General features: G+C 31.3%; 10 protein-coding genes, 3 long non-coding RNA genes and 5 pseudogenes across 18 annotated transcripts; 7 read left to right on the top strand and 11 right to left on the bottom strand.

Annotated features, from left to right (window-relative positions):
• Positions 1-8,344: 8,344 nt before the first annotated feature.
• On the bottom strand, positions 8,345-9,922 carry LOC149880747 (uncharacterized; annotated as a pseudogene).
• Positions 9,923-15,851: 5,929 nt separating this feature from the next.
• On the bottom strand, positions 15,852-16,634 carry LOC149880746 (uncharacterized). The gene has a single exon (XM_090067874.1). It carries the CDS (start codon positions 16,632-16,634, stop codon positions 15,852-15,854), a length of 783 nt encoding a protein of 260 aa, XP_089924000.1.
• A 22,059-nt stretch (positions 16,635-38,693) lies between these two features.
• Positions 38,694-45,267, bottom strand: LOC149880744 (uncharacterized). 2 transcript variants are annotated; one of them, XM_090069812.1, is made up of 10 exons: positions 44,870-45,267; positions 43,818-43,872; positions 42,638-43,510; positions 42,496-42,534; positions 42,188-42,232; positions 41,983-42,036; positions 41,605-41,701; positions 41,329-41,494; positions 41,044-41,236; positions 38,694-40,929 (listed from the first exon to the last, which is right to left on the bottom strand). In XM_090069812.1, exons 2-10 carry the CDS (start codon positions 43,827-43,829, stop codon positions 40,852-40,854), a joined length of 1,557 nt encoding a protein of 518 aa, XP_089925938.1. In that variant the 5' UTR covers positions 43,830-43,872; positions 44,870-45,267; the 3' UTR covers positions 38,694-40,851. The 2 variants fall into 2 exon arrangements, with proteins under 2 accessions (XP_089925938.1, XP_089925937.1); XM_090069811.1 differs by lacking the exon at positions 44,870-45,267 and having other exon boundaries at positions 43,818-44,187.
• Positions 41,416-43,320, top strand: LOC149880745 (uncharacterized). The gene is made up of 3 exons (XR_016446010.1): positions 41,416-42,388; positions 42,643-42,691; positions 43,181-43,320. It is a non-coding gene; the product is annotated as an uncharacterized LOC149880745 (long non-coding RNA).
• A 5,036-nt stretch (positions 45,268-50,303) lies between the features above and the next one.
• On the bottom strand, positions 50,304-60,539 carry LOC149880742 (uncharacterized; annotated as a pseudogene). Its single transcript, XR_016446005.1, has 7 exons — positions 60,281-60,539; positions 60,018-60,125; positions 59,656-59,820; positions 59,260-59,444; positions 58,924-58,988; positions 58,612-58,719; positions 50,304-50,459 (listed from the first exon to the last, which is right to left on the bottom strand). The product of XR_016446005.1 is annotated as an uncharacterized LOC149880742 (transcript).
• On the top strand, positions 51,390-54,180 carry LOC149880743 (uncharacterized). Its single transcript, XM_090069081.1, has 2 exons — positions 51,390-52,289; positions 52,479-54,180. The coding sequence occupies exons 1-2, from the start codon at positions 51,689-51,691 to the stop codon at positions 53,870-53,872; spliced, it is 1,995 nt and encodes a 664-aa protein (XP_089925207.1). The 5' UTR covers positions 51,390-51,688; the 3' UTR covers positions 53,873-54,180.
• Positions 60,540-61,147: 608 nt separating the features above from the next.
• LOC149880741 (uncharacterized) lies at positions 61,148-63,062 on the bottom strand (annotated as a pseudogene).
• A 311-nt stretch (positions 63,063-63,373) lies between these two features.
• LOC149880740 (uncharacterized) lies at positions 63,374-65,618 on the bottom strand. Of its 2 annotated transcripts, XR_016446009.1 has the most exons (5): positions 65,250-65,618; positions 64,416-64,451; positions 64,207-64,265; positions 63,955-64,062; positions 63,374-63,669 (listed from the first exon to the last, which is right to left on the bottom strand). It is a non-coding gene; the product is annotated as an uncharacterized LOC149880740 (long non-coding RNA). The 2 variants fall into 2 exon arrangements; XR_016446008.1 differs by having other exon boundaries at positions 64,207-64,451.
• Positions 65,619-66,828: 1,210 nt separating this feature from the next.
• On the bottom strand, positions 66,829-67,282 carry LOC149880739 (uncharacterized). The gene has a single exon (XM_090069817.1). The coding sequence runs from the start codon at positions 67,280-67,282 to the stop codon at positions 66,851-66,853; it is 432 nt and encodes a 143-aa protein (XP_089925943.1). The 3' UTR covers positions 66,829-66,850.
• A 4,600-nt stretch (positions 67,283-71,882) lies between these two features.
• LOC145189369 (uncharacterized) lies at positions 71,883-73,123 on the bottom strand. The gene has a single exon (XM_090069816.1). The coding sequence runs from the start codon at positions 72,400-72,402 to the stop codon at positions 71,887-71,889; it is 516 nt and encodes a 171-aa protein (XP_089925942.1). The 5' UTR covers positions 72,403-73,123; the 3' UTR covers positions 71,883-71,886.
• A 5,485-nt stretch (positions 73,124-78,608) lies between these two features.
• On the bottom strand, positions 78,609-81,943 carry LOC149880738 (uncharacterized). 3 transcript variants are annotated; one of them, XR_016445763.1, is made up of 4 exons: positions 81,835-81,943; positions 80,337-80,432; positions 79,310-79,403; positions 78,609-78,775 (listed from the first exon to the last, which is right to left on the bottom strand). It is a non-coding gene; the product is annotated as an uncharacterized LOC149880738 (long non-coding RNA). The 3 variants fall into 3 exon arrangements; XR_016445762.1 differs by lacking the exon at positions 81,835-81,943 and having other exon boundaries at positions 78,610-78,775; positions 80,337-81,428; XR_016445764.1 differs by lacking the exon at positions 81,835-81,943 and having other exon boundaries at positions 78,610-78,775; positions 79,310-79,371; positions 80,337-81,424.
• A 4,488-nt stretch (positions 81,944-86,431) lies between these two features.
• On the top strand, positions 86,432-92,336 carry LOC149880737 (uncharacterized; annotated as a pseudogene).
• Positions 92,337-97,355: 5,019 nt separating this feature from the next.
• On the top strand, positions 97,356-100,083 carry LOC149880736 (zinc finger BED domain-containing protein 4-like). The gene is made up of 2 exons (XM_090067873.1): positions 97,356-99,172; positions 99,912-100,083. The coding sequence occupies exons 1-2, from the start codon at positions 97,356-97,358 to the stop codon at positions 100,081-100,083; spliced, it is 1,989 nt and encodes a 662-aa protein (XP_089923999.1).
• Positions 100,084-108,119: 8,036 nt separating this feature from the next.
• On the bottom strand, positions 108,120-109,505 carry LOC149880735 (uncharacterized). The gene has a single exon (XM_090067872.1). It carries the CDS (start codon positions 109,503-109,505, stop codon positions 108,534-108,536), a length of 972 nt encoding a protein of 323 aa, XP_089923998.1. The 3' UTR covers positions 108,120-108,533.
• A 1,451-nt stretch (positions 109,506-110,956) lies between these two features.
• On the top strand, positions 110,957-112,078 carry LOC149880734 (uncharacterized). The gene has a single exon (XM_090067871.1). It carries the CDS (start codon positions 110,957-110,959, stop codon positions 112,076-112,078), a length of 1,122 nt encoding a protein of 373 aa, XP_089923997.1.
• A 1,967-nt stretch (positions 112,079-114,045) lies between these two features.
• On the top strand, positions 114,046-117,083 carry LOC149880733 (zinc finger MYM-type protein 1-like; annotated as a pseudogene).
• A 9,542-nt stretch (positions 117,084-126,625) lies between these two features.
• On the bottom strand, positions 126,626-127,884 carry LOC149880732 (uncharacterized). The gene has a single exon (XM_090067870.1). It carries the CDS (start codon positions 127,805-127,807, stop codon positions 126,626-126,628), a length of 1,182 nt encoding a protein of 393 aa, XP_089923996.1. The 5' UTR covers positions 127,808-127,884.
• A 5,725-nt stretch (positions 127,885-133,609) lies between these two features.
• On the top strand, positions 133,610-143,842 carry LOC149880731 (uncharacterized). Its single transcript, XM_090069806.1, has 4 exons — positions 133,610-133,632; positions 135,465-135,609; positions 137,095-137,355; positions 141,165-143,842. Exons 2-4 carry the CDS (start codon positions 135,471-135,473, stop codon positions 143,165-143,167), a joined length of 2,403 nt encoding a protein of 800 aa, XP_089925932.1. The 5' UTR covers positions 133,610-133,632; positions 135,465-135,470; the 3' UTR covers positions 143,168-143,842.
• The last annotated feature ends 337 nt before the right edge of the window (positions 143,843-144,179 follow it).

Genomic DNA, 144,179 nt, shown 5'->3' with positions numbered 1-144,179 from the left:
GTTAGGCCAAGCATTAAGAAATTCTAACAATTCTAACATTCTTACTAAGAAATAATAACAATGCTAACTTGTTATGTTTTCGTTGTTTCTTTAAGGTGGTAGTCTACCTTTAAGCCTAAATCCTAGAATTTTGTATAAAAAAACCTAAACTTTGGCTGCAATATAAGAAAACCTTACAAAACTAAGGAATTTAAATTTAAATTTTCAATTTTGGTTTTGGAACACTGTTTTTTGGTCCGCGGGACCAAAAAAAGGGCATTTACGCTGCGATAAATAACTCAAGAACGATTAAAGATTCAGTTCTGGATTTTTTTGTACATCATCTAATAAGAAAGTTGAATTGGCTGAATTAAGGAAAAAAAATATCATTAAAAAGTTTTTGTTTAAATGATAATTCAAAATGGCAACAAAATTTTGACCCAAAATACAGATTTTGATCCCAATTAACTAAAGAACCAAAAAAGTTAAAATAATTTTTTTTAATTCAGCTAATAGATTATATATAAAAAAATCAATGTACCAAATTTCAGGTCCATAGCATTTAATTGAGAAAAGTTATTTATCGCACTGTTTCAAAAAACCCTATTTTGAGAAAAACAGAAAAGAAAAAGAAAATCCAACTCTTTTAGTCTAATTTAAGCCAAAAACTCACAAATTGCATTAACAAAGCATTATTTTTAAAAAACAAACTGTTTCAAATCATTAACGGGTGGTTACTAAATATCCGGACTAACTTTAACTGAATTTTAAATGCCACAAGCTAAATCTTTTTTTTTCATGCTTATATCCATTTTAAAGCTTATTTAGTTCTCTGTAAGTTAATTTACTTGTTTTTAGATCATTAATAATAATTAAGAAAATAATGATGGCCAAGCAAGAAGAGGTAAGAAAACGGATTTACGAGTTCTATTTGAATAATAAATTGCAAGGTAAAAAGTTCACAGTAGCTTACTTCAATGCTGAAAAAATTTCAAGAAGCACTATCTATGATATAATCAAACGTGTTGAGAATGATTCTGGGTACAAAAGAGTGCAAGGAAGTGGTCGTTTGGCCAAAATCATGACCCCAAAGGGTATCAAGCGCCTGAAAACCATATCTGATCACAGTGACCGAGTTTCGACGAGGCAAGCTGGTCTAAAATATGGATGCAGTCATTCACATATCATTAAAACTCTTGCCAAGTACACTGACATCAAAAGTTATAAAAAACAGGGTATACCTTATCGACAAGAGAACCAGAATGAGCGAATCAAAACCGGCATTGATCGTCTTTATCGTGATTTTAAAGGAAAATCGGTCATCCTTGACGACGAGCCTTACTTTACGCTGTCACACTCAACAATTAATGGAAACAGCACCTACTACTCTAGCAACAGAGACAAGACTCCACTAAGTTTTAAATATCGCAAAAAGCGCAAGTTCGAACCCAAGGTACTTGTCTGGCTGGCCGCTTCTGACAAAGGTATATCAAAGCCATTTTTGTCCTCAACGGCCTTGCAGTCAATAAAGCCATCTATGAAATTAATTGTTTAAAGAGAAGATTAGTGCCGTTCATCAACGCTCATCATGCCGATGGTAATTATATATTTTTGCCAAACCTGGCGTCTTCGCATTATGCCAAAACCGTGACCAATTGCTATGAGACTCATACCATCAATTTTATCTAAAAAGTTGACAAACCGCCAGCCGTACCGGAGTGTCGTCCAATAGACTTTTGGGCTATTTTGAAAGGCAAAGTGTATGAGAGTAACTGGCAAGCAAAAGACGTGAAGCAACTACAAACCAGAATAAAGCTTTTCATGAAAAAAATTGACCTTAACCTTGTATTTTCACTTTTTGGGTCAACTCGTGTTAGAGTTGCCCGAATCCGAAGAAACAGACTGGTTGAAGACAAACTTAATTAAAATAAATAAATAACTAAAAACTCTTTTTAATGATAGTTTTATTTAATCTCTGCCATAAAAACTATGGGAGTTATTGCCCATGAAAGTTTGTCCGGATTTTTAGTAACCACCCGTTAAAATGACGAATGACCGGTTTATGAAGCTCCTATGCAAGCTGATCCGTCCATTTCAGACTGCTCTCGGGCATTTTTTTTTTCGCAGAGACACCCAATCCAAATTTTGCTTTGGCTTTGATCACCGGTGTAATGAGCTTTCTTTCGTTGATTTCTTTTTGAGTGGGGTTGGCTATCGTAATCATTTCTTAAAGCATCATTTGATCCGCCACATTCCTGTTTAGTCTGTCGTTTAAGTATTTATAAGCCAAATAATGGTGATACGCTGCATTATTCACTCTGTCCACCGGCCTGCTCTATTCTTGATACATGTCCGTGGAAGTCAGCCACTTGTCCAAATTGGTTCCCGGTCCTGCAAAGTTCATTCCAGGAATGTGCATTTCTCCTGGAATTTTCGCCCACGGAACCTTGATTTTGCTCGACAGCTTATTAATCGATTCCACCAAGTCTCCTCCTTTTGTTGCTGAAGAAACAAACTTGCATTTGGTAGTTCCGCAAACATCGCAAGTCCCTTTCAACATATGTCTGTTGTTTTTACTCATCTCGTTTTTCAAGTGAGTCGTCTCTGTCTCTCTTTTGCATTTAACACAGTACATTTTAAATATAATAAAAAATTTTTTCATAATATAAAAATGGAAAGCATTGATTTGTCATGGAACGTAGGAAAAAGCAAAAGAAACAACAACAAGCTTTTGCCAAGAAGCATTCGAGGAATCATCGTTGGAAAATCTGGATGTGGAAAAACAACGTTGCTTTTTAAGTTGCTGCTTAGACCTGGATGGTTGGATTATAACCGCTTGCAAGTCTTTGGCAAATCCCTTTTCCAACCCGAATACAAAATACTCAAAAGCACCTTTGAAAAGAAACTGCCAAAAGAAATCATTCTTGAATTGTTCAACATTCAAAACAAAATCGAACGAAAAAACGCCAATCCTGAAGCTATCATTGAAGAAATTTCTAAAAAATGGAACGGAGAAACAGACATGGAGTGTAAATTTTACGAAACTGAAGAAGACGTGCCTGAACCTGAATCCTTAGACTCGTCCAAAAACAATTTGATGATCTTTGAGGATTTGCAACTGGCCAAATAACACAAATGCAAAAAATATTAGATCCGAGGAAGGCACTCTAACGTCGACTGCTTTTACCTCGCTCAAAATCATTTCATGCTCCCGAGACAAACCATCCGAGAAAATGCCAACTTTATTTGCCTCTTTCCACAAGACCAAAAAAACGTCGATCACATTTATCAAGATCACGTTTCGAGCGACATGAAAAAAGAAGATTTTAAAAAGTTTTGCAGATATTGCTGGTCTAAACCCCACGGATTAGCCGTCATTGATTTGTCCTCCAAAAAAGACCATGGAAAACACAGAGGCGGATTTGACGATTTTTATTTTCCTAGCGTATAAAAAACCATGTCGAGATTCTATTTGCTTGCAAAATCAAAAAATGATACACCCATAGTATCAAACAGCTCCATCAAAACATACTTTGAAAGACCTATCGAGCTGGATTTAAACAAACAGTATGAAATGGCTCTTGTGGGGCTTGAAACGTATTGCAGTCACCCAAACATCACCTCTAAAAATAACGTTTTCAGATACAGTCCAAACGCTGGCTCAAACAGCTACACCATTTACATTCAAGAAGGAGCCTATAACATCAACCAGGATCAACAAATACCTTCAAACTGAAATGCAAAAACAAACAGGAAGTTTGTACAGAGTAGACGGAGTCACCATTACAGCAAACGAGTCTTCATTAAAATCCGTATTGATATTTGGAAATACTGGGTAGATTTTAACGTGAATAACAGCATAGGATCGCTCTTCGGATTCGACAAAAATGAATATACCAACGTTGAAAAAACAGAAGACCCTACCAATCCCAGTAAAGTCACAAGTGTGATCGACACTTACGGGTCTGAAAATATTGTAAGAATTGAAAATACAGCGGTGATCCGAGTAACCAACAACATAATAGGCTCGTCTTATTTAGACGGAAAAACGACAAACGCCACTTTACTCCTTTTATCCACAGGTTGAACCTGGCTACAAAATTGTTGAAAAGCCTTTTCACTTGATATACCTACCACTCGTTGTAAGCAAAATTTCAAGAATGGAAACGCAAATTGACGATCAAAATGGAAACTTTATCAATTTTAGAGGAGAAGACATCACCGTCAGATAACACATGAGAGAAAGAATATCCTCAACTCAATCCGATTTTTTCTCCGGAGGCGCTTTCAATCGGTGAAAAAAAATTTTTTCCTTTTCTATTAAAAATGAGCAATTATCAAAAGATCAGACTAAACATTTCGCAAAGACAAGCTAACAAAATTAAAAAAGCCATTCAAGACAAAAGCGACGTCAGCATAAAAATCACTCATCAAGATTTGAACGGAAATCAGATCATCGCAGTCACAAACTCGCAATTGAACAAAATTAGAAAAGCATACAGTAACGGAACCGGTGTCACGCTTAAACTCAGCAAAAAACAACTCATGCACGACTCTAAAGTTGAAGGAGGATTCATCGGTGCGTTACACCCTTTGGTCGGCATGCTCAGAAGCACTCTAGCCACAAGAGTCGTGCCTGGTCTTGTCACTGGATTTCTTCCTGGTGTTGGCTCTTCTGCCGGTTCTGCCATGGTCGACAAAATCGCCGGACGTGGCATGGTTTACTTAAACAAAAATGGAAAAGGAATGAAATTAACCGCAGCTGGCTCTGGCTTATACTTAAAACCTTAGTCTAAAAGCGTCAACGGAGACGGGCTATTCTTAAAAACTGGCAAAGGTTACGAATTTGTTGGATCCGGTTTATTGCTTGGACCCAATTTACCCTTTTCAAGCATTCCCTTTTTAGGCGCCATTTTATAAACTTCTTTTAAAACGTTTTTTAATGTTTTCAAAGAAAATACACTTTTATCGTCCCAATTTCTCCTGTGGACAAAATCATCAACGGTTTGCCCTCTTCTACAAAAACATTCAACACGATTGAAAAAGAAACTATTTTTGAAACTCGATACAGCTGCTCAGACCGATGCACCAAATCAACCTTCACTTCATCCTAAGTTTCTTCTCCAAACTTAAAGCTCTCCGAAAAAATACCGCTAGTCTCCATTGAAAATAGCAACACCCCTTTCTCTAAAGTCACTCTAAATTCCGGTGTCGGCTTTATCATCTCACACATATCGCTAAACCTCGAAGCCGAATTTCCTCTCTTTTACTGAAAAGAATAGCGCTCACTCAAATTCACGTTTTGAATGCTTTCAGTCGCCACCTAAATATTATACGCAAACTGGTCTAAAGATCTCACAGCGATTTCCAAAGTCAACTCGCTACCACTTTTCATCGTTTTAAACGCCTTGCTCATATAACTCTCAATGCCCACATGCAACGGCTCCTCAAAATCAAACACGTACTCGTCAAACTGATCTGCAAAAAATCCACTTCAAACATTAAATTTATCGTTGTTTTTGTTTTCACGCGATTTCCTTCTTTGCCAATGCTTAAACACACCATCCTCATATTATTGAACAAAAGATCAAACAACGCTTTCATTTTACCTGCATGCTTTGTTCTCACTAAAAACATTTTTTTAAAGAAGAAAATAAATTTAAATCATTGCGGCAAGAAACTTTTATTATCACGAAAAGAAATAGTGTTACAACAAATATGATGAATTTTATAACTTCAACACAGGAAGAAAACAAATATTATAATAACTTATTATTTCAGCGCAGATATTTTTAAAAAAAGTCGCATCAAAGTTATCAATCTTAAGTATGCAAAAATGCTAATGTGCCAGAACCCGCATTTCTCTACTACTCGTTTCATTAATCTAAAAGTTTACCAATAAAAATGATTTATTTACAAATCATTAAAAATTAAAAACATTTCTATTTTTTTAATTAATTCCTGAATCATAATGAAAATAATAACGGCTCTTATTTAAGTTATTTAAACTAAGCATCGGAGTTTGGTGTTTCCGATAATAATAAAAGAAGTACAAACTTTTTCTTCAGCCTTTGAAGATAAGTTAAGTTTTGAAGTTCTTTTGGAAAGAACTCTTTTTATGTCTAAATACTTAGATTATTTCAAATTCGAATAAATTCAAATGACTGTTATAAACGTTTTTACTTTAATCATTATACTCATAAAAGTGGAAAAAAAACAAACATAAACTTTAGAATTCGGTTTCTTTAATATCGTTTGTGTTATCAAGTCATTGTTAGTATGATCAAGTCATCGTAGGAGAGACTTGTACAGAATGGACCAAAATATTAGACTATTTTATAAAGACGATTAATATTGATTTTGTAAATAACTCTGACGGATTTGTTAATTCAGAAGACAAGGTTCATATTTTAACTAACTATCCTTTAAAGTTGTAAACCATTGAGCAAATACAACGTACTAAATAGTCAATTGGCCAAGCTTACTTTGGACACATTTTGACCTTGAGTTTTATAGTTTCTTACGGCCACGACCTTTTTTTTTTTTACACTCTTATGTTAGAAAGAGTTTTTTTGATTTAAATCTTTTCATCATAAGGGTGGTAAACGGGAGCTTAAAAGAAGAAAATAGTATGTTGAGACAATCTAGATTTTTCTGGCTACGAAAATAAACTAAGCTGAAATAATTATTACAACTTCAGACAAGTCTCAATCAGAAAGTGAAATTACTATAGTTACAAACATAAAGGTTTGTACTATCTGCACTGCATGCTTAATGTGCCCAGAAGGCACACTGTCTGCAGCGTTACCACAGTTCATTTTCTCGACCAAATTCTTCACATATTGCACACAAGATATTAATTGATATAATATTTCCACAAATATTTCAATAATCTTCAATACCTTTAACACTTCTTTTGACATTGTTATCATTAGTGTTAGCCTAATTATCACATGTTAGTAATGGAAACTTCAGAGATTTTGAATTTTTTGATTTTTTTCTTGGTTTCTTGAGTTGATTACTATTTAAATTTTTGTTTTTCAGAAAAGTTATGATCTTTTAACTGTTGAGTGCTTCACAATTGGGTTTGTTTATTTCTACAGAAAACTGATTGATATTGAGTACCTCAGGATTAGGTCTGTTTGTAACTTGGGATAAAAAAAAATCTTCATTCTTCTATCAATCTGGTGGAAAGGCTTTATGCCAGATGCTGAAAAACCACTAATGATGTTAACTAGTGTTGGTACTTTTGTCCAAGCCTTTCCAGAACATTCTGCTTTGTCATAAATTAAATTTTTTTTGGATGTGATACCAACCAGCTATTGATTTCACGGTTATAATAACGTTTGAATGGTCCAAAAACTACTATATTCAGTGGTTTTAGTTTGTGTGATGTAAGGGTTGGGATTGTTAAAACAATGACACCATTTTCTGATGCTAAGTCAATGAAGCCAATTGACATCCCAGATAACAATTTACGCTCAAGTAACGTTGTTCCAACGTTTGTTTAGGTTCGTTTGCTGTTCGCTGCAAACGTTACGTGAACCAACTTTTGTGAACTCCATTTTACAATTCTTAAACGTTCGCATCGAACGTTCAATTAACAGATAGCGAACGTTGTATTGACGTTTACTGCAAACGTTATTTTGACAGGTCTTAAACGTTCATATATATATATATATATATATATATATATATATATATATATATATATATATATATATATATATATATATATATATATATATATATATATATATATATATATATATATATATATATATATGTACGTATTAGGGTGTTCCAAAACATTTTTTTCTTTTGAAAAAAAGGTATGTGCGATATCTAGAACTTGGTTACTAGGTATATTATGGCCAAATATATCAGAATTTTTAAATATGAACAATTATAAGTGATTTTTTGCTATTTTTATGATAAAACTTGTAAATATTAGAAAAAAAATTATGTTAAGCATTTATCATATTAAAAATTATGTGAAGTATATGTTGCATGAGTTGAAGAATTATGAAAAGAAATGTTGAACAAATATCATAAGCACTTCAAATCTGATTTAGCTGGGTTGTAGTCAGATTTTTATTCAACGTTTTTCTGTGGTTTTTTGTAACCAACAAAACATTCTGCTTCATATCTTCATTTCGGTATGACATAATAAAGTCTTGATTCAGTTTTATATTTTTTTCTGCACACTCATTGGTGACTACCATATTTTTAACAAAAAACTTAAAGTTGTTTAAAACAGTCACGTCCCCTTGTGCAACTAACTAAACCTGGGTAACCTTGGCTAGCCAAAACAAAATCCAGCTCTGATCACCAACTAAATTTGATAATGTTGTAGACGATGTGATTACAGGCATTTTAGGCCATTACAACAAGTTGCTGAATTAAATACCAGGTATGATTTTGCATGCTTTTCAGTATTGATTGAGAAAACTCGGGATATTCTTTACTTAAATCAAACACATCTTTGAATGCTGTTACATCCTTAGCTGTTGCTTTAATACTAAGATAGTTAAGGACAGTTTGTTAAAGATATAAATAAAGAAGCTGTTTCAACCATCTTCTTCTCCTTTTCATTCATGATGTTTGAGATGTTCTTTGTCATTTCTAATGTAAGCAAATAAATTGCATCTGCCATAAACCTAGCTGTATGGCCAGCTCCTGGCTGATGAAATTTTAAAGCAGGAGCATGACCACCAAGGTAGTAAATATATAACTGACTAAGATTTTTGTAGTCTCCTCTTTTGAAAATATTTTCATGAGGTACAGTTTCCCCAAACTTTAATGCTGCCTTTGCTACATTAAAGACAGTTGATCCAACCTCTAAAGAAGTCCAGTTAAACTTAACCAGATTATCTGATGATGTGTCTATCTTGTCAGCAATTGTTGACCCAGCCTTTTGTAAGCGCACTTAAATTTCTCTTCCGAGACTTGGTCTCGGCGCCAGTCAGAGCAGTCATAAAATGTTTAATATATACTTCAATAATATGGTGACGACACAGGCACCAGACAAGACTTGTTTTAAGGATAGTTGATAGGATTGTAACTGCTCCCGCAAATTTTCCAGTGTTGGATGCAGTTGTGTCGTAGCAAACACCAATGATAATGTCGACAATAGTATTCCAAGAGATTAAGGATTAAATTTGCCTGCTCGGACCCAGTTGAATTTTTTGCCTGCACTATGCCAAGCAAAAAATCATGTCTACATTCCAAATCTGGGCTAGTTACACTAACTGCAATTCTCTCACAGTTAACTGTCAGATCATTCTCTTCTTCCAGCTGTCTAATAAGTTTCCCATCAAAATGGAATTTGAGTTTTTTTCCTTTTTAAAACATCAACAAGATCCTGTCGTAGTGTTTCTCCTAAATCAATCAAATTATACATTTAAAATAATAGAGATAATAAAAAAAATAAACTTAATCGCGTAGGTGAATAATATTTACCAAGATTTTCAATAATTCTGTATCTTTTTCTGTGTATAGTAGATCTTGACAAACGAATCTCATGCAAGTCAACACCTGAATTATTGCAGATAGCAGAAATTATAGCAGTCTGGGGCCTAACACCGATTCTATACCGAACGCTAACAGCAGAAGTAGCTTCAATTAGTTCATCTGGAGCTAACTCTAAAATTATTTTCGATTTTTTTGATTTAGATACATCATATGCAGAATCATCACTTTCTTCACATAAAATGGAACTTTCAAATTGGCTAACATTATCTTCAAATTCAATTTGTCCATCCAAAGCTTTATCAGTACTTTTCTCGTTTGTTGATTTCTGCAATCTGTCAAATGTTTGCAAAGTCCTTTTTTCTTTTTTAGGCTTTGTATTTTTCTGATCATTCAATTGCTTAACTCTTTCGTAACTCTGCTTTCTTCGCAGAGCCTTAATTTCAAATTTTTCATCATGCGGTGCAGTCATAGTCTATGTCCTTTTAGATCTCTGGTATTCTTAGAAGGCTATATCTTCTTTCTTTGCATCTTCGGCTCTTCTCTGATCTTTCATTATCATGTCAATTATTGTAGGAACAGATATATCAAACAAGGTATTAACCTCCACCTGGAAATTTACTTGCTTATGAGTCCAATCCCCTTTACTTGAACTCCAGTTTAGTTTATTCCAGCCTTTCATTTTGTTATACAGATGTATTTCTCTGTGTGTTTTAGGATCCTTTCACTAAAAAATATTACATAGCCAAAGTTACTAAAAAACAAGATAAGCCTATAATAATTTTTTTGTGTGTAAAATTTACCTAACAGAACTTCCATTAACAATGTTGCACGTAAAACCAGCATTTATCCAGATGTCAGTGACGGCTCAAATTACGCATTAATTGATTGATCTTTTGCATGCTCTATACTGGCAAACTAGACTTCTTGTTCCTGTTTTTGTTGGACAAGCAATAATTTCTTTGCTGGACTGAAATCTGGTGCTCCTATATAAAAGAGAATTAACTGAAATATATAATTATATTCATGAACTGTAGGTTAAGTAAATAAATTAGAAAAAAACTAGATATCAAAATTGCCTGGAAGCTTTTAAAAAGTAAATGTATTGCAGGATATTTCTGACACTGGTTGACGTGAAGCTCATTTATGGGATATTTTAACAGATATAGAGATCGTCTTAAACTGCTTTGAACAGTGTACTTTTCTTTTTCCCCTGGTCCTTTTTCGCTGGTTTTCTTTACTGTACGACCCACTTTTAACAATATATTTAACTATGAAACTAAAAACTTTGAAATAATTTTAAATCAAATGTATATTAAAGTAATCAAAATATTGTAAGTAAAAAATAGCAATGATCAAGAAAATACCAATAATCAAGAAAAAAAGCTAAATATACAATTGAATAAAAGTTAAAGATGACTACTTTAAAAAATTATATTTAAAAAATCCTACTTTTGAATAAATTTCATCTATTTTATTTCACATGTACAATTAAAATAATAAAAACTTAAAAAACATGACAAAGACTGACATTTTTTAAAAATTTCAAGTTTTACACCAAGCTCTTGCACTTGTCTCAGACCAATATTTTTAATATATTTCGTCTGTTTACATATAAGAGCCAAGTTTTTGATGGCGCATAAAAATTTTTTGTTTTGGGACACCCTAATATATACATATATATATATATATATATATATATATATATATATATATATATATATATATATATATATATATATATATATATATATATATATATATATATATATATATATATATATACATATATATATATGAACGCTCAAGAGCTGTCAAAATAATGTTTGCAGTAAACGTCAATACAACGTTTGCTATCTGTTAAATAAAATTTGAAAATCAAAATTCATTAAACTTATTCACTTAAACGTTTAACTTTAAAAGAATAGATTTAAATGGAGTTTACTAAAAATTTAAATGCAATCTTTATTTTTATTAAACTGCTGCTTTACATACAACTTAACCAACCATATACATGTAATGCTTTTTTGAGCTTTCAGAGATTTACTAGACAAGTGCAAATTTATTATTTTCATCAGCTGATTTACATATCAAGATTGTTGGAGAGACTCTGATTTATTTGTTACATTTCAAGGATAATTGATTCAACTGGCTGAACTGCATACAGTTTAAAAATATATGTAATACAAAATAACACCTCTTACAGTGAAAAAGTTTATATATTATTTGTGTGTGTGTGTGTGTGTGTGTGTGTGTGTGTGTGTGTATATATATATATATATATATATATATATATATATATATATATATATATATATATATATATAACATTATTATCACGTAGTTAATCTTTTGCATTGTTAATCATTATTACATAGTTAATCAAAGAATAACATAATGTCATTCGTGATGTTAATGCTATTTTATTAACTCATTGCCATGACATTTGGTGTAGTGGGGCAAACTTTTTGGTGTATTCTTGTTTTCAGATTCCAATCACTTCTTTATGTTTGCAAATCAATCTCATTTGACATAAACATAAACATACTTAAGCTTATATACCTAAAAGTGTCATATCTAAAACAAAATATCCTGCAGGCACCCATGCCACATTTTTGCAATATATCATCGCCTTTGATTTGCAAACATATATATTTTGATTTGTGTTTTTCTTAAAATACCAAGTCGAATTTGTTTGGTTTGAGTTAATTTAGGTTGAACACCATGTACATCATTTTCACCATTGTCCTTAAAATTAATGTCATCTGGAATTTCTAATCCTAAGGAAATTCAAATGTTTTCCAGTAAAGTGCAAATAAAAAATATTTTGCAGCAAGTTGTAGGTGTGTACTGAAGTGTTCCACCACTTTTCTGCAAACACTTCTAATGGTTTTTGAGACGTCCAATTGCTTGCTCCACATCACTACGTACCTGATGGTGAACTTTATTAAAATATGTTTCCTCTGGTGTATTTGGCTGATTAAACCGTGTAATCATGACTGGTGACAACCCATATCCTGAGTCTACAAAAAGGAAACCTGCATTTGGATCATATTTCATTGACTGTTTTAATGCAGAATTAGAAAAGATAAAGCATCATGGCACGATCCAGGATATATTGCAACATCTCTAAACTTTCCATCAGCATCAATGACAACATGACAGTTCAAAGCAGGATATCCTTTTCTAAAAAAAAGAAATTAAAATCTTTAAAAATCCTGAGAGCAGCAAATATCTTTTTGGGAAACATAGATATCATGTTAGAATAACTGTTCACCTTGGTCGAAACGAAAGATTGTTTTTTTACATGATCTTTTATCATAAACTATATGACCTTTTACTATAATATTGTTTTAAGTTCAGCACTTATGTTAAATAAATAGATGTTTTCAAACTTTAAAGAACTATGATATGCTTTTTAAAATATTTAAAAAAACTTAGATTTTTGTAATAAACATGTTGCACAAGTGTTGTCAAACAAGTATTGTCTCTTCATAAATTAAATATTTTTTTTACATATTATTAAAAACATGAATATATTCCAATTAAGAAAATAAACATTACCCTGTTTGGAAGCACTTTTTGCGCTGCAAAGAATTTGAGCTGGTGAAGTGCAAAAAATGTGTCAAAGTCATGAAGTGAAAAAGAGAATCTAAAAGTGCAATGAAAGCTCATTTGAAGGTAAAGCATTACACATACTTGTCTACAATTAAAATCTCGGCGGAAAAAACGGAAAAAACTCTCTAAAATTGACCACTTTTAGATTTCCTTTCAGTAGTTTTGTTAGAGCAAGAATGAATAAACGTCTTTGGGAAATCGACGTTACATAAATATTAATGTTCATGCTGAGGATCGTCATTGGAATCTGGGCTTGTTGAGAATTGTCGGATCCATGCCAGCTGAAAAGGCAAGAGCTGTCTTGAAGAAAAAACTTGATGAGCTTGGAATTGATATTGATTCAGATGTTGTGGCTGCAACTACTGACGGAACTTCATTGACGGTAAAATTTGGCAATTCATTCTTCCAATTCAACAGCTATGATAAGCATATGGCATACATTAGGGTGGTCCATTTTAAACTTTTTTTTAAAAATTTTAACCGGGGTTTTTTCTAGTGATGACATTTTATCTAAAAACGCTAAATACTAAAAACTTCGAATTTAGAACGAATTTTACATCCCCCACAAGACATTTGAAGTTCAAGTAATCGATTGCACAAGTGTTGCGCAAAAGTTTACTGACAAATCGTTGTTTATTCTTTATGGGGTTCACACAGTTTATTCGAACATCATTAAGGAATAATTCCATAAAAATTTATTAATTTACGACTTATTGTACTTATCCCACAAGAGATTTGTCTTAAAAAACCACAGATATTGCGTAACATAATTCAGTTTAGTTTCTCTTATTCCCATACATTTCAAACATTACGATATCGATACTTTCGTTCCATTATGAATTTAATATTGAAAATTGCACTTAAGGAAGTCATTTTGTCTTAATTCTCTTGAGACAACAATAGTTCTTAAAAACATGGCACAACGTTAATAAGTTTATTTACAACGCTTTAAATGAACCTTTTTCTGTATGATTTTAATATTGCAAAGTATATATCTAAACGTATAGTCAATAAGAGCGCTTACATTACAAGCTTCAGTCTTGTATTAAACCACGACAATGGCTCCCATACTAAAGAAGATTGGTAGACCTAGTAAAAGTTATGGAAATAATTTATCTATTGAAGCAGTAGTGTCAGTACTTAGATCAGGAAAAAAATATTCACTACATTCGATAAATAGAGTGAAATGGGGTCAAATGAAATAGTTAAGAATTTTAATTAATTTTTTTTTAAGGGAAAAAGGTTTTTAATTTTTTTTTTTTTAAAGTTGTAGAGAAATTTGAGCTGTATTTAAATATATACAAATCAAGTAAAAAAAGTTTTTAGTTCTTTAAGAAACTTTATTTCATTGAAAAAAAAAGTTATTTCATTCTACCCTCACATTCGGGGAGAATGAAATACGCAAATCTATGTGTAGTTAAAACAACACTTAACTAAAAAAAACAAAAAGCAACCAATTATAACAATTTAAAAAACAACCAGTAATAGCAATTAAAAACAACCAAATAAAAAAAACTTTATTTTTGTAATGATATTAATTCGTAAAGAGGTACTAGAGGTTGAGCTGAATTGTCACTTGTGCGGCACTTTTTGGTGCAATAAAACTCAGCGCCTTTTACATATCGCTTTGGTATGCATGTTTGATAAACCCAAGCCTTGCATTTTGAATTTTCACGTTGATACAATTCCATGTATTGGCTTGTTGAAGCTTCGACTAAAACTTTACGGCACTTTTTACATTTCACTTGGTTTGCAGCTATTATTGTTGTTGGAGTTGCTGTTGTTGCTTGATTTATTTGCAGCTCGTCATTAAAGCTTATCCTACGTTGTTTTTTAGCTAGCTTTGCTGCTTTTTTGCTCTCAGCATCTTTCAATCTTTCGAGTATTTCAGGTTTACTAAGACACTCCCCATCAAACCTTGGTATATCTACATTTTTTCGTTTTTTTGTGTCAACGTGTTAGATACGAAACATTTGTTGCAAAGCTACTGCAAGCGATTGGGCCGATTGCAATTGTTTTTCAACCTCTTTTTGAATTTCCTTTTGAATAGCCGGAGTTACTAGACTATTGAATGTTGTTTGCAGGCGAGTAGGCTTTGGAGGTGACTTTTAAGCTGATGCTATGCATCACATGCTGATGCTAGATGTTGTTGATATAGATTCATATAGCAGTGGCTGAGATGGTGTAGTTCCTGGTGCTAGTAGTGGTTGTGGTACTTTCATAGATTCTGGTGGTTGAGATGATGAAGGCTCAGGTTGAGATGACGGTGTTTCAAACGTATTAGCAATTTGCAATTTTGACTGATCAATTTTACTGATGTCGAGTGGAAACAAGCCAGTATTCTGAAATCCACTAACTATTTGGGTGCGAGTAAAAACTTCGCCAGAGCTAAAAAGTTTTGCTTGCAGTTGGCTAAAACATTCTTTTGATAAGTTACTGAACTTTGTCTCTGCATAAAACTGTTGAAGTAATTTGCGCCAAACTCTTTTGACATGACAATAAACACCGATATCTAGTGGCTGCAGAATGTGTGACGAATGAGCTGGCAAACAAATTAACAAGATATTGTTTTTGATACAAATAAGTACGACCCGATAGGTTGCATGTTTCATATGTCCATCTACGACTAAAATATGAATGCCTATAATTGGATAACTATAATTAGATTTATTTAATTAAGTAATAAATTGATTAAAGTAAAGATTACACTAATTACCTGGAATTTTTTTAATGGCAGGAACATACACGCCAGTGAGCCAATTCATAAATTGCTTATCTTCCATCTATCCGGATGGATATATGGCATAAACGGTATCGTCTGGACCACTTAAGCACCAATTTCTGTACAGGCGTTTTTTTGATTTAAAAATAATATATGGAGCAAGACGATTACCAGCAGCATTGATGCAATTTCTAACTGTGTAATGGATTTTTTCTTTGTTGCCAACCAATTTCAATGGTCGTTTTGCACCACGCCGGCAAACTATATGTTGCTTGCCTTGATCACCAGAAAATCCAATTTCATCAAAATTCCACAAATGACATGAAGTACTTTCATTGATTCCTGCTTCGTTGAATTCTTTTTGCAGTGTGTTGAAATACTTTGCAACTATTTCTTGTGTGCAAGAAGCGGCTCTTAAGGATGAAATATTGCCCATGGCCCTGATGCTTAACTTATGACTCCACCGGTTTATAAAAAGCTTATACCAATCTCTCCCTGGTGTACCATTAGGAAACAAATGAGATTGACCTTGGTGTTGCAAATAGTCGGTAACAAGTGTGACGACGTCATTGTAAGTTCTACCAAAGCCCCAATCGGATAATTTGATTAGGATATCTACCAAAGTTGATTCAAGTTGTTGCGACAATCTCGTGTTTGAACCATTCCCAATTGTTTCACTTATGCCGTGGACACGCCTGTGAAGAGTTCCTACTGGTATGCTGAATGATTGAGCAGTTTTGTTAAGTGAAAATTCACCGCTTTGTACTTTAGCCACTGCAAGCGCAACTTGCTCTTCGGTGTATGGTTTTGCTTTTCTCTTTAAGAGCAACTTGTTTCGAGGCATATTTTTTATTAGAATAGATTTAACACGAATTGATTTAAAATTTATACAAAAAATTCATAGACATTAATTGGTCACTTGAGATTTAACTAATAAAAGCCGCATTTAACAAGTGAGCAATTAGCGTATTTCATTCAACCCCACATGTCTCCGTTTTCGTTTTTTTCTCATAACCTTTTTCCCTGAATAGCAAACTTAATTTTGAAAAAAGAATCTTGAACAGCGTAAAAATTTCTACCAGTAAACTTATTAAGTTCACTAGTATCAAATTTAATTTCCGAGAGTTTTTTGTCCATTTTCAATAAAAAGGAAAAAAATATCATCATGCATTCGAAAGCTTAACAATTTATCAAAAAAACTTTTTTTTTTAAATTAAAATTTGATATCATCTTATTCAGAAAAAAATCCTCTACAACATGATCAAAAAATATTTGCAAAAAGTTTATTCAATAATTAATTTAGAACAAAGGAATAAGCATAGTCATAACTATTTCATTCTAACCTCTATTTCATTCTACCCTGTTTTACTATATTCTAGCTGTTGCTATAAAAAATATATTGCCGATAAGAAAAGCAGACGTTCTTCTCGTTTAAATCATTAGGTTGTTGGTTTTTCCTTAGAAAACTTTAAAGGAGGAAAGCTACCATTGAATAGAGCTATATTGCAAAAATATCTTTTTGAGAGAGAAAACTGTGCTTGAAAAGAAACAAGAAAAGAATCATTGCAAATCATCTAGTTAGCGAAATTGTTGAAAACTTTTGGTTACCTGCTCGTATTACAACGAAGCATAACAACAAGGACTTTGCTGATTATATTGTCCGTTTGGTAAAAGGATATGAGACTCTGAAAAAAATTCATGAAAGCAGAACACAAAAAAGAAAAATAAAGCAAAAAGCTACATCTCTTGCAATTAAACTGGAAGGTCTGTTTGATATATCTCATACAGACACTTAGACATTGCTGAAACACTCTTGTAACAACGAGTGGCTTATTGACTGGGAGTTTCTAAAAAGCCAACAAAATTTTTCTTAAGTGGGTTCAATGGCTGGAGTTGACAAAATACTTGCTAAAAAAGAGCGTTACTTCAAACTACAGTATCAGGAAAGAAAAGAAAGGCATTGCTTCATATTAAGAAACAATGTTTAACCATTACTGATAATAATGAAGTCAACGAGGGTGATGTTACGGAAGAAGATGAAAGAGATAAAAGTTTTTCAGTAAAAGAGAAAAAAAAGCATCATTGCAAATCACCGATAACGATGAAAGTTTCAAAAAGAGAACTATTAAAAGAAACGTGTACAGTTGCTCATTGATCCGGTATTACGGAAAGACAGTAGCTGCTTATTTTGGGAAACACTTTGGCATTAGGTGAAGCAGCTTTAAATGATGTTACTCTTTCTAAATCATCAGATCATAGAGCAAGATCAGCTAACAGAATTGAAGAAGCTAAATTAATTGAAGAATATTGGATTTCACCTGAATATTTGGAAATTCTTGGGATGGAAAAACTTTAAAGCAAGCTACTGGAATAAAGGAAGAGCGAATTGTTGTGTATGCAAGGCCACCTCCTAAATACCTAGGTACTCCAAAAGTTGCTGACGGGACTTGTCAAACTCAATGTTCTTTAGTGATGAATCTAATTGATAAATGGCAATTAAAAGCATCTGTTGTTGCACTTGTCTATGATACAACATCTGCAAGCAGTGGAGCATATAATGGAGTTGAAATTCTAATTGAGAAACAAATTGGTCGTTCTCTACTCCGGATTGAATGTAAACATCATATTCAAAAGCTCTTTATAAAAGCAACATCCAATGCTATTTGTGATCCGAATAAATCACCAAATGTTCAGTTGTTTAAAAGGTTCAAAGAAGAACTTCATAACCTCGACATGAATATAAAAGAACTTGTTGCGTGGGACTGGCCTCATGATCAAAATAATTTTTTATTTCAACAAGCACTAGAATTAAAGAAGTGGGCAATTGATTGCTTGGAGAGAAAAACATTTCATCGTGAGGACCATCGCGAACTAGTGGAGCTTACTCTAAACTTTTTCGATGGAAATGTTAAAAGAGGTTTCCGCATTCGGTATGCTGGTTCTGATCATCATGCAAGATTGATGTGAAAAGCCATTTATTATACAAAAATATTTCTACTCTCTCGTACTTTTGAACTTACTGATAAAGAAGCGAGAAAGGTTGAGAATATGGCTGAGTACATTTGTCTTTTTTTATGCAGAGTACTTTCTTCAATCTGCTATTAATTTTGCTGCTCCAGCTAATGACCTGCATTTCTTTTATTTAATAAGGAAATTTAAACCAATCGACCTTGAAAGTGCAGAGGAAACCATCAAGTTTTATGAAAGACACCTTGGATACTTATTTGAGGAGCTAATAGTCTTTTCCTTGTTTGACGACTCTGTGAGTTATGAAGAAAAGACTATGATGGGTCAGAAACTTATAAACTCACCAAGACCTGAAGTATTTACTCCATATAATTCGAAGACTCCGAGTATTATTTGGCGTGACGAAGAAAAACCTTTTTTAATGTCTTTTATTGGCGAAAAGTCATGATTACTTTTTCATTTTTTAAAATTAAACAGATCCCAAGAATGGCTAAACGTTCCATTAGAACATCGGAACATCGAGGATTTTCTAATATCAACGATATTGCAGAGCGAGGTATCAAGCTTATAGGAGACATCAAAGACAAATGTTTTGATCCAGTGGAGAGAGAAAAACTTGCTCAAATTGTGGAAAAGCATCAAAACAGCTTTAAAGGTGCATATTTCTCAAAGAAATCAGTGAAATTCAGTGACATTTTTTAATTGTATATTTATTAACATTTCAATAAATCTTTTGTGGGATATGTGCAAAAAGTCGTAAATTAATAAAATTTTGTAGAACTGTTCTCTAATTGTTAATAATTAAATTGTGTAAACCCCACTAAGTAACTATAACAATTAGTGCAATTGTTGCGCAATCTGTTGTTCTAACTTCAAATGTTTTGTGGGGGATCTAAAAACTGTCCTAAATTCAAAATTTTTTGTATTTAGGGGTTTTAGATCAAATTTAATTTCTGGTTAAAAACCCGATAAAAATTTCAAAAAAAAGTTTAAAATGGACCACCCTAGGCATACATTTGGCCGTTTGTGATGTCCTATTTAAGGTTTCTAAAGATTTTGAACCAACTGCAGATGACTTAATAATTGGTGATGACACTCTATATGATGGAGAAATAAGTGATGTTATGATAATGATGATTATGATAATGAATAATCAAGTCATTTTGACATCTCCGATAAAGAATTCAATGAGTTAGAGGATTTAATTGTTGCCCTTGAACCTGTGAAGATTGGAACTGAGGCCCTTAGCTGACGGGATGCAACCTTGATTAGTGCAGATGAAGTAACAAAATTCATTTACAAACAATTGAATATGCAAACATCCTCTTTCAGCAAAGAGCTTTTAGCATCATTTATTAAACGTATGAAGTAGAGAATAAATTTGTGAAACATAGCTTTATTGTTATATCTTAATAATCCTGACTTGGTTGAAAACCAAAGTTTTGATGTATTTGGAATTCCACTGGTGAAGCAAGTTAATCTGGAAAAGTTAGGTGCTAATATATTTTGCCGATTGTTAAAAAAAATAACAACTTTGAAGAGAAAAATCAAGATTTGGTGGACAATTTAATGGAACAGTAGAAGATCATGGGTTTTAAGCCTAAAAAAGAGATTTAAAAGGCCAATTTTTAGCAGTTTTTTTCTCAAAAACCGCGGTTTTTAACATAATAGGTTTATTTGAAAGACAAAGGAATTAACATACCCTAATACTTACCTCTAATATCAAAAATGCAAATACTAAAATGCAAAAACCTCTCACTCATAGTAGATTAAACCAATCTGGAAAAACTCAATATGTTTGGATCAAGGACCTACCAAGAATGATTCATCGAACAAGAAAAAATGAGCACAGGAAAAATCCTTGCCTTGGCTGCCTATATGTCTTCTCGAGAGTAGACCTACTGAAAGCCCAAAAAGAAGATTACCTAGGCATCAGGGAAAAACCCCACAAAATCATGATGCCAGAGGTTGGCAAAAACAAGCTAAAAGTGGCGAATGAGCAAAGACTGGCATCAATGTCATTCATAATCTACGCCGATTTTGAATGTTTAAACGTACAAGTAGAAAGTGCCTAAGCTGATCCAAAAAAGAGCTCAACTCGTTTGACTTTGATGAACGATCTAAGGGGCCCTTTCTATATCGTGGTGAGGACGCAGAAAAGCATTTCTTGGGTAGCCTCCGCAAAGAGGTGGTTGATATAAACAAGATCTTCTGTAATCCAAGAAAAACTATAATAAGCAAAGAAAATCAAGTCTCATTCGCGGAAGCAGCAGACTGTCATATTTGCAGTTTGCCTTTAGATGATGTCAAGGTTCGCAATTACTGTCACATTACGGGAAAGTACCGAGGTACCGCCCACAGCAAATGCGACCTGAAGCGGCGTATCCAACCAAGAAAAAAATAGATGATGTGAAGCTGCTGACAGATGTCTATGAGAAACTTAGGAAGATATCAATGAGCTATTATAATCTTGGCCCAGCTAACTACTTCACCCACCGAAGATTGCTGAATCCAAGTTAATTTCTTATATCAAATCAAATGGACGTCTTGCTAAAGAAGTCTGGAGTTGAACTGTAGCTCTTCACCGATATCAATATGCGCCTATTTATCGAAAATGTTTTCCGTGGCGGTATCTCCATGGTATCTAAGAGGTTTGCTAGGGCGAACAACCCAGAGTGTCTCAACTATGTTGTTTCAAAGCCAAACAATAACATAGCATATCTGGACGGCAAAAACCTTTATGGCTGGGCTTTGATGCAATCACTACCCGTTAGTGGGCTCGAGTGGGTCCATCCAGATCTTGTTGATGTCCTAGGAACAGTTGATGATGCGTTGTCGTCGAGTCGAGACTTGGATGCTTCTTCAGCTGCGAGGCAAGCGTAGATTTTATTGAGGTTCTCAGCGCGTTTCTTTGCGTAGTTTTGCTTCGCCTTAGTGAGAGCCTCCATGGTTTTGTTGTGCCGTTCGATTTCATCTTTGGCCTCGTTCCCCAAGAGCTTTTTTAACTGTAACTTGGCTACCAGTGAAAGCTGCCGAGCAGGATATTTCCATTCCAATAGCTGCAGCCATGCTCGCAAACGGTATGACTCTTGGATAAAATTTTCAATTGCTAGAAGCGAGGCTAGCAGGGATCCATTTCTAATCAACCATCATCTTCCGCGACCACTCACCGAACATCAAGTAGCCAAACAACTTCTTGGCGTCTTGCATTTCAAACTGCAGCTCAGTCCTCGACTTTTGCTAAGGTTTCTCCAAGCCTTAAGAGATGGTCAAGGCTACAATGTCAACCACTGCGCTGTGATACACAACATCAGGGACAGATTTGTTATAGTCAGGTGCGGACGTAGACATCTTGCATGCAAAAATATATAGCTATTATTGCCAATAAATTAAGGCTTCAATTAGAACCCTGCTACTTGTAAAGACCAGTTTGGAGATATCCGGGTGCACACTTCAGCTTTCTTACCCAATATTGCCCCAAATTCAAGGTATAGCCTGATTGAGATTGCTGTCTATTGATTAAAGAGCATGACTTAAATCAAGTGTGTCATCATGAGTGTGCAATTTTTGATAAACTTACACACATCATTAGAGCCATAGTTTCTCAACATTTCAGCATGACTGACTTGTGTCGCTTGGCTGAAATTTTGAGAAACTATGACTCTTATCAACTTTGTAGACTGAGTATAAACTATATGCCACCATGATGTTTATACTCAGTCTAACAAAATTGTTTTATTGGCGGTCATCATTCTAGAAAGGTTGGGCATCATTAAATGGAATGGTGAACCCGATAGCATGTCATCTCCTCGTCTGCTTGTTTCCCGGCCGAATGCTATAAAATATTTGATATGCCCTCGCTGGAGTGAAATAAGACTTACCTCAACTCCGAGCTGATGCGTGACAAAGAGTTTCTTGTAGTAAAGCCAAAAATTATAGAGAACATTGGTGTCTAGAATACTCTCAAGATTCTTTCAGTAAAATGGCTGTAGAAGACTGCATATTTATAACTGACAACTGCATCATTGAAAACGAAATAGACTTCCGAAAGTCTCCGCTCTGCTAGATTGAATAAGTGGGCGCCACATCAAACACAGCCTGTGGATCATATCACAGCGATGCACAGCGGTCCCAAAGCTCGTGGGGAGCACATGAATGTCGTGGCGATGCTCCCATAAAAGACAGGAGCTCCTTCGTCCAGATAATCTAAGAGAATGGGGATAGAATAGACATGTCTAAAGTTGATGAGATCTGGTAGAACATCAATTTGAGACGATATGCCGCTACACAAATATTCTCTTATGGTGGTTAGGGTGTCGATTTGCTATGATTTTGTATATCATCGCATAATTTTTCCTGGCGATATGTATATCAGGCCTAGCTTGTGTAAGAATTTGAAGGAAGATCCTCTGCAGACATATCTTAAAGTCAATAATGGCGGAGGTACGAGAAGAACTGCTCGGGGATGGCTCGGACTCATCCATCGAGGTTAACTCAGAGCCATTCAAAGACGGCTCTGCAGAGCTCTATTGTAGCCAGTTGGTTGCTGCTGTGAATAGTGGAGACAGAAAAAAAAAGATCGGGAGGAAACTAACGTATGAAGATGTCAGCAAGTTGGATCCGGAGTAGATGACTGCTGTGTACACGGAATATACCGCAAAGATGGGTTTTGACGGAAGGCGGGCTTTGTCAAACGGCAAGTCAACATGCACAGATCTTGCCAAAGATTCTTTCCCGTGGTTGATCATGCTCCCCTAAACAATTACCTCTGTAATATTCCAGTACTGCAGCACGCACGGCGTGTTCTTTCAGGAGAAGTATATCATGGTTTCGGTTTAAGAATAGCTCCGTTGGCCTTGATGTTCAGCACCGTTCAGCATGTTGATTTAACTCGTTCAGCTTGGTCTGTTCAACGTGATCAATACTTTGTTGAAAAAATGAACTCAGATGAACTTGATTTGTTTATTGAAGGTGTAGAGTCGATAAATTACGATTGAGGAACCAACAGTTAACGTAGAACAAAATGACGAGAGAGCTGTTATGGCTGGTTAGCAATTGGCTGCTGCACAAAATGAAAAGCAGTGTCTGCTCCTAGAGTCACTAGAAATACAGAAGCTGGAGATTGTCGCAGCTGCAGCAAAAAATGAAGATGATGGGGATGACACGCGAGAGTATTCCGAACTAGAGCAGAATGCTGCTGGCGAAACATGTCAGAGGAAGAAGAAGCGGCACGCCGATATCTTTGGAAACATCGCGGAACCTAGTTATATAAGGCTCACTATCGGAGCTGTAGCTCTCATTTTCTTAATCGTGTAGAAGAGAGATCGTCAGAAAAAAAAAAGACCGCCCTCGCACTAAAGTTCTTTCCTTTAGGCTTTTGACTCAGTTATCACCCCCTAACCCAGACCTCCCCATTAACTGTGCCTTGCGTTAGCGATCAGTGTGTAGGTCAACTCAAAAAAGGTAATGCATCAATATTATTGGCTGTAACTAAGGATTCCTTTTATCGAAGTATCGTTAGATGTCTTCAGGAATGGCGTTTTTTGCACATCCTCATCAACAGTGCAGAAACAAACCCAATATTTTTCTTCAAGATTCCTGAACTCTGCAACAGTAAATTCTTCATAATTAATGGCGGGCTAATACCTTCCTGGAGGGAGGCTACTGCCGCACAAGATGGGTTATATAGAGTGTGATATTTCTTCGAAGAGGAATTTGTACCTTTTCCGATAATACAGAGTAGACTCGATAGGATTCCGCATATTGCCCCGACACAGGCGAGCGCAATTTCAGAGATTGAGCCAATACCAGACGCTGCAAGACAAGGAACAATAACACAGGTCAGCAGACCAGTCTTATCAGAGATGGCAACACATATGATTAGCCTTTTTGCGGTGTTTTTTCTCTTTTTCTATAGTAATCGGTAATCTTCGAGCTTGTCTACTTTATATATTCACTGGAGAACAATCTAGAATCTCAAGGCAGACCTATCCATGGCTGATATTGTTATCAGTGTTATCTTTGAGATCACGGATGGTGCAGATGGTGTCATAGAAGGTACGCTCATGAGGCTACACAACGTCGGGTATAGCCTCTCTCCGGACATTTTATGTTAGATTTATTAATGCATTTCTTCTCCAATTAGATCAGTGGTGCCTTTCCTTATATCATCCAAGCCGTGAGAAAGCATCTGGTACACACCTTCTATTGTAGAATTCCGTCGCTCAGTACACTTGCACGCTAGCCTCACCAATAATTACCTCACCGTGCCCGCGGATACGACTGTCCAGAACTTTAGCATCAAACCTAAAGGTTAAAATCTCGCATTAGAAAAGCTTAGATGGAAAAAAATTTAAATAAATTTATTGCCCCGGACTGCTCGAACACCAGGTTAGAGTTCAGTAGACTCTATTTAGGCTTATATGAACTTATATCTTAAAGTAAGAATTTCATAAACTTCATGCAAAAGAGCTGGTGCTTACAAATGTAGACATAGACCACATTTAAAACACTCATTTTAGAGTCTATGTTGTATGATCGATGACACGTTTTAATACAGTTGTATGCTTTAGAATGACATCTAGTATTGGACAAAACATTTGCAACCAACATCGAACAATGCAAAAAAGTGTTCCTAATTTTACATGTCTTAAAAACGAAACGAACTACCACAGCAAACAGTTCAGGAGTCTGGAGTCATAGCATGCCATGACATGAGCAATCAGCTGACAGGTGACAGCACACAGGCAGAATTTCATTGACAAGCTTCATTTTGCAGCGGACAAAACAAGTGCAACTTTTTTGGTTTGTTTCATTTTCTTAAGTCTGGTCCGTGTCAACGTCACAGAAGTTTTTTAATAATTAAAAGAAGTATCCAGAAGTTTCCAGAAGTTTCCAAAAGCATGCAGAAGCTTCCAGAAGTTTCCAGAAGAAGCATCTGAAAGCATCCCGTAGCATCCAGAAATATCCAGAAACATTCAGAAGCATTCAGAAGCATCCAGACGCATCCAGAAGCTTCCAGAAGCTTCCAGAAGCATCGAAAAGAAGCATCTAGAATCATCCAGAACAGGTTCACACAGGTTCATTTTACTACATAAGAGACATGTAAATCGACATGTAATTCAGTCAGTATATGGAAGTCAATCAGTCAGTATTATCAAGACAGTTTATCGAAGTCAACAGTTTATCAAGACAGTTTATCGAAGTCAACAGTTTATCAAGACAATTTATCAAGACAGTTTATCGTGAGTTTTATCAAAGTGTTTTATCGAAAAACATCAATACAAGAAGTGAAATACAACAAGTGTTTCATTACATCAATGCAATCCACATCCAACCAAGACGTTGTGTTCCACAGAGCATTATTGTATCATCACAAGGTAAATGTAACACGGTGAGCCTTGAGAAGCGTGATTATTTATTTCTATTATTTTTATGACTTCAAGTGCAAAAATGGTTCCCGACAGTCTTGGATTGGAACTAAGATAGAAAACTATTGGCGATTACGTAAGTGGAATGTCACAAAAAAGTATTTGTGATATATATCGCGTGAAAAAATGGACCGTTTCAAGACTATGTTCCAAATATCGTTTAACGGGGAAGTTGAAAACAAAGGTGGAAGACCGCGTTTTCTGCTGCCAACTTCCCCTTAGAACGATAAAAAACCCTTTACATTTTAGTTGTTAAACCCACAGGTTTGCTTTGTTGTTTTTGTTTAAAATGGTTGACCAAATATTGGATATAATAACAACTTATTTTCTTATTGTTGAAATTACTTTAGAATTCTAAATTCACAATTAATTGGTAGTTTATAAATTAGTTTCAAAGTTAATGTTAGAATAAAATTTTTGTATAAAAATCAAACATAAACCTTAAAGTGCTTTTTTTCTTGAATTGAATTATCTTTTAAAATCTTTTGTTTCTTTGACCAAGTTTGTTCTACTATTTAAAAATGTGAAAACAAATGTTTTTTATTTTCTGGGAAAAGCCACAACATCAAAGCAATTATATTTTAGGAGTAAACAGCCTAAGCAGCTAAAAAGATTTTTCATTAATATGTACTGAAATTTTTTTTAAAAGATCAGTTTTTGAAGCACTGAAATGCCATTTAAAAGAGAAACTCGTCAATATTTTCGGCATTCTGTATGCTTCATTTGTTTTGCAAATTGTGACAGGCATATTTCTGGTTTCATCAAGGTAAGAATACTAGATATATTTTCTGGAAAGTCCATTGATTTTAAGGATGATAGAGTTCCATTGGGCACAACGGGTGACAACTAAAAAACGAGACTGGATTTAAAGACACATATCTTTTCAAAGGAATAAGATTTTAAAAATAGGAAAACTGTTTTAGAAGGTATTTTTATTCTAGTTTTTAAATATTTTATGTATTTTTAGTTTTTATAGAAAAATGAATAAAAAAATAAATTCAAAACAAGAAGAGATTAGAAAACGTGTGTATGAATTTTATTCAAATTACAAAAATGCTGGTAAAAAGTTCACTTATGACCACTTTAAAGTTGAGAATATACCTAAAAGTACTATCCACAAGATAATTAAACGTGCTGAAAGTGAATCTGGGTACCAAAGAGTTCAAGGAAGTGGAGTAAAAGCTAAAAAAATGACCAGGACAAACATTGAAAGGCTCAAACTCATGTTTGACCATAAAGACGGAGTTTCTCAACGACAGGCAGCTAAAAAGTTCAACTGTACTCAGCAACACATTAGTAAAACATTAAAAAAAAGAACAAATATTAAGTCAAGAAAAAACATGACGATTACAAACGCTCTGACCAGCAAAAAGCAGCAGCTAGAACTAAGTGCAGTCGATTATGTCAGAAATTCAAAAATCGTAAACCAATGATTGACGATGAGTCTTATTTCACGTTAAATCACTCCAGTATCAATGGAAATGATATATTTTATACTAGTGATGTAAAATCTACTCCATCTACAGTTAAATGCCAAACAAAACAAAAGTTTCAAAAAAAATTACTTCTATGGATTGCTTTTTCTGAAAATGGAATTTCTCGGCCTTATTTTGTACCAAGTGGACTGGCTGTAAATCAAAAAATCTATTTAAACAAATGTATTAAGAAGAGACTTATTCCATTCATCAATAAGTATCATTCAGATGGTGCATATGTATTCTGGTCAGATTTAGCATCATCTCACTATATAAAAACAGTAATCATGTACCTAAACAAGGAAAACGTGCATTATGTTGAGAAAGCGGATAACCCTGCAAACTTGCCAGAATGTCGTCCTATCGAAAATTTTTGGAGTATTTTTAAAGGCTTTGTCTACAAGAATAATTGGCATGCAGAAAATCTTAAAAAATTACGTTCTAGAATCAATTATAGCCTTAATAAAATTGATATTGAGCTCATACGGAGCCTAGCTCAGTCTATACCAGGCCTAGTTGATAAAGTCAGAAGAAATGGTTTAATTGAGAACAACTGATTATATATATAAAAAATAGAATAAAAATACTTTCTAGAACATTTTTCCTTTTTGTTTTATCCTACTTCTTTAAAGAGATATGTGTCTTTAAATCCAGTCTCGTTTTTTAGTTGTCACCCGTTATGCAGTTCTTGCAGAGCAATCTTACAAAAGCATGGTAAAGGAGATAGAAACTTGCCTGTTCCTATGCTATTATTAAACCACAGACCAGAGGACTTAATTCTTGTAATAGATTAGTTTGCCAGGTTAGCCAACTAAAAGGACATTCTTCAAAGCTCGCTTTTTCAACCGATCAAGGTTTGAAAGAATCATCAAGTAGCTTTGATAAACTATACTCAAACTGTCTCACTGTTTTCAAAAGAGGAATAATACATGATTGTTCACAAGCCATCAAGTTTGAAAACTTAAAGAAAATGATAGCAACTGATTCCAGAACTACTGAAAAAATTCAGTCCTCTTTAATAACTCAAAAGGTATCATCGCAACAGGGTGCAATTAGGTTGAGAAGAGAAAGTGGTAAAGCTTTAACAATTACTCTAGGTCCCTACAGAGCTCAGTGCATATCAAGAACTTCTCTAACTACTTTGGACATGGTTCAAGCTTTAATTAATACTAGTCTTTTAAATAAAAAGATGTAAGAACTGGTTGTAACGTTAAACAATACTACGAATTCAAAAATTGTTGAAACAAAATTTAGGAATAATTTTACAATGGCAGGTCGAAAGGTCGAAAGTTTGTTCAAAGATTCTAAAATCCCACTTACAAGGCCATCAACAAAAGCTGATTATTTGGCGAAGGTTGTTCACTGCAAGAGTTAAGGGGATTTTTATAACTCAATTCTCAGAGTTAGAGCAATCATTTCGTCGCCTCTCACCAAACTAGGTATTGATGGTGGAGGATCTTTCCTCAAGTTCAGCTTGAGTGTTAACTTTAATGTTGGATGTCAAAATGGCAAAACAAGTTCAACCTCAAATGACAAAAGCTTACTGACTGTAGAAAATGGGAAAGAAACAAGTGCCATATGTCAGCTACTTGTTGCTGTTGCTCAAAACGTTTCAGAAACTTATGAAAATGTCAAAAAATTATTATATAAAGTTTATTTGGGAAAATTGATGTGCCTTTCTATGTTGCATGTGACATGAAGTTAGCCAATATCATCTGTGGCATTCAGTCTCACTCATGTAAACATCCTTGCTGTTGGTGTGATGTTAAATCTAGCGATCTAAAAGAACAGGGAACTCCAAGAAACTTCAAATCCATTAGGATGCAATACAAAGCATTCATTGAGAAAGAGAATGGAAAAATGTGCGCAAAAGCTTTTCATAATGTTTTTCATAACCCATTGTTTGACCAAGAAGATGTCAAACAAGTTATTGAGTTTATTCCCCCAATGGATCTTCATCTTCTCCTTGGAATTGTAATTCATCTTTACAAATCAAGCTCAAGATATGGCCTAAAGGCAAATATTGGCCATTACTTCTCAAATTGAAATTACAACCTTATCATGGTGAAGTGTTTGTTGGGAATGATTGTCACAAGTTTTTGAAGAATATGGATGTTTTGCAAAGAATTGTTGAAAGAGATAAGGCAGACCATATGATTTGTTTTTTGAAAACATTCCAGCATTTTTAGAGTGTTGTTAGCTCCTGTTTTAGAAGGACATTAAATACTGCATATGTCCAACATATCAAAGACTTTAAGAACTCATATCTTCAAATCCCAGTCTCAATTTCCCCAAAAGCCCACGCAGTATTGGACCATGTTCCTGAATTTATTTCTCTAAAGGGTACAGCATCGGGAATTTTTAGTGAGCAATCAACAGAAGCCTTATATTTAACCTTTAGTGCTCAATGGGCTAAGTATAAATGAAATCCCGATCACCCTAGTTATAGAGGCCAGTTACTGATATGTGTTATTGACTATAACAGCAAGCATCTTTGAATTAGATCTTTTAAATAATTCAAATTTTTTAAAGAATTAAACACTGATTTCTAGAACTTCATTCTTGTCTAAAACTTTTGTATATATTATAAACTATATTCATTTATTTATATTTTCATAAAATATCATAAGCTTACAAAAATTTAATCAGAATATATATCTTATTTTGCAAGAGCTACATAAAAAAATCTCAAGAAAAATTTGAAGAAAAAATAATCTTAATATAATTAGTACAGAAATGCTTACCGTTTAATGTTCAACGTCGTTTCGTCATTAGTTACTAGGCTTTGGAAGAGCGCGACTTTCCAAATGCACGCGGCCGTTGGAGAAAGATCAATTGAGCGAGTTAAAACTTTTAATTATTAAGAATTAATAAGAATTTAATTATTAGTTAAGATATATTACATAAAGAATCATCTTAATCAATTATATATCATATTATAATTATAATTGAAGTAAGTATATGAAATAGTTATATATACATTTTTATCAAATAAAGTAGAAAGGATTAAAATTTTTATTAGATAAAGTAGAAAGGATTTAAAGTAGAAAGGATTTTAATTTTTTAAATCGTTTAGATTTTGTTGGTTTTAGTTTTTCTTTTAGCAGTTTTCTTTTTATTATTTTATTTTTTAGAAAGAAAATAGGGGTATGGATGTTATTTGAAGTTATACTAATGCTATTTCCATAAAAGGGTTATTAATACTTTGAAACTTCTGTGATGCTATTAACTATTTTTGTTCTTTTTTAGAAAATTTAGAAAAATAAATTAAAATTTTGTGCCAACACTGACAACGCATGTCACATGTTAATGTATGTAAAGGTTAAATTTTGTTATGAGGATTACAGTTCTTATGAAAAAAAACAAAAAAAAAAACAGAAGAAGGTAAAGAGTATTGTTTGTAAATATATAATTTTTGTTTGCATATATGCTCTTTTGATATGTATGTGGTAATAAGTGCTTTATAGTTGTTTTATCAATGTGTTTTTAAAATAATGTAAAGTTGTACAATAATGTAAAGTGTTTTTATTGTTTGTGTATGTGTTAATATGTGTTATGTAATTTTTTTAAAAATGTGTTTAAATATGTATATAAGGTGTATATTTAACCTTATATACATATTTAAACGCATTTATTGTGTTTATAGTTGGTACATATGTTTATATTATATTGTTTCCGTGTTTTCAAAGTGCTGTGATTTGGTAAACGTGTAGAGCAAGGTTTGTCAACTTTGCCAGCCAAGTGATGTACTTTTAACAGAGGGTTACACAATAGTGTTTAGTGTCAAACTGTTACTGCTTTAGGTCTAGCTGTTTTCAAGCCTTTATTATTAAAGATTATTCTAAAAATACATAATAATGTATTTTAATAACATTTTGCGTTATGTTGTTATTTATGTTTTGTTATATATGAATGTTACCTTACTTAAGTTATATTATAGATACATATTATATTAACTTATGGTGTGTGCTATTGTTGTGTGTTTGTTGCTGTGAAGTTTTTTTTGTTATCTTTTGAGTTAAAGACATTTGGCTTATCTTCATGTTGGTGTCTATTGTTAAAAATGGTAAATAGGTAATTTTTTTAAAAATCACTGCTTTTAATCATTCACTAAAAGCCAATACAAATTATTTTGCCATATATACAATTTGTTTTATCTCAATTTAATTTTTTGTCTTTAGTGCTGTTTACTACATGATTTTGCTATGAATATTTTTGAATCATGATGTTCCAACATAAATTATTTTGTAAAAGCTAACATGAAATAATAGTATTTTGCAACTACTATTCTGGTAAATCACTACAGCTTTTCTCTATAATGTACACTAATTTTCATTTTTGTATTTAATATTTTTCTTATTTACTTACTTATTCATTACATTTTTTATTTCAGATTTATCAGATGATGTATTTATGTGGAATAGAAGAACGTAATATTGTAAAGTTTTGTAAATTTTTTTAAAACGTTTATTAACAATTTTATTTGAAGAAATACTATAAGCTTGCAAAAAAGGGTTCACAACGTTTTTTTTTTAATTTTTCTTTGTTAGCAGTATCATAATATAATTCCTACAGAAATTCTTAACGTTTAATAATCAACGTCGTTTCGTCATTAGTTCCTACGCTTTGAATTAATTACTAGGCTTTGAAAGAGCGTGTTCTGTAAATGCACGCGGTCATTAGAGTAAGATCTTTTAAGCGAGTTAAAAATTTTTTACTTTTGGAATTTAATTATTAGTTTAGATATATAACATAAAGAATCATATGAAGATAAATAACCATTGTTAAGATCATAAGATCATATTATAATTGAAGTAAATATAAGAAATAGTTATATATACATTTTTATTAGATAAAGTAGAAAGGATTTAAGTTTTTATTAGATAAAGTAGGAAGAATTTAAAGTAGAAAGGATTTTAATTTTTTAAATTGTTTATATTTTGTTTGTTTTAGTTTTTCTTTTTGCAGTTTTGTTTTTATTATTTTATTTTTTAGAAAGAAAATAGGGGTATGAATGTTATTTAAAGTTATACTAATGCTTTTGTTCTACAAAATGCACATTTCCACAAAATGGTTATTACTACATTGAAATTTCTGTGATGCTATTAACTATTTTTCTTCTTTTTTAGAAAATTTAGAAAAGTAAATTAAACTTTTGTGCCAACACTGATATGGCGTGTTACATGTTATTGTATGTAAAAGTTAAATTTTGTTATGAGGATTACAGTTCTTATGAAGAAAAAAAAGAAGGTAAAGAGTATTGTTTGTAAATATATATTTTGAATCTTTTTAAATTTTCTCGCATCATTTTTAAAATTTTTGTTTGCACACATTTAATGTTTGCATATATGCTTTTTTGATATGTATGTGTATGTGGTAATAAGTGCTTTATAGTTTTTTTATCAATGTGTTTTTATAATAATGTTTTTATAATAATGTATAGTGTTTTGTTACTGTTTGTGTATGTGTTAATAAGTGTTATATAATTGTTTTAAAAATGTGTTTAAATATGTATAAAAGGAATATATTTAACCTTGTATACATATTTAAACACATTTATTGTGTTTATAGTTGGTACATATGTTTATATTATGTTGTTACTGTGTTTTCAAAGTGCTGCGACTTGGTAAACATCTACCTGAAAATTAATTATTGTATTTTAGAGAAAAAGCAGAACAAATGGCTTTAGATCGTGCAGCTCAACGTTATACGCACCTAACGGCATGGTTTAAGTTGAATACTGAAAATGAAAGAGCACATTGCTATTCTTATGTAAACATTCCTTATCACTTCATATTTGATGATAAACATTGTAATTGAAAGGTTAGACAATGGGGTGGTAATAAGGTGATAGTTAGAATGTATAAAGTTAATCTAACATGATAATTGTTTTTTCTTAAACTGTTACTTTTGCAAGCAAAAGGAGCAACATCTTGGGAGGATGTGCGTACTGTTAATGGTATTGTCCTTGAAACGTTTCGTGAAGCATGTGTTTTAAAAGAATTGTTGCTAGATGACACTGAATGGCAGAATACTCCTTCTGAGGCGGTTTTAACACGTACGCCAAAGTAAATTAGACAGTTGTTTTCAATTATTTTGACCTTTTGTGAACCTGACAATCCTTTACAACTCTGGAATACATAAAATTTTTTTATGATGGAAGATTTCATTCACCACTCAGTCCCACTTCTAATAGCTGAACAAGCTACTCTTCATAAAATTGAAAAGATTATTAATCAAAGTGGTATAATGCTGACTGATTACAATCTGTCTGTTATTGATGAGTTTATTGGCTTAAATCTAGAAAATTTTGATGAAAATGTTCAACAACTGATATAGTAGAATTGCGTATAAACACAACCAGCTACAATAGTAGAATTGTGTGTAAAATGTTCTTTGCATTGACAACGGGTGCAGAAGTTTGCATTAACTGAAAATATGAGATTACAAGATGGGGAAGGTGAATTTTCCCAATGGCTACTAAAACTTGGGAATGGAACAATACCTGTCAAAGAGGAGGATCCTTTTGCATTGATATACAAAATTAGTGCATTATTAGAGAAAATGAATCAGTTGTTGAAATGAGTTTTGGAGATACTTATCAAAATGATTATTCTAAACGCGTGATTTTAACACCAACTAATGTTGATTCATTATCAATGAAGGATTGCTTGAATGTCTGCCGGGTGAAGTCAAAATTTATTTAAGTGCTGATCAAATTGATACTGTTGACCTTAATGAAAGAAATAATTTTCCTGTTGAGTTTTTGAACAGCTTAACTCCTTCAGGCATGCTACCTCATTGTTAAAAATTGAAAACTGGTTGTGTAGTTTTGCTACTTAGAAATTTAGATCTCAAAGCTGGGTTATGTAATGGTACTCGAACGAAAGTTTGTGCTCTTCAAATTAATTATATTGATGCAGAGGTTTTGACAGGTGTTTGTGGTGGTAAATTGGTTTTTGTTCCTCAAATTCAGTTGGCTCCATCAGATTCTAATTTAACTTTTGTTCTGAAACGTTGTCAGTTTCCTGTCAAATTGGCTTATTCAATGACAATTGATAAATGTCAAGGTCAAACATTTGATAGAGTTGGGGTATATCTCAAAAAACCGTGTTTCTCTATATGTTGCATGTTCAAGAACAAGGGCATTAAATAGTTTGTTTTTCAAATTTGATAAACATCTCATTCAAGCTATGGTAGGTGAAAAGTGTTACACAAATAATGTTATATTTTTTTTATTACTTTAATACTTTTTTCATAGTTTTTGATAAATATACCTGTCATTTAATATGTTTATATGTGTTATATGAAACCATATTTGTTTATAGCTGTATATATGTTTAAATTATGTTGTTTCCATGTTTTCAAAGTGGTTTGAGTTGGCATTATATTGAGCAAGATTGATAACCTTGCCAGCCAAGCGGTGTACTTATAGCAGAGGTGTTACTTGGCAGCATTTAGTGTCAGGCGGTGTTACTGCTTTAGAGCTAGGTTGTGTTGTCTAGCCTTTTTTTAATTATTCTGGAAACACAATAAGGTCTGTTAAAGTTTATCGTAATGTGTATGGGAGAGTTTGCAACCTTGATCTTTAAATCTAAGGTGTCTTCATGTCCTAAATTTGAAGTAATTGAAAAACTAATATTGAACATAAAAACAAATAAACATTTCTGTAGTTATATGTTAAAAGATAAATATATAGTTAAGTTTAAATTGGTTTTCTACTTTTGCCTTTGATATTTCAATTTGGTTTGTTATTTTCGCTGGATTTTAGGATCAAGAGTGTAAATATTCTGTTGTTATGTGTTATTGTTGTGATCAGAGTTGTTATCTGTCCAATATGTCCAAGACAAATTTTCTTCCGACATAAAATATGTCCAAAATAATTTTCTGCCAACTTACGTTGACATAACATTATGTCTGAGACATTTTCTACCGACAAATTATGTCAGAAATATTTTTCTGCGAACTTACTTTGACATAATTTTATGTCTGAGACATTTTCTGCTGACATAAATTATGTCAGAAACATTTTTCTGTCCACTATTTTGACATAACTTTATCCCTGAGACATTTTCTGCCGACATAAATTATGTCAGAAACATTTTTCTGTCCACATATTTTGACATAACTTTATATCTGAGACATTTTCTGCCGACATAAATTATGTCAGAAATATTTTCTATCCACATATTTTGACATAACTTCATGTCTGAGACATTTGCTGTTTCTTATTTTAGAAGAAAAAATCGTACAACTTTATTGCTCATTTCAGATTAATTTGACGAGTAAAACAAAAGTCTCGATTTCCCCTTATTAGAATGTAAAAACTTAGTCTCAAACTTAGTTTTTATTACTGAATGTGGTTTTTATTATATGGCGTCCTGTGCCACATTAGAAATTATGTTAAGTAGAAAGAAAAGTAGAACTTGTAAAGGTTCGAACCATTTACAGTATAAATTCGACGATCTAATCGTCTACAACATAATAAAAATAGAAAATAACTCTTTGTCAGAATATTTAATTCCGTTCCAGGATAGGTCGAATAATTTATGGTCGAAGCAAACCTTATTAAAAATTTAATTTTTCACCAGCGCGGCGTTTCAGGTTAAAATAGAGTAACCATAGGACAACCGACAATTTCAAGCAGCGGTTAGAATGCAATTTTTAGCCGTAAGAAAATCTCTGGCCAAAATTTATCTTTTAATTTAACCGAACCGAACTCAAACAAATTAACTGGCAATTAAATGCCTTAGAATCAAATATTTATGTGTCTGCTCTCTTCAATCAAACCACATGGCATTATAGGTTGCTACTATTTGGAAAATTGGCATTTTTATTTTATCCAATGGTACTTTATGGCCTTTTACCTTTATTTTGGCATTTTGACACAGAAAAATTTAAGTTTTTGAAAAAGTATTTATTTTGGAAAAAAAGTTGAAATTAATTTTTGCCCCTCAAGAATTTTTAAGGATAATAAAAAACACCTTTTGACTTCCGATCCGAAGATTAACTAGTTGATTTCATTGATGAAATTTGTTCAAAATAAAGTGACGGAATTATTTTGAAACAGCCGCGATATGAAAAAGGGCATTATTATGGCATTTTACATTCACGCTTTTGGCATTTCACGTGTAAAAAATGTTGGCAACACTGAATTTAATTGTCAATTAAAACGACTAAAATATGACGACTTGGAATGCTCGCTTCCACGTTTGAGACATTAAAACAATTTTCCTAGCCGCATTAAAAAAACTCTTGCTGTTGGAGCCTTTTGATCTAAATGCTAATTCAGTTGTAGCATTTTATATCACGGCCGTTTTAATCATAATTCTACTCTCAAAACATGCATGGCATATAGAGAGCTTGAGGATTTTTTTGCAGTATAATCGCCTGTACTCCTTTGTATATACCGGACATGTTCGCTCCATTGTCATATCCTTGACCTCTGCAGTTTTTGAGATCGATTCCATTTTGTTCTAAGACGTCCATAATAAGCTTGGCAATGTCAGCACCTATCTTTTTTTTAAATAAACATGAAAAAAAAAATTATTTATATTCGGCTTCGTGCGCCCCTGTCGACCTGGCGCCCGGGACAAAACAACCTAGTAGACCCCCCCCCTCACGGCGGCCCTGGGTCTGATAGCTTTGTACGAGCTCAGAGTTCACATGAAGTTTTTTTTTTTTTTTTTTTTTCAGTTTTACATTTTATTAGTCGTAATATAATAAAGTCCGTGATATATGTTCTCGTAATACATCAAAATCCGAGATATATGCTTTCGTGATGCAATAAAATCCGTGATATATAGACTAATTTAAATAAAAACTTGGTATCTGATAGAATTTCTAATGATCTTGTCGCCAGAAACATAAAAAGTTATAATAGAATATAACTTAAGCCATTGATAGATATAGACAAATAAAAATGACAAAATACAAAAAACAAAAGAGCGTGTTTATACAAATTTCTTAATTTTAAAAGTATTTCAACATATTGTCATTAAAGAGAATGAATTTTTTAAATTTCTTTTTAAAGACTGGGAAGGTAATTGATAAATCAAAATTAGGTAAAAGAATTTTGTTCCAGAGATTGGGTGCACGATAAGCTATACAGAACTGATTGAATTTTGTTCGACAAAAGGGTTCAAAGAGTGAGTTATCATTTCGTAGTGTATACTTATTTTTTGTTTTTAAGGTAATAAAATCTTTAAAAACGTGTAAGGACGGATTGATTTTACATTGAAACATAAAGCATAATATTTTATATACATTCACTTCATAAATGTTAAGTACTTTTATATTTTTGAATAAAAACTTTGAATGCGTAAATCGATTTTCAAAACAAACTAAGCGTATCGCGTGTTTCTGACGACGGTAAAGAGTACGCAACATACTTTTACTTGTACTTCCCCAAGCAATATTTGCATAGTTAATATAACTATGTATAAATGAGTAATAGAGTTGGATTAAAATGGTTTTGTTTAAATGATTTCTTGACTTATAGAGGACTCCTATATTTTTAGAAACCTTTGTACAAATGTAGTCAATATGTGGTTTCCATGTAACATTCTCATCAAGATAAATGCCAAGAAAACTAATAAAAGTTTCCTTTTTTATTTCTAGTTTTCAATAAGAATTTTTGGCATGGTTGTTGGTAAAAAACGTTTTTTAGAAATAGGGTGAAATAGAATGTATTTCGTTTTATCAAGGTTTAAGGTCAATTTGTTACATTTAAACCACTCAGATACGCATTTAAGTTCTTTGTTCATATCAGAAAACAGCTCATTAATATTACTGTTTGATAAGAGCAAATTTGTATCATCAGCAAACATAATACTCCGAAGATTAGCTGCTTTGCTAAAATCATTAATATAAATTAAAAACATAAGAGGACCAAGAATAGAGCCTTGTGGAACACCGCAGGTTATTTCAGTATAGTCACTTTGAAGGCCATCATTATAGGTAAGAAATTGCTTTCTATTTGAAAAGTAACTATGAAACCATTTTAGCATGTTGTTTTTGATTCCATAGCACCATGTAACAACATTTTTGTTTATGTTAATTTTTTAATGTTTCTTACATAATTTTTGTATGCTGATTTCAGTGGTACCATTGGTTTTTCTCTATCATCAAGATTTCCTGAGAAAAAGCATAAAGTATATTTCGGAGTTTTCGTATATGTGTAATGCAATTAAAACATTATATATATATGCTGATTTTAACTATATTCGTGTGTTTATTTTCAGTTTAACTAATTACAACTGTTACATGAAGTGGTGAATATGTCTAGTAGATCCTGCAAGCTTTGTCCTGACTCATTCTGTTATGTTTGTGGTTACTATATTAGTCCAACACAAGCTAAACATAAGATTGTCAGTGGTACAAAATTCTTTACTGCATATCATGCTTATTTTGGCATGGCTATGGGAGATCAGGACAAATCGTGGGCACCACACTACAGTTGTGGTAGCTGCAGATCAACTCTGGAAGGATGGCTGCGTGGAATCCGAAAGTCAATGCCCTTTGCGATTCCGAGAATATGGAGAGAACCGACGAACCATCATGATGACTGCTTTTTCTGCATTGTTGACATTTCAAAGTATAAAAAACCGAAAGATAGGCTGACTCTAGTTTATCCAAGTACACCATCTTCTATTGGACCAGTTCCACACAGTGATGAATTGCCTGTTCCTACTCCACCTCAATCCGAAGAAGCAGCTGCATATCATTCTGAAGTAGACTCACCGGATGAACTCAATGATGACTGTGATTTCAGGGAACCGAATGATTCACCTCATTTCCCTATCCAACAAGAACTTGATGACTTAGTACGAGATTTAGGTCTCACTAAATCAAATGCAGAACTTCTGACATCACGTTTGAAAGAATGGAATTTATTAGATCCAAGCTGCAGAACCTCGAAATACCGAAAAAGACATGAAACATTCGCATACTTTTATGTAGTATCAGAATCACTGTGCTATTGTCATGACGTTCGTGGTCTTTTCAATGACATTGGCATTGTTCACAATCCTGAAGAGTGGAGATTATTCATTGACAGCTCAACAAGAAGTCTAAAGGCAGTTTTGCTCCATAACGGAAACCGATTTCCTTCGATTCCAGTAGCTCATTCCGTTCATCTAAAGGAAGACTATAAGAACGTGAAGTTGTTGCTTGAGAAAATCAACTACGACAGTTACAAGTGGGATGTATGTGGAGACTTTAAGATGCTAGCATTTCTTCTCGGTCTGCAAGGAGGATACACAAAGTACTCGTGTTTTCTTTGTTTATGGGATAGCAGGGCTGCAAACCAGCACTTCACAAGACGTGAGTGGCCAGTGAGAGAACATTTACAGCCTGGTTCGCACAATGTTATTAATCAATCTCTGATACCTGTTGAAAAGATCTTACTACCACCCCTTCACATTAAACTTGGTCTTATCAAACAATTTGTCAAAGCATTAAACCCAGATAGTGCAGCATTCCAGCATATTCGGCAGATGTTTCCAAAGGTGTCAGATGCAAAAATTTCAGCAGGTATATTCGTTGGTCCACAGATTAAAGTTATGTTGGCATGTAAGGAGCTTGAGGACAAAATGTCTGCTGTTGAAAAAGAAGCATGGACTGCATTTAGACATGTTGTTCATAGCTTTTTAGGCAACAATAAGAGTGATAACTACAAAGAGATAGTGGAAAACTTAATTGTACGGTACGCAGATATGAAATGCAGAATGTCAATAAAGCTGCATTACCTGCATTCACACTTGGAATTTTTCAGACCAAATTTGGGTGATGTGAGTGAAGAGCACGGGGAACGTTTCCATCAGGATATTCTTGCAATGGAGAAAAGATACCAGGGCAGATGGGATGCAGCTATGATGGGTGACTACATCTGGTGTTTGATACGCGATGACGAGAAACTTCATAAAAGAAAACCTCGTTCTACTGTTCACTTTTAGTGTTTTTTGAGATTGTGAGAGACTGTTACAATACAATATAATGTAACATGATTGCAAAACGATTTATATTAATTATATGTTTAATTGATTTTTTTTTTTTTTTTATGACCAAACGATTGATGCAATAAAAAATCCAATGTCATATTCAGACTCAGCATACTCAAATTAATTAAGAAACATCAAAAAACTTTGATAAACAGAAATTTTTTTTTTTTTTGTTACATTGTGTTATCTTATAAAGTGTGGATAAAATTTTTAAAAGGTTTTTTTACCTTTGATATTCTTTTTTGCTCTGTCTTCATTTGAAATTCCTGAGTTAAAAAAAGGTTTTTTAGTAACATTTTAAGTAAATCACCAGGGAATGCAAATAATTGGCAAAATATAAAAATAAGTAGTTAAAACTTGAGAAGTAAATAAAAAAAAACCTCAGCATGCCACTTTAGATTATCAACTCCATAAAAGTAGAGAATTTCATCACCAACACAAATGTCTTTCAAAGCAAATAAACATAAATGAGGAACATCACAATGCAAAATCTTTTTCATGTATGCATTTGCAAAGTATTTTGAGTCATTAACATAACGTCCTAAGTATTCATTGTATGGAGTTGCATCAATGCTAAATAAAATTTTTTGTTTTAAAAGAATATCAATATAAATAAAGAAAACATAAAATTTAGATGAATTTTAGAATAAAAATTAGTTAAGTACCAGTATTCAGAATTTTTGTGTAAAAAGTCATTAACATAACTGCCAGCATTTGTTTCTTTGTATAACTTTTCTTTATTTTCCAGTGTGCTTTTTGCAACGAAATCCCCCCTATATTCTACTATGAATTCTCCTTTTTTTAAGCTTTTGCATGCAAACACTCCAAAACCTATACAAGTAAAACCATATATGATATCTGTTATGTAATATTTCATTCTGATATTATTTTTTTTACATTAGAAAGTTTGTAGAAATATATTTTCTGACAAGTTTTCTGACCTTTTGTTTGGTTAATAAATTCTCTTTTTAAATAACTTGGATCTTCCTTTAATGAAATATAGTGCTTTGCTGCCTCAATTGGAGAAAGTCGTTTTCTCTAAAATTATAATTTTTAATCACTGAGTTTCTCCTAAAAAATTGGCTTGCTATTTACAATATAAAAACATAGGACAGTCAAAATGTTGTTTTTTTTTCCCTCTGGATTTATATGAATAAAATTCTGCAGCAAAAGTAAATTTTAATATAAAGTTTATTATAATTATTGTAATACATATTTTAATTATTATAAATATTATAATGATAATTACTAAAGTCTAAGTTATATAAATGCTCTTTGTTGTTATGATTGTTGAGTTAGTAACCTAATGGGTTTGTTACCTGACATTTATTTACTATCTTCTCTTCATGATATGGCTGAATGCTACTTGATACCTATAATTGTATTTTTGAAATAGTTAGGAAGAAAGTTGTGTGCTATTGAAGGGTTATTTTCAGAACTACTTCTTTAAAAGTGAATTACTCAAAAGTCTGTAGAAGTTGCAAGTTTTCTTGCTTGCATGTTCTATTTAAAAAAAAAACAAACCTGCAATGTTGATGTATTTATGTCACATGCTTGAATTGGTGCACCCTAATTTAATATAAGTATTTATAATGAACTGTGTTAAATAACATTTGGAATATTGTACTACTCTTGTTACTCTCACATTGCATGAAATAAATTTTCAGAAGTTTTATTTTTAGCCTAGTATAAAGGTGGGCGTGGTAGTCAATTTTTAATGAATAGGTATGTGAGGATGCATATTAAAAAAACAACTTTTGAATTAAATAAATTACAAGTTTGCAATAAAAATGTTTGTTAATGCTATAGCTAAAACATGAAAGGTCACCTACCATGACAGATGTTATTATACTTGACACTGTTTCTCTCCACTAAAAAAATGTTTTTAATGAGCTTGTTATATATATCTTTAGTATATTTTTATATCTAAATTTCAAAGTGAAAGTGAAATTAAAGCTTTTCTTTTTTTATTACCTCAGATATGGTTGGTCTAGCTGTTGGATTGTCTTGCCATATAGTCTCGATCAGGTTAGTAACTTTAACCACATTAATTGTATTTTCCGTATATAAACCGGTAATGTGGCTTATGTTTGGTCGTTTTCCAGATTTGATTGCATCAAGCAAAAGTATATCTTTAAACAATGGTATAACACCATGCCATGCTGTGGAAAAACTGCTAAAAAGCTCGAATGCAGTTATTGCAAGAGCGTACATATCGGATTTTTTGTTTGGAGATTCCACCTCACAATTACACAGTTCAGGACTTGTGTAGGCAAGGGTCATTCCTTGATTGTTGGGCTTCGTCATATTACATGTAACTGTTGCTTTTATATCAACAAAGTCATCAAAGTCGCTGACTTTTAAAGTTACATTGTACTGATGCCCTGTCACTAAAAAGTTTGAAAGCTTGATATCTCTATGAACTATATTGTGTTCGTGCAAATATTCAATTCCTTCTGACATTTGTAAAAGAAAATCTAATCTTTGTTGAAATAAAAAAATTTTCTCTTCATTTAGGAGATCAATGAGCTGAGACAGATTATTGACTTCCATTTGTTCAATATTAGTGGCGCATAATTCAAAAAACAAAGCGGTTGGCCTTACAGAATAACCTAGAAAGTTTACAACATTTTTATGTTGTAGTTTTTTTAATTTTGTTGCAATTAGCAATGTTTTTCTTTGAGAAAATTGGGTTTTAATCAACTTCACGGCCGTTTGTTTGTTTCCTAAGCTATACTTGAAGACTGAAGCTGATGTTCCTTCACCTATTTTGGAAACCAAGTTTATAGGCATATCAAATACTTCATAGTTTTTTATGCAGTCCGTTTCAGCAACATCTTTTACAAGCTGTAATATAAATCAGTAATAATAACGTTTAAAGTTTAATTATGCTAAATTTATAAATTAGTGACGTAACAACTTATGATGAGATAGTAGTGAATGCTGCGCTGAATTTTTGAAAATATTAGTGATCCAAAACCTTTATTATCTTAGATTTTCTTGTCAGGTATTACCAGATTTATAATTACTCAGTTGATTATTAATCAGTTAAGTAATGTTAAAAATTTGATAAGTAATGAAATTTAATAATATCTGATTATCCAAGAAATTTTATCTATATAATAATACTGTATTAAAAAGTAAATTTGCTTACCGTAGAACTCATTTTCAATAGTCCTCAGAACTTCGGAAAACAGTTAAAAATATTTCTAAATATAAAGTTTTAAGTTAATGTTGCTTTTGATGTGGCATGTATAATTTTAAAGTAGAAAAAACATTAATTTCTCTACTTCTTAATGTAAAACCATGTTAAGCAGATGTTTAGTTGTTTATTATACTTTATTTTAATTTTGTTCACTGTACTAATAAACCAAGAGAGCGTGTTTATGACAGTAATGATAAATAAAATTTTTTGTTAGTTTTATTTATTTTTGTAAGTAATCCAGTCAACTACGTTAAATTACAGGTGAATAAAAAATTTTACATCTCTTTAAAAAATTTTCCAAAGTTTGAAACTTATAAGAAATTCAAATTATATGCCATGAAATTCGGTTTCCAAATTTGCACATTACAGTAGCTAATGAAGAAATTAGGCAAAATTTATAATGAGATCCATAAACATTTTTTAAAAACTCAACAAGTGTTTTTTTTAACGCTCAAGCTTCAATGTTTAACTGAAATCCACGTCTATTTTTTATTATAAACACTTGTTTTTGAAAACATTTCCAATTATTTGAAAGGTGATAGTAAATATAGAATAAACATAACTTAAAAATGGGTTTCATTTATAACTAGGTAATCTCAACTTGGGTTACCTTTATTACTGTTCTAAGATTCTTGATATTAAGTTACAGTAATTTTGAAATACTCCTTAAAAAATCAAGAGACAATTCGCGAGGTTAGAATTATTTTGTTTTATCTCCCGTTTTAAAAGTTGGGAGAAAATGAGTTGTTAATTTTAGTTAGCAATAATAACTTTTAAAACACGCTTTATTTTACACATTTTTTTCTAAATAATTTGCTTAAACAAATTATTTAAAGCATAAGTTGTTGTTGTTTTTTTTTAAATTACAGCTAAAACTTTAAACAATTTTTACTTTAAGAAAAAATCAAAAACTTTCTCCCAACGTTTAAACATGGAGATAGAGCAAAATTATTATAACCTCGCGAATTTTCTAACACAAAACTTTTAAAAATAAGAAATACCTTTCTATCTCTTACTCTTCACACTCTTCTTCGGTCACATATGCCTTTTGATATCTCCTAAAGGCTATTTAAACGTTTTCAAGGAGTCAATTTCACGTTTTTAAAATGAGAATTAAAGTAAATCGGAAACATTTTGAAAAGAATGAAGTCAAATTCCAGTGATGGATAGAAACCAACTTCTAAGTTTACCGACTTATTAAGCAGATGAATTATTAAATTAACGACTTTTAAACTTCATAACAACTTTTTAACAGTAAAAGGTTACTCGAAAGGTATTAGAGTCTTTGTTTGCTTTTCTTTTGTTAACCCGTTCTTAATTTATTTACTTCTACTTAATTGTTCTTAAATCCAATTTCCACTTTCACTCTTAATTAGGTTAAAAATCTGATTTCACTTCCTCAAACTGTTATGCAAAATATCATTAGTTAAATTTAAGTTTTCTGGTTCGGAAACTAAGTGTTACTAACAACTGCCTTATTTTTAATATCGCAAATATTATTCCTTTGTGAGCTTTTTTAAAAGTGTTGTTATTCTTCAGTAGTATCTTTGAGAAGTCATTCGATATCTCAATTTAAAATTCTTTCTTGAACTTTACTAGTTAGTTTACTGTTACAAGAATCAACAGTTTAGAAAATCTGGAAGCAAGTACTAAAAGATGATAATTTACCCACAACATTTTCACTACTCAAAAATATATAATACTGCATTCATTTCTTATAGATGACTTTAAGTCTGCGAAGTTCTTTACCTTTTAGTAAAATTGCGGAACAGCCATAAATTAACTCTTCTTGTCATTCATAATTATGAGGCAGACTTTTACTTCAGTTTCTGAAATAAAAGCGTTTTATATTTTTAAATTACGAATAATTGCATCTTTTTTAGTTCGTTGTAATTTATCTAGTCACAATTATGTAAGAACAAATAGAAAAACGCACAAAATGTTTCAATTGTTTAACAGTTGGTTTATACATAATCGTAACACTTTGCAACTTGAATCTAATCGTTGGTTACAGGAGTGTAACAATTTATCTCGCTGCGCATGTTTACGAGTGAACGCCGACTACTAAAACTCATAAATTATTGTCAAAAAACTATTCTTCTTTAAACCCTTATATATTCGTCGAATTGATTGGTCTTCGTTAATTCTACCGAAAATCGAAATAGGTTTTTTTCCATAATTTGTAACAAGTTATTAGGTTTCATCAATAGTAACTCGTTCTTTCGAGAAATGTTTCTTATTAATCACAAGAATTACAGATGACGAATGAAATTTTTTAGCGTTTCTCTCCTTGTAAAAAAACTGCTGCTAAAGTTGAACTCGGCACTGATATTGGGTCACACTTTGAAACTATATTTTTAAACAAATGCAAATAAAAATCAAATAGCACGAGAAGTTTGGAAACCCATGGAAAATACTGAAGGTTATATTCACTGTTTTAAGTTTGGCAAATTAGCAAATTCGAGTTCACGTTGAGCACACGAACACTGAGAACAAACTATTTTTGCAAAGATTTTTAGTTCATTACAAAAGCTGTAAAAAGTTTCATTTTAGTAATTAAATTTATCTTTAATTTAATTTTTTAATATGAACTAGAAATATAAAAGTTCTTGGAATCTTTTCCATTTTATATTTTTAGTTTTAAAAAAAGATTGAAGGTATTGATATTCTATAGAAGGTATTGATATTCTACTGTAGGAGCGCGACACGAAAAGACATAGCTGCTTGTACAGTAGCAAATAAAATCCTGGAATTGATAGTTAGCTTTTTCTATACATAAATAAAAAAAATCCGAAAGAGGAAATTAGCTTCCCGTAAAAATAAAAATTTAATAAATCTGGAAATCTGTATGTGCGGAAGCCGCTGTAATCAATTCTGATGGAATATTAATAAAAATTTAGCATAGTTAAATGTATAAAAGCATTCACTTAAACTATTACGGCTACAAACAAAACAAAACTTAAGTTTTTTGTTGTGAAAAGTAAAACTTAAATATAAAAAACTCATTTATCATAAAAATGTGACCTATGGAAAATACTGAAGGTTACATTCACTGTTTTAAGTTTGGCAAATTAGCAAATTCAAATTCACGTTGAGTACACGAACACTGAGAACAAACTATTTTTGCAAAGATTTTTAGTTCATTATAAAAGCTGTAAAAAGTTTCATTTTAGTAACTAAATTTATTTGTAATTTAATTTTTTAATATGAATTAGGAATATAAAAGTTCTTGGGATGTTTTCCATTTTATATTTTTAGTTTTAAAAAAGTTATGTTAACTCGACTTAGATGTTTTTTTTATGACAGCGCTAAAAAAGTTGACACAAGCGCCTTATTAGTATTGTTGTACCTATTTTTGTTTAAGTTGTTCCTATTGTTAGTATTACTGTTTCTAAAATTTATTAATATTATTTTGTTATTATTATTATTATTATTATTATTATTATTATTATTATTATTATTATTATTATTATTATTATTATTATTATTATTATTATTATTATTATTATTATTATTATTATTATTATTATTATTATTATTATTATTATTATTATTATTATTATTATTATTATTATTATTATTATTATTATTATTATTGTTATTACATTTATTATCAGCGTTATAACATAGCATAATACTCATGACAAAACACACTACTCATAACAAAACAACATTAATTTGTTAATGACGTTTTAGTGATTTAATTTACCTAAGAGTTTTGTTAAGTGTATTGTAAACTCTGGAAAACTTAAATTTCTTAGCTATAAGAAATATGGAAGCATTAAATTAAATTTTTTCCTTCTTTTTTTGAAGCTTAGCATGATTTTGAGTCCATTTTAGGGAGTATATTACAGATACCGTTATTTTTTTCTCTTAATGTCTTTTCGAAAGATAATAGAATATATTGAAGTTAGCATTCATGGGCGCCGGCAGGCAAGGGCAAGAGGGGGCAGTTGCCCCCTCCTGGAAAAACAAAATAACAAACTTAATATTCATAAAATTTCTTTTAACTGTTAACTTTAACTCATTTATAGTTTACTCATTTTAATGTAAACTACTACCGTTTAAAATCAAATATTACTATCAAATGCAATGACTTCCACGATGGCGGAAGCTTTTTTATAAAGGCATATTTTATGTTTTAAAAAAAAGATATTTGAATGAAAGTTTAAAAAAATATATGATAGAAAAAGATCATAGAAAAATAAAAAAGGAATAAATAGAAAAAACAATAGATAAAGGAGAAGTATAGAAAACAAAAAAAAGAGAGGAAATAATAACAATAATAAAAAGAAATCGAATTACAATAACAAAGTTCTTACACAAACAAATAAACTTCGAACTAACGAAGAAAGATGTCAATGTGTCAGTTTCATTTACTTTTTTATGCTGTTGTTTTTTTGTTTGTTGGCAAAATGTTTCTTGTATGTATTGTATTTCTATTTATTTATTTTTTCCAATTTATTGTGCTATATTCATTTTAATAATACTATTACCTTGTGTTTTTTGCTTGCTAAATGTTAATTATTATAATTATATATATTTAATTTGATTAACTTGCATTAACCTGCGTATTTTAATTTTTGTTTTGTTTTTTGGAATATGTCTAATTTGTATGTAATAAATCATTTAATGTTTTTTAACTAATCATTATATTAATATAAAATTTAGCATTATTAGGTATAATTTAGCATTATTAGCAATCTGAGCGTTTGTCTGGCCTTTGCATGATGAGCGTGCATTGTGAAAAAATACGCTCCAGAAAATCTGAATTTATGGAACAAATTGTAAATAAGTTTGGAAGTGAACGCAGACGACTACAATTTCTATTTACTGAATAACAATGATTTAATTCTTGTGTTTTTATTTTTATATTTTCTTTAATTTTTTGTTGTCACTGGTCTTATAAAATGACTTGACAAATTGATACATTTATGTAGTTTTTGAAATATCACTGTTAAATTTTGTTTTGCCCCCCCCCCCCCCCCTTGTAAAAAATCCTGCCGGCGCCCATGTTAGCATTCATAAGTAACATATTCCAGGTAGCTGTTTCCCAATTCTTTTTACCTTGAACTTGACATTGTAACTATGGATTTTAATTAAACTTCTCTATTACGGAGATGTTTAATAACTACGTGATTTTCCATATATTCATAATTATTATTTTTCGTGTGAACTCTATATTTCGCGTGAACTCTATTTTCGTGTGAACTCTATGTTTCGCCATTCAGCTTATCATTTACACTCTCATTTTTTTGATTGTCTTAAAACACGGGGGCAGGTAGGGAGAGAATGAAAGCATTAATTAAACAATAATACTCATAGAAGTTGGAGCGCGACACGAAAAAGCATAGTTGCTTATACAGAAGCAAATAAAATCCTGGAATTGATAGTTAGCTTTTTCTATACATAAGTAAAAACTTCTGTAAGAGGAAATTAGCTTCCCGTAAAAATAAAAATTTAATAAACCTGGAAATCTGTATGTGCGGAAGCCGCTGTAATCAATTCTGATGGAATATTGATAAAAATTTAGCATAGCTAAATGTATAAAAGTATTCATTTAAACTATTACGGCTACAAACAAAACAAAACTTAGTTTTTTTTTATTGTGAAAAGTAAAACTTAAATATAAAAAACTCATCATAAAAATGCTACGTTTTTGGGTTTGTTCATTTGAACGCGCAATTTATCTAAATCTATTTAAGAACTCATGAGAGAGAGAGAGAGAGAGAGTTAAAGTTGTTATGTTCAACTGAACGCCTTGTTTTCACATTTGATATTACATTTTTATCCACAGAATAATTTCAAGCTTGACATTCTGCTTTACTTTCTAAATTTTTCTTGATAAAAATTAAATGATAGCTTTATTGTTTTTTCTTTATTAGAATAGATTTTTTTTATAATGCAGCTGCTACTACATTATAATTCAAATCTATTCAAAATGTATTCAACTAAAAAACTGAAATACTATCCCTTATGAAATAGTTTCTGAAATTAAGTTTTCCATGTTTCACTAAATTGTCTAAAACTCTTTCTTTCTCTAGAATATTTTTTACCGAGGTATAATTATATTTAGTAACATTTATGAATTGAATACTAAGTGCAACAGTTGCGCCTTAAGTATTGCAAATTTCTGAAACAGGTTTGATAACATCTTCATGATTAAGTTTAAAATTATTTTTTCGCATTAAAGAATATTTTAGTGTAATTCCCGACACTTGTTTTTGAAAATTATAAATTGTCCTTTCTTATTGGAAATTATAGATTTTTTAACTTGATTTATAAGAAAAGTTTTCGTTTGAAATTTGCCGTGATTTTGTTTCGTTATAGACTTTCTACATTTGGAGTCTAAAAACACTTTCCTTGATTTGTACCAATTTAAATTAAATAATATTTACAAACGGATATTATTTATAAAAAAAGACGCCATTTATAACTTGACATTCTCTATATAGTTCACCGAAATCACACTATTTTTTGTATATAATAATAAATTAACGAAATTGCCTTTTCTTTGTCATCTGTAATTGCATTACTGAAATTCAGTATCATCTGTAATTGCATCATTGTACATCAGTGCCCAGATTACTACTAAAGAAATAAACTATACTCTTTTAAAAAAATACAGATTAATAATGAAAGTTAGAACATAAATATCTTATCGGAACAAATGATTACAAAAGTGTTTCAATAAAACTTCAAAAGATAATTTCATTCTTATGAAGTTTTTTTTTTTGAAATCTCATTATGATTAAGTTTCCTTCCTTTACAATAACAACGATGATTTTTAGAACACCATTAAAAAATAGAACAGTTAAATAAATCCCATCATCATTATAAATATAATTAATAGTAAAAAATTTTCAAAAATTTAAATTGTGAGCATATTTCTAATACTGAGTATGAATACATTTCGGATCCACCATTTATCTAATGAGATTAGCCTTAGCTCTGATTCAGTTTTCCACATAAAACCTAGCATATAAAAATGTCTTTGTTTTCGATGAGTTTTTCATGTAGTTTTGTTTCGTTTGTTAATATGCGTGATTCTTTAAATTTAGATTGATTTTATCATTTCTTATTTAAAGTCAGCTAAGAAATTATTTCGAATATCGCTGTAGGATATTACAAACTCATTTCGTGTAGCCCTTATCTGCAACTTGAAACGCTCAAAATATATATGCAATTTAAGGACGAGTCGCTTTAAAATTTTATTTATATTGTGTGACGTTAATCTCCAATTTCAATTGCTCAAAAGTGTATATGCTTTTGAAGACAACACCGTGTAAAAATTTACAAAACTCGTGTAGACCTTATACTTTTAAGTACTCGAAAGTATATATATGCAGTTTAAGGCGACAAGCTGTAAAATATTGTTAGTTCCGTGTAGATCTAATCTCCAATTTTAAACATTTTTTTTATTGTATTATATTCGGATTGTATATCTTTATTTAATTAGTAATTATAATATATAGCATTTGGTATATTTACTTACATCTAATTTAATCCATAAAATATGCTTCACACTTGTCCAAAATTGGAAATAACTACTCCGAAGCTTCCCGAAAAAACCCTTTGGAGCGGAGTATCTACATATGTTCCTGATTAGAAAAATGAAAAAAATGAAATCCTTCATGACCGTCCGAGCGAGAAATTTCAGTTTAAAAAATAAGATTTTTGCCAAAAAAAATTTTAATTTTTTTTTCAAAATTTGATGAAAAAATCAGTTCTTAAGTATTAGTGGCACATCCCTAATAAAATATTGAACCAAATTTCGGGAAAAGGCATTTTAATGACATATTCATGTTTTCATTCGTGGAATGCACAACTCAAAAATGCCAAACTCAGCAAAAAATCATGAAGACTGTCGGAAGTCAGTTTGTCTCCTCTGTATGAAAAAATGTTCTAGGGAGCTAACAAGTTTTCTTAAAGACCAAGTCAAGAGTCTGATTTCTCAGGATGTTGACTTTTGTGACACACGAGTCCCACTTGGAATGTGTGATTCTTGCAGACTGCTTCTGAGGAGAAAGAAAAATGGTGAGAATGTCTCTGTCCCTCCCATTTTTGATTTCTCATCTGTCATCCCTAGGCCTGAGACAAGAGGACAGCAGTGTGATTGCATCATTTGCAAAATTGGACACCTGAAAGCATTGCAAAAGCACCCATTTGAAATGCCACAACAGCCTTTACCATCCCAAGACCAAAGAAGATGTTCTGATTGCCTCTCCTTAATTGGAAGAGGAGTACCTCATCAATGCAATCAGTTCACATTCAGGCATAACATAAAGATGTTGGCATCAAAAGATTCCAAAGTCAGTGAACAGATTGCTTCAGCAGTCATTTCATCTAAAGAGGCTTCTCCTCATGGAACCCTAAGAATAGCACAAAGTGGTGGTGGGCGACCTTTGCCAATTACTCCAGGTAACAGTAACTTGCAAATCTTTTATCTGATAGTAATTAAAACTTTGTCATTGTCTTTGTCTTTTACAAAAGAAAAAACCTTTAACAAATAAAATTTGCAGTTCAAATCTAAACTTTACTTTCCATAAAGAAAACTTGGTTGTTTATGTGAAAAATTTGCTCCTACTCATAGCAATGTTTTTAATACAGGTGCAGCAAGCGCAAAAAGACTCTTTGGTGATGAAGTAGTTCTAAAAGCCCAAGACCTTGCAAACATTCAGACAAACACAGGGCTGTCTAATGCAAGCGTCAAAAAATTGGCCTCAACATTGAACCATGTTGCACAAGCCAGAGTTGTTGAACCTCAATTCCGGGCAAAATTCCATCAAATAGGTACACAACTATCTGAACATTTCACTCACACAAACATAACTGTGACGCATGAAAAGTCTCAGACAAAGAAACAAATTGTGGTTCACTGCAAGAATCTCTCTGAACTTCTCAATGATGTCTTGCTCAAAAGACAAGTGTATAAAGAGCACATAGTCAAGCTTGGAATTGACGGTGGTGGTGGTTTCCTCAAGGTTAGCCTTGGGATTCGAGAAGATGAATTGATTTCTCAAGTTCAAGCTCCACCAGACAAGAAGACACTTACATCTTTTGCAGCAAAAGACAGTGGTGTGAAATCTCAACTTCTTGTTGCTGTAGCAGAGGATGTACCAGAAAACTATGAGAATTTGAGAACAATACTATCTCTCATCTTCTCTGAGCGAGTTGACTTTCTTCTTTCAAGTGACCTGAAGGTGGCAAACCTTGTGTGTGGGCTTCAGTCACATGCCAGCTCACACCCTTGCACATGGTGTGACATTGACCACAATAGGTTATCACAGAATGGTAACTTTCGAACCTTTGGATCCATCAGAAGATCTTATGCCTCATTTAAAGCAGCTGGTTTAGACATGAAAAAGGCTAAACAATTTCAGAATGTGGTGCATGAGCCCCTCTTGGATTTTTCTGACAATGCACTTGTTCTTGACATCATACCACCAATGGAGCTACATCTCCTTCTCGGTGTAGTGAACCATCTGTTCAAGGCACTAAAGGACTCCTGGCCTGAGGCTGAAGAATGGCCTAAAGCTCTTCATATCAAAGAACAGCCTTTTCACGGAGGGCAGTTTGCTGGGAATGAATGCCGCAAACTCCTCAAAAATGTTGACCTTCTTCAAAGACAAGCAGAGAATTGTTCAGCTTTTCATGTTTTTCCATTCATCGACACTTTGAGAAAGTTTGATGCAGTTGTGAATGCCTGCTTTGGAAATCATCTGGATTCAAACTACTCAAAGAAAATTGACCAATTTCAACTGGCTTTCCTCTCCTTGCCAAAAGTAAGTGTGAGTCCAAAAGTCCACACTGTCTTCTTTCATGTCAAGGATTTCATTGATCGTCACAAAAAGTCTCTTGGACCATTCAGCGAACAGACAACAGAAGCCCTTCATCACAGTTTCCGAACCCACTGGGAGAGATACAAAAGGCCTCTGGGTCATCCAGACTATCCAGAAAAGTTGCTGAGTTGCATAGTAGATTTCAACAGCAAGCGTCTTTAATGCAAAGTTATCAAGAAAACATCGTCTCTTTGTTTCAGTTTATTTATGTTTTAGTTTTTCAAAAAAGCTTGACTAACTAACATTAAAGCTGCCCCCAACTCAATTTTTTAAAGAGTACATTGTTTTCTCACATTGTTTTCTCACATTATTTCTTTGTTATGTGTTCATAGAATAAAAAGAATAAAAGCAATCTACAGTGGACAATTGTTAAATCATTTTAAAAAAAATCAAAATTAAACTTGCTAAACAATCATTTTACTTTTGATTTTGAAGTTTTTTAAACATTTTAGTGACTTACCCATGCATCAGGGATCTGTTTTGTAGTGTAGATCAATGTTTAGTGAATAAAAAATGTGTTTTCTTTTGATTGCAAAAAAATATTTTTTGTCGCAATTTCTTACATTTTAAAACTAAAATTTCTCGCTCGGACGGTCATGAAGGATTTAATTTTTTTCATTTTTCTAATCAGGAACATATGTAGATACTTCGCTCCAAAGGGTTTTTTCGGGAAGCTTCGGAGTAATTATTTCCCATTTTGGACAAGTGTGGCTTGTTTATATATATAGTATATTTATTATATATTTCTATATTAGATTTTTCATTGAGTTTTCCTTATATTTATTTATCATTTATTATATTTGTATTTATTATACTTTATTTATTATACATTATTTAGGGTGGCCATCTGCGAGTATTATGAGGTGGGGCTTTTTATAATTTACTTATGGGTATATTTCAGGGAATGGGGATGGGGTTTTGGTATTTCGCATAGGTTAGGAGGTTTGGGTTAAAAATGTGTGGGGATATGGGGAAGCCTCTTGGTTCTGTGTAGCACTCTGACTTATTCTTGTTAACACGCGTACTTTTCTTTACGTGCAAACTTTTGTTTTAACTCTAATAATAACAGTCCTTTTTCTTTAATATACCGTAATCGTTATTGAAATCTCTACACTTGAAAATTATATAAATACTTATTCTTCTAAACTCCTTTTATAAAATCAAACCTCCGGTCTACTTATATTCCGAAGAACCTAAAACTTTGTACCAACTCTTCTCTTCGTAATTCTTGAAGTTGAGTCTTGTATCCCCTCCTTACGTATCTCTTAACTAACTCCTGACTGACCACTGACTGACTCTCATTTACCGACTAAACCCAACTAATTCTTCTCTGATTCCTACTCCAACTCATTCTTCTGTTTTGTATCTCCCTTTTTATATTGGTTCCAATGCTTCGGGCGTTGGCGTCTTTTCATTTTTTATTCGTTATTGTGTAAATTATTAATTAATGGCTTTAGGTGGTTTTATTTTTATTAACAACATCTTGTTTTACTTAGAATTAGCTACCTCACAGTATTTAGCCAGGACAGTCTTGTATTTTTACAAAATGTCCCGTGTCCTTTATTTGACCACATTTGTCCCGCATTTTTAAATTAATTAGTACAAATTTCACTTTTGAATTTTTAATGAAAATTTTAACGTTTTTTTAAAAATCAATTTGCAAATAATGATGTCATCAAACATTTCTATTTGAAAAACTAAATTTGTCATTTTATTAAATCAAAATATTGTTTTATAAATTAAACTTCTTTTGTCTTACTAAAATAATGTTTTCATCAAATAAATTAGTCAAGGAACAGTTTTGATGTTGTATCAAAGTAGCAAATGTAAAAATCGACTTGATATTAGACAATTGATTCATTGACAACAATTAATTACAAGTCTAAATTAAAATGCTTACATTTTCATAATCTAATTAAGGAAAATGTTTCCTTCTTTAATAATGTTATTTCAAAAGAAAAATATATAAAGTAAAAGTAAATTTATTTTTAAAACTTAATTTATTTGAAAAAATATCTCACAGTTATTATTGAATTTCTCAGCCATTAAATTAAATTTTAAATTAGACAAAAAAATTTTTTTTTGCAGCACAATAACGTTGTACTTGAGATTGCATTCTCAATTTTTTTTACTTAAACGCACTTTTGTCATTCATTAAGAAATAAATTTTATCTGAAAATGTTGAGGAACTTTTTAAAAATAACAACAAAATTTAAAATATTTTGAAAAACAAATTAAAAACTACTTTTTGCTTCAATATATTTACAATAAAATTTTTTTAGCTAATGTCCCGTATTTTTAGCAAAACTCCCGTATTTTTTGCCAATTTTCCCGTTTTTTTGAAAAAAATTGAAGGCCACCCTAACTTTATATATTGTTTATTGTATTTTATTTATACTTTATCTTTTATTTCTTTCGAATAATTACTTGAAAATATATAAGTTGTTCAATTGATTTCGTGTAGACCTAATCTGCAATATTAGATACTCGAAAGTATATATACAGTTTAAGGCGACACGCTGTAAAATGTATAAAATTCGTGTAGACCTTATCTCCATTTTTAAGTACTCGAAAGTATATATGCAGTTTAAGGCGACAAGCTGTAAATTATTTGTTAGTTCCGTGTAGACCTAATCTTCAATTTTAAACTTTTTTTTTTTAAAATTGTTTTATGTTCGTAATATACATTTTTATTTGATTTGTGTCTATAATATATAGCATATAGTATAATTATTTGCATCTAATTTAATTCAAAAAATAATTTGTTTTTATATGGCATATTTATTACATATTTTTATATTATATTATTTTTCTTTGAGTTTTCATCATATTTTTTTATCATTTACTATATTTATCATTTGTTATATGTATTCATTATACTTTATTTATTATACTTTATTTATTGTTTATTGTATTTTATTTATATTTTATCTTTTATTTCTTTCGAATAATTACTTGAAAATATATAAGTTGTTCATTTGATTTCGTGTAGACCTAATCTGCAATATTAGATACTCGAAAGTATATATGCAGTTTAAGGCGACACGCTGTAAAATGTATAAAATTCGTGTAGACCTTATCTCCATTTTTAAGTACTCGAAAGTATATATGCAGTTTAAGGCGACACGCTGTAAATTATTTGTTAGTTCCGTGTAGACCTAATCTTCAATTTTAAACTTTTTTTTTTAAATTGTTTTATGTTCGTAATATACATTTTTATTTGATTTGTGTCTATAATATATAGCATATAGTATAATTATTTGCATCTAATTTAATTCACAAAATAATTTGTTTTTATATGGCATATTTATTACATATTTCTATGTTATATTATTTTTCTTTGAGTTTTCATCATATTTTTTTATCATTTACTATATTTATCATTTGTTATACTTTATTTATTATACTTTATTTATTATACTTTATTTATTGTTTATTGTATTTTATTTATACTTTTTCTTTTATTTCTTTCAAATAATTACTTGAAAGTATGTAAGTTGTTCAAATGATTTCGTGTAGACCTAATCTGCAATATTAGATACTCGAAAGTATATATGCAGTTTAAGGCGACACGCTGTAAAGTATTGTTAGTTCCGTGTAGACCTAATCTCCAATTTTGAACATTTTTTTTTAATTGTTTTATATTCGTAATATATATATTTATTTGATTTGTATTGACGATATACATCATGTATTCATTATGATTTGCATACATATATCGTATTTTATAAATTTATACTTCTTACCATTTTGCATATTGTGCATTTATTTTTACATAGTATATTCAATATTTTTATTCTATATTTATTATTTATTCCTATTGTAATTTATCTATTATTCATCATGTTTTATTTATATATATTACTTTTCATTCATCAAAAATTTCGACTATCTAATCGAATGTATATTAGTAGCCTAATCTCAAATTTGAAGTATTCGAAATTATATGCAGTTTAAGGCGACATCATTGCAAAATAATATCGATATCGCAGCTTTATATTCTTATTGAAGTACAATAGAACAAATATGTAGCATTGGATGAAGTTATTGCATTATTTTGTTGAGAAATAACAGGTTGGTGTTAAGTTAAACACAGTTTTTAAGTATACAAGGAAGTGTCCATTGCAAGCATCATTTCTTGTTAAGCGCGGTAAAAATGTAAAGAAACTATGATGATGTGGATAGATTTATATAGAAACCTTGATAATTATTGAATTGGTATAACTAATATTGTTTACATTGATATAACATAATATTGTTTAAAAAAACTAATTTAAAAAAGATTTTCATTACTTAAAAATCTACGCATTACTTTTAAATTATGAAATGACGTAACTTTGATTCCGTGCCAAACTGAATTTTTTTTGGCGTAAGAAAATGTATATCTTGTTTATTTCGATACACACTCGTTTTCAAGACAAAACAAAATATTTTTTAAATAAGTATTCTAAAAGTCTTTATTAAACAGTTTTTATTTTTTTGATATAGACTTAAATAACATAAATAATTGTTATAAATATTCGTGTAGGCCTAATCTTCACTTTTAAGGATTTGTACGATATACATGCTTAACAATAAAACGCTGGTTTTTAGCGAAATTTTAAATAAAAAACAAAAATATTAAATGGAAACTCTATAAATGATCAAAGAAAACCACGCAGATTGTGAAAAAAGTATCAGCTAAAAAAAATTAGTCAGAAAAATTATGCTTGAATTAAGGTCTACACGAAATATGTCGCCCTTAGTTATATGTAGACCTAATATAGCAAACTTTCACATTTCGTGTAGACGTAAACTGCTCTTATATATATATATATATATATATATATATATATATATATATATATATATATATATATATATATATATATATATATATATATACTCACACACACACATACCAATAACTCCTCTGTAAATATTTAAAGTTTGAAATCCTTTTCTTTTTTATTTGTTTTGCGTTAGATCCAGTCAAATTAAACTTTGCTTGCAGTTTATTTGCCATTAACCTGTAAAGGCAAAATAAATTTAATTTAAAAAACACAGTAAAAACTATATTAACTAAATCATGATAAAATTATGCAATAAAACAACAATGGATATCTCAATTAAGATTTGAAAAAGCACACATGAATACAACTGAGTAGTTAGTAGACAGACATGTCTAGACATGTCTGTTTATATTTGATTTGAACAGGTATATTGAAATATACCTGTTTAATACATTTGTCACACATTTTTTAGCGCTGCTCCCACCAAGTCTAGAAAGTTCTTTCACCTGTAATTGAAAAGTAATTTTACAGGTTATAATATATATTGAAACCTGTGCATATATATATAGGTGTGTGTATGTATATAAATTCTTCTAATAACTTGAAAACACGCAAATCATTCAAATTTTATAAAAATGGCAGACCTCTAGTAAAAAAAAAAAATTCAAAACATGAAAATGTTTAGATTTTTTTTTTATATAAAATTTAGAAAAGCTCACGCTGCCTTATTTTTCATACCCAGTTCATATAATTAGTTTAAAACAATTAAAACCTTATAAATGATTTAAACTCTTTAGGGTTTGTTAACCCTGCATCAAAGTTAATTAAATCTGCAAGCTCAGTAAATGGTTGGGGAAGATGATAAACATCTTTATTTTCTTTAAAAGTATTAACTAATCTAAACAGATTGTCAAGCCTTGTATTGATCTGTTCCAACTTTTGAATTACCATCAATTGAAATGCTAAATATGAAAAGAATAAATTGATTTTTGTGTCAAAAATCTTTATCAAACTAATGTTCCAGCCTGCATATCAAAGCATCAGACTTTTTCAAGTTATCAGCATTCTAGAATGACACAAATGTGTCATTCTTGATTGCTGATAACAAATAACAATACAATAAAACAATAACAAAAAAACGGGCAAAAAAAGTAAGCTCTGAAACTATATTACCTTTATCATCATTGTTGTTTAAAAAGACTTCATCACGTACACTTGCAGAGTCTTTCCTTAGTGGCAAAATCAATGGGATCACTGAAGATATCATACAATCATTTTCTGGCTCAACCACAGAATCACTTCTTTGGCTATTTTTTGGCATGCTAACACATGAACTGTCTGAAAATGATTTAAGTGGTAAACAACCAAATATAATTTTAGCAAAAATATTTTGTTTGTCTTTACAATTAAAAACAATCAAAAAATTACTAACAATCAACAGGTCTCATGTCTAGTTATGCAATCTATATCCTCCTTACATTTGTAACTTTAGGAACCCTTTAAAAAGATATTTACTGAAATGTAAAAAGGTTTACCTGATATAGGAGGCTTATTACATTTTTTACTTATTACATCCATTGCTCCACTGGTCTCTCCAGCAGTAACATTGTCACCATACTCATCACATACACTTTTATCATTATCTAAAGATTTCAATAAAGCAAATGAAAATATTAAAAATAAAAAAAAAAAAAAAAGGGGACAAATGGTGTTCAATATTAGTAAACTAAAAAAATTAACAAATAAAAAGTGTTATTGTAATCATTTTTCCTTATGTTAACACAATATTTTAAAATACCTGTAATTTTGACATATTTTAGTTTAAACTTAAGCCAATCATCTGTTGGGTCATATCTTTTTATAATTGGTGATTCCACCTTTCGATTTGGCCAATAAACAAAGCCATTCTTTATCCAATTTGATGGAATTGTATTTTCTTACTCACAAACAACACATTCTTTTGAATACTCAAACCAAACTGCTCTGGCCCACACCATAGTTCAAAGATTTTGACCGTAAGTTGGATGTTATTAGCTGATAATAAATTGAAAAAACTAAAAATATTCAAATTGTTTAATTCTCTTAACAGTGCTTATTTTTTAAATAGTTATATTTTTTATCTTAGGAAACATTTTGCAAAGTATAACTAAAAGAAATAAGAATATTTTCAAGCATCAAACATATTTATAAATTGTTTAATGTCAGAAAATAAAAATTTTTTGCCTAATTTTCAATACAATAAAACAAAATATAGTTTGCACATCATATTTTATTGTGAACTGTTTCAGGTTTACTCTTCAAAAAAAAACAAAAAAAAAAATAAATAAATACTGCACATCATACTTTAGGTATGAATATTTCATGGAAAATTAAACTCCCTCTGTTTTGAAATACTGTTCCAATTTATAAATTGGAACAGTATTTTGAAACAAAATTTTTCATTAAAAAAAACTTTTTTAAAAAATAATTGTGTAATGTAGTAGACTATATTATAGGCATAAAAATGTTCATTACATTATAGAAAAATGTATAAATTTTATGTAAAAAATGTGTTTAATTAACAACATAACTTATTTTTCATAATTCTTTATGTTAAATGCAAATCAGAACAGTATTCGGAACAGGGGGAGTATTAAATTACAGCAACAGTAATAATGTAAATATAAATGAAACAACTATAATCTACTGAATTTTTAACAAAAGGTATCTATAATTCAACATTGTGATGCAGTGGTAGAATAACAGTCCCAGTTTTATATGGAATAGCACATGCTTTATTTTTTATTTCAATTTTTTTAATGACTTTTCTCTGAAACCTGTTGTTTGCATGCAGAAAATAAACATCCAAGAGTTTTGAGAAGCATGGATTGCTAAAAAACCCATCTAGTCTGCACAACTTGTAAACATTACATTCAATATCATTTTCATTAAAAATTTTTGTAATGCAGATCACTTTTGGTGAATGAAGGAAAAACCAACTGTCTTTGTTATTAAATGCAGTTTTTGTTTTCATAATCTTCTCATTTTTATAAGAACTAGTATTTTCAATTTCAATGATTCTTTTAGCAATCTGTGACAATGGATTTTTACGTTTACGAATATACTTTTTAAGAGTTCTAAGGTAATTCTCAAAAGTGAAACCAGAGATTTCTTGCAAGCTAGAGGAATAATTACTAATATCATCAGTGATGTGAGTTAAATTATGAATGTTATAACTCATAAAATCTTGTCCATACAAAACAAGAGCAGTGCTTACAAACCAATTTAAAAGCTGTTGTGAGTATAACACTAATTCACCATTTTTAAAAAACTTGTCATCAACCATTATGGTCACTGCTACAGATAATGCCAAGAAATGATGATAAATTGTGTGTGAAACAATATCTTTTAATACAACCATACCAGTATACAAAAGAAAGTTCTTAAACTCTGTGGCTTTCCATCGCTTAAACTCAGCCAGACTTCGTGGTTGCCGGACAAACTTAGATGGCATTTTGCCAGTAAGTTGTAGAAGATACTCTGATAGGTGCAGTCTAGATACTCTGATAGGTGCAGTCTTGCACCTACTTGAGTAGGTGCAAGTCTAGATATAATTAGACCTTCACACAAATATGTCAAGATTCTTTTAACTACACCAAGATATACTAAATGCATTATGTCTAATATAAATCCTGAACAACAAGATAAAATTTATCCTTGATAAACTGCATATAATTTTTTGATGGTCTTTGTAATTACATAAATTAAACTCAATATCAGTTCTTAAAGGATAATCTAGTCCTTCAAATATAACACGCCATTGATATATTGCCCACGAATTTCACAACGCTCACATGCATTATAACCATTATGACTAATAATAGATTTTAAAAATTGTCTTGCTGGAGCATCACAACAAAAATATTTCACAGAGAGGATAATGCTTCCCTGCATGCTTCACGCCATTCAAACATAAAGATGTTAATTCTTCTAAAAAATCTTCTAATACTCTTCCTCAGATGAGGGTTTAGCATTTCCACAAAATATTGCAACACTAGATGGTGACAATTTTGAAAACCTACATAATATTGGCCATATTTGAACAGAAGAACTTCTAAATAACGGAAGACCATCAATATTAACAACCAATTCAATTTTATCAATGTTGGGTATCTTAATTAAATTTCTAAGAATGCATTTCTGTAGTCCAAAATAAATATACTCCCCACCACACTTAAGCTTTACTTCAATACTTTTAGGTGTATTTAACAACGTTCTTATATCATTTGGTAAATTATCATGACCAAATGACTGCTTCAACTTAAGTAACTTGTTAGTTGCTATGTTGGAAATTTGATTTTGTACAACCCATTTAGCCAACATAGATTAAAACGTATCCTCTGCACCATTGTCAGAAATTCTGGCTTCTCCCTCAATATAATTTTCATCACTGCTCTCAGATGAATCAATAATACTGTGATTAGGACTTTCAACCAAAACATAATCTTGATTCACATTAACATCATCATCAACAGCAAGATTTCTCATAGGTGCAACATACTTTTATTAATTTTTCTCCATTGAGAAGTCCTTGAAGTCATAATTTAATATTTTTAATTTATTAAGTATCTGAAACAAGAATAAATGCCAATTAGCTAATTTTATGTATATATATATATATATATATATATATATATATATATATATATATATATATATATATATATATATATATATATATATATATATACAACCATGTTAGAATTACAATTCATGAAAGAAGGTGAAACTACAAATAAATTATTGAAAAATACAATTTTTAATAGATATGGAATTCCAGTTTATAATCAAAATATAATTTCTTCTTATTCAGTAAAAGCAAAGCCTATTTTAGACATCAAAACAAACAGTCTTATATAAAAAATTTAATATCATAGTCAAATTTTAAATGACAGGAAATTGAACTTGAAATAGAAAATATGAGCTATTTGCTAACTAAAGTTGTTTTATTTGCAAGTATTCCACACTGCTCCTCTAAATTTCTATACCCATTCAAGGTCTGAATAGGTCCAGCAAAAACTTCCAGATGAACTTCACCACTTTTTAAGTGCTCTGAACTTGGTATACCCATCATTTCAACTGCTATTCTCAAATCTTTAATTTCATTTGTCAAATTTGCTAGCTGATATAGAACTTTTCCCTGGAAGTCTGTAAAATACAATAAATTATTCATATAAGAAAAAGATTTTTAAAAAAACTACTAAAATTTTGGTGTACTAACTTATTTTTTTTAAACCTTAAGTTTTTTTTGAATCTATTTTAAAATGTATGTTGTAAAATATAGACTTAAAATATTTTATGCAATATTTAATCAAAGTCCATATTTCACAGTTATAAGATCCAGAGATAATGGTAAAAGAAAGATTATAGCTTAAGCAACTGCATTGGTCACATCAGACAAAATTAAAAAACTTTCAAAGTTTGATAACTTACTCGCTTAATCCATTTCATTGATTTGGGGTGCATTTGACATACAACTGCTGTTTGTTTGAAAGTTTCAGTTTAATTTTAGAGGTGGTTGTGGAAATACAGATGGTTTAACTACAATATAAAAAACCATTACATTACATTAAATATGCAAAAAAGTATTTTAAATAAAAATTCATTTTTAAATAACATAAATAATATATAAAAAACATATACATATATACAAACACCAACTCAAGCTAAAAAAATAAGTATTACTTGGGTGATCCACAATATTGTCTTTTGAAATAGGCGCTCTCTGCCTCAATTATGGAATCCTGGAATTGAATTTTCTAGTTAACAGACAAAGTGATTGTGAAAGTACTGATGCCCTGATTATAATCAAACCCTGATTGCAATCATTTCTTTGTTTTTTCTTATTACAAATTGCTAGTTATCACTAAAATCTAATTTGTCACTCTTCTTACTTTTTCCATTAACATTAACATCAACTTCTTCATCACCTGAAAAATAAAATTAGTTATACTATAATTGTAATAAAACTCAACAGGTAAACCAGTAATATTATTTTAAATAAAAAACAAAATGTGAGTCGTTATTTTGAAAATGTAGAAATTTTTTACAGGTGACTTTATTAAGAAAGAAATATGCAGTGCTGAGAAACTAGTGATTATAAAAGCAACAAAAAATTAACTTAAGTTTAATGTTACAAAGTTTTCATTCTGATAATTTAATAAAACAATTATCAATTATGAAAGTATTGCTACACCTTTAAAGTGTAGTTAAGATGACCTTAGCTTTAAAAATAGCTAAGCTAAGGTGACCTTAGCTTTAAAAATAGCTAAGCTAAGGTGACCTTAGCTTTAAAAATAGCTAAGCTAAGGTGACCTTAGCTTTAAAAATAGCTAAGCTAAGGTGACCTTAGCTTTAAAAATAGCTAAGCTAAGGTGACCTTAGCTTTAAAAATAGCTAAGCTAAGGTGACCTTAGCTTTAAAAATAGCTAAGCTAAGGTGACCTTAGCTTTAAAAATAGCTAAGCTAAGGTGACCTTAGCTTTAAAAATAGCTAAGCTAAGGTGACTTTAGCTTTAAAAATAGCTAAGCTAAGGTGACCTTAGCTTTAAAGGTCCTCTTTTAAAAAAATCTTTTTGGAAACTATAGAACTAATTTTTCATTTTTGTTTCATACTTTTGAACTTATGTTATGCTATAATTTTCTTAGGTTATAAAACTAAATTCAAAATAATAAACAAAATACATAACAATCAAAAAGAAAATTCAAAAGTATAAAAAGTAAACATACCTTAGGTTTATTCTTTTCTAGGTTCTTATAGGTAGATATTTCATTTAAAAATATTTTCTTTTTATTGAAGTCAGAAATAAGGAAACCAAAGAATTTGACAATTATTCAAATGAAAGCATGCAAAAAATTTATAAATGTCATTAGAATATATACTTATTAAATTTTTTTGCATTATTATGTTGCGTTAAAAAAGTTACTTTATAAAATATTGTTTAACTAAAATGTGTTGTATAAAAACTCCACGTTATCAACACATTTGTTTGAAAGAAATTTTTTTTATTGCAAAAAAAAAAAGTAATTGTGAATGTCTTCTAAATGTGTTGTTTTGTGCCTTAAGTCATAAGGCATTTTTAACACATTTCTTTAAAAAAAAAAGCCATTATCGCTTTTCTGAATCCGTTTAGAATTGATTCCTAAACGTTCAGATTGATTTAAATGTCATTTAAACGCGATCTAAATCCATTTTAAATCAGCAAGTGCCTGTAGAGGGGAAATACATTTGCGTCGGTAAATTTTTTATTGCTATTAATAGCAGTAATTATTGCAACACACGTCGCACGTAGGAGTATTTGACGATTTTAGCTGGCCAAAATTATTTCTCTCTTTTTAACAGCTGAAAACTTTACCATATGACAAGAAATTGTAAATTAAATGTTTTTTGTACAAATCCAAGCCAGTGGCGTTCAATATAGGGAAAAGATGGGTACTTTAGGGATTACATTTTATTCTATTCAATAGGATTTGAGGAAATAAAAGATATATTATTTTTCAAACTTTGTTATGGTAAATGACATACTATATTTTGATATTTAATTAGATTCCACTTCGTCATTGTCAGAATATTCTTCATTTTCGTTGTTTTCAGTGTCGGAATCTTGGACTTCTCCAGGAAGAAGCAATTCCACAGCTTCTTTTGAAAAAGGCTTTGTAAGTTTGTGTTTCTTTTTCCCAATGCTGGACAACACAGGGTCGGATGTTAACAATAACCTATTGATGATATCTTGGTTACAATCTTTTCTAGAAAATTTTCTAGCATAGCTAAGTCTGTACTCCCGGAAATGTTTGTTTCTGGCTTCGGCAGCCTCTTCCGACAATTGTCCAATTGGCATAAGCGCATTCTCTACTATATCAGGACCATGTACTAAAACTTTATGCAGAGTTGGAGTCAAGTGACACCAGGGGTATAGTTCAACATAAAGCTTTGCAGTATCCAAAGTATACTGTCTGAACTTTTCTACATCAATCTTGTTGCCACTGGAAATTACTTCTAGGATAATTTTCATTCTGGAAATTAAACGGAAGTTTACTCCAGTGATATCTGCAGATGTTTCCGGGTCGTTGAAGAATCTCCTGCTTGTGTTGCCGTTATTGGTATTCCCAAATCCAACCTTAGGTATGTCGACAAGAATGCCCATTTTGCTCTTGAATTCATCTTGGATTTTCTTTTTCCTATCTGAGAAGAGTCTCTTCTCATCTTCATTCAGCCTTTTCTGCCATTTTTTTACAGGCAATTTATATGATAGGTGAAGGAGACTTTCAAAACACCGTATTCTAGCATGCAGAATGGATAGTCCAAATTTGTAGCTGCTTTGATTGTCAACTCATGCTCTGTCCAAATCATTAAATTGTCTTGATGTTGCTCCACAAATATAACATCGCATGGTCGATTTAGTGGTGGTTGCTGCGTTACAGACTTTTCTGTCAATCATAGTTAACTTCATCACATGTTCTACTGCTATGTCTTGAAGTTGAGTTGGTTTCAAGCCTGCAATTTTGTTTTCCATGTAAGCAATTTCTTCAGCTATTACATCAGCAGTTTCTTTTATGAACCTAATTCGAATTTGCCTGCAAAACCTTGGAGACGATGGTGTAGGGTTTTGCCAGATAACCTTTTTATTTACTCCACAAGTTAGCTGTAATGGAACCATTGAGCATTGAAATATACTGGCATCAGAATTAGAGTCATCCTCAAACTTTTGATTAAACTGTGTCTGCTGGGAGCCATCACAACCCCATTTCGTAGATAATTTCATGTTTACGCCCACTTTCCGTTAGAGTCTTGATAACTTCTTCTAAATACAACACCAATCTTTCGGCAGTATGGTTTAACAGACTTTGTAAGTCTACTTCAGCTAAACTTTCTGTGACTGTGAACGAATCAGGATCAGAATAGCATGTTTTTTTTTCTTCGACCAAAATACTGTAGCAGGGCCATTGCTTCTTGTCACTTGTACGTACGATTTCATATTGAGATTTTGTTAGGCCTGCGTCAGAAAATATTTAAAGAGCCTCTAACGGTGTCAATGATTTTTTTGTAGGTTCAAGACTGCTGCGATAGGCTTTTTTATACTTTACCGCTCGTTTGGGAGATGTTTTAAGATCTTTGAGGACGGTTGCAGCACTTCTTTTGCCACTTGTTGTCAAACAAGTTTCAGCTGCAAAAACAGTAGCTTCTGGTTCCACATCTTTCCTGAGCTGTTCTGTTTTTCTCCTCTTTGAACGTTCACTAGAATCGACAAAACTTTTTCTTGGTCGTCCTGCTGATGATGGAGTGGATGGGACACCCGGTATTTGGAAACTCCCTTGCAGCGAAGGGCCATGCTTCTTAATAAATATTTCATGAGTTCTGGATGAAGACGACCACATTTTTCTAAAAATAGCTTTCAACCTCGACATTTGACGCTAGTATACTGTTTTTAGTTCTTCGGTATATTGATTTCTTGATAACAAATTTTGATTAGCTAAGTCCATTTTTTGATTGAAATTTGGAGCCTCCTGCTGCTGAATACTGTTGTAGAAATCCAATTGAGAGATTGTTTGCATTCCTGATGACCCATCTAGAAAAAAAAATAAGTTGAAAAATTCATCTTGGACCTTGATGTGCTTAGAACATGATTAAAATTTAGATGGCATCAACAGGCAGTTGAAATTAAGATTTTTAAATAGCTAGTGGTATAAACTCATAGAAAAACGAAAAAAACTAAGAGGGTTTCAATGCGCACTACAACTTTTTCACTTTTAAAGTCAAAATTTACTTTAAAATTCGTTAAATAAATGCTAAGTTTCATGGTACATAACTTTTGTGGTAATTAATATTTCAAAACGGTAGTAAGAGTAAATAATGTACATACCTGTCATAGATTCATCCATGATATAACACTGTAAAACTTCTGTTGTAAACACTTGTACACAGCTTCAATAAACACCACTAAAATCGCTCGTAAATAAAATGAACCACGCAGATATAGATCGGATATTTAACTAGACTGTGTAATTCCAATTACTACTTTTATAACCAAACCATTAACTGCTCATTAAGCGACCATTATCGAGAGATAATAAGTGTAGGTAATTAAGTGGGTACGGCCACTTTTAATAATTCCAATTTTGGCCAGCTAAAATCGTCAAATACTCCTACGTGCGTCGTAAGAACCCCAGCCAACATTGACAAACGGGTACCGTATGGTTTTTAACTGGGCTTACGGGAACGGGATTTAGAAGGGTTTGTGTTCTGGTTTCCAGACGGATCCCGTACGGTTGAAAAATTAAGCAAAAATAGTAATATGGGCCGCATGTGGTGATTATAAAGGCTAAGAAAACTGGGATTTTTACGGGTTTCCCATTAGGGACCCATCTAGTGCAAATAATTTGCGGAAAAATCTATACAATCAGACCATTATCGCCATTTGCAATTTACCTTTTGCAAAAAAAGTTTTTACAATATAACGTATAAATTAAAGTTATAATCGTTTTCTCGTCTTATGTTTTTTATGAAACTCTATATAAAAAGTTGTTATAAGTATTTTTATTTTTTTTATATAAACTTTTCTCTTTTTCTTTCTTTAGTAAAAAGTTGAAAATTTTACAAAGTATTACATGGAATTTGAACAATAAATACTTTAAAGAATTCATTAATATTTACGTTTATGAAAAGTAACGCCACAAGGAAATGCATATAATATTATAAAGTTGACGTGGGGTTTTCATTATTGTCTTACTTCCTTGTGGCATATATTCTTAGAATCATGAATGGTTTTTGAAGACCTTTGAACGTTTTTTTTGTAAAATCAAAAGTGCAATTTAGTAATATTTTATTTCTATATAAAGGAGATTGCAGAGAATGAATTTTTTCTATTTTTGTTTACATTTTGTAGCAGAGTAACTTAGTGTGTAATTTCTGCACTGTGTTACTGAGTAAGATGTTGTATGCAGTTGTTGCATTCGATGAAGAAAACAATACAGATTACGTACCACTAATTTGGTTAGTGAATGTTATGAGTGAAAATGTGTTATTAATAATAGAAATAGAAAATCTACAGATTTTTATTGGCCTCGCTGGACAAGTATGAAAAAAATAGACTTAGCTAAATCAATGTCAAGAACCTGATGTTGGATGGCTTAGGTTTTCAGGAAGAATTTTGTCAACTGCAGGAAGTTTATATAATATTCTCAAAGATAGTAAAGTAATAATTTTGATAATTTTTTATAAATTTATTTAAGCATTTAATCATAATTATTGAAATTTGAAAATGATATTTTGATACATCAATAATTATCATCAATATTTGATACATCAACAAGTACTTTTTAAAATTTAGACACAGAATCTGAAGCAAAAGAAAAATGCAGAAATGCAGAAGATACCACAAATGTTGATGAAGTATATAAAAACCAAAAAAATAGGTATATAAAGTTACATAATTTTAATTTAACATACAAAAGATATTTTTGTTACTGGCTTAAAACTTGTACATTTATGAATTATTAAAATTTCAAAAAAAAACAGGCCGTGGATAAGTGCCGAAAGTCGGCACTCTAACGAAATTTGCTTATAGTGCCGGAAGCCCGTTTATTGGTTGAAAAAGTCACGTGTCAAAACAAATTTCGATTTCATATATTTTAAATTCCAATCATTGGGAAAATATTTGAACTATATATTTGAAAAATTTCATTTCATTCATACTTAAAAGATGTCAACTAGTTTTGCATGCAAAGATACATTCTTATCATTTGAAGATTTAAAATCAGTTATTAAGAAATATGAAGATTCTCATTTTGTGCAGTTGTGGGTTCGTGACGCCAAAACAATTGAAGCTGCTAGAAAAACCATTCCAAGAAAAGCTGCTACAATAGCTCCACAGATACAGATGTATATATTCATCCACCATCTTCTGATGCTTTAAAACTTAAGAAGAATGGGCTTTCTTATAAGTTCTATAATAAACATGTTCAAAATCGGTTATTTTTTCATGAAATAAATATGCTATCCTTTGATGAAATAAGGCATTTAAATTAGAACATTGTTTATTTGCTATGCATAAATAAGTTATCAATTAATTTTTTTAAACCTTTATTTATAATAAATTCTTCATTAATAATAACAAAGTTATAAAATAAAAAAAGTACTAACAAAGTTTGACGTTTTCCATTGCCTTTATTTGTAAATTTCCTTCCACCATGTATACAACAATACTTTATATAGTAATACTTTATCTGTGGAGCTATTATAGCAGGTTTTCTTGGAATGGTTTTTCTAGCAGCTTCAATTGTTTTGGCGTCACGAACCCACAACTGCACAAAATGAGAATCTTCATTTTTCTTAATAACTGATTTTAAATCTTCAAATGATAAAAATGTATCTTTGCATGCAAAATTAGTTGACATCTTTTGAGTATGAATGAAATGAAATTTTTCAAATATACAAAGGTAGAATTCCCTTAAAAACACATACCCCTTAAACACAACACGTATAAACTTCCAGCTCTGGGTTCCACTAATGTCAATGAGATTATTAAACAATGATTGAATCAGTATCTCTAAACATCCTAGATGACAAATTAATTAAAAATTTATCTCTTTTACAATTTTAAAATCCTCAAAAAGAGAATTCAAATCACACTTTTAGTGTTAAAAATGGTTCAGTTTATGCATTATGACCTCCTACTGTTTAATAATTTAATTTTAAGTTTGCAATTATCATATTTCTAGATAATGTTAGACTTGTTCTAATCCACTAATGCAATATTTACTAATTTAAAAACTCTTAAAGATGTTTACTTTGTATTTTTTTTGAAGTGCTATGGGTGTAGTATATAAGGGGTCACTAGTTTTAAAATAGGAAATCAAACTTTTAATGCAACAACAATGTATATTTTGAATAATAGAAAATATGAAAAATGATAAGAAAAGTATAGATTTAATACAGTTTAATAAAAAAAAAGTATAGATTTAAGTACAGCTTTAATAACAGCAATAAATATTTTTTGAATAACATAAAATGACAAAAAAATTATGAATACCATAAGATATTCTGAAAAAGAGACATGCAATAAACAAACGTTTCATCTAAAAAAACATCTCTGAGTCATTAAGATTTAAAATATTTGAATCAGAACCAAAATAGAGTGTTTTTTTTAAAGAATCAGAGGATGATGCTGCTAATAAAGGAAGAATCATTGTTAGCTTTTTGTTATCAATGCGACAAGTCATTTTAGTACATAGAGATTTAAGAATGGAATGACATTGCGAACACTCTTTTAAAGATTTTGCAAGACATTCTTCTACACAAGAGCATTGCAGTTTACAACGATAAAACAGTTCTTTTTCTTAGAGCTTGTGTTTCTTTTTCTCCTCTGAATCACGATTTTTTTTCTGTTTTTTCCCCTTCAAGAGAAATCGCTTTTAAAAGCACATCTTGAGCTTCCATAGATCCATGCACATTAGTGACCCTTGTTGTTTTTGTTTGATTAACCTCCTTGAGTTTAACCCGGTTTACTGAAAGTAAACCAGGCACTTCTGCTAAATTGAGGCTTTTCTCATATGATTCCTCAATGATTGATTGTGACATTTCATACATTGATTTCCAATATTCGGCTGAACCATACCTTCCTTTTGTTTGGGCAACTTTGGATTGTGATCTTCGAGTTGTTGCCAAGGGTCCATCTTTTGAGGTTACACTTCTTGTTTTCTTAGGAGTAGAAGATTGTAGAGAAACATCATCAGTTTTTTCAATAAGGAGAGCTGCTTGTTCAAACTTATCCTGTTGCATATCATCAACATTAAGACCATTCTTACTTATACCAACTCTCTTAGCAGCTGCTACAATATTGGGAGCGGATGCCCAATTGTTCCACATTATTCCTAGGATATTCATGAACCTTTCTCAATTTATTGTCTGGAAAGAGGAAAAAAGCTCATCTTTCATGTTATTATAATATTGATGGATCTGTTGATTTGGTGCTTGGTCTAGTAGCTGTGTGACTCCAGTAGTATCAGGCGGAGACACAAATAAATTGATTTGCTTTTCACGCAAAAATGAGGAAATTTAAAGTCAAACCTCAACAAATGACCATCTGATAGAAGCACAACTGGTCTGGTTTTTTATTTTCTGTGCACTAATCTACTGCCTTTGATATTTGATTTTCTTTAGCTCTTATGTCCTTTCTGTAAACAATTGCTTCAGCTCGAGTTTCTTGCTTTGTTTTTGTTCTACTTCTATTTCTACCAGCAGAAATCTTAAAATTAAACTGCGGTTTTCCCATACTATTATTTTATTTAAACACTAAAAATAAAGAATATACATACTTGATTAGAGATTATGAGCACAAAATGAACAGAAAGGTACCAGTTATAGCCATTTTACCATTTTTTAGTTAAAGAAGATCAGTATAAATATTCTCTCCATTCCTGGCTATTCTAAGTAAGCTTGTGGAAGCATATTTTACCTAATATAATGTAGTATTTAAGGGGGAAATTGTGTAGTTTTTAAAGGACTTTACTAGCTAAAATGCTATTTTTGTTAGACTTAGTTAGCAAGCCTCCTTATATATCATACTACGCTGATTTCTGATATAATAAGAAAAAAATTTAGAACTTTCAGAAATTTTTCATCCATATAAATACAATTATGTTCCTTGTAGTTTTTAAGGGGAATCTTTGAAAAAATCAGAAAATTCACTCTGCTTATTCTCACAAAATATAGCAAAATAAGGATAACGACTTCCAGGGCAGAAAAGCCCTAAAATAGGTATTTTCAAATCACAATAAAAAAAGTTCAAATAGTTGACATGTAATGGATGTACTCCATTTTGAAAATTTACGTAGTTTTTAAGGGAATTCTTCCTGTATTTCAAATATTTTCCCAATGCATTGGAATTTAAAATATATGAAATCGAAATTTATTTTGACACGTGACTTTTTCAACCAATAAACGGGCTTCTGGCACTATAAGCTAATTTCGTTAGAGAGCCGACTTTCGGCACTCTATCCACGGCCTAAACATAATTAATAAATACGGTTCGCTGAAGCGTTAAACCATAAAGAAAGGGAAATGACGTCTTTAGATCAGAGCTTTTAATATACGACAGTATTAGTAAAAAACTTTTATTTTTCTCAATTCCATATTTTTAGTTAAGAAAATGGGTTTGTAAATAAAAAAAAAGTATTAAGTAGAAAGTTATGATAAATAATAAAAACAACAAAACATGGATTAACATGAACTTTACCTTGGATATCTTCTATATTCAGTTCCCCAGGCACTCCACCTTGTTCATGTTGAGGTTATATAGGATTCTGTGACAATTGTTACTAATAATCTTGGTCGATAGTTGAGTTCTTCTAAACTATACTGGTTCCAAACGAATGTTTTTATCTTTGTTTCAATTGCAGGAGTGATCTTTTGAATTTTAGATGACTTTTTACCGAACTGCGTGAGACAAACAGCACACGTTTTATGTAAACATTCCGCCATTGTATATGCAAGTCATTAATTTCGAGGGTTTTCAACCGAGTTTTCACCTAATTTTATCAAGGTTAAAAATAATGATTTTTGAGCAAAATTTTTTTAACTTTATCCAAACCTTCAGAAGTTTTGAATGTTATAAATGGTGTACACTAATGTAAACCTAACTACCGGAAAAAAAAAATCTGACCTGGAAATCAACTCAACCTGGCGGTTACTCGAATTCTACTTCTGAAATGTTGATCCGAAGTATCCCTGCCATGGACCACGTATTAGAGTTATCGTATTATCAACAGTTTTGTTTTTACTTTAAATTCTAAAATTTAGTTAATTTTTATCGAATCGTTTTTTTGTTTTTGAGAAGAAATGAATTATATGTTAGAAGACTTCTTTACTCTTAAAAATTAAATATTACGCACAAATTAAACACCTCGATAACATAACTAATGACTAGGTAACGTAACTAGTCCTTCGATAACGCAGGATAACTGTGATTTTACTTGCATGTAGTTAAAAGTATTAAGTACAAGTACATGATGAAAATGTTGAAAATGCGAAAGTTTATAAAAACGGATACCAGTGGTGTTTCCCTTTCAATTACAGTTAAGATGTATGTAAATATTAACCACCAGTGTTCAAATATTCTTAATATTTTGATTATCTCTTCAAAAAATAATATTGCCACCGTGGCGGAGATGCGAGTTAATCATATAAAAAGTCAACAGAATAATTTATAACGGAATATTTCATGACTACTAGGGATTGCCGATTCTGGCTCATCAACCATAAGCGAACCATTATTTTTTTATTCCGTGCATGAAACCAGCACACCATATATCATGTTACATTTAATTATTTTTTTCTTGATACCGTGACGTAATGAAAAAGTAAAATTTTTTTATAATTAAATTTTTCGCGTCATTTCAAATTTTTTTCGTTTTATGTTATCACAACATAAAGTTTTTTTTCTTGCCGTGAATTTACTTAAGTCATTTCAATTTTTTTCTCTATGTGTCTGTGCATAATGCGCATAATTCATACGGGTTCAAAGAACCTGATTTACGCGTGCGCCTGTTTCTTTAATCACCGTAAGAAAGTTGATTTGCTTAAATGGATCTTGCTTTTCTGATACCGAATTCAGCATCTTCTATTTGTTCGTCGAACATACTTTTGCACATTTCTTTTTCTTTCCAATCTAGTTTTGTGGAATGATGTTTTCTAATTCTATCTTTAGTTTCTTTAGTGAGGAAGACAAAAATTTCCATTCCATTACATTCTTTGCAAAGCATTTCAATTGAATAAGTTTCTTGATTTTTTATAGCGAATATTCCCATTTTTTATATAAAAAGAAGAAATTCTTTTATCATTTTACAAAATATTTTTCATGTGTGCGCTGAAGGGCTGAGTCTAAGCGTAGTAATAGATCTGACAAAGAAGTAGATAAAAGCTTCCGGATTGGCCCACTTGCGCGTCACTAGAGTTGAATGTGGCTACTAGCCATCTTCCGGAGCCAACGCTGGGCATGGAGTCTGCTTCTCGATAATTTCTGTAGAAGGAGATGGTGGTGGTAGAGCCAATGGAAGCGGTGGATTGATACAGCAATTCTGACGACTTGTTGTTGAATGAGGTTATGTTTGACCCGTTCCACGAGACAAGTAAAAATCTTCTAGATCAGACGAGGAAAGATGCATTTACTATCACCATCATACCCGAGGAAGTAACTGTAGTTGTTTGAGTTATAAGGTGTCCATAGACTGAGTACAGTTCCATTTCCTGGAGGTAAATTGCCGTCATACAATCTAACTCTGGATTCCCACCAGTTTCTAGGTGAACCAATGATGTGTGCTCTAATTTATTTAAGAAAAACTCCATTTCCACTTCCGTTGGAGTTGAGTAGAACGTATTCATTTCCGTAAGTGGTGCTTAAATATCTGAAGTTTTTTGTAGCGGCGTCATGCCAGTTGACAGGCTCTGCCAAGTTGATTATTTTGTGAGAGTTGAATCAAGGTCTGAAGAGATAGTGCTATTTCCATCCGTTCTAATATATAGTTCAATGGAAAGAGAGCTTGAAGTAGGTTCATAAAATATTTTCCCATTTCTGATCAACCGAGTTTGTCAATCATTTTTTATATGCATACGAATTTTTTTTACCAAAGTCACATCCTTCATCCAGCTTTTTCAAGATGTAGAGACACAAGTGGCCGCAGAAAGAAGTGTCACCAAACTGAATTTTTTCGCTATTGTAGTAAACTGGACTTTTCAAGTAGTTTACGAGCTGTACTTTTCATCCCCGTCTTTATACCAACAGAACCAATGAAACCACTTGTGTTTAAATCACTTGTATTAACTATTCCGCATTCTTTTTTCCTTGCCTTTGTTGTGAGCTCATCTCTGACAAAAGCGCCTTTAAAGTTTTTTATTTTTAGTTTTTTTGCTGCATCGATCTTCCTTCTACATTGATAAGTTTGTCACTCATTTTGTTTGGTTTTTAAAATATTACACATTTCTTTGAACTTATTTAGTTTTTTGCGAACATAATCTATCAGAAGAGGGTCATCTTTAAAGAAAAAGCTTTCACTGTTCAGTCCCTCCAAACAATTTCTACAATAATATGTTTTGGTCTGAGTGTTGGATGATTGCAAGAATATGAGTCGACTTAAACTTTTGATCAAGCAATAATGAGACGTCTCCTCGTTTGAAATGAGTAGCTAGTCGATTCGATGCTTTCGATCACAATATTTGAATTTTCTCAAAGGGTAGATGGATTTATTTTCATATCCAAATGCATTGACACTTATATCTTCATTATTTTTCTCAATCTTTTTAATTTGTTGTTATGAAACCGGAAATTCTATCCCATCCCAATTCAACTCTTTTGACTTTTCAATCAGATCTTCATCAATCTTCATCAATTCTCTCTTGATTTTTAGGTCTCATGTTCAAAGCCCTTGTCACACACCATTTAAAGCATTCATTGTCTTTGTTGATTATGTTGATGATTGCCTTTTTGCTCGATAGAAAAGTGTTTTTAGGTATTTAAGACCTTGCACTAATGGGATTGTAATCAATCATGTTTATATCCATCTTCACGATGGAAGAAACTCTGCAATTCGATCCCATCTTGTTGTACTTTGTCATGTTTTCGATGATTGTTTCCTTCACTATGTCATAAAACTTTTCCAAATCAGTCGACTCTAAAACAATTCCAGAGTTGGATGAAAAAGGGACAATTCGAGTTGTGACTTCACCAGTTGAATTACTAGTGCATTCCATCTTACATGTCAGAATAATATACAGTTTTTTATTACTATTTTCTCTTAGTATTTTTATTGGTCCATTTTTAGCCAAATTTAAGAATATAGAAACGTCTTGATGATTTCCTTTGACTTCATGTGAAAATTGTTTTGTGACATGATCCACAGCATGTCTTACCAATTTAAATTCAATCGAGTTTTTGTACTCTGTTTTGATTACGAGCGATTTAAGATCATGTATTTTTTTGTTGATCTACTAGCCTGCCTCTTCTACTTTTCTCTTCACCACCTCTGGGACATAGCAATTTATCCAATTAACAACATCGTTATATCTGTTGACGACGAAAGAAGAAACACTTCTTGTAGCATTAGCCAACCTTGAAAATAATCCATGAGTAGTAGGTGCTAAAAAAGACGATGAAGCTGATGATGGAACAGGCTCGTTAATAATATATCTTGCAGGTCTTGGAGCAGGAACTGGTCTTTGAACAATCGGTCTTGTTGCAGGAACCAGTCTTTGAACAATTGGTCTTGGAGCAGGAACCGGTCTTTGAACAATCGGTCTTGAAGCAGAAACCGGTCATGGAGCAGCCCATGAAAGTATACTCCTTCAAAATGATGTATTGTTTAATGCTCAAACAAGATCATCCTTACACATCTTGTAGTAATATTTTATTTTTCGCCCTTTTGCGATTTGTTGCAACTCTTTTACATTTTCGTTTTCCATTTTTTTATAACTTCAGATTTTTTTTATAACGCAAGGTTTTTATTTATGTCATTTCAATTTTTAACCTTTTCTTGTTAATAAATCTATTCACGTGTTTTTGCCGGTTTATAAATGTCTCCTGAAATTTTAAAAAAAACGTAGTCTGATTTAAGTAAGCCAAGCCCAGTTGGCATATTTAGTTGTAAATGCGCATTAGAAACTCGTTTAATTACGTATCGTTGTGGTATATATGTTAGCCATTTTATCATGTCGAACGCGCATCAAAAATAGATATCAGATGCATATAAAGACAGGTATACAATACAACGCCTACTGAGTATCAAACTCGCATTTAAAATAGTATAAAACACGATAACCAGAGAATATTCAAAACAATTGAAGACCACACTGGAAAAACGATAAAGCTACATTTTTTTATTGTTTTGAGTAAATTAGATTTTAAAGTTCAAAAAACCATAGCTCACATTTTTTAAGCTAAATATCTGTGTAATTTGATTGGTTTTCTAGTTATATAGTCAATTATTATATAGTTAAACTGCACCCGAATATAAGTAGTAAGCAACCCGTAATACGGGCTATGAGATGATAAATCATTAATAACAATAAAAACACAATAACTTGATATAATATCTAAAAAATTAAATACACATTTTAATAATAAATATTTTAACTTTGACTCCCTATCAGCAACGTCATTGCTTATAGTTAACGACATAAAGACCGCATTAACATCAGTTGAGTTCTTTTTAAAATCTGTCACAACACAGGTACCAGAAAAGGAAAGTCAAGTAAAGCCTGCAAATACCTAAAAAAAAAAATGAAAAAAAATTACTATTTTTAATTACAAAAGTACTGTTTGCGTTTTATTGTTAGTAAAATTAGAATAATAATAATAACAGAAAATATATATTCTGTGTCTACATAATAATTTAAAAATATTATAAAAGACTAGACAGCACAATGTAGTAACACTGGCAAATAACACCACAACTTAATATAATATTTTTTAACTTAAATACTTGGACTAAAAAGATTTTATTTATTACAATATTTGAACAATCAAGGGACAATTATAGTTAAACAATTTGAGCAACTATATCATAAAATAGCAAGCAACTCGTAAAATATTTCTTATAAATGGTCATTATCATTTGTGGTAGTAAGAAATATGTAAGAGCTCAGTAATTACATAAGTTTTATTAAATCTCCCTCTCATCTAAGAGAGAGAGGGAGAGAAAGAAAGTGTTTCCAAAGCAGCATGTTAACAAAAGTAAAAAAACACAGAATAAATAGTAGTAACTGGTTTTTTTATGTTACCAGTAAACAAAATTATTTTTACCTTGATTAAAAGCTAATTTCCAGCATTTCTTAATTAAGCTCCAGCTTCTCTGTAACTGTTGACTAATCATTAATAGAGTAAATATCACATCATACTAAATTTACAAAATTAAAACCATGTTTCAACAATAAGCTAACTAAACAAGAGATGTTAAAAGGAAGACAAACTAAAAAAAAAAAAAAAAAAGGAACATAATTATGATAGAAATTATAACAAAAATTAAATTATTTAAATTTAAAAGTGTTAATTGTTACTATAAATAGTTAAAGTCATACTTTGCTTTGTTCTAAAGTGTTTAAAGTAAAATCAAATTAACAGACATTAACACTGCTTGACACTGAATTCTGTCAAGTAAGTTTTCTGCTCACCAAGCAGCATTTCTTACATTTCAACAACGATTAATTTCATCCTGCCTAGATCTATTTTTTTTCGTTTGACAACTATTTTCAAATTGCCTATTAGCATTTACATTAATAACTTTGTTGAGCCTAATACTATCTATTTCAATTTCACTATTATCATTAAACATATCACCAGTAATCTTACTATTGTTACAACTGAATAAATGAACGTAAAAGAATCTTACAAACTGTGATCTTTTCTAATCAAAGACTTTATTTAAACTTATGATTTATTAAAATCCATATCTTTTTATATATTTATATACATAACTTGTTTATCAAAAATATTAAACAATATTTATTTACATCAAATATTTTTAATTTAACAAAGAATCTAGACTGCAATGCACAATGGAAAAATATCATCATTTTTTATTCAACTACTTTCAAAAGGAATTTTTTTATTTTTTCTATTCTGTTATTTTTTCTAAGAAAGAATATTTATATAGATACTGAGAAATATAAAATATACTGAAATATAGGCAGATTTATGTTTATAAACTTTCATGTCAACAGATTACAGTCAGTTTTCCATGTTAAATACATAAAATACATATATATCTAATATAATATACATCAAATATAAAATAAATCCAATATAAAATAAAACAAAATAGTAAACTTACTCAAATCAGTATCAGTTTTACTGTGTGAAGTAACAAAAAACACTTCAATTCATTACAATTGCTCTAAAAAATAACTTTCAGCTCTTTCCAAGTGCACTAAAAAATAAAACAAAACTTGCTTCGCTATGTTGCCTAGTTTATAAGAATATGAAAACAGATAAGTAAAAAACCAAGAACAAACAAAGAGTTATTTATTAAAAATACTATATTTAAACAAATTAAATTAAACAAAGAATAAAGCCAATTCTCCCTAAAGGCTAAAAAAAAAAAAAAATTTCAGCTCAAATTTGCTTGCAGACCTTGCTTGTAAAACCATGTGAATAAGAAACACATTTAGAAAAGCCTAGAAACTACTTAAAAATGACCTATGCAACATTGAAGTTTAAACGTTGACTAGACTAATTATAAGATGTTTTTAAAAAGTTCATAAAAATTTACATATATTTGTTCTTTTATACCATATAAATCCATCATATGATAAATCTGAAATGAAATATGTAATGGATAAGTGGATAAGTAAATACAAAGAAAAACATCATATGTGAATCGAAAATCAATATATCTAATAGAGATAAGATGTCATGATAAGAGAGTAGTAGTTGTTAAATATTGTTATTTCATGTTAGGTTTTAGAAAACTATTCATGTCGGTTTGTCATGGTTCTAAAACTTAAAACTGAGATATAAACAAAATATGCATACGCCAAAAATGATTTTTCTTGAGTACCTTTTAGTAAATGATTAAAAGCAGTGAGTTTCAATAATAAAACCACTTATAATTTTCAACAATAGACACCAACAAAAAGGTAAGCCAAATGTAACAACATTAGTAACAAATATAACTTTACGCAAAAACTTGATCAACACGTTTACCAAGTCACACTTTGAAAACATGTAAACAACATAATATAAACATATATACTAACTATAAAACACAATATATTTAATTAACTTTATATAACATATATAAACACCTCATATAATATTTATATACACAGTTGATACATTTTATACAATTTTAAAAACACATTTATAAGACAATTATATAACACATATTACCACACATATATTTATTATAACTTTTTAACTTTGAACATAGTATAAACATATATGCAAACTATCAACATATATAACTTAATAATAACATGAAAAAATCTAAAAAGATTCATATATATATATATATATATATATATATATATATATATATATATATATATATATATATATATATATATATATATTCATATATAAAGACATAAATCTCGTAATAAAATATCAAACTATAATCATATTTAATTTGAATAAAAAACTTATTGAATAAAGAACAAAAAACAGATAGAAGAGCTGTAATCCTTATAACAAAATTTAATGTTTAGTAACAATAAAATGTCAGTGTTGGCTCGAAATTTTAACTTATTTTTCTAAATTTTCTTAAACAGAACAAAAAAATATCTATATATTATCTATATGTGATAAAAATTAGTAAATAATGCACTGACAATCAGTAAAAACTGTATTGGAGATATGTGATACTGCTTTAGCAGAATGATATCTCTGCATATAACTTTTTATGCATTCCTGACGATTCCTTATCATTCAAGACAAGCTTTTTACTAAATTTCTCAATAGAAACTTTTTTAATTTAAATTTTGCTTTCGATATTTCTGTTTAAGCATGCGCTGTAATGCAAAAATTTTTGTTTAACCGATTATATGTTGATATTTGATCAAAATCGGGTACGATCCCAATCGGCATATCTGGTATTGTAAATACTCGGAGTATTGATCACGTATAACATACAGCTGTTGATACCAGAAAAATACGCATTTAATTTTAAGTTTCGAACTTTTCTTGTTAATGCGGCCTTTATGTCGTTAACTATAAGCAATGACGTTGCTGATAGGGAATCAAAGTTAAAATATTTATTATTAAAATGTGTATTTAATTTTTTAGATATTATATCAAGTTATTGTGTTTTTATTGTTATTAATGATTTATCATCTCATAGCCCGTATTACGGGTTGCTTACTACTTATATTCGGGTGCAGTTTAACTATATAATAATTGACTATATAACTAGAAAACCAATCAAATTACACAGATATTTAGCTTAAAAAATGTGAGCTATGGTTTTTTGAACTTTAAAATCTAATTTACTCAAAACAATAAAAAAATGTAGCTTTATCGTTTTTCCAGTGTGGTCTTCAATTGTTTTGAATATTCTCTGGTTATCGTGTTTTATACTATTTTAAATGCGAGTTTGATACTCAGTAGGCGTTGTATTGTATACCTGTCTTTATATGCATCTGATATCTATTTTTGATGCGCGTTCGACATGATAAAATGGCTAACATATATACCACAACGATACGTAATTAAACGAGTTTCTAATGCGCATTTACAACTAAATATGCCAACTGGGCTTGGCTTACTTAAATCAGACTACGTTTTTTTTAAAATTTCAGGAGACATTTATAAACCGGCAAAAACACGTGAATAGATTTATTAACAAGAAAAGGTTAAAAATTGAAATGACATAAATAAAAACCTTGCGTTATAAAAAAAATCTGAAGTTATAAAAAAATGGAAAACGAAAATGTAAAAGAGTTGCAACAAATCGCAAAAGGGCGAAAAATAAAATATTACTACAAGATGTGTAAGGATGATCTTGTTTGAGCATTAAACAATACATCATTTTGAAGGAGTATACTTTCATGGGCTGCTCCATGACCGGTTTCTGCTTCAAGACCGATTGTTCAAAGACCGGTTCCTGCTCCAAGACCAATTGTTCAAAGACTGGTTCCTGCAACAAGACCGATTGTTCAAAGACCAGTTCCTGCTCCAAGACCTGCAAGATATATTATTAACGAGCCTGTTCCATCATCAGCTTCATCGTCTTTTTTAGCACCTACTACTCATGGATTATTTTCAAGGTTGGCTAATGCTACAAGAAGTGTTTCTTCTTTCGTCGTCAACAGATATAACGATGTTGTTAATTGGATAAATTGCTATGTCCCAGAGGTGGTGAAGAGAAAAGTAGAAGAGGCAGGCTAGTAGATCAACAAAAAAATACATGATCTTAAATCGCTCGTAATCAAAACAGAGTACAAAAACTCGATTGAATTTAAATTGGTAAGACATGCTGTGGATCATGTCACAAAACAATTTTCACATGAAGTCAAAGGAAATCATCAAGACGTTTCTATATTCTTAAATTTGGCTAAAAATGGACCAATAAAAATACTAAGAGAAAATAGTAATAAAAAACTGTATATTATTCTGACATGTAAGATGGAATGCACTAGTAATTCAACTGGTGAAGTCACAACTCGAATTGTCCCTTTTTCATCCAACTCTGGAATTGTTTTAGAGTCGACTGATTTGGAAAAGTTTTATGACATAGTGAAGGAAACAATCATCGAAAACATGACAAAGTACAACAAGATGGGATCGAATTGCAGAGTTTCTTCCATCGTGAAGATGGATATAAACATGATTGATTACAATCCCATTAGTGCAAGGTCTTAAATACCTAAAAACACTTTTCTATCGAGCAAAAAGGCAATCATCAACATAATCAACAAAGACAATGAATGCTTTAAATGGTGTGTGACAAGGGCTTTGAACATGAGACCTAAAAATCAAGAGAGAATTGATGAAGATTGATGAAGATCTGATTGAAAAGTCAAAAGAGTTGAATTGGGATGGGATAGAATTTCCGGTTTCATAACAACAAATTAAAAAGATTGAGAAAAATAATGAAGATATAAGTGTCAATGCATTTGGATATGAAAATAAATCCATCTACCCTTTGAGAAAATTCAAATATTGTGATCGAAAGCATCGAATCGACTAGCTACTCATTTCAAACGAGGAGACGTCTCATTATTGCTTGATCAAAAGTTTAAGTCGACTCATATTCTTGCAATCATCCAACACTCAGACCAAAACATATTATTGTAGAAATTGTTTGGAGGGACTGAACAGTGAAAGCTTTTTCTTTAAAGATGACCCTCTTCTGATAGATTATGTTCGCAAAAAACTAAATAAGTTCAAAGAAATGTGTAATATTTTAAAAACCAAACAAAATGAGTGACAAACTTATCAATGTAGAAGGAAGATCGATGCAGCAAAAAAACTAAAAATAAAAAACTTTAAAGGCGCTTTTGTCAGAGATGAGCTCACAACAAAGGCAAGGAAAAAAGAATGCGGAATAGTTAATACAAGTGATTTAAACACAAGTGGTTTCATTGGTTCTGTTGGTATAAAGACGGGGATGAAAAGTACAGCTCGTAAACTACTTGAAAAGTCCAGTTTACTACAATAGCGAAAAAATTCAGTTTGGTGACACTTCTTTCTGCGGCCACTTGTGTCTCTACATCTTGAAAAAGCTGGATGAAGGATGTGACTTTGGTAAAAAAAATTCGTATGCATATAAAAAATGATTGACAAACTCGGTTGATCAGAAATGGGAAAATATTTTATGAACCTACTTCAAGCTCTCTTTCCATTGAACTATATATTAGAACGGATGGAAATAGCACTATCTCTTCAGACCTTGATTCAACTCTCACAAAATAATCAACTTGGCAGAGCCTGTCAACTGGCATGACGCCGCTACAAAAAACTTCAGATATTTAAGCACCACTTACGGAAATGAATACGTTCTACTCAACTCCAACGGAAGTGGAAATGGAGTTTTTCTTAAATAAATTAGAGCACACATCATTGGTTCACCTAGAAACTGGTGGGAATCCAGAGTTAGATTGTATGACGGCAATTTACCTCCAGGAAATGGAACTGTACTCAGTCTATGGACACCTTATAACTCAAACAACTACAGTTACTTCCTCGGGTATGATGGTGATAGTAAATGCATCTTTCCTCGTCTGATCTAGAAGATTTTTACTTGTCTCGTGGAACGGGTCAAACATAACCTCATTCAACAACAAGTCGTCAGAATTGCTGTATCAATCCACCGCTTCCATTGGCTCTACCACCACCATCTCCTTCTACAGAAATTATCGAGAAGCAGACTCCATGCCCAGCGTTGGCTCCGGAAGATGGCTAGTAGCCACATTCAACTCTAGTGACGCGCAAGTGGGCCAATCCGGAAGCTTTTATCTACTTCTTTGTCAGATCTATTACTACGCTTAGACTCAGCCCTTCAGCGCACACATGAAAAATATTTTGTAAAATGATAAAAGAATTTCTTCTTTTTATATAAAAAATGGGAATATTCGCTATAAAAAATCAAGAAACTTATTCAATTGAAATGCTTTGCAAAGAATGTAATGGAATGGAAATTTTTGTCTTCCTCACTAAAGAAACTAAAGATAGAATTAGAAAACATCATTCCACAAAACTAGATTGGAAAGAAAAAGAAATGTGCAAAAGTATGTTCGACGAACAAATAGAAGATGCTGAATTCGGTATCAGAAAAGCAAGATCCATTTAAGCAAATCAACTTTCTTACGGTGATTAAAGAAACAGGCGCACGCGTAAATCAGGTTCTTTGAACCCGTATGAATTATGCGCATTATGCACAGACACATAGAGAAAAAAATTGAAATGACTTAAGTAAATTCACGGCAAGAAAAAAAACTTTATGTTGTGATAACATAAAACGAAAAAAATTTGAAATGACGCGAAAAATTTAATTATAAAAAAATTTTACTTTTTCATTACGTCACGGTATCAAGAAAAAAATAATTAAATGTAACATGATATATGGTGTGCTGGTTTCATGCACGGAATAAAAAAATAATGGTTCGCTTATGGTTGATGAGCCAGAATCGGCAATCCCTAGTAGTCATGAAATATTCCGTTATAAATTATTCTGTTGACTTTTTATATGATTAACTCGCATCTCCGCCACGGTGGCAATATTATTTTTTGAAGAGATAATCAAAATATTAAGAATATTTGAACACTGGTGGTTAATATTTACATACATCTTAACTGTAATTGAAAGGGAAACACCACTGGTATCCGTTTTTATAAACTTTCGCATTTTCAACATTTTCATCATGTACTTGTACTTAATACTTTTAACTACATGCAAGTAAAATCACAGTTATCCTGCGTTATCGAAGGACTAGTTACGTTACCTAGTCATTAGTTATGTTATCGAGGTGTTTAATTTGTGCGTAATATTTAATTTTTAAGAGTAAAGAAGTCTTCTAACATATAATTCATTTCTTCTCAAAAACAAAAAAACGATTCGATAAAAATTAACTAAATTTTAGAATTTAAAGTAAAAACAAAACTGTTGATAATACGATAACTCTAATACGTGGTCCATGGCAGGGATACTTCGGATCAACATTTCAGAAGTAGAATTCGAGTAACCGCCAGGTTGAGTTGATTTCCAGGTCAGATTTTTTTTTTCCGGTAGTTAGGTTTACATTAGTGTACACCATTTATAACATTCAAAACTTCTGAAGGTTTGGATAAAGTTAAAAAAATTTTGCTCAAAAATCATTATTTTTAACCTTGATAAAATTAGGTGAAAACTCGGTTGAAAACCCTCGAAATTAATGACTTGCATATACAATGGCGGAATGTTTACATAAAACGTGTGCTGTTTGTCTCACGCAGTTCGGTAAAAAGTCATCTAAAATTCAAAAGATCACTCCTGCAATTGAAACAAAGATAAAAACATTCGTTTGGAACCAGTATAGTTTAGAAGAACTCAACTATCGACCAAGATTATTAGTAACAATTGTCACAGAATCCTATATAACCTCAACATGAACAAGGTGGAGTGCCTGGGGAACTGAATATAGAAGATATCCAAGGTAAAGTTCATGTTAATCCATGTGTTGCTGTTTTTATTATTTATCATAACTTTCTACTTAATACTTTTTTTTTATTTACAAGCACATTTTCTTAACTAAAAATATGGAATTGAGAAAAATAAAAATTTTTTAATAATACATGTGCTATTAAAAAATTTATAACACATGTATTATTACTTAAATTTACATATACTTGTAAAGAACCTAATGTATACATAAGTTTTAATTTTACATGGGAAAAAGTTTAATAATAAAAAAAAAAAAATGAGACTTACATTAGATAAATAGACTAAAAGAACATATAGGATACTAAAATAATATAGGGTTCGGACTGTCTGCGCAGATCTGCGCTTACAGTGTAATTTGTCTGCGTAGACGTCTGCGCAGACGTCGGCGCCGACAAAATTTACTGCTCTGCAGACGATTTTTTGAAATCAACAAAAAAAAGTTTTAAACTTAAAAAATGTTTTAAGTAATATTTTAACTTTATTATAAATTTGGTGATTAGTAACAATAGGAGTTTTCAAAGATTCTTACAGTAATAAAAAAATATAATGCTGGCGCCTATTCGGTGATTTCTTGACATTCAATTTCATTGAAAATTGCACCTTCTTCAAGAATGTAATCAGTCTTGTCATTCGTGTCCATCAGCACGATATTGGTATACAAGAATACCAGCTTTTCAAGTCTCTCATTCGTAAGACGATTTCTTAGTCGCGAGTGAATAAATCGAAAGGTAGACCAAGCTCTTTCTGCTGTAGCCGATGAGCAGATCATTTCGTTAATAGGCTTAGCAATTTCGTAAAGAGCAGGATAATTATCGCGACCGATAATGTTCCAATAACTTCGCGCGTTCATCTTGAATATTGTTTCCTTTCTTCTCTCAGGCAGCGCAACCATTTCTCCTATAAAAGCAATCAATTCATCCTCAGCAGTGTCAGCAATTTCAGGTTTGATCTTTTCGGCGAATTCAACTGTTGCAGTGATAAAATCGGTTTTATCTTCATTCAAATATAAACCTTCTGCGGCATTTTTGGGCGTTTATATGAAAGCAATTCCAATACCTGGTGTAAAGAGAAAATCGAGGCGAGATTGCACTTTTTGTTGTATGTCTTTATCGTCCATATATGAATTGTACATTTGACCAAAGTAATCATACACGAGAGACAATGGAGCTTCATCACTTTCTAGCTTTCCGATCACGTGGAAGGAAATTCAATGCTTTTGACAAGCTTAGAGAGACGGTCCAAAAATGGGTTAGATTTTATCAACGCCATAACATCAGCAGATGTATTCTTTGGTTGAATTTCCTTCATTTGATAATTTTTTCTGCATCTTTGACTGTTTTTGTGGCCCCAGCTGTAGAAACTATGTCCTTCACAAGCAAGTTGACTCCATGAGCTCCGCATCCGCTAGTCGAGATGTGTGGATATTTCTCCTCGATGATCCTTCACGCTGATTTCATAACAGGAGCGTTATCGCTTATAAAACTGGTAAATTTTTGCGAGCCAATCTTCTCAATAACTTGTAAGATTGCCGCGGCAACTGCAGATGAATTTTGAATGATTCCGAATGTATTTATGGAGGTGTAAAAAAAAGGCTTCTGATCGGGCGCTTTAATACAAAAATTCACAATGTGATCGCCTCTTATGTTCGTCCAGCCGTCAGACATCAGTGTTAAGTTTGTTTCAGAATTCAAAATTTCATTTACAGAAGTAGAACATTTTGTGTATTGATTGTGAGCAGAGATCCTGATAAGGCTTTAGCATTCGGGATGACAGATGCGTACGATGGTTTGAGCGACTTAACGAAATCCTTAAAGGCCTCCGATTCGGCTAAACAAAATGATATACCCGTACGGTAAAAGAAATTAGCAAGCTTCGTGTCGATATCATTTTTGAGTTCTTCATTAATTGGTGGATGTAGACGCTGCGTCGGTGAATCAGACGTTGACGAAACTTGCTGAGAATCATTGATTAGATGTGACGATTCATAATTACGCTTTGAAAACAATCTTTTTTCCTCGACACTTGCGTTTGGACATGTTGATCTTTTATGCGCTGCAAGGCGTTCCTTCGACCATTGAACAGTTTTGTTGCATGCTAAACATGTGCCAGAACGCTTCTCTCGATCAAGATTTGTCAAATAATTCGAAATTTTGATGTTTTCCATTTTAAAAACTTTGAATGACGAAAATACACGATTTCTTGATTCTAAATCACTTTAAATTGAAGTAAGAAAAACTTACAAAAGCTTATATCGATTGATTATACGTAGCTCGAACCAAAAAGAAACAGGTAAGCAACGAAAAACTCGTAAAAAGTAGATAATTATGTAAAAATAATTTCAGACATTTGATTCAGATAATTTAAATTTTTCTTTTCCATTTAAGTGTCTGCACAGACGTCGGCGCCGACGTCTGCGCAGATAAGCGCATATTTTCGTCTGCGCAGATCTGCGCAGACACTTTTTCCGAACCCTAAAATAATATCACTTACTGACCAGCAAATTATTTTTAGATTGATAGATTACATCTTAAAAGATCACCAAGTATCAACCACATAGTAGATTAAATTGATGTTTTAAATGATTCTTCTCCTAATCATGTAAAGTCTTCCAGACTACGCTTTGCATTCTTTGGTTTTATAGATTAGAATTATCATTACTAATAATGATGATCATTATTATTGTTGTTTTATTTTTTCATACTTATATTGTTTTACAATTCCAAAAAGTTCAGTTACAAAGGAAGTTTCGCACTTTAAAATTGATTTTATTGAATGTTTTTTCAGATAAAATATTTGTGTATTTGTTTTTAAACAAAAATATTTAGTTTTTATAAAGATATTTTGTCTTTATTTTTGTTTTAAACAAAAATTTTAGCGCAAGAAGTGGCTCCTATCAGTACCGAGAGCAGAGCTGTTAACAATCTCATTGAATCAGCAGAACAGCTTGGACAATCAGCAGAACAGCTAAGTATTCAGAGCGTGTAACCTCAGGTAAGTAAATTGATTTGTTTTTTCTAATAAAAAATACATATTTAAAAAACCCAAATAATAAACTGATTTTATTAATTTCTGTTGCCAGGTATACTGAAGCAAAAGATGGAGGCTAAAAGTATTTGTAGAGGACTGAAGTTTCAGTTGGTTACTCAAGGTTCTGCTTTTAGTTCCCTGTTGCTGGGACTCCTTGTCCCCTGTTTTTGGGGCTCCAGACCAAAAAAATGACCGAATTGAGCTGAAACAGATTTTCTTCGATACTGTTATGAAGTTGGTTAAATCTCTTAAGGTTTCAAAGAATCAAAATAAGAACCAAGAATGGGAACTCAAACCTGCATTGAAGAAAATATTTTTTAAAAAAAATTTAGGCTCTCCATACCTGTATAAATAAATTTTACACTACTAAAGAAGAAGTGTTCATAAATTACTTTTTTTATATAATCTTCTTACATATAACTTACATTTGAAAGTAAATTCACCTTTCCTTACAAAACGAAAATTGTTTTAGAAAGGTAAATTACATTTAAAAGGAAGTTTTTTTTTTTTTGAACGTTTACAATTATATACGCAATTTACTTTTTCATAAAGGCTTACTTACTTGAGTAAGTAAAAAAAAAGTAAGTAAAAGTTCCATCCCTAAGATGCATTGTTTTTTCGGCGTGGGATTCAAATGCTGCCTGAATGATCTGAGAAATTAGTGTCAAATGATGGTCAGTGCTTCAAACAAAATGCTATGTATTAATATTTTAAATAAAATACTTATTTTGTCAAAAAAACGACAAGAACTTATTCAAGGTCCAAATAAGCTGTGTTGTGACCAAAACTAAAAATTGTAACTAATTAAACAAAAATAACCAATAAGAATCATAACCAATAAGAATCAACTAATTGTTAATTTTTGTCCAGAGATGAATATGGAGTGGTGCAATTTATTAATTATAATTAACAATAATATTTTTTTATTAATTAATTATAATTAACAATAATATTTTTTATTAATTAATTATAATTAACAATAATATTTTTTATTAATTAATTATAATTAACAATAATATTTCTTATTAATTAATTATAATTAACAATAATGTTTTTTATTAAGTAATTATAATTAACAATAATATTTTTTATTAAGTAATTATAACTAACAATATTAATTAAAGATCGCCTAATATGCTGTTTTGGATTATAATGGCAGGAAACAAGTATAATTTAGCTTTTCGAAAACGTATTGTTAAAGATTACAAGAAAGGAGTCAAACAAAAGGAAATCGCAACAAAATACTCCGTCAACAAGTCAATTGTATGTCGAATAATTAAACGATTTAATAAAGGTAGTCCTTTAGAAACAGAACATAAGGGCGGAAGACCACTCAAAACATGTCGTTTCACCGATCGAAGAATTATTCGTCATGTTAAAAAAAATCCTTTTTGACAGGGCTAATGATAATATTAAAAAACGGTTACCACTTTCAGGACTTATGAACTTTATGACGTTTACAACTTTCAGGACTTATGAACTTTAGAGCAGCAAAAAAACTTTTTATTTCTCAAAAGAATAGAAAAGCTTGAATTGAGTTTGCAAATTCTCAGAGACTGGACTATAAATAATTGGAATAGAGTACTCTGGAGCGATGAATCAAAGTACAATTTGAAAGGTCCTTATGGAAATTTAAAGGTATGTAGACCTAAAGGTAAACGTTTTGATCCTAAATACACAAGAGGAACAATCAAGCATGTTGTTGGAAAAAGTGCAATGGTTTGGAGTTGTTTTTCTGGTTTTAGAGGAGTTGGACCTATTTACCGAATAAATGGCATTATGGACCAGTATGTTTATCGTGATATTCTCAACGGAAAAGTGGTTCCTCATACCAATAATAATATGCCTCTTTCATTGACATTTCAACTAGACAACGATCCCAAACACACCTATAAACTCGTTACAGTATGGTTTGAAACAAATCAAATTAAAGTAATGAAATGGCCAACTCAATCACCTATTCTCAACCCGATTGAAAATTTATGCTACCAAGTTGAACTCTCCCTAAAACACAAAGGACCCTTCAAAAACGCCGATGAGTTTTATAAAGCTATTGAAAATACGTGGAATAAGATTACCCAAGAAAAAATTAATAAACTCGTAGAGTCTATGCCGAGAAGATTTTCCTCGATCCTAAAAAGTAAAGGATATGCCAATAACTATTGATATTAAAAATTTTTAGGGTAGTTGTAAAAAAGTTGGTAATGTTTTGGAGGACCATGTTTTTGCGTTAAAATACCAATACAAACCAAAATTCACGTTTATTTTTTTTCAAGTAGTCTTATTATGCTAAAATCTTTTTTCTTATATGTAACATTAACCATTTTTTTCATTTAAAGCGTAATTAAAAAATCAAAATTGCTGTAATAAGTAATCAAAGTAGAAGATTTTTTTAATTTTATTTGGTTGCTAATGTTTTGGAGGGCAGTGTATATTGTTCCTGTTATCTAAAAAAAAAAAATTTTTAATGTAGTTATGCTTTAGTTGGAAAGTGGTTTGAGCGCCATGTTTTTAAGTAACAAATTGCTGTAAGTTATTCACTTCAAAGTTCAATGTTCAGAGATTTTCAGTTTTTGATTATATATCTTTTTCAACTCATTTTCTTTCAAAAATTGTTACCAAAGTCTTATTTAAATTAAGTATTCTATATGAAATATCAGCTATTCTTGAGTTGTTCTGTTAACAAACCAATTTTTATTTAATTCAATAAAAGAAATTTTGGAGCAATACTTGGTACAAACAAATCATTTTTATTTCCTAATTGTCACAAACTATATTGCGTATTTTAAATTTGTTAAAAACGACTAACTCATGGCCTACTATAAATACACGGCCGGGTTTGTTGGTTTTTACGGAAAAAATTAGGAGGCCAGTTTTTTTTTTTTTTTGTAATTATTGAGTTTTCATAGAAAATGCTGGAATAATAAAAATATAAATTATTAAAACAAACAAACAACTGTTTAAAAGTCTTTTTTATCAAAAGTAATATAAACATTCATAAAATCACAATAAATTTTAAAATACTGTGAAATTAACAACAAGAAATAGATTAATCATTATGCTTTCTTTTTGTTCTCTTTGATTTAAAAGCAACAATCTCGTCTTTTCTTTTTCCACCATTGATAGTTGTTTGCTTGTTGTTAAAGTATATGTTTATAATGATATTATTAATAAATATTATAACATTATTAAAATGCTAAGGACACATGAAGATCCCTCCTCTTCTAAGATTCAGGAGCTTTCTTGCAGCATATCTGATATAATCAACATTTAAAAATAAATTTTCTTGAGCTAAATCTAGTTTAGCGAAGCAATGGGATATATATGATGCAAGATGTTTCCCAGGTAATTGAAGCCCCCCTCTAGAGAGCAAATTTGTATACTCAACACAAATGGTGACCTTCTCATGATTTAATAACGCTTCACATTCAGAACAAACAAATTTTTTTAGAGATTTTTTTCATAATAAATCCTGCAATGTAGGTTGCCACCTCCTTGCTGTCATCGTCTAAATCAATCACTTCAAAATCATTTTCAAAATCGATTTCACATGAAAGATCTGGACTTGTCTCTGGTTTAAGATTTAAATCCCAGTAATTTATATCTTTTTTCATTAGAAATTTAATTTGAAGTATTTTCTCAGAAGATTCAACTTCACGTAAACCAACAAGAAAACGAGCTCCACTCATTTGTCTATATTTTGAAAATCGACGTTCTAGAGGGTCACTTTGGAAACGACTTGTTAAAATGTAAGTATAACCTTCATTGAGTAAATCATCACACAAATCAGCAGACTTTTTAATGTTTTTATCATAGCATTTGCTGTTTGCTTGCTAAGAGTAAACTTTCCACACTCCTTTAACTGTTTTATTTGCCATTCATTAATCCACTTCGAAAAACAACGTAAGAATTCAGGTTTTTTATCTTCCCTCACAACTGCATAACCAATATAGCTATTTGAATATTTTGACTTTGAATTCGATATTAACCACCAACTATTAATAAGGCGTAAAAATTCAGCTGCAGATAAATCTTGTGGAAAATAACTTTTAATGGCAGCTGACGTTGTTTCATGAAAAACATTCAAAGCAAGAGGAACACTTTGCTTATCATTTCCTGGATGTAAAGTTTGAAATGTGAGTTTTTCATCTTTTTCGTAAGTTTTATGGAGAAGATGCCAAGATATTTCAGCAGCAGTAACTGAAATAAGATCATAAAGTCCATCGAAATGGAAAACAGGGATTATAAATCGCTTAGAATTAAGTAGATTATTTCGAATATTTTTTAAGAGATGAACACTATCATACATAAGGTAAATTTTTTTTTTCTTCGTACACAATAAAATGATCTTCTTCAGATTTACCATTACCGAAGCATTTAATCAACTGTCCATATCCTGATACATTTGTCGATTGATTGTCTGCAACTATTGAACGTACATTAAATCCTGCTAATTTCAAAACAGACAAACTTTCTTTAATTTCTAGGAAAACTTTTTGTTTGTGGACAAGACTTTATGACATAAGGGATAGATTTTTTTAAACTCACAACCATAAGAACAAGGATACTTTTTAAAAAGTTACCATTTTTATCCAAACCAACATATTTACCGCTACTATACTCACTACATTTCTGTAAATACATTTCATCCAACATTAAAATACAGTCTGGGTCTACTTTTCCTTCCTCCAAAAGTAACTTATTAGCTTTTAAGGGTTAAATTCCTCCAGCTGCTAATTTTTTTAAAACTGACAATGACGGTAAAGGAATTTTTTCTTGTAATTGAATGTATGCTTGCTTTGAAGTATAGCGTTGTAATAATGAAAAACGAAGAACTTCAGATGAATATGGTTTCCTGTCTTTCGGTTTATAATATTGGATACTATGAATTTCATCTAAAATAGTATTTTTTTTTTCTGCAACAAAAATACGCATATATGATGCAAGGTTTTCTAATATGCTAATATTTTTAAGTAAATATTGGTTTTGCTTAAACCACTTTGGAAGAGGAATTTGACATCCATTGTGACGCAACTTTACATGCAAAGTAGAATCGACTTGTATTGATTCAATACAGGGAGCATTATCAATAGATGCCACATTAAAAATACGATAATATAAAACATGGGAGTCATATTTTTGAAAAATAAAGCCAACAGAACTTAAAGATGAATTTAACTTTTCTAGGTCTTTGATAGAATCTTTTTCCATAAAAATATCTGATTCATCTTGAATGCTTGTGACACATCTAGTTAAAGATTTTCTTGATGGACCTGGAATAGATAATAAGAGAGAAGGTGGAATTTCTTTTATTGCATCATTTGAATAAATAGTTGGTATCGGATGAAGATCATAATAAGAGTCATTCTAACACCGTGCTTTAGAAATTTTGGATCAAAGTATGCGCTACAAACACCTGAATGTTCAGTAGGAAGCCAATTTTTCTATTAACAAACTTAATCCATTTTTTTCTTAACTCAGGTCTTTTAAGAGCATCAGGAAACGCAAAAACACTATTTTCTTTGTTATAAACTGTTGTTTCTAAAGTGAATTTTAGAGTATTCACATTTGTATTTGATGATTTACTTTTGTATCCACTGCAACAGTATATCACTGCACACTTGTTTGGCATTGTATTAAGAATTCTAGGTTTGAAAATAAAAGTAATTCTTATATTTTTGAAGCACAATAAAAATAATCATATCTCAAAAGCGACAAGCTGTTATAAATGTGTCTAATTTAAATATTGTATTTATATTGTTACTTAATTAAAATCTTATTTAAAACATCAAAATTAATAAGTTCCTCATAACTAAACTCATAATAAAATTCATATATAATCAAAAAAAATGATATATAACAAGAAAAACAAAGCCTTCTGTTTAAAGATATCGTTTATTACAGCAAATAAAACTGGCCTCCTAATTTTTTCCGCAAAAACCAACAAACCCGGCCGTGTATTTATAGTAGGCCATGACTAACTTTAATGAATGTCTTTAAGTTTATTTATTTGTCATAATTCATATTATGTTCATAAAGTTTTCTCAACATAACAATGTTTAAGAAATGTTTTAATTGACACCTCAAAGTTATATTATCCCGCTAAATACTAGATAAACCGTTATTTTCAACAATATCTTTAAACCTACTTTAAGAAATTGTATTTTTGAATTTTGTCCAACAATAATACGTTTTCTTCGATTGTACATGCCGTTCCAATCTCTGATTCATCGAAAAGGTTGGAAAAAAGAAAAATAATAAATGAACAAAACCCTGTAAATCCTAACGATAGCGAAACAAATTCAAGCTTTTCTTCCGGTCAAAGAGTAATTGAAGTTGATACTCATTCCATTGAAAAAGAAACAAAAACTACATAAGAAATTGATTTAATCGATGAGGAAACATCAAAATAGATATGCAATCAGTGTAATAGTAACAGGCGTAAAAAGTGCGTGTGTAAAATATTAAAGAGTATACTAAATTGCCATCATCAACGAGGATCACAAAATAATTACGCCGAAAAAGAAACGAACAATGAGTGGTTTGTCAAAAGAAAATTGCGATAAGATTGATTCTTATTGCTTTTTTATTTTTTACAGTCCACTCATTAGAGAGCTTTTGACAAGCAACTCACTAAGAGAGCGCTTTTAATTTTCATTATTGTCTGTTGTCTTCAAGTTAGGTTGGTAGAAATTAATACCTTTAAAGAATTTGTTTTGTGTTTAAATCCAAAGTGTATAGTGCCTTGCCAAAAAAAAGTTAAGATCTCTTTAACTGATTTATATCTAGTGAACGGAAACTTTCGGCTTCGGCCGAAATTTCGGCCGAAGTTTCGGCAGAAGCCGAAGCCGAAATTTCTGCGTCAGCAATTTTTTACTTTTCCTGTTTCGGCCGAAATTTCGGTTCAAACCACAACCGAAATGAACCGAAACTTTTATAAGATTTTTTTAAAAAGTCTAGATAACTTTTTTTTAATTTAGAGTGGGATCATGACGATTTCCTAATTTTAATCGTTTGTTAGTAAATCAATTTTTAATTATAACAATTGTAGAAATTTTAATTGAAGTCACGTTACATAATTGATTCAAGTTACTATTCTCAAATCATTCTTTAAATAAGTTAACATTTAAGTTAAGTAACCAAAATCAATAATTTAATCAAAGTTTCTCAGTGCTAAATTTTACAATGGAAAATAATCGAAAGAAAAGCTATTTGTGGAATCATTTTACCGTAACAGCCAGTAATTCCAAATACGCAACTTGCAACATCTGCAATTTGAAAACATCTCGTGGATCCCACAATCCAAAACTTCAATCACTTAGCGGACTTTCATCACATTTAAGAAGTCGGCATCCACAGCTTACTCTGAAAAATCTCCTAACTGAAAAAGCAATACTCACAACTACCGACAATCCTGAAAATATACCAACTTCAGATCAGCTTGAGCCTCTTACAATTAAAAAAAGAACAATACCTTTATTTGACATCAGATCAAAACGCCAGAGGACTGAGATGCTGCAATTTACAATGCCTGGCTGGGTTGACAATATCTCAAAAATTGATTCAAATTCCGAAGAAGGTCTTAAGTTTCATAGATCTATATTTGAAATGATTATCCTCGACTTACAGCCTTGGTCAATTGTGAATAATCCGGGATTTTTACGCCATCATGCAGTTTTTACACCACACTTTGACATTGGAAGTGAGAAATACTACCGAAGCATGCTCAATCCAGCCTATGAAAAGATTAAGCTTGCAACGAAAGTTATCCTTAACGAAAAAAATGCTGAAACTATCTCCATCTCTCTGGACGCTTGGTCATCCTTTCATCATAAGTACTTGGGCATGATGGCTCACTTCGTTTCAGACAAATGGGAGCGGATCAAGTTCTGCCTGTCATGTTCCAAGTTTGATGAAAAACATACTGCTTCAAACATTTTTCAAAGACTTGAGAATGTTGTGAAAGAGTGGGAGCTAAAGGACAAGATCACATTCTGCTTAAGAGACAATGCTGCAAATATAAAAGCAGCTTTCAAAGAACCACAGTGTATTTACAAGTCTGCTGGGTGTCTAAATCATTCACTTCAACTAGTGATTAAAAAAGAACTTTTTTCACTCCAGAGTGCTGTAAACTTGATAGAAAAATGTCGAAAGCTTTGCACTCATGCTTCTTTTTCAAATTCCTTCTTTGCTGAGCTTTACAAACAACAAGAGGTTCAAATGAACAATTTTGACAGGCTCGGACTCAAAAATGATGTCCCAACACGCTGGAATTCAACATATTACATGCTTGAAAGAATTCTGTACTTGAAATCAGCAATTGCTACCACGCTGCTAATCCGTCCTTCCAGCGGCATTGAGTTCACTGTACAGGATTGGAACCTGTGTGAAAAGCTGGTACACATTTTAGCGATTTTCGAAGAAGCCACCAAATTGCTCTCTGGAAAGGATGCTTGCATCAGTGCATGTATTCCAATTGTGACAACTATCCTGAAATCATTCGAAGTTCCCTCTGATGACGAAGAAGTGATTGGCATGAAAAATGCTTTAAAGAAAGCAGTGGAGGCACGTTTTTTTGATTTAGAAACCATTGATCATTTTGCAATAGCAACACTTCTTGATCCCAGATACAAGCACCACTTCTTTAGATCCCAAGAAGCCTTTCAAGCTGCAAAAAAACAAGTTCTTTTGGAATTAGACAGTTCCATTTTGAGCCAAAATGAAACTACTCCTGTGATGAAAACTAAGTCTATTGAGAACACTGGGTTTTCTTCAATGATGCAAAATATAATTGCACAGTCACAAAATACAAGGTCCAAAAATCCAACTTCCAAATTAGCAAAGGAAGTTTTAAACGACTACTTAGAAAGCCCAACATCTTCATGCTGTTTAGAGTTTTGGAAAGAGTATGAAGAAAAAACAACATTAAAAGCAAAGTTTGGTTTGGCAAAAATGGCAAAGAGATTCCTTACACCTCCACCAACATCTACCGAAGTTGAAAGGTTGTTTTCAACTGCTGGAGACATTCTTTCAAATGAAAGAAACAGACTTTTGCCAGAAAACATGGAAAAAATTTTATTCTGTAGAGAAAATATTTCAATTGTTAACTTTAATTATTAAAATGTCTTGACATATTCTACTTTTTTTTTTGACATATTATAGTTTTTATCAAATTATGTTACATGGTGATTGCTTAGATATACGTAAAATAGTTTTTTTTGCTTTAATTCGGTGATCATAAAAGGTTCAGGGATTTTTAACATTTTTTTTCAAATTTCGGCTGTTTCGGTTTCGGCCTCGGCCGAAATTTCGGCCGAAATTTCAATTTCGGCTTCGGCTTCGGCTACGGCTTTACTGAACCGAAATTTCGGTACTTTCGGTTTCGGCTCAAATTTCGGTTTCGGTCGATCACTATTTATATCGAGAAAAAGTTGAACTTTTGAAGTAAAAAATATTATCAAGTTTCATCTATTACTACTAACGGATAGGCATCCTGTCAAAACTACAGTAACATATTTGCAACTGCTCATTTCATTTCTGAAAAATTAAATTTCATCAATTTTTGTTTGGGCTTCACATACCTTAATGGCTGCCATGATGCAAATAATTTAAAAAAAGCTCTGCTAAAAATCTTAGATTTAAAAAGAATGATAAAATAATGAGTATAGTATCAGACAACGCCAGTAATGCACGCAACTGTGTTAATTCTCTAAAAGTTTTTTTAAACATTCAATCAATAAGATGCATAGAGCATGTTATGCAAAAAGTTGTTAAAAATGTCATAGATTTAGTTGAAGAAGGTAAAAAAGGCAGTTCTTCTAAATTCTTTTTCATTGCAAGAACATTAACCAAGTGCAGAAAAATTTTTACATCTTTTAATCATTCTTCTAAACTTAATGATTTATTAGAATAAAGTTAACTACGACAAGGAGTCAAAAGAAATCATGCATTTCATATGATTCAAGATGAGAAAACTCGTTGGCACTCTATGTTTCTCATGGCAGAACGAATGCTTAAACTTCACTCCTACGTAAAAGATATCTTTAATTAGAAACAACAATACAAAGGTATGAGAAAATATTTACTCGATAAAGATGAATGGTTAACTGAAAAGAAACGGTAAATGCTTCAATAAGCTTTAACAAGCTTTAATAAGCTTTAATCAAGTTAGTGTTGTACTGTCTGGCGATAAGAATGCAACGTGTTTTTTAGTTATTCCAAATATGAAGTACCTTGAGAAGCAGCTAAAAAAGAATAAAAGTGAAACTCCTTCTTTAATTGTAATATTGAAACCGCATTTGTTAGAATCTTTGCAAACATAAAGATTCATATGAATTAGAGAGAAACTCCATTTTATTGTGTGCCACTTTTTTGGATCCAAGTTATAAAATTTTTCAATTCTTTGAAAAGTACTAAAAAAGTGCTTTTCACACCAAGTAAGCGCCAGAAAAAAGGCGCTTACTTGGTGCACTGATAGGAGGTGTACATAAAATCATGAATCATGAATGCGCACCAAATAAACGGAAAAAAAGAAATATTTAAAAAGCGTTAAAGAGTTTTGTCATATTTTTATCTCGCAAAAAGAGCAAGTAGAATAATTCCAACTAAAAAGGTAACAAACGAATCAAAAAAGTTTTAAGTAATAATTTGATGATGAACAAAATGATTCCGATATTGATAGCGAAAAAATTGTAAGTTTAGATTTAAAAAAAGAAATTAGTGAATATATTAAATTGTCAGTGCGCAAACAAAATTTTATAGAGTTTTGGCATCAATCAACATGTTTTTCTAATACTATATTGTACTTCAACGATAATTTTATGTACATCTCCGAGCAGGCAAAAGACGTCTATAGATAATTTAAAACTACTCTAATTTGCATCTTTTGTAGATGCGTATATTTTAGAAGTGCATAGCAGACACTTGTTTCTAGAAAGGAATAAAAATTTAACCGTAGCTAAGTTTCTACTTACCTATGAACAACATAAATCATAATAATAATAATTTTGAATGAATTTTAAATAGTAAAATTACATTCTATTATAAATTACTAGTTTCAGTGCATAACATTTTACTAAAATCACTTCATGATCTGAGAGATAAGAACTAGAAGAATTAAATCAAAAAGGCAATGGGAAAAAAAGGTCTCGAAAATCTAATAAATATCTGGAGTGTTTTACGAGGTATAGTTTTAATGTGCATATAACTGCTCTCTCAATTAAAAATGTACTCTTCAGCTCATTTTTGTGCCATATCAGTGTTTTTGTCTCCATCACCTTTCTTTATCTAAACCAATGTAAATTATGTTAAATATTTTAAAATTTTTTCGTTTTTACAGATTCCTGTGAATACAATGGTTGTTTAATAAAAGATCGATAAAAATCCGTAACTGATGTTTTGCAAAATGCTTCTGCTCGTAACCAGAAAAAAATAGAGTTTAATACAGGTAAATTGATGATACATTGCTGTTAAAATCAATAAAATTATATTTTTAAGCTAACTATTAATTTTAGTATATATTATATCTTCTTCAGATAATTTATGATGAAGAGCTTAATAAATAGGAAAAAACATATATGTGTTATATCTCATATCTTTGATGTTTTTATGAAATTTTGCAACAAGCCGAGTGAAAATTTATATAAATGTATCTGTATTTGTATTTATATCTATATGTGCAATATATGTAATTATATCATCTAAGTTATATATATATATATATATATATATATATATATATATATATATATATATATATATATATATATATATATATATATATATATATCATGTTAACAGACTTTTTAATCATCCTAGATGTCTTTTAAAGTATTAGTGCATTTATTTACATGCTATTACATTACATTTTAGATACTGATGCTGAGGAACAGCGAGTTAGCGGACTCAATAGTTTTTTTATTCTAAACATTTGTTTTATAATCTTGGTAAATAAATTTCAACAACTTGAACTTAATTGTTTCTTTACTTGTATAATTTTTTGAAGACTTTTTAATTTTAACTCAGTCGGCAAAAAGATATCTGAACTGCATCTAGTATGCATCTGAAAACTGGTTTAAATGATGTCTGAAATCACGTCGTGAATGAACGCTAAATAGATGTCTATCTTATAGACGTCTTTTAGATGCATTTTATTTGATAAAGGTGCATCATTTAAGATGCATGAAAGATGCGCAACAGACGTCTATTTCATTAATTTATTATCGAAAAAAATGCATCTAAAAGACGTTTATAAGATTGACGTCCATCTAGCGTTCATTCACGACGTTATTTTAGGTATCTTTTAGATCAGTTTCAGATACATATTAGATGCATTTTAGACATCTTTTTGCCAGCTGGGCTGGTATTAGTGAACCAACTAGTTGGTTTTATTCTAGGGCATTAAACAATTTGTATGCAAACTGAAAGAAGATGAATGTTTTCAAATGTTGATATCTTTGTACGAAAATTTGGAGTTTTTTTTTTGGTTTAAAGTTAGCGCAATTTAATCAATGTAATGTGGAAGAATCTTGTAAAATTTATTTTAGAATTTAGTTTATTGTTCTTAAATAAAATCTCTTAAGAATAGTACTTTTTTATTTTAAAAACAATCAAATAAAGTTGTGGCATGTTAAAAAAATGATTTTATAAACATTAATATATAATTTGTTTATTTTGTCAATACCATTTTACATTGTTTTATCCGTTTTATACATTTATTGAAATATGTAATAGAAAATCAGAGGAGTATATAGAACACTAGATTCTTATCATTAAGCACCTTTAATGTTAAAACCACAAGGTCGATAAGCTGCTGTTCCGACTCCGACTCCGATTCCTTGATTTAATCATGGACAACTCCGACTCTGAACTCCAACTCTGACTCCGAACTCCGACTCCTTCATAAGTAACCAATTTTTAACAACAAATTTACTGTAGTAAAATGTTCACATTAGCTATTTCATCACCATGACACAAATAATCCACTACTTAGTGCTTTCAACAATATTTATTAGAAAATAATTTTTGAACAAACAACTTTTTTAAACTCTTGATATGCAATAAACTCCAATGTAGTCACTAATAAATTTATGAATTTGTTTAAATTATGTTTGATATGTTGTCAGTTGGACAGAAAGAACTTGTTCTTCTTTAAGTTCATATTCTTGAAGAACCTTTTACACCAAGATATGGAAAAGTTCACTGGTGCCTTCCAGTTTTTGCATACTACATATCCCAGTATGTCTGGATATCCTACAGGTATCAGAGCATCACGGGACTTGTAGTTTTGTAACAACTGGAAGGCTAGAGTTTGATACTTGTGCTTTAGACTGACAGAATATAAAATATTTTAGTTAGTAACATCTATGAAATCCATATTAAAATTATGAAACTTTGAAAGACTTTTTTAAGCTGGAGTCGGAGTCGGTACAACTTTTCCGACTCCGACTCCAGCCAAAATGAGCTCCGACTCTGACTCCACGACTCCGACTCCGACTCCGACTCCACAGCCCTGGTTAAAACTTGCTGTCTCCTAAAATGAAATCAATTATAATCATTAAGTCAATCAACACTAATTTATATATTAAAAAATATTGCCAACAACAGATGTTCCTTAAAATTTACTCATTGGACTCAGGAGCGGATTCTGCGTTGATGGTTCCCAGCAGGCAAAAGTCGTCTCTAGATCATCTAAGACTACTCTTACTTGTATCTATCATAGATACATATTAGACGTATATTAGACATCGTATATATTAGACGTATATTAGACATCGAAAAAAGGTCTAATTACAGTGATTCTATTTAAATCCTATAGTTGACGCATATTAGATGTATTAACTAGATTAAAACATAGATATCTCTTTTCGGTTAACTATAGATGTATTTAAAATGTCTTCTGTAGATCAGTTAAACAGAAAGAAAAAATTTTAACTTAAGACAAAATCGATTTAACAAAACGATACTATAAACTATATACTATAAACCTACTATAAATGACCGCCATTAAAGAAACGTGCAAGGCGGAAACCTGTTTCTAGAAATAAATAAAATTTTACGCGTAGCTAAATTTATATTAACTATGAACGACGTAAGTCATAATCAAAACAATTTTTAATGAGCTTTAAGCAATAAAATAGTATGCTATCATAAATTATAATGCTTTTACAAAGACGAAATAATTTCATGGTTTCAGTATTAAACATTTTACTAAAATCACTTCATAATCTGAAAGATAAAAACGTTATTCTTAAATTGATATTTTCATTTATAGATTAAATGTTATTATAATACAAATGTGTATTTCTATAATAATATATAGAATTTTTTAATAATGCCAAAAACTGTTTATACAGTTGGTTGTGCACATAACGTTTTTATTGAGAAAAATAGTAAAGACGGTAGCGAGAGAAAGCTTAATACAGGTAAATTTATGGAAAGATTGTTGTTGAGTCAATTTTACTATGATCAATAAAATTATATATATATAATCAAAATATATATTAAATAACTGTTATTATCAATTATTGTTATTTTTCTTAATATTATTGTCATTATTGTTATTATTTTTATTATTATTATTATTGTTATTATTATTATTATTATTATTATCATTATTATTATTATTATTATTATTATTATTATTATTATTATTATTATTATTATTATTTTTATTGTTGTTGTTGTTGTTGTTGTTGTTGTTTTTGTTGTTGTTGTTTTTATTATTATTATTTTTATTATTATTATTATTATTATTATTATTATTATTATTATTATTATTATTATTATTTATATTATTATTATTATTATTATTATTATTATTATTATTATTATTATTATTATTAATATTATTAATATTATTATTATTATTATTATTATTATTATTATCATTATTATTATTATTATTATTATTATTATTATTATTATTATATTATTTTATTTTTATATCCCATTCAGATAATTGAAGATAAAGAGGATAATAATTAGGAAAAAACAGATAATAAGGTTACTATATACCAGAAAAACTTGTCATATCTCATATCTTTGATGTTTAATTAAAATTTAGCAACAAGCCGAGAGAAAATTTATACATATTTTATGTAAAGATATTTTTTAATAATTGTACATGACTTTTAAAGCATGAGGTCATTTATTTTCACGCTATTACATTATATTATAATTTAGATACCGATGACGTGGAACAGCGAGTTGGTGGACTCAATACAGAACATTATTTTTTATTGTAAACTTTTTTTTTTTTAACATTGCTAAACAAATTTTAACAATATAAACCAAATTGTTTCTTTACTCTGTAATTTTTTAAAGACTTAGTAAACTTAACTCAGTCAGCAAAAAGATATCTAAAATGCATCTGATATACATTTAAAAACTAATCTAAAAGATGTCTGATTTCACATCATGAATGAACGCTAAATAGATGTCTATCTTATAGATATCTTTTAGATGCATTATATTTGATAAATGTGCAACATTTTAGATGCATAAAATATGTGCAATATACGTCTATTTTATTTATTTTTTATCGAATAAAATGCATTTAAAAGACGTCTGTTTAGCATTCATTCACGACTTGAATTCAGATATCTTTTAGTCCAGTTTTCAGATGCATATTAGATGCATTTTAGATATCTTTTTGCCTGCTGGGTTTGCCAATTTACCGAAGTTTTCATTTACTAATAATTTGGTAAATAAAAGTTGAAATACCGATTTATTGGTAAATTACCGATAATTTTTTAAATTTTCAATAAAAAATAAAATATTATAAAAAATGAAATACAATATTTATTTAAATGCATTTTTTTTAAATCATTTTTTTAAGACACTTAAAATATCAAAAATCTCATCAGCTAATCAAGATCTAATTTTGATGCAAAACAATCAAACTCCCACAAATTTACCATAAAGTAGAAAAACAAAATGTTATTAATCAAGTTTGCTGAGGCGATAAACGATATTATATTATTGACAAGATAAGAAATACTATAAAATTTAAATATAATTATTTAACATTCAACTAAACTACTTCAGGTTTTTTTTATTTAACTCTAAAATAATGTGCTTCATGTTTACTTTTATTAACACTTGTTTTGAGAATTTCTTGCTTTTTTACATGAGGTTTTTTATAAAGAAGGTTTTTGTCAGTTTTGGCACCTCTGGTGCCTCAGCGCCCTTGAGCACTGCTCAACCTTGCACAAATGGCCTGTTTCTATTCAAAAAACATTCAAATTACAAATTAAAACAGTCCGTACAAAATAAAAATGGACGCCAATTCGATAAATTTTTATTATTTGCTTATATATTTTACCTAAAAGTTTTTGTAATTTCTAATAAATATTTAGAGCAATAATTTGCTATTTGCCGATAAATTGGTAAATCGGTAAGCCGGTATTACAACCTCGAATCCCAACATGGAATAAACTCCATAAATTTACATGTTCATACTATTGTCAAATAGGAATGGTTTGCAAAAAAATACAATGATTGAAACCTGGGAAAAAAACCCATTAAATTTTTGCTTTCCCTGCCACAAACGTGAAAGCAACGAGTTTAATAAATTTTTTTTATTCTTTACCACGGCGATCTATACTATCACTATGTTCTGAACTAAATTCATATTCATCGAGAAATTTTGTATTTCTTGCAATATTTTGTTAGTGTTCAAAAGTTTTGGAAATTTAAATTTTAAACCCCATCAATATAAGGGGGTTATCAATTTTATTGTACATGAATATTTGAATGCTAAAAGATTCTAGTAAATAATTTAAAATATTTAACAATTAAAAAAAAAAGATTGTAAACTTTTTGCTTTCATGTTTGGGTAGGGAGGGTTTAAAAATTTGGGAGCCTTTATGTTTCCAGGCTCCAATCTTCGAAATTTTTTGCAAGTTATATTATCTTTATCCGATTTTCAACTTTTTAGAAAAACCAATTGCCTAATTAGACTATAAAACTATGTGCAAAATAAGACTGTTACAAGTTGCAAGTTGCAATTCTATATTATTTAAGTTTAAAGTTTTTACATTTGTAAATGTATTTTTTTACACTTTAATGTATAAATTAGGGGGCATCCATAAAGTACGTACGCAGGTATGGGGGAGGGGGGTTACCAAAAAACGTACAAATGCGTACAAGGGGAGGCGGAGTGTTCAAGACAGCGAGTACGTACGCGGTTTGACTATCTTTCTTAGGAATTATTTTTAAAACTTGATCTGTATAAAAAGGAATGAACTTTTCGAATGTAAAAAATCTTTTTTTTAAATTACGCAACCTGGTTTTTATCTTTTCAATTTAAACGTTACAACAAGTTACTTTTTTATTATTTTAAATTAATATTTTGTTATTGACTTTTTATTAACAATGTACTACTTCAAATTATTATTAAAGTTTAAATTTATTTTTTCTGATTATAAAAAAAAATTATTTTTAAAAACAACAACTTTAATGCTAATAGAGACCAACACCTTTCATTGCGAAATGTAACTGCAATTAATTTGAGTCGGGTTATTTTTTTACGTTCTTCGCTTTAACGACACTGAATCTTATGATTAAATCGTTTATTTCCAAATAAACAAAAACTTTTATCTTTCTAATCGAATAATTGAAAACGTTGCAACAAAAAATAACTGCTTACTCCCAAGATGTCGAACGAATTTGTTGGGAACGAGAAAAAGTATCTTCAACTCCTTGAGTTACATAAGAAAGCATATTCAACACTTGAAAAACAAAAGCAGTATCAGCACGTACAGGAGTTGTGGAAAATAGTAAAAGATGATCAGTCTTTGTATGAAAAAAAAGTAAACGAATTAAAAGTGAAAGCAAAAAAGTCAAAATGATCAATCATGACATTCTGGGGAAATGCTTTATCACCGCCTAGCAAAAAGAAAAAAGATATCCATCCAGTGCCGTCGCTAATTTACTTTTCTACCCCCTATTTTTATTTTTGATTATGATAGAGAATTTTATCCTGATTAAGAATCGTATAAAAACATACACCTGAAAACCAAAGGAAAGTTCTCTAATTTGATGTTGAAGTGTCAAAAAAATATACCAAAAACGCTAATATTCGCCATCTTTTTTTACAAAACTACTAAGTTAATAATTCATGCAGTAAACATGAAATTATTTATTAAAAAAACTTTATAGCCCGGTTTTTATTTCGCTAAAACATTTTATAGAGAAATTTGTTATGTATTTTCTTTTTAAGTATTTTTTTCTTGAAAAAACTTCGAATTTCAATAACTTTTTTTCTTATTTTCAGATTATATAGATTTTTTTAAAAATATATTAATGATTTTAGATAAACAAATGTTTATCTAAAATATACAAAATATACATAAATATTATTCAAACGGGATATTCATCTACAACTTGGTTCCAAAAGTGAAAATAAGAATGTTCTTTAAAACGTTGCGCCCACATAAATTCTGACAAATAATCGGGAATCATTTCTCGATTTGTGGGCCCAAACATAGCTTTAAATTTGGCTTTGCTTCTTTGCCACATTGCCTCAACCCTGTTTGTTGTAACACTTGTTGCGGGATCAACAAAATGTAAAGTATGGTTTACTGTACCATGTTGAAAGCCTTGCGCTGCTAAACCTCGGTATGCTGCCCACATATCGCTCCATATTTCAGTTCCAGGACGAATCCATTGTATGATGATGGGTAGTAAGGTTGCAGCATCGCGGTGCGCTACAGGAATGAGTAACCCTTCTTTAGTCGCTATATAGTACGCACCAAAAATCCATTGATCTTCCACAATTCTACCTCGGTTGTATTTCCTTCTTGAAAAAAGTGATTCATCTATTTCCACTATTGAACCTGGTCCTCCTAATTGCACACGGTTATTAAGGAAATAAGTAACGGCAATGTCTCTACAAAATTGATTCCAATCAACAACAGTTTTATTGCTACCAATTTCTAAATCCTTTTGAATGTCTTCTACTGAAAGGCCACGACTTTTTCCGGCGCTACGAGTCCAAATATAAGTAATACCTATTACTTGCCAAAGTTTCAGTTGAGATCTTTCAAAAAAACTCCCAACACGAATACTTATTTTCTTTTTGCATTGTTTTTGCATGCATCTCCAAATCTTTCCATCGACATTATCACTATTTTGTTCGTTGCACTGGATGTTACATCGAGGACAGACCATATTGATAGCAAGTAAACCAAACTCCCTGCACCAACGGATACACTCGTTATTATTGTTTTTAAACCTGCGACCAATTTCCGGTAAATTAAGGCTATCAAATTCAATAATAGTCGGTCGTCTAGCATTCGCCGTTTTAATTTTAAAACAGAAATAAAGAAACATTTCTTATAGAGAGAGTCTTTTATAATTACATTTTGTTTTTTGGAAATTTTTTGCATCGGAATTTTCATGAATACTTTCTGAATTTTCATGAGAATTTTAATTACTTTTAAACTACAGAAACCAGGCGGCGTAATTAAATAGTGAAATTTTAAAGTGTTGTAAAAAAAGATGGCGAATATTAGCGTTTTTGGTATATTTTTTTGACACTTCAACATCAAATTAGAGAACTTTCCTTTGGTTTTCAGGTGTATGTTTTTATACGATTCTTAATCAGGATAAAATTCTCTATCATAATCAAAAATAAAAATAGGGGGGGTAGAAAAGTAAATTAGCGCCTCCAGTGCCGTCTTCGTCAAATAAAATACAAAGTTTTCCGAACGCAACTACGACAGAACCTGAAAGGATTGCACTTAGTAAGCCATTTTTTGTAATAATTTACAAACTTTTTCTCTCGTGATTTTCTATATATTGAATTCAACCGAATTGGTAATTAAACTACATTGTACGACTATATTGCAATTGCATAGTTTTATTCATCATAATTGGACAACTTGACCATTTTCTCTACATTCAATCTCTATAAATGTCAAGAATTTATAATAGTTTATTTTTGGGTATTTCCTAATTTAGATTTAACATCAAGCGAGAAGGAAAGAGCAAATCCGGCGCAAGTTAAAAGTCGGAAGAAAATCTCAGATCTTGAATCACACCTTTCATCCTTGATAATCTTACGCGATTCTGGTTTGTCTACGGTAACGAGGAAACAATTAGACAATGTGAAAGAAAGCATAAGAAGAGAAAAAACCAACTTGGACAGGTAAATGTTAAGAGATATATCGAATAGAGCTAAGAAGTATAGATAGACGTCTTGGCTATAAAAACCAAACTTTTAAGCAGGCAGTAACTTTCAAAATTTTGTTTTTCAAATTGTCAATAAGAACTTCTAAATGAGGATTTACAAAGCTCGCAGAATCCACGAAACCTTAAGTATAGAAGGTTTTATAACGGAGTCAAAGATTTGTGTAATATTTTGTTTTCAGATTGATTCGTGAATCGGCACGACAAAGAAAACGGAGACAAAAACTTAAAGAGGGCATCGAAACAGTTTGTCAAAACAACCCTGAAGTATCAAGTGCTTTGAAACAGTTTATGCGAAACCATTCTGGACGACCACGGCTCGAAATTGATCAACCAGAACTTTTATCAGCAATCATAAAGGTTGTGCAAAATTCATCAGCAGCAGATGAGCGTCGAAGAACAGAATGTCTTTGCAGTGTCTCCGGTTAGGATGATCTTCAGTAAGAGCTGACGAAACTAGGCTTCAACTTGAGTAGAAGTGGTTTGTACCTTCGTCTTTTACCACGACGTGAAAACACTTCTGAAGGAAAAAAGCATGTCCAGTGAAGCTACTACGTCCAGAAAATTCACTGCGAAAAAGAAATGATGATAGAATGTTTGCCAAATCTTTTATTGATGACATGTTTGAAGTTTGCAAATCGTTTGGACCAAAAGCTGTGCTTTTCATGTCCAATGATGATAAAGCCAGGGTACCGTTAGGTCTTACTGCTGCAAGCCTTCAAGCGCCGTTGCTGATGCATATGGAATACAAGGTCAAACTTATCGATCATGACTTAGTCGTTGGCCCACAGCACAAGTTAATCCCATCGGTGTATGGCATATGCGAAGTTAACAATAATGGAAATGTATCCTACAGTGGAGACACTTTCATACGCATAAGAAGTGGGAAACACGATACTTCGAATGCTTTTACACATGCTTTTGATGTTAGGGAGCTTTTTGAAACCAAGATGGTTAGACGTAAACCAATTATGTTAATGGAGACTGATGGAGCTCAAGGTGAGGCACCACGCTTCCCTAAAACGTTAGCAACTGCTGTTGATCTCTTCCGCTTCCTGGATATAGATGTCTTGCTTCACGGTGTGAACGCAGCTGGGCTTTCAGCCTTCAATCCCATTGAAAGAAGAATGGCACCTCTTTCTCGTGATTTGGATGGAATAGTTCTTCCCCATGATTATTTTGGCGATCACCTTGATTCTTCTGGGAAGACAATCAACCAAGAACTGGAGGTAGAAAATTTCCAAAAAGCGGCTGACGTTTTATCCCAAGTTTGGGAGAAAACCGTCAGCGACGGTTACCTTGTTAATTGCCGGGCAGTACCAGTTGGAAAAGCATATAAACTGCCGAATCCTGATCCTGTTTGGGTAGAGAAACGTTGCCAGCAATCGCGATACTGTCTACAAATTGAGAAATGCCAGGAAAAGTTATGTTGTTCATCGTTTGAAACAAATTGGCTGAATACCATCCCCCAACGTTTCATTCCATTTCTGGCCGTCTACGAGTACTGCGTGAATGGTTACAAAGCGATGGAACCGTCTCGATATTTTAAAAACATATCAAAACATTCAAACTTTGCACCTCTGACGCATGGGCTTTTGCTACAAGATAAACCTACAGAAAGCTTAAAGTACAAAATTATACAATGTGATTTGTATTGTCCTTCATTGGAAAAAAAGCTTTTAAAAGGAATTTGCGACAAATGCAATAAATACTAACCGAGCGAGGCTGCAATGAAACGGCACAAGAAAGCACACAAAAAACAAAAGATAAAGATTGATATGGAGAGTGATTTAAGTGAAAGTGAAGAAGTCAGTGAGGAGATTACTAATGAAAGATTAGAAGCAGAGTTCATGCCTGTTTTCCATAACGTTTTCAATTTATTTAAGTCACCATTTGTGGAAATATAAATAGCTAAATTGATCTTTTTTGTATTTAATGATTTAAAAACTTTTTTTGGGGGGTGGGGGGAAGGTCATACTTTTTAATTAATAACGCGTACGTACACAGAGGGGGAGGGGTTGTAAAAGCGTACAAGTGCGTACAAGGGGGGAGGGCGGGTCCAAAAGCATTGGTTTTACTACGTACGTACTTTATGGACGTCCCCTTATGACCACCCAAGTTTATGTTTCATAATGAATTAATTAATTCATTAACCTTACCTGTCCTTACAATTCTACAAAAAATGGCATCTCAAACGCTGTTTATTTGAGTTAATATTTTAAACTTCCTTTACAAATAAGTTTCTAGTTAACTTTATATTTTACTTTTCTTGCTAAAACTCTTACTATTTTACAAACTATCTACTCCAGCTCGAAACAATTTAATGCTAAAAATTGCTGGTGCCTAGTATACAGCCCAGATAAGCAACATCTATAAAATTTGATTGTATTATACGTTACCTACAAATTTTCAATTTCATATTAGTGATATTGGAGCCGGCGAGAAGGGATGGTAGTGTTGGGGTGTATGACACTCACTACCTATTACTGATTTTTAGTTTAATCATTCGGCAAATTTAGATTTTATTTTAATTAGTCGGCAAATCCAGGAATCGAGTCAAATATTTTTTTAGTCAACAAGTATAACTTTTAATCTGCAAATATTTTACGGCAGTTTGCAACTTGCCACCTCGTCGCCGCCCTGTGTACTAGCAAATATACTTAGTCCCTAACATCTAGTTTCATATTAGAGATAAGAAATACCAATTTATTAATGCAAACTTCATCATTTGTCTTGACAAACTTAACATTATGCAACACTTTCATTATATTCATAACTAACACTTTTTGATATTTTCATTTATTCAACGCACGGACAAATAAGCACGGAATTGCGCTTTAATTAGTCGGTGCATTTAGATTATGTTTGTTTAAAACTTAAGCAGATTTAAGCTTTGGCAATTTATTATAAAGTGCATACTAAATGTTAAACGCAGGGCCGCCGTGAGGGGTGGTCTACTGGGTTGTTTTGTCCCGGGCGCCAGGTCGACAGGGGCGCACAAAGCCGAATATAAATTTTTTTTTTTTTCATGTTTAATTAAAAAAAAAGATGAAGTACTGGGAAGCAGCGGGGAAAATAAGAAAGCAAAAGCAGCCGGTCAATTTGACCAGCTAAAACATATAATAGAAGGTCAATTGCTTTTTTTGGCCGGTCAATTTTTTTTAGTTTAAATTTTCAACTTTGTAATGAAGTGCTTCATAATTGGACTTTTTAAATAAAAAATGTAATTAATGCTTTAAAACTAAGAAATTAGCATTACTTTCAATTTGAAAGTAATGCTAATTTCTTAGTTTTAAAGCATTAATTACTTTTTTTATTGTATTTAAAACTAATGTTTTGAAACTTTCAAAACATTAGTTTTAAATAAAGCGATTCTTTTTATATAGCGGAAACTCGCAAACAAAGTGAATACTAATGATTAATTTAACAACCCGCTGAAGTAAATGTTTAAAATAACTTTAGTGCACGGAGATTTTCTTTCAATTAAAAACGGAGATTTTTTACTTTATTAAAAAAAGAGATTATATTAAATCCAAGTAGTTTGATATTGATATAAAATATTAAAACAATTTTATTAAATTTATTTCTCTAATTTTTAAAATCTCTCAAATTTGAAACAATTTTGAAACACATGATATCGATGTGATAGTCTGATAGACCCAATCAAGAAGAAATTCAAACAGTTCTTTGCTTATGAGCGGATGCTGTTTCAAAAAGAATTAAAACATGTCTGGTTTTAAAAAGAAAGATTCTGGTTGTCAAGTAAGAAAGAATGCTGCTCAAAGAACTGCGAATGAGGAAAAGAACAAACGCACTCTTCAAGACTGTGGTATTACAGTTACAAAAAAAGAAGAAGATGAAAGTCCTACTGCTTCAAACTCTTTCAATTAGTAAATAGTTTTCCCCGTGAAAGGATATTTTCCCATTTGATTAATTCAATGTTATATAAATTTTTAACTTATTTTTATAGGTTGGAACTGAAGACGATGTCACTGACATTTCTGAAAGCTCGGGAGAGCCCCTATCAAAAATCGGAATGGTAGCTGTGAATGAAGAAAATATTTTGGTAAGTTCTACCTCTTTAAAAGAAATGATGTTAATAAACTTTTAAGCTAATAAAATAAGATTTTTTAAAATTTATTCTCAGGTGTTGCCAACAGAAGAACCCATCGCTACCATTCCTTCCAATGATCCTGCTTTGTGGACAGCACATCTTTCCAAAATGGAAAGAGATTCTGTGCTTCTACAGGGACTTCCTCGAAATCCTTTAGCTTTCCCGAAAGATTCTAATAAGAAGTAGGTTCCTGAATCAATTTTCTACGAAACTTCTCTCAACGGGGAGAAGACATGCCGAGATTGGCTGGTCTGGAGTGTATCTAAGAAATCATTTATTTGCTTTCCGTGTTCTCTGTTTGGAAGCAAACAATCTTTTGGGATCGGAAACCAGTCGCACCTTCTAAAATGGAATGATGGAATAAGCTGCAACTGGCACAAGCTACCTGAGAAAGTCAAAAGTCACCAGAATAACGCCCAGCATCGAAACTTTTACATAGAATGGAAAAAGGCGCTAGAAAGCTTAGAAAATCAAAGCGGAATAGATGCAGCTCTTGAAAACTCGATAAGAAATGAAGCAGCCAGGTGGTGTGAAATTCTACGATGCATCTTATATGTTACTCTTTTTTTAGCGCCACGAAACCTTAGTTTCAGAGGTAAATCTATTTACAATTATTCTATTGTGATACCAACTATCTTTAAATCTATTTAGCTTATATTTATAAGATTAACTAGATATTTTGGAAATCATTAAATAAAACAAATCCTTCTTTATTCTTTTAAATAAATATGTTATAATATTCATAAATCATAATATAAAATCATCATAGAATCATCATAAAATAAAACAAATGCTTCTTTATTGTTTTAAATAAATCTGTCTTATTATTATAATTTTTAGGTTCATCAAAAATGATTGGAGAAGACGACAATGGCAACTTTCTAGCTACCCTAGAGCTCTTGGCCAAGCACAACAAGACTCTCCAACTACACTTAGAAGAAGTTTCCCGCTGCCAACAAGAAGGTAACAAACTGAATGCCCATTACTTGGGCTGGAGCACTCAAAATGAATTCATCAAAGAGTGCGGAGGAATCGTTCACGGTGCCAACATCAACGAGGCTCATATGGCCATCTACTATTCGATTGTTGTGGACGGGACTCCGGACGTCTCTCACACCGAGCAAATCACCTTTGTTCTCCACTTTGTATACTTTGGTACTGACAAAAGATGGACCGTGAAGGAGCGCTTTCTGAGGGTCGAGAATCTTGAAAAAAAGATAGGTGCTGACATTGCCAAGCTTATTATGGACGTCTTAGAACAAAATGGAATCGATCTCAAAAACTGCAGAGGTCAAGGATATGACAATGGAGCGAACATGTCCGGTATATACAAAGGAGTACAGGCGATTATACTGCAAAAAAATCCTCAAGCTCTCTATATGCCATGCAGCGCTCATAGTCTCAACCTTGCTGGTGTTCATTCTGCTGAATCTTCGGTTGAAGTCAAGAACTACTTTGGCCGAGTCCAGTCACTTTACAATCTTTTCAGTGGAAGCCCTAGTCGGTGGAAAGTCTTGATTGAAACCACTGGTTTGTCCCTTCATCAAACGTCGCAAACTAGATGGAGTGCGCGAATCGAGGCCGTGAAGCCGTTAGTCAAGCGATCCAGGGAAATCCTCGAATCTTTGAAAAAGCTCCGCGATTTTGATCTAACAGCTGATCAATTGAATGAAGTAAAATCTCTGGAGAAGTGGGTTCATTCATTCGAGTTCATCGTAATGACAACCTTTTGGTATAAAACTCTTCAATCAATCAACTACGTGAGCCTTGCACTCCAATCAGAAAATATCTCCTTGGACGACGAGATGAAACTCATTAAGACTCTTATTGAAGATCTAAATCGACTGAGATCATCTTGGACCAGCATCCTTAATGAGGTACGTTTGAAAGCATTTGGTCTTGCTTCTTTTGGTTTTCAATCAGAATTTGTGAAGAAGAGGACGAAAAAAAGGAAGACCTTTCACGAAGGGGTGAGGAACACCGCTCATTTCCATGAAGACGAAGCAAAAGAGTTTGAGGTGAGCGTATTCAATACCGCTCTTGATACTCTTATTCAGCAGGTCAGCGATAGATTCCAAGCTGCTGAGAAGACGACGAATATGTTTTCGTTCTAGTGGTCATTGAAATCTCTTGTTATGTCAAAAGAAGAAGAATCAGAAGAAAGTGTTGAAGCACCTATCCAATTGGAGGAGAAATGCAAGGTCTTGGCACAAATCTACGCGACCGATGTTGAGGAAGAGAAACTTATTGAAGAGGTCCGCCACCTCGATGCTCTGAAGCGATCCAATCTTTTTGGTCCAAAAGAATCTCTCACTTCCATGACGTTATTGAATGGAATATACCAGAAAGGTCTTTAGCCGCTCTTCGAATCAGTCTGCATTTTGCTGCGCATCTTCAACACCATCCCTGTTTCTGTTGCGGAAGGCGAGAGATCTTTTAGTAAGCTAGCTCTAGTTAAGACAGCTTTAAGGTCTACAATGAGCCAAGAACGACTCACGAATCTTCTGGTTATTTCCATTGAGCATGATCTTGCAAAAAAGTTGTGCTACGGTGAAGTGATTTCCAAATTCGCCATGAGTAAAGCTCGAAAGATCAATTTCCTCTGAAGTTGAAACAATAATAGCTGTTGTATTCTAGACAAATTTTTGCTCTTAACATCCAATAGTGTTTAATGATTGTCTTTGGTCTGTTTCTACCATGTTCTAGTGTCGACTTTATCATTTTATGTATGAGTGTATAACCAAGTCAAAAGACCATTGCAATTATCTAGAAATAAACTGTTCAAATGTTCATTAATTAAAATTAAAAAGTTCTATATTCTTTTATCCTCTTTGATTTGTTATCAAATGGCTTATTATATGTATTGAATTATGGATCATTAGATCAGCTTTCACTTTCAGTAGGGCGCTTGGGAAATTTTGACCCTGGGCGCCGCAAAAGCTCACGGCGGGCCTGGTTAAACGTATTGATAGAATCTTTAAAATACAAAACATTTAATATACATAAAATTTACCAAGTGAGTTTAACATCCACATTTAAAAATGTCGTGGATAGAGTGCCGAAAGTCGGCACTTTAACGAAATTTGCTTTTAGTGCCGGATGCCCGTTTATTGGTTGAAAAAGTCACGTGTCAATACAAATTCCGATTTCAAATATTTTAAATTCCGATTATTGGGAAAATATTTGAACTATGTACTTGAAAAATTTCATTTCATTCATACTTAAAAGATGTCCACTAGTTTTGCATGCAAAGATACATTTTTATCATTTGAAGATTTAAAATCAATTACTAAGAAATATGAATATTCTCATTTTGTGCAGTTGTGGTTTCGTGACGCCTTAACAATTGAAGCTGATAGAAAAACCATTCCAAAAAAAAATGCCAAAATAGCTCCACAGATAAAGTATTACTGTATAAACTATTGTTGAATACATGGTGGAAGGAAATTTACAAATAAAGGCAATGGAAAACGACAATCTTAGTTAGTACTTTTTTTTATTTTATAACTTTGTTTTTATCAATAAGGAATTTATTATAAATAAAGGTTTAAAAAAATAAATTGATAACTTATTTATACATAAGAAATAAACAACGCACGCTATTGAGCCCCCAATATCATTGTCCACGGATGTACTTTTTTAGCACACTGCACAAGGTCAAATTCGTTGGTGAGACTTGATATCAATTATTTCATTGAGTACTTTCCACCCATCTAAAGTAAAATATGATTGCAGAAACAAAAGAGATCCAAATGCACTTTCGTTAAGAATTGCTAAAGAAATTCAATTCACTCTTTTTTCTATACAACTACTCTGTATAAGAATGCCAGAAAGAGCTTTCTGGACATCATCCGGTTGCAAAAACCAATCCAGCATCATTACAACAAAAATATATAACTAGTATTATTAGATTGGCAGGAAGCAAAACGATTGTTTGTACATTAAACTTAGGAAATATCAATGAATAAAATAAACTACAAGTTGTAGTCTACAACATTGGTTATACAAACTAGCATGTCTTTTAGATGGATGAAGTTTCAAAAAAGGTATTGGCCTTTCATGCAACTGAGGTTTTCGTTTTTTTGGTAGACCAATAGTGGTTAAAGTGGAACTTTTAGGACGCCCACAGTGTATGAAATGTTTAAGCATGTGAATCCGTGCCCATCTTCAGTATCGAAACGTCTAAAATTTTACAAATTTGTTTTTTGAAATAATGATCAAAAAATTTATTTTGAAATGAAAATTTTCGATACAACCAGTCACTTACGGAAGAAAACTTTTGAAACTTATCATAACATCTAGATTGAAATGTTTCATTAATTAACTCTGTTCAATGAACTAAGTAATTAGATGCTCATTATCGCGCACAAGTTTCTATGAATAGATTTAACTGATTTTTTTATTTTTAACTGAGTCTTTTTGGTAAGTGGTTATTTCAAAAAGTTTCTTCCGTAAAAAAACTGTTCCAAAAATCTTCTTTCGAAATAAATCGATTCGCAAATTTCTTTTCGTTAGTAATTCTTGCAAAGATTTTATTTTTCATGTTGTTTTACCAGCGGCGTTGGTAGGATTTTTTGATTTTTTAAATATGACACTTTTAGGCATTAAGCCAACTCCAAGTTCAAAAATGTTCATAGTATAGTCAAATAAAATTTTTCTCAAAAAAATCGCGGTGATTTAAGAGTGAGAACAAAAATACCTCAACAAGTTTGCTTCCCCAACCCCGAATGTGAGGAGAAAGAGTTAATAGAGTATATATTCTTATTATATTATTCAAAATAAAATTATCGGGAGGTTTTAAACTTCATTAAAAAAACTTTTAACGTTCAAAAGAAATGACCATGTAAAATTTTCAGCCCCCTCACTTTAAGGAAAGGTGGAATCTTTATATGTTCATAACTTTTGAACGTTGAAATTCAATGACTATGACGTCGATGAAATTTTATTTTGTATAGTATAATAAAAAAATTCATTTTATTAATAAATTGCCTTTATTTTTGGGTTTGGAAAGTTAAGTTTTTTGAGTATTTTAGTACCCAGGCTGTGATCACCGCCTTTTTTTTTGAGAAATATTCTCCTTAGACATACCCATAAACGTATTTAATGGTCATTTTGTAGTGCTATGTTATTACACGCATGAGCAAATTTTACGAAAGAAAATCAACACATTCAAAATAGGAGGCCAAGTAATTGCATATTCGCCAACATAAGTAAATTTTTTAAATTATTTTAATTTAAATTAGTTTAACAATTACCCAGTTGTGCACTAAAAAACTTAAAACAAGAAAAGGAGCATCTAAACGTTCGTTAACATTTGATGCAAGCGGATTCTACTTATCTAAAAAGGCAATGACTGGGTATCATCTCAAGATTTTCCAGAGATTGGTAATCCCCTCCATGGAGCTATTTACTCAGACCTTAAAGTAACTAAAGTAACTAAAACATTGAGCGAAAGCAGCATAAACCATGCATGAGATTGCCTCAAAAGAAGTCTTTCACCAAGTGCACCCACTAAACTCCCTTTTGATTGCTCTCCAGGAAAATAAGAACGGATGAAAACTTGGCTTCTTGAAAGATACGCTGCCCACTCCAGATCTTGCCTGACATGGAGGGACCTCCAATTACTATTCTAATTCAGAGAAATGGATTTGCGGTAATTGATTTGCGATGATTGAATGTTTTTTCTAATTTTAATTTTTGCTAAGGTAACTTTAGGCCTTTCTAGCTGATCAAGATGTCTAAGAATATGTGTTGAAAGATCTTTTATTTAACCCCAAAGTACTAGATTTATTTCAAACTTTCCATTTTCTTCTTTGTAAAAGGTGAAAGGAGCATTTTCATCCACAATGTCATCTCCAGACCAGGTTTCAGCAACTTCTCTCTGAGAAGCTTATGATGCTGTGCTTATATCTAATGTTTTAAGCCACCTGTTAAGTAAATAAGTTATTTTAATTTATGTGTATATCAATAACTAACTGATTAGAAATAATTATCCAATTGCAATTACCTGGACATTGTTTTAAGTTTTTCCCATGGGATACCCATTTCTGTTTTCATAGCTACTATTTCACTTGCACTTATTTTAATATGTTTAACGGTTGAATTTGCTAGTATCGATTGTCTTGTCTCTGGTGGCAGAGCTTTTATTAATTTTGAAGTTTGATGGCCAACTACATCATTTAAAGTGCCTGTACAACTTCAAGATGTCTCTTGATGGAAGAATTTTGACAGCGGTGGTTGATTTTGCTTCCTGTCTGCTACAGACATAAGCTTTTGGTGTAAGTGTAAATAAATTATAATTAATTTACTAGCTGGCTGTAAAGTAAGCTAGAAAATTTATTATAATTTATGGTTTAATAAAGCTAATTTTGTTTGTTTGTTTTGAATCTTTAGTTAGCTTAAAAATCTCAGATATAGTGATACTTGATCTATATGGTGTGGACGGCGATGATAATGATGATGATGATGATGATGATGATGATGATGATGATGATGATGATGATGATGATGATGATGATGATGATGATGATGATGTTGAAGATGATGATGGCGATGATGATGACGACGATGATGATGACGACGATGATGATGACTGTGATAATGGGAATGACAATGATCATGATAACAAGGATGATTTTGCAATACAGAAAGTGTTCTAAAACTTATATAATTGGTTTTCTTTTAATGGATTGAATTTCATTTTACATGCAGAACATATGTGTCAACATTTTAAGCAGGGAATCAATTTATTTACTTGCCATCAAGTCGTCATAACAAATATTTTCTTTGCAGTGTGGGCAAAATGTTTTATTTAATTGCTTTTGTTTCATTTCTTCAACTAGACATAAAAAACAAAACAAATGTTCTAATTGCTTTAATGTAACAAGTAGTTTTGGTATTTTATTACATATACAGCATATACATAGCTTTAAATAAGGGTTTAGTTCATTTTTAAGCTCTGATAGATCTATAATTTCACTCAGACTGTATATAGTGTTAAGTATTAAGCTTTCTTTTATTGATGTAAGCATGGCAACTGTCCAACGTTTATTTTTTCCAGGTCTTCCTAAAAAATCTTTCTTTGTTTTTGAAATTGATTGTGTGCCTATTGCTCCTTTTCGCAATTTTTTACCCATTTGACATACTTTACAGTTGCTGTTGTGTAGCTGTCAACCAGAAAATATAGTCAGATTAGTTGTTTCTTTCCTTTTGCAATCATTATTAACTGTGCAGTAACATTTATGACATATTCTTTTGGGATGAACACTCTCTATATCTGTCAGTTTAACAAAGAAATCTTCTATTTTGATTTTCAGGCTAATACTCATAGGGAATTGCCATTTGCCACAAACTCTGTACATGAATTTTAAATTTGTTGTGTAGCTCCACAAAAAAATAATATTAGAGAATGCAAATTTATAAACAACGTTAACTGCTTGAGTTGAGTTGTAGAACTTATATATAGTTTAGAATCAGCCAGGATTTTATTTTATCCTGACTTTAATATTGAATGTTCAGTAAAACTTGCTTTGTTATGTTGTATATAGACTGAATTTCAGTATTAAAAAAAAAATCTAGAAATTCTACGATCAGATTTTATTTTATCCTGACTTTATAATCCTCAATTTTACCGTTATCGACAAGCTGCTTTTTCAGTTCTATACATTTGCGCTCAATCAAATTTCTAGCTTTTTTTAAGACTGATGTAAACTTTGCTTATAATAGGAACTATCCCTACTTACATTTTTTTAAAGAAGATTAGTATTTGTAAAGTTATTTGAGAAAATGTTAAGATTGCAGCAATTGATAAATCATAAACTCTTTTCATGTTTGCATCGCTTTCGATTTCTATTTTTGGAGCATGCGCATAATAACATAGCGCTGTTTCGCTATATGTAAATGACCGTGATTTTTGATTGTACATCGCACACTGTTCATTGAGTGTCATATTTGAAAAATCAGAAAGTCTTTTCTACACCAGTGTAACCTCGGAAAGAGCAATTTGAAACAAAATTTTTCAAAAACTTGCCTCTGACGAACAAATCTAATTTGAAGGCAATAAGTATATTCACACAATAACTTATTAACAATGAAGTTCTGCGTTTATGGAAATACTAATGGCGTTTAAGGTGGTATCAGGGTTTTAAAAAACGGCTATTTTTGAAAAAATTTTGAAAATTACCAAAGTTAATGTTTTGAATTGTTAAATCTACCTATTTCAATGTGCGTTTTGCAAAAAGTCAAAAATCTTCTTAAGTTTTAATTAAATTTGGCCTTTTTTTTAAAGAGCCGTTTGGTTCTTGCTTCATAGCATCCACCTTAGCAAAGCTTTTTCTCCAACATCTCCTAAACCAAAAAAGCAATTAACTTCAAATTTTTGCTGAACAATCCTAAAGACGTTTGACTTTTCCTTCAATATTATTTTAAGCTAAAAAATGTAAGTTGAAACCACTAAAATTGGTCACAAAATAGAGCTCCTGAAGAATGGTAGGCAACTTTTTATCAGTCTTCTTTCAGTTTAAATTGAATTAAAGATTTTTTAGTGTTTTTCTTTATAAAGAGGTTCTGCAAGGAGGTATAAGTCCTCTAAAGGTAAAAAAAGAAAGGTTTATAGAGGAAAAGTTACAAGAAATAATGGTGATACAGCATTGAATATTACAAAATATGTTGTAAATAAATCGGCTTCTGCAGAAAAGTTAAGAGATAAAAAGTAATATGCAAAGATAATATCAGTATTGACACAGCTCACTACTAGGAAACACGGATTCTGGGCCACGAGCCATTCGCGAACCCAGAATTTTTTTCTCCGTTTATAAACCTTTGGCGAAGCATTTCCGTGCATGATTTTGTCATGATTTTTAAGACACAAAAGAATCTTAAAAATTTTTGATGTAATTAAAGTTCCTAAAAGTAAATTTTTTTAATTTTTCGCGTCGTCAGTTTCATTCAATTTCTTTTATCTCCTCTGCTAATTTATACTCTTGCGAGCGTAGAAAAGTAAGTATTTCATCATACAAAAATTCTTCACAATCACCATCATCATCAATATCATCTATCTCTATTATCTTAGGTCTTACAATGGTTTCACGTTAATCTTCTTCTGCGATACTCATTGAAATTTTTTTCTTGCCGCGAATTTATTTAAGTCATTAAAATTTTTTTTCATGCTCAAGATGATGTGTGTGTGCATTTAAGTGCGTTTGTTTTTTGCAAATGGATCAATTCTTTATGATCTACCCATGAGTTGAATGAGTCTGGATATCCAAGCCATTTGACTATGGATTTGCTATTTTGCTTTCGAATGACTTTTTCAATTCTGAATATGTCTTGATGAGATTTTTGCATTTCCTTTTCGTAAAAAGTGCCTTGAATTTCTTCGCCATTGGTGTCGGTGATTTTGTACCTGGGAGGATCTGTGAACTGAATTTTTGAAACAGTGAAAACCTCTTCAGTCCATCTTGGAGTGTACCCTTTTTCTTTGGATTTCTTTTTAGTAATCCTCACTTTATCACCCATGGAAAATTTGGGTTCTTGTCTTTCTGTTTGCACCTTTCCATACAGGTTCATCAAGACTTTATTTTTATTCCTTTCATTGCTGGCTTCAACTGGAGTCATTTTAATGGAAAAATGTTTGGTGTGGTTGTATTTATCAAACATTTCATCCAAAACGTCAATGTATTTTTTGGTGTTGTTGGCTGAAAAGTATTTGAACATTTTTTCTTTCATCGTTCTGTTTCACCGTTCAACGACGCAACTTCTTCATTTTCAGTGGAGTACAATTGCACTCTAAGAGCTTTCACATGCTTATTATAAAATTCTTTTCCTTTATCCACCCACATTTTTGTGCATCTTCTTTCTTTAAGAATCCTACTTAGAGCGTCAGCCACAACAAGACCGGTTTCACTTTTTAAGGGTGCAATCCATCCGTACTTTGAAAACACATCAATAACCTTGAGCAAGTATTTATTTCCGTCATTGAATTTTGAAAAGGATTGCATGACCACTTAATTTGCAGCCCATATTTCATCGATGCCGTTTACAATCGCTCTTCTTCTTCTGAAATGATGAATCACTGGTTTATGAAGTTCGTTTGCAAGCTGATCCGTCCATTTCAGGTTTGCCGGTATTTTTTTTTTTTTTCATTGCCGTTTTTTCTATATTTTATGCCTGAGCCATAGAGGTATTGATCACTAGTGCTTCGGAAGTCGATGGCGAGGAGCTATCGTGTACCTGCATACCAACCAATAAAGATTATGGTTTGAGTGGATAAATCAATACTAAACATATCTGTCTAAGGAGAAGTATGGTGGTTCGTTCCTGAAATGCAATGGGATATCTCTTAATATATCCTGTGGGAGTTTATATCATTAGAGTATAACAAATTGTTCATACCCTCTATCACTATTTCTATTTTTAGAGGGTTGAGACTTGGTAGAGTCTTTTCAGGTTGGCGCTCAAAATGTGCCGAGCTTGGGCAAGCGATCACCATCCATTTCAGACTGTCACATGCGAGTTTTGTATTGCAAGTGTACCAATTTACTGGATACTCCAGTGGCGTTGGATTTTTTCATAAGTGAGAGCGAAGCGCCCCTGAGAACTCAGAGCTAAGTCTCCTGCCTGTGAGGTTGGAGCGAGGAAATCCCTCTCATATCTAAAGAAACTGATTAGGCGAGAAAGGTTCTAAATAGATTTGCGAATGGATCTGTTCTTTATACTCTAAAAACAGACGTTGACAATGCTGTTGTCACAATGCCTGATGTTCCTTCAGAAACTTTGATTGCAGACACAAAAGTAAACGATAAAACAATCGAAACTTAGAAGGACATGGAAGCCTTGAATCTTAAAGAAAAATTGACTATGTTAATCAAGGGTTCTCCTCCCGCGCAACTGATAAGAACGCATTACAGACCTTTTATTTCCCAATTATTTACCCTCTAATTAAGTGACACAACCCACCAAACAAGATAATCTACCAAACCATGATAAACTTTTTGATGTGTATGGCTACTTCTGGATGTGTGGCTTCCATGGTCATGTTCTAATTTAGCTTTCTATTTATGAGAGCGCTGTATAGGTTCCACTTATATTACACCATCCGGAGGATCTTCTGGCGATTAGGTGTTCCCATATCTAAATCCAAAGATTTTGATCGCTGGCATAATGATGTTGATACAGGAGGTCAGGGCAAAATTGGAAAAGAATTCGATATCCCTGTGGGGGAGGAAAAACAATCATAGTTGAGATTAATGGGAAAAGAGTTAAAACTCCCCGTGGGACTAGAACTTGGCGATACGACAAGCGCAAATGCTAAAACTGAGTTTTTAAACGCTCTGAAAGCATATGTACTACGTCTAAAAGACTTTGGCGCCGACACCGCGCGTCATATTATCAAACGCCAACGCACTATGAATCCAAATCTCAAAAATGTGGCCAAAAGTCGTTTTTTAAAAGTATTCCAATATATAAATATTTTTTATAATTTAGAAAGAATATTTACCCAATAGCTGAAAAAAATATTTTGCAGAATTTTTAATACGTCCTTTATATGTTTTGGGAGTGATTTATTGCGCTTAAAAAATAAAATAAAAATTTCCAAAATAATTCACGAATTTTTGTATTTTTTTAAATAAGACAATTTTTATATTATTATACAACATTTGTAAACTTTTTTAAAATTTCATTTTCATATATTATTGTTAATATGGTTTTAATCAAAAAAGAAGTAATAACTCGATTTTTTAGCTTTAGATTTTGGGTTTTTGAAGAAAGGAGAAAAATTTTTAAAATATGTATTTTCCCGGTTACAAAAAGTGATAAAGCTTAAGATGTCCACTTTTCACTCCTCCTAAATTTCTATCACATTGTTATGAACGTATTGGGTATAAAACAAATAATTTTTTAGCTGCTCGAATTTGCTCCATTTTGGTTTTATGTCAATTGTTTCAAAAAAAGACATTAGAAAAAGCCCGGGGGGAGGGGTGAGAACAACAAATGCAAGACTTCATTTCAGCATTTTTATAACTTGAGATCTTTTAAAGTTTATATATATACCTTAAAAGATCTCAAATATATATACACACATACACACATGTATAAACCAATATTTGCAACATTTAGTAATATAGTAAAAATTATTTTTAAAAAATATTTATTGTTCATCAAGCAAAAGGTTTAAAACTTCAGAATCTAAGTTAACAGTACTAATAGATTTAGTTTTTTTGAAGATGAATGATGATACTATTGGATCACTACGTAACAGCAGATAATGATATTGGTATTCCATTGCATTTTTTCTAGAAATTATACATGTATGGTTTAGTCTTGCATTTCGAATGTATTTGTTTTGTGCTTCCTGTGCCTCTTCTGAGTAAATACCTATTGGGAGTTCAAAGCAATCAGAAATTTGATAACCATGCTCTAATAGCTTGTGTACAGTAGGTGGCATTATGTACCAGTTATATTTTTTAATTATTATTTCAGAAGTAGCTAAACAATATTTTTTGAAGGCCCCCAAATCAATGTGGTATCCACTGCACACAGCCTTCATTATATTTCTCAATCTAACAATTATTTTAACATCAACTCCTGTAATGTCTGCAAAAGTATCTGCATTGTCAAATGCTCTTCTGGCTGTGTTACCTGTGTTTGAGGAACCATAGCCATGCTTTGGCATATCGACAACAAGGCTCAGCTCACTTCTAAACCTATTCTGAATTTCATTTTTTTGCTCAATAACAGAAAGCTTATGTTCTTTTGATCTAGCCTGATACTTTTTAATTTTCATTTTATATCCTAAGTGTAGCACATACTCAAAAAGTCTAATCCAACAATGTAAAGTAGATAGTCCCATAGTAAGAGATTTTTTATTTGGAGTAAACATTCTGATTTTTACTAGATTGTTCATCTCACTCGGTTTTGCAAAACAAATATTGCACGATTGTGATGAATTCGAAAACATGATAGCATTTACTGACTTGCCATCCAACATAGTCAAGTCAACAACAATTTTAATTTTTATGGAACAGTGCTTTTTACTACTGAGAAGATCTAGATCTAAAATATAGTCTTGCAGATTTTCGATTTGTTTTCTAAGATTTATTTCTTCTGCTGCAATGAGTTCATTTGTTTCCTTTAGGTATTGTAGTTCAAGAGATCTACAAAAATGAGGGCTGGATGGTTTAGGATTATTCCAGATGTTTGAACCCCCAATTTTTAATTTCAAAGGAACTATTGCAGTTTGAAATACTGACTGTTCATTCTGCACTCCAGTAGTAAGATCAGTATCATCAAACCTTTGATTATAAATACTTTGTGAAGATGCACCATCCATGCCACATTTCAAATTGAATACTCCATGTGTAACTGTTTCATCTAAATTTTGAAGCTGCTCAGAACTTAGTTTCAAAATTCGAAGCAAGGTATGGTTAACCATGTTCTGCAAACTACACTTCGCAGACGTTTCTGTAATATGCAAACCCTCTGGATAACAATCTGCTTTTGATTTTAGGATTGCTTTTAATGGGGGATAAATGTCAGCATTTTGCATCAGAGATGAGTTTCGAATAATCTGGTATTGTAAATCACTCAAATCACATTGAATTTTAAGTGATAAAGCTTGATCAGCAGACATCATAATCGGCTGATAATTATCAGATTGGTAAGTTTGGCCCAGTAGATCTTTAGAAAACATTTTAAAATTTTTTCCCAAATCAGATTTTCCAGGACTTGATTTTGCATGTACAACAGCAGCTTCTGCTAATTCTTTAGTTGTATGAGTTTTAGCCAAACTAAAATAAAAATAAACAACATCATTATTTGATAAACTATTTCCATTATGATAATTTCAAAAATTGATACTATGGAAAACTGCCTTAACCACACAAGTGTGGAACTGTGGGTGTATATTCTGGTCGTCCAGTTTTTAAAGTTGAATCAAGTTTAGTATTTTGATTCTGAAACAACTCACCCTCTAACCATGCCACTTCTTGTTTAACTAATCTTTTAAAACTACGATTATGCTTTGCATATTTAACCCGAAATTTATAAATAAAAAGTCTAATTTTTTCTGAGAGTTCTGCATCAGACAGTTCTTCATTGGTTAGCAATTTATTTTTTGCTTCAGTTTCTAAAACGGCTTGCGAATTCGCATGATTAACACCAACTTCTTGAATTACGCTTATAAGTTCTAATCTTTTCATATTTAATCAACAACAAAGAAAAAACACCTGTATAATCTTCTAGATGCACTCTTTGCAATTAATATTTTATGAAAACAAAGCTATAAATTTTCTTTACAGAAAACAACTCTATATTGAGTTTAAATACAGTTTACGTCTATTTAAAGTAAAAAGATTGCACAAAGTTCACTTTCTGTTAAAAAAAAAATCGGAAAAAAGTTTTGGCCACTTTTTCGCAATTTGGACTCATTGTGCAACGGTGTTGAAAAATCTGTTGTTGAGCTACCCACAGATAAGTCATCAAAGGAGTACCAGGCAGAATTCAACAACTTAATCACGGGCGGTTTAGTAGCTGCATTGCTGGGACTAGCTGTCTGGTAGCGCACTAAATCAGCAAAAGCATTTTTGACCATCGGCAAGAGTGGCCCTAGATTTCACATTTTTCAAACACTAGTAGGACTTTTCCGACGCCAACTGGGGTATTATCTGTCTCAATAAATTTAGAGAATATTTGGTCATGCAAGTGTCTGATCGGATCTTCCACTTTGCTCATCGTTTGGATCCCACTACTCGTTACCAAAACTTACAATATTTTGAACCTTCCTACCGTTACCCTGGAAAGTTTAGGAGTTCTTCAGCATCGCAAGTTATTAGAAACATCCATAGCCCTGGAGGCTGTGTTAGAAATTAGGATTGTTGTTTCCTCGAGGACTGTGAAGTAAGAACTGGTAAGGCTAATGTGAAAAAGGCACTGGTCTGATTGACTATAGAAATATAGATGGTATATATCTTGTGGTTTCTCATGTCTTTGATGATAAAGCCTAATAAACCATTGATCTAATTGAAGGAGAATCACATCCGTTAAATAAGTCTAACACAAAATTATCTGGAGGGAGGTTATACCTATTGTTGCTAAGCATCATAAGCATGGCTTTCATAGCACCATCCGTCATCTCAGTGTCGACACTGACAATATTATTAGCTACGTTTGCCCTGAGATTCTAGATGGTCCTCCAGTAGATTAATAACATAGAGAAGCTCTCTAAAAATTACCGATTACTATTGAAAAAAAGAAAAAACACAGCAAAAATGCTAACTGTATGGGTCGCTATCTCTGACAAGACTGGTCTGCTGACTGGTTTCATCGCTGCTAGTCTAGCAGCGTCTGAAGTCGGCTCAATCCATTGGATAGGAATTGCATGTATCGATGCAATATGCAGCATCTTAGCGAGCCAGCTCAGAGTCATTGATATTGGTAAAGTCCTCTTCTTGGTGCATCACACTCTATATACCCAATCTTGAGCGATAGTTGTCTCACTCCAGGAAGGTATAAGTGGCCCATCAATGATAGAGAATTAACTCCCGATTAGTTTATTGCTCTTGAAAATAAATATCGGACGCGACTCTACATTGTTGATACGGGGGATGCAAAAAACTTACAACAGCGAGATGGAAAACCCGAAACGCTCGAAGACATCTAGAAACATTGTTCTGAGGAATCCTTAGCGGCAGCCGATTTTATTAAAGACATCGCCATTTTGGAGTTTTTGTACGCGCCGGTTGCTGGCACAGGGCGCTTGCTCCTGGCTTGTCCCTGTTCGTAAAGAAGGCTAATGTTTAAACCTTGTTGTTCGTAAAGAAGTCTAGACTTGGGTTGATACCTGTGCAGAGTGTGCTGCGGAATTGATTATGGTGCTAGTGTGGTCATTTTTCTGAAGATTTCTTCCCTGCACGATTAAGAAGATGGGAGCTACGGCTTCGATGGCTAACGCAATATAGCCTATCTCTGCGATAAATGCAGTAATCTCGACGTTCTACTTCTTGCTCCTCTCACTTGCTTTGATCCCGCAAGCATCCTATTCTGGTTCGGGTGGCACGCGTTTCACGGAATTCTCAGCATCACCCTTCTCCAATTCCTTCTCAGCGGCGGCGGCAATCTCCAACCTCTGATTTTACAAAGACATGAGGAGCAGACACTACTAATCTTTTTGTTCAGCAGCCGAAGCCTATTCAGCCTTAACAGCTTTCTCGTCTTTTTGTTTTACGTTGACTGTCGGTTTCTCCATATTATTTTATCAAACATAAATCTTCAATAGACAAATCAAAATCATTTGTGCTTATTTTTTGAAAAAACTGTTGATCACGTTGAACAAACCAAGCCGGGCAATTTAAATCAACATGCTAAACGGTGCTCAACATCAAAGTCAAGGGAGCAATACCTAAACCAAAACGGTTACATACTTTTCCTGAAAGGACACACAGAGCGTGCTGCAAGACCGGATAATTATCGAGATAGTATTTTAGGGCAGCGTGATCACCCACGAGAGAGAATCTTTTGAAAAGTTCTGTGTATGCTGATGTTGCTATATGACTGAGCCCGGTGTTAATGCTCCTGCCCATCCTTGCGGTATTTTTCCATCTACGCAACAGTCATCTTGTTGATATCGTGATACGATCAGCTTTTTTTCTTTCGTCAAGTAATTAATTTCCACTCCTAGTTGCAAAGCCAACCTTCTACGTTAGAGCTCAACAGAGATCTCTTTGCGGAGCTCTTGGCTAATCTCTATGGATTTGTCTGAGTCATCCTCAAGCATATGTATCGGGTCTTATATGTATACGGTGTTCGCTATATAGTCCTATCTGTGTTTGTTGCGCCCATGCAAAGAAGATGACTTTCTATCGGATTTATTATTTCCATTAGTGATGGCCAGCCATTCTAAAATAATGACCACCAACACGATAAAATTTGATGATGTTTACCGTGCTGCAAAAAGTAATTTCAGCTGCAGACACTTTGTGAAGAATTATTAACACTATCACTAGGCTCTCTGCAATATTATTGACGACTGTGAGACAACTTTCCTTGAGCACCGAGACTTCTGCGCCTACTAAAAAAACGTCTGAATGACACTGTACCAGCTGTAAACAAAATAAATTACGAGCTTTTCCTCCATAAATGGAATGCTGGGATCCTCGTAGATCATAATTTTTCATCAGTTCCGTTAAAAACAATACCTAAGCCTGTGGTTGGTGAGAGCAAACTTAACGAGGTCAACCAAACGGGATTACTGCATATTCCCCATGACAAAGTCGGCTAGCGCACATATAAATATTCTCTTGTGGTTGTTGATGTGGGGAGTTGTTAAAATAAAGCGGAACCAGGAGCCGTTACAAAGAAGCAATACCATCCATGACAGAAGTCGCAGATGTTATCAATCACAAAACAAGCGCGGTTCCTTTAACGTTGCCACACCTGCTTGAGGTGTATCCTGACCGCAAATTTCTGGGGGCTACTATCCTCGTGAAGTTGAGCTCATCCAAATGCTTATTGTACTTAGTCGTGCGGTGTGTGTTTAGTTTCACTGGATATTTCGCGGATAAGATTGCAAACTCAAAGCATTTGTTATCCATATTCTTCATACTTATCCATATTCTTCATGCAGATTGCCGAGGTATAATAGGCAATTTGTTCAACTTTTTTATGTTTTTCAACAAGCGTATTTTTAAAGCTAGATAGGCTTTCATCAGCATCTTTAACAGAATCGTGAGTGTCGATACAAGATAAAGCTTTTTCAAACAGTTTTTTTAACATTATTAATATTAGTCGTGCGAAATCGACATTTAATTGCTAAAGACATTACACGGAAATATGCAAACAGATTTTTACTATCATTATATGCAATAAAGTTGTTAAGTTTTAAACAAGTATAAACAAACTTTAATGGGCATAAATCTTTGTAATCACAAATAACATAGCTTTAAAACTCAACAAGCAAGTTCAATGAATCTCTCTGTGGGCTTCAATATAGAATCTTGCAAGTGATCTACTTAGCTAAAGCTTTTATGAAGATCAAATCAATGTGATACTTGTCAACATCAAAGGTTAATACCCTCTAAACGTGCCTGTTAAGCAAAAATACACCAACGAAATTGTTACATATTTATTTCCGTAATACACCCATGACGCTAATGAATATGTAATTATCGCTGTTATATGTAACCTTCTTAACACTATTTCTATAACTTTCACGCATTTGTATATAAAACAATTAGGCTATTGTAAATATACCCATCACGTTAATTTTATTTAGTGCTATAAAAAATTTTAGAATTAAATATACCCAACAAATTAGGAAGAAATGTAGAAGTAATTTACGATTTAAAACGTTACACATCTAAGTTTTTTTATTTCGAACTTGTTTCTTTAACCATGGAAAAAATATACAACAAGAATATGTTAAACTTGAATTAGTATTTATGAGTATAAGTGTATATAATTTTATACGCTTTTAATCATTTTTTGAGTGTGGCTTTTTGTCGTTACGAAGTGCGTAGATTTGTCATGACTATATTACTCATCACTTTTTCTTAGAACTTGACGAATCTTACTAATATTAAAATAGTCAAATAACATTTCATCAATGGATAAAACGAGATGGAACAAAGAGTCTGTTTAAATGGTAACTTGAAATAAGTTTTGTTAACTTTTTAACTACGTGTAATACATTTTACATTTGAAAATCTTTGTTTTCTACACTCACTTTATTTCCTCTTAAAGAATTCGTTTTGAAATTTGTATTAACATTTATGAGTATATTTTTATATAATTATGTATGGAAAATATGTACGGTTATTATCATTTTTTTAATGTATGGTTTTTTGTGGATCTTTGTCGTTACTAAGTGCGTAGATTTGTCATCGCTATGTTACTCATCCCTTTTTCTTGGAACTCGACATATATAATCCTTTCATTTTCAAACAGTTGATGTTCTTAGAGAATTATTACTACATTATTACTTTATGGATTAATGATCACAATAATCAAATGAATGTTTTTTTTAAAGGTATTCACTCAGTATCTTTAGTATCCCATTGTGGCATTGTATTAGATTTTACTACAATCATACTAATATTAAAAAAATAAATTAAAATTGTCATTGTTGGATAAAACGAAGAGGAACAAGAATCTGTTAAAAAGGTAACTGGCAATTCGTTTTACAGCACTAATTTGCAGTCATTATTTTTCATTAGCTTTTTTAGCTACGTTTAATACATTTCACATTTGATAATCTCTCTATCAATCATTGATACAATTCGTTTGTTTTCTACACTCACTTTATTTTCTCTTAAAGATTTCGTTTTTAAATTTGAAAATTTATAACAATCTGTGTAAAGGACAAACATGTTCAGTTATCTGTATTTAACTTAATAAATAGGCCAATGAATATGTACGCACGCAGTCACTAACACGCGGACAAAGAGCAAATGATTTCTTTTAGCGATATTAAGTATTTTGCAGTATTCGCATTATTTATGAGAAAAATACTAATATCGAATACTTGACAAGTCCTTACTAGCACGCAAAACGTGCGTCAGAACTCTCATTTATGAATTCTCATAATGAAAAGAAGAGGAAAACATTTTTAAATTCTTTATTTAAATTTTCCTTGAATTTTGTTTAAATTCTTCTTGAGTTTTATTTAAAGTGTACTTGAACTTTATTTAAACTTTACTTAAATTTTATTTAAATTTTCCTTGAATTTTATTTAAATTTTCCTTGAACTTCATTTAAGTTTTACTGCTTGACAAGTTTTGACTCACGCAAAATGTGGTAATAAATTTTTGGTAATATAAACATTGCGAACGAATGTGCAATATTTTTTATTAAGCTAAAAATAATTTTTAATTATTGAACTTTTCCTTTTCTAAAACGAAATTTGCAATGATTCAATATTATCATTTTTTTTCTTCTAAAACTTTCATGCTAAAATGTCAAATATTGCTTTTCATGTAACCATAAATGTTTTATCAAGTAGCCTGATATAAAATCTTTTTATCCAGAATGATAAGTAGATTGAAAACATTAGGAATCAAGCCAGTTGCTGCGTATTTTTTTGTTCAAGTATCTTCATAATCTATTTATTTCCAAATATAGAGGTTTACACTAGTATACGGTAATAATCTTTGTTATACTCGTTATGGTTATTCTCTAGTTTTTCTTATTTGTATTTCTCTTTTTTACTAATAAAGATTAGCCTAGCATAAACGAAACTCCCTCTGCTTAAACAAAATAAACAAGTTGACACACTTTTTTTGAAAGTTCTTCTTACATTTTCATCCACTCAATTTTCATCCACTTCCTTTCTCACAAAAGCAGCTATACACTCATCACTCAATCATCTCAACATACACACAAGTAGTTGTAAATTACTGAGTTGAAAAGAAGGTCATCTAAATGGTCGTTGTTGGAAATGTTAAAGCAATAGCTAAAGCTGCAGTTATTTTCCCTCTATATTTGTAGTTTTAATATCCATGATGCGATATTATTATCAGTTCTTCTTCTATTAATTGAGTATATATCAAAGTGTCAATACTATATAGAGGAAACTGGTGTAAAATGGGGTACTGGAGCAAATTGGTTCTTCTGTAAATAAACTTTGTCATCAGTATGAAACAAAAAAATAGTGATTAGTTTTCAATTATTACTTGAGTTATTGAATAATTATATATTATGTTTTTATGAAAGTAAAAATATCATAAAGTAAATATTTAGACTGAATACATTTGTGCTCCATATACCATATATATTCCGTGTATATTTTGAGTTCACCTTCTAAAAATACAAAACCATTAGTACCATCAAAACTGGTAATTGTTTTTCAATAGATATCAACTAAGTATATTTTTAAAGAAGAGGCATTTCAAACATTTAACCAAAAACTTTTCTCGTAGCAAACCAGATGCTATTTTAGCCGCTCGTGCCATGAGCTTTGAGCAAGTGACTGCTTATTCACTTTTTCTTTACTGCAGGGTATTATGGATACAAGTAAACTTCATGTTGAAAACACCTGGAAGTGTGACGAAACATGTATATGTTTAGTTTCAAAGTGTCTCTCTAACACTGTTTCAACCAAAGGGAATAGGCAAGTTGGTTTTCTCACTTCAGCTGATAAGGGTAAGCTTGTTATAGCAGTAATTTGCACTTTATCAAGTGGGTGGTACATGCCGCCCATAATGATTTATTCTCGTAAACGAATGAAGTTAGAATTAATGGATGAGGCACAACCAGGTGCCTGGTCTGAATGTCACTCAAGTGGGTGGATAAAAAAAAAAGTTGCTTGTTTGCTTAAAAAGTATTATTCAATGCTCTAATGCAAAAATAGTCTCTCAAACTTCTACTTTCTTTAGTTGTACATAAATCTTTTACTAAAAGTACGGAATCGAAAAACATGCGAAATAAAATGGTGTATTACTTCTGTTGTTGCCTCCGCATTGTTCACCTAAAATGCAGCCCCAGCATATTTCTTTTATCAGCATGATTGAAAGAAGTGCTGATAAAAGCCATATGCAGGGGGTACATTTGAGGTGTACAATGGGGGAGTGGACAATTATGCTGAATGTACCAGCATAACTGTCCATCTCCTCCAGGCTTTTAACTTCATCTATTAGCAATCCTAGCACCTCATCGTTTCAAAAAGTGTTTCTAAGGTTTATTATCCCAATACCAAAGCAGGGATTGCAAAAGAGACTATCGAAGAAAAGAGTAAAAACAGCAATCCTGACCACCTTTTCATATAAATTATCGCTATTAGACACCTTGATTCAAAAAGCATTAACTTCATCAAAATAAAGGAAAAAGCATAACATAAGAAACAAAAACCATTTTGAATTAAAGTAAAATGTAACTGCTGAACCACATGGAAAAAATACTTCGGCATTGAAAAAGAAGAATGAAAAAAGTAGAGGAAGGCACTCTGTGTTTTTCCTTTCCATAAAAATTACACAACCAATGTTGAATATTGGCTTTCTAATGGTGATTGCTACACGTGAGTACTTTACTCATGTGCAGGATTAGAAGATAAAGATAAAAGACCATTTTTTACTATGAGCTATGTATAAATGAGTTAAACTGAAACTTGCTTAAGATTAAGTTGAAACCATCTTGCTTTTAGCAAAAAGAAGGATGGTTTTAACTTAATCTGTTCTTGTCAGTTTTTAGCTATCTTTACCTTAAATACCTTATTATGCCCTAGTTCCCTTTACAACTACACATATTATATTATATCTTGTTACATTATTGTCAAACGGCGATGAACAAATTGGATCTGAATAAAAAACATTTTTTTAAAATCTGTGTTCTATTAGATTTTTCTGCTTCTATTCAAACCCTCCTTCAAAACCAAACAGCTCAGCTTGATCCGTGTTTGATTACGTTCCACATCTATATTAGAAGTCACATACGGATGAGGTGTATCTTGGAAAGATAATCCTGCCTATCACATCTAATTTTAAGTACATTTCAGCATAGGGTATTTCAACAGTTGAGTAATATTATAAAACAGCTTTTAAAATGTCAGTATTAAAAATGATCAAAAATCCAGTTTAAAAAATGAATGAACTAACACTAAAAATTTGCTTTTAGAAATCTTTTTTGTTTTAGACACATTCATCATGGACCAAAGAACAAAATATATTTTGGTTGATAAAATAGCTTCTGAGTGGAAAAGGTTTGCGCATGAAGCTAATTTTTCAAAAGCTACTATTGATTACATCGATCTTGATAAAAACAGCGATCAACTTAAAATGAAGGAAGTACTTAACATGCTCGTTTTACGAAATGATTTTGACGTTATGCTCGTGGTCAAAAAATCTCTTACGCGTATAGGTAAAGCAGATGTTTTGAATGAGATCCAAATATCTCGTAAGTGCAACCCCATTTTTTCCATATATTTTTATAATGTGGTTTTACTGTTTTATGTAAAAGAATTTCATAACCGTTATTTAATGATTTCTTGTTCATAATGTGATTTCTCTGCGAATCAAATCCTAACCGGGAAGTAACTTAACTTCACATTTTCTTTACTTTAATGTTAAATTGATAGCATGCCAAACTTTGTATTTTTTACCGAAAACGTAAAGTTTTTCAATTTTATTCAATCAACCTAAACGAAATCGAAGATTACATATTCAATTTAACCGTATTTCATGAATTTCCAATCTTCATATTTTTGCATTTCTTTTTGAAGAAAAATCAGTTATTTGTTATATGAAAAAACTTTCTACAATATATTTCAATTTGTTTTAAGACTTTCCATAAGCAAGTCTGAAAAGTTCAAACCAATTTGTTTTTGTTTTTTTTGATGCGATTAACCAAGACGTGCTTTTTTGAAGCATGCCAACCTCCCTTATAAATCTTTTTAGTCGAAAGGTTTTCTATTGGTTGTGCTTAAGCCATATTTTGTGGATTTACTTCTTTGTTAATATAACTTATTCATCAATCTAGAAAGTCTAAAGAGTATTGTAAACTAACTTAATCTGACCGAAATAAGGCCATGATACTTTTAAATGAATGCAAGAACTTGTTTTTATAAACATTCATTATTATAGATTGATGTATTAATTGCTATAGCCTTAAAAAAACAAAACAATGGCTTGCACATTCCACAACCATATACGATTATCAACATAAACATTTTTTTTTAATTTTCTATTTCATAACAATCTCTTTTTGGACAAGTTTCTTTAATGATCTTGTTGTATTTAGAAATTCTAAGTCTGTTATCATCTACAAAACAAAACTATTTTTCATTATCGATAACCAAAAGTGATTTCCTATTCTAGAGCTGGTTAACAAGTGTTCACAAACCTATGAGGTTGATTTTGTTTACTCTAATAAAAAATGTCGGGTGATTAGAGCGCCTTTTCTCGAAACCAAATAAAACCAGCTTTAAGTATTTTATCGCTTCTTTTCTTTGCTTTTATTGTTCTTTAGTGTATTTGGGAGTCTTTTAGCATTTTCTGTATTGAATACTCATTTTTTCAATTAAAAACCATTTGTTGTTGTTTCAATTGATAATCAATTAATCCAAACGTAAGACTCAAATTTCTTTGACTGACTCCTCTTTGATTGTTCACAAATCTTTGAGGTTGATTTTATTTTCTCTATTCGAAATTGTCAAGTGCTTAGAGCGCTTTTTCTCAAAACCAAATAAAATCAGTTTTAAGTATTTTTAAGTTATCATAGAAAGTAAGCTTTTCCATTTTTTTAAAATTATTTTTGAATCCACTATCTTACTATTTAGATTTTCTACAAAGATAAAAGTGTAAAGACGCTTTTAAAAAGACTCATTCTTCAAGATACCTTATTTTAAATAAATATATTTTACAATATATTCAAAAATTTCAATTTTTTAGTATAACAAACATTCCATAAACTCTTTTGCTTCAAATCAAATGATAGTTTAAGTAGTAAGAAAAATTGAAGTTTGTCCCAAACCTAATGCAACGCCCGTTACAATGTAAAAACGATTTACAAGGAAACTTCAACCTAGCGTCATCTGACTCAGGCAATTTAAGGAAGTATAAAGCAACATTAAAAAACTTCTGCTCAGTTTATGATAAGATAAACAGCCCCCGTGCTTAATTTTACGGCTGCAAGAAGGTTTCGTTCGGTCTTCATTTAACTTTAATTGTTATACACTGAAAGTTCTTGCCTGATGCAGATAAATTTTTCTTTGTCTTTTTAAGGGTAAAATCCATACCATTTGACCTTACAAACATTAAGTTTGCATGTTAGAAACGAAGGGGTATTTGTAAGTTTTCTCTAGCAAGATCAACTTTTTTCATTAGAATTTGAAACTCTTTCAATCATGGTTTGATTGCTTATGGAAATGCAGGAAAGATTTCCCCAGTTGAATAATTTTCTGCGTCTATTTTTTCAGTAACATCAGGCAAAAGGCATAAAAAATGCATAAAGAATATTACAGATTGAGCGCTAGCAAACAGTCACTAGCTGTTTATCGCGTCATTCTAGAACTCAATTCGGCTGAGGATAGATGCTCGATATAATAAATCAGAAAGAACTAGCTTAATAGAGAAAAATACCTTCAAAGTGTTTGATGCGGTCTAATTAAACTTTTTAACTGTTTATTTACAGAATATTTGGTTCATTTTTTTTTTGTTTTTATCTTTTTTTTCTTTGCATTACCTTCTACATACCTTCTCAATTGTTTACATTTTTAATTCTGTATATAAAGAAAAAAGACACTTTAACTTGTATTGCTCAAATCTGCTTTGATAATGCAGGGGCTCTATTACTTTTTTTGATTAAAGAAGAGAATTGAAAAGAAGCTGATTCGCCAAAAAATATAAATAGCAAGTTATGGAAAAATGTCCGTTTTAACTCCATTTATTATCGCAAAGCTGTTTCCATTTCTGTTTTCCAGTCTATGCCATAGAAAATACAATAATCCAAAAGCAAAGTTTTACTACTTTAATTTTAATAAACATTAAAGGAAAGATGTCTCAAAACGTCACTCTTGCAAACTTCAGCCTTAAGTATTTGGTTTAAAAGCTTAGTGCAAGTATTTCAACAAAACTAAATCTTATTAAAATAAGTAACCTTTCTTGTAAGCTAGTATATTATGCTTATTGAAAAATTTTTAATCATCAGAATTCCACTCTCTTTTGATTTAATATATTGATTGTTGCCAAGGTTTTTACCCAGGAGAAAAAGTGCTATAAAACTTTCATAAACTTTTGAAATATATGGCCTATAGAAATTCTTTAGAAATTCTATAGAATGTCTATTAGTTTCTATAGAACTTGCTATAAAACTTTTTTTTTATATTAATGTAAAAAAAAAAAAAAAAAGTTCAACAGGAATTTCTATAGAAATTAATAGACATTCGTTAGAAGTTCTATAGAATTTCTATAGGCCATATGTTTCAAAAGTTTAGAGAAGTCCTATAGAAAATTTTGTCCTGGGTAACAATGAAATAAAAGAAAAAAAAAAATAAGAATTCATACAAAAAATAAAAACTATGCTGCAAATAAACTTATCTGTCAATGAAGTTTAATAAATACTTAATACACAATTCTCGATTTTTCAAGAAAAGAGGAAACTGCAGATCATTAATTCTCTTTTTAAAATATAAGAGGAGGCATTTAGTAAAATCTCATGGTTGAATAATGAATTCAGGGTGTGATGGTATTGGGAAAACAATTTCTTTGCAAAGTGGTCTTTATCATTGGCCGATTGGATTACATTAGAAAGGTTTAAATATTGCTTTATGTTTAAAGTTAAAAAAAGTTCAACCAAACTTCAAATTTTTTCAAACATGAAACAACTCATACAAAACATTTACAGAAATACTCTTGAGGGTTACGAAGTTTCATCGATTAATACAACAATCTATGTAATAGATGAATTTGATGAACTTGCTTACTTAGAAAAATTAATTGCAAAGTTTCAAGCAACATTCTTGTAAGCGCAGCGCTTAGGGATGCCATTTGATCACAAATTTGTAAATATGTTTTTAGTGGAAATGACGCTGCTGCAATTATATTCAGGAGCACAATTAATGATTAAAAAGATACGGCAAACGTGCAAAATATGGGAATTTTACATCCGTGGAAGAAAGAATGTCTTTTTTCGGAGTTAAACTCTAAAAACTGACTAAGAAAATCTTTATTCACTAAATTAAATCTTTATTACTTTTTATTTGACAGAACACGAAAATCGAAAGAATCATAAAAGTTCTGAAGCTATTCAATTATATGAAAAAAATCAACTTGATGAGGCTGAAAAATTGTATAGAGATGTAGAATATATGCAAATAGAACAATTGGGAGAGAAACATGCAGATACACTTTCTACTAAATACTGGATTGCAATGTGCTTATATAAAAAAGAACAAATTGAAAATGCTGAAAAAATGTTCAGAGATGTAGAAATAATACAAAAAGAGGTATTAGGAGAGAAACATCCAGATACGCTATTTACTAAACACCGGATTGCAAAATGTTTATATAAAATGCAACAGTTCGACAATGCTGAAAATATGTTCAGAGATGTAGAAATAATGCGAAAGGAGGTTTTAGGAGAGAAAGATGTAGAAACACTTTGTACTAAATACTGGATTGCAATATGCTTGTTTAAAAAAGAACAAATCGAAAATGCAGAAAAAATGTTTAGAGATGTAGAAATAATACGAAAAGAAATATTAGGAGAGAAACATCCAGAAGCACTATATATTAAATACTGGATTGCAAAGTGTTTATATAAAAAACAACAATTGGACAATGCTGAAAAAATTTTTAGAGATGTAGAAATAAAGCGAAAAGAGATTTTAGGAGAAAAACATGAAGAAACAATATATGCTAAACATATGGTTGCACAGTGTTTATATGGAAAACAAGAATTCGTTGATGCTGAAAAAATATTCAGAGATGTAGAAATAATGCGAAAGGAGGTTTTAGGAGAGAAACATGCACATACACTTTGTACTAAATACTGGATTGCAATGTGCTTATATAAAAAAGAACAAATTGAAAATGCTGAAAAAATGTTTAGAGATGTAGAAATAATACGAAAAGAAATATTAGGAAAGAAACATCCAGAAACACTAGATATTAAACACTGGATTGCAATGTGCTTATATAAAAAAGAACAAATTGAAAATGCTGAAAAAATGTTTAGAGATGTAGAAATAATACGAAAAGAAATATTAGGAAAGAAACATCCAGAAACACTAGATATTAAACACTGGATTGCAATGTGCTTATATAAAAAAGAACAATTTGATGATGCTGAAAAAATGTTTAGAGATGTAGAAATAATACGAAAAGAAATATTAGGAGAGAAACATCCAGAAACACTAGATATTAAATACTGGATTGCAATATCCTTATATAAAAAAGAACAATTCGATGATGCTGAAAAAATGTTTAGAGATGTAGATATAATACGAAAAGAAATATTAGGAGAGAAACATCCAAAAACACTATTTATTAAACAACTTATTGCAAAGTGTTTATATAAAAAACAACAATTCGACAATGCTGAAAATATGTTCAGAGATGTAGAAATAATGCAAAAAGTGGTTTTAGGAGAGAAACATGTAGAAACACTTTGTACTAAAAACTGGATTGCAAAGTGCTTATATAAAAAAGAACAAATTGACAATGCTGAAAAAATCTTCAAAGATGTAGAAGTAATACGAAAAGAAATATTAGGAGAGAAACATTCAGAAACACTATATATTAAATACTGGATTGCAATGTGTTTATTTAAAAAACAACAATTGGACAATGCTGAAAAAATTTTTAGAGATGTAGAAATAAAGCGAAAAGAGGTTTTAGGAGAAAAACATGAAGAAACAATATATGCTAAACATATGGTTGCACAGTGTTTATATGGAAAACAGCAATTCGATGATGCTGAAAAAATGTTCAGAGATGTAGAAATAAATCGAAAAGAGGTTTTAGGAGAAAAACATGAAGAAACAATATATGCTAAACATATGGTTGCACAGTGTTTATATAGAAAACAGCAATTAGATGATGCTGAAAAAATGTTCAGAGATGTAGAAATAAAGCGAAAAGAGGTTTTAGGAGAAAAACATGAAGAAACAATATATGCTAAACATATGGTTGCACAGTGTTTACATGAAAAACAGCAATTAGATGATGCTGAAAAATTGTTCAGAGATGTAGAAATAATGCGAAAATAGGTTTTAGGAGAGACGCATTCAGATACAATATATAGTAGATAAAAATTAGATAATGCTGAATAAAATGTTTAGTTATGTAAAAATAATTCTAGAGGATGCTTTTTGAAAGCAACATATAGATGCATTAGATGTTAAAAACTAGATGGCAATATTCTTAAATAAAAAACAATTATTCGATAAGACTGAAAAGATGTTTAAAATATTGTAGAAATTTATTGAAATGGTGTCTTTAGAGAGATGCATTCTCATACGCTAAATTCTTTTGAAAGTATTTCGTAAAGTAGAAACTATGCGAAAATAAGTTTTAAGTGATGAATTTGTGAACAGATTAAATACAAAGTCTTAGATTTCAATGTGCTAATATAAAATACGTTAGACTTCATTCGAACAATTTCAGTTAATGTAACAGATGGCGTTAGATTTTTTGTTTTGATTATTTAATGGAAGTTTTTATTTTTTTATATCACTTAATATCAGATTTTCAATCAATCATTAGCTTTATGGTGTCGTGAATAACGTCTTTAAGATGCAATTAACGTGTTTGAAGGTGTTAAGTATGTAAAGTAATAATTGTGTGTGGGTGTTAATGTACGTAGTTGTTGATTCATGTACGGTTTTAATGTATTTAATGTGTTAAAATGATGTATTTGTAAGAGGGGAATGGAATTTGTAATTTGTGTCGAATTTGTAAATTGTAAGAAAACAATGACTCTTTAGTGTCTCAGGGAAAGTCTTAATAGTTCCCCATAATGGGCTTAAAAAGTCTGGTGAATAATTCATTTATGAGAATCCACCCATATCGTAAATGTATGTAGGCAGAGAAGTCTTATTAGCTGTTTGTAGGGTTCCGTAACAAGCCTGAAACTTATTGATCAAACTTTGCATTCAGTGTTTAAAATTACGATGTATTTCTCATTTTTCATATATTGTTGCGTATAATAGCGCGAGACTCATGCGTCGTGAAAAATGAAAACTTGAAAATTGTTTGAAAAAAGTTTCTTTTGTATGTTAT

This window comes from Hydra viridissima, unplaced genomic scaffold (genome assembly GCF_058129835.1).
Source record: "Hydra viridissima isolate aposymbiotic clone 2 unplaced genomic scaffold, HvirCarnegie_v1 scaffold_12, whole genome shotgun sequence".
NCBI lineage: Eukaryota > Metazoa > Cnidaria > Hydrozoa > Anthoathecata > Hydridae > Hydra > Hydra viridissima.
Note: the sequence above shows the minus strand (reverse complement) of the source record. Positions and strands in the feature narration are given on the sequence as shown.

What these genes read in the sequence shown, in the direction of transcription:
- LOC149880746 (XM_090067874.1), bottom strand. Translation starts at nt 16,634, where the DNA reads ATGCCTCGAAACAAGTTGCTCTTAAAGAGAAAAGCAAAACCATACACC.
- LOC149880744 (XM_090069812.1), bottom strand. An exon ending in TAAATACATCAACATTGCAG is followed by an intron (nt 42,037 to 42,187) that starts GTTTGTTTTTTT and finishes ATACAATTATAG; the next exon opens with GTATCAAGTAGCATTCAGCC. An exon ending in ATTTATTAACCAAACAAAAG is followed by an intron (nt 41,495 to 41,604) that starts GTCAGAAAACTT and finishes TTACTTGTATAG; the next exon opens with GTTTTGGAGTGTTTGCATGC.
- LOC149880743 (XM_090069081.1), top strand. Translation starts at nt 51,689, where the DNA reads ATGCACAACTCAAAAATGCCAAACTCAGCAAAAAATCATGAAGACTGT. An exon ending in ACCTTTGCCAATTACTCCAG is followed by an intron (nt 52,290 to 52,478) that starts GTAACAGTAACT and finishes TTTTTAATACAG; the next exon opens with GTGCAGCAAGCGCAAAAAGA.
- LOC149880739 (XM_090069817.1), bottom strand. Translation starts at nt 67,282, where the DNA reads ATGAAATTATCTACGAAATGGGGTTGTGATGGCTCCCAGCAGACACAG.
- LOC145189369 (XM_090069816.1), bottom strand. Translation starts at nt 72,402, where the DNA reads ATGAATATCCTAGGAATAATGTGGAACAATTGGGCATCCGCTCCCAAT.
- LOC149880736 (XM_090067873.1), top strand. Translation starts at nt 97,356, where the DNA reads ATGGAAAATAATCGAAAGAAAAGCTATTTGTGGAATCATTTTACCGTA. An exon ending in ACATCTACCGAAGTTGAAAG is followed by an intron (nt 99,173 to 99,911) that starts GTTGTTTTCAAC and finishes TCAATCAATAAG; the next exon opens with ATGCATAGAGCATGTTATGC.
- LOC149880735 (XM_090067872.1), bottom strand. Translation starts at nt 109,505, where the DNA reads ATGTTTCTTTATTTCTGTTTTAAAATTAAAACGGCGAATGCTAGACGA.
- LOC149880734 (XM_090067871.1), top strand. Translation starts at nt 110,957, where the DNA reads ATGTTTGCCAAATCTTTTATTGATGACATGTTTGAAGTTTGCAAATCG.
- LOC149880732 (XM_090067870.1), bottom strand. Translation starts at nt 127,807, where the DNA reads ATGGATGGTGCATCTTCACAAAGTATTTATAATCAAAGGTTTGATGAT.
- LOC149880731 (XM_090069806.1), top strand. Translation starts at nt 135,471, where the DNA reads ATGGATACAAGTAAACTTCATGTTGAAAACACCTGGAAGTGTGACGAA. An exon ending in TCTCACTTCAGCTGATAAGG is followed by an intron (nt 135,610 to 137,094) that starts GTAAGCTTGTTA and finishes TTTTTGTTTTAG; the next exon opens with ACACATTCATCATGGACCAA. An exon ending in GAATGAGATCCAAATATCTC is followed by an intron (nt 137,356 to 141,164) that starts GTAAGTGCAACC and finishes TTTATTTGACAG; the next exon opens with AACACGAAAATCGAAAGAAT.